Source organism: Centruroides sculpturatus, unplaced genomic scaffold, assembly GCF_000671375.1.
Source record: "Centruroides sculpturatus isolate CEXI.00-Female unplaced genomic scaffold, Cexi_2.0 scaffold518, whole genome shotgun sequence".
NCBI classification, from domain to species: Eukaryota; Metazoa; Arthropoda; class Arachnida; order Scorpiones; family Buthidae; genus Centruroides; species Centruroides sculpturatus.
This window is the reverse complement of record NW_019384901.1, coordinates 22,234-166,412: the sequence shown is the minus strand read 5'-3', so window position 1 is coordinate 166,412 and position 144,179 is coordinate 22,234. Positions and strand designations below refer to the sequence as shown.

The following is a 144,179-nucleotide window of genomic DNA, read 5'->3' as shown; positions in this document are numbered from 1 at the left end:
TTGAACATTTGACCTTCCAATGCCATTTTCATTTTTGCAAACACACAAAAGTTGAATGGCATCAAATCTGGACTATATGGAGGATGCTGAATAATCTTCCATCATAATCTTGCAATATGTCCATTGTTGTAACAGCCATACGAGAGCATGCATGTCCTGAATCTAAACAATGCTTTGGGTAAACATCTCCAGACCTCTTATTCTTTATGGCACATCTCATATCTGTCTTCAGGATGTCAGAATAGCATTCAGAGTCACCCTTTCATCTTTTTCCATGAAGTATATTAGCAGAAGTCTTTAATGATCAAAGAGGAACATCAGCAAACACTTTAAATTGTAATTGACAATACAGTTAGATTTCTGTTTTCATGGTGATTAGAGATGTTTCCATTCCATTGAGCATCACTTTGTCCTGTCTAATAGATGACTGCACATTATCTTATAAACTGCAATAATGTGATTCAAGAAGAAGTTCTTTCCTTCCTGATGGTAATATCAATTGCTCCAAACAGATACCCATTTGACAATGTTTTTGGGTATCTGTTAATGTCTTGGGCACCTTGGAACTACTTGGAACACATCTTCCTGTATCCCAGTTTGTCATGAAATATGGCATGTGTAGATTTGTGGCTGATATCCAGATTGTCTGTCACTTCATCTACAGTGATTGAATGATACCCTTGAATGACAGCATGAACTTGCATAATGCCATTGTTGGTAATGATGCTATAAGGTCTATTAGATGGAATGGATCAGTCTTGGAAACTTATGCAGAATGGAACTTTCTCACCCATTCGAACAGCCTTGCACATGACATGCAAGTTGGTCAGTACACATGTTGTATGTGACAATAAATTTTGGTTGCATTTTTGCTAACGTCATAAGTTGGATTATGCTGCACTACAAGAGTTTGAACTTTTCCACCTGCACATCAACCATTTTGACTGACTACGGTGCAAGTGTGTCATGCCTAACAAGGAGTTGTCACCTTATGCAGAAATAACAAATATCTCAGAAAATCATTTATGAGTGTTCTGTTTCCAAAAATCAACATTCTTGTAGTGTTCAAATGTTCAGTCTCATTATTTTTTGACCGAATGAAATATTAATGAATTTGATTTAATTGATAACGTTAAGAAAATGACATATAGAATTATAGAGTATAGAAATTAGATTAATTTTTATTAATAACAATATATTAATATATAATAAAATAGAAATTTGTTACATTAAAATTATTGTACAATTTCATTTGTTGAATTTTTCAAAAATCAAAATTTTGAATGACTTTTTATTAATAAAGATTTAAATTTTACATAATTATTATATCTAAAATTACTATGTTTTCTTTTTAATTTTTTAAAGCTTATCTGTGAAAGAAAAAAAAAGAAGAGTTTATTTGCTATGCAAATGGACAGAGATAAATCTTCGTCAGTGAAATCAAAAACCCAGAAATTAAAAAATATTTCTAATTTGTATGAAGGTAATATATATCTAATTTAATGCTATTATTAAATGATTTGTTTGTTTATCTGAAATATACCGTATTAGCCCGAATATAACGCGATATTTTTCGACCATTTATTTTCCGTTAAAAAATCGACTCGCGCTAAATTCGGGGTTTAAGTAATAGAATGTAATATAAACAAGGACATTTTCATATACAGAGATTGCCTGTGTTATTAGCTATAGAGTAGAGCGTCGTTTATCCGAAAGCTGGTTATCCGAAACGTCTGTTATCCGAAAGCATTCCAGTCGGCAAATTTAAATTTTCGCTAGTGCTGTGGTGCTGCAATCTTTGGCTATTTCTTGGGTTACTCAAATATTTTACATTTTTGATACTAAATTAACATCTGAAGTATAATTTTTTATTGTTTTTATATTTTTCAATATATTTATTTTGTTTGTACAAAATAAAAAAATAATTTTTAACGATACAATAGTCTTCGTTAGGCTTAACATCGACGAAAATTCAACGCGAAGCGACACGCAACGGAGAGAAATTTCAACATGGGATAAATTAATATATTTTTTCGTACATGATTCGTTATCCGAACCACCCCAGTCCCCAATTGATTCGGATAAACGACGCTCTACTGTAATTACATAAATAAATGCTTATCTGATTGAATTTTACTTTCTTTGAATTCTTTTATGAGTATTATTTTTTTTCTAAATATCTTTATGAAAATTTTGGAGTCGCGTTAAATTCGTGGTCGCGTTATATTCAGGCTAATACGGTAATTGATTTTTTATATCAAATAAATTGTTTTTAACTTTTAGGAACATTATGACTAATATATTAAATGTTTACATATATTTAAAATGATGATTTTTCTATTTTTCTCTAATAAAATGGAGGTTTTTTAAAACTTTTTCTACTCTGTGGGCACTAAGAGGGCCTTTTTATCAAGCACATTATGGGTTTTGCCCAGTATTGTGAGACTAGGCCTAAAATATCCAAGATGGGCAAATCCCATGAAAAATTTCTTCAGGTTTTCAACCTATCCAGATTCAATTTTGAGTCTCCAGAGCAGTATGCTAACACCTTAACAGCTTGACTATCTGGCCATCAGTGAAAAAGAGTTATGATGATACAGTAATTATGATGATTGTTTACTTTAATATCTAGATTAATGTGAATTTCAAGATGTTAAATAAAATAGGTATTTGTATTCAAAACTATAATATTTTATATACTTTATTAAAGTGTGAAAAATTTGTTCTTTATAAAATATAATGTATATATTAATGTATAAACATAATAAATACATATATATTAATAAATTTTTATTATTTTTATAGGAACTGTAATGGATGGTACAGGTTTGAGAAATAAGGATGAAGCATTACAGATTCATCAAGAAAATTTGGAAAAATTATCAAATATGTCTGAAGAAGAAATTTTTGCACAACAACAGTATCTTCTTAAAAAACTTGGTAATGAATGACTATATAGTAGAGCATTGATTATCCGAAAGTCAATTATCCGAAAGAATTCCAGTCGGCAAATTTAAATTTTCGCCAGTGCTGTGGCGCTGCAATCTTTGGCTATGTCTTGGACTACTCAAATATTTTACGTTTTTGATACTAAATTAACTTCTGAAGTATAATTTTTTATTGTTTTTATATTTTTCAATATATTTATTTTGTTTGTACAAAATAAAGAAATAATTTTTAACAATACAATAGTCATGATTATTATTTTAAAAAGTTTACGTTAATCTTAACATCAACGCAAAGTGACACGCAATGGAGAAAAATTTCAACATGGGATAGGTTAATATATTTTTTTGTACATAATCGGTTATCCGAAATATCGATTTTTCTGAACAACCCCAGTCCCCAATTGATTTGGATAATTGACGCTCTACTGTATATATAAATGATTATTTATAAATTTTTAATGTGTGTAAATATTTTGAATTGATTTACTTAATATGAAATTATTTATCTTAAATTTATTATTTATCTTGTATACTTATTTTAATTTTTATCTTATGTAAGTGAAATAATAATTTAAATATTCTAAAAGATATTTTTATTCATTAAGATTTTAAGTATAATTTTAATATTGCAAACTAAAAGTCATTTTAGTTTTTCAACAGAATAAATAGTAAATTTAAATACTAAGGTAGATATTTTAAATTTGGTTAGAAACTTGGGAATTTTCAAGTTGGCTGGTCTCTTTAGAGGCTATTAGTTTCTTTTTCAGTTTGACTCGATGTTATCTAACAATATTAAAGATGATGTTGCATCTGCATGCATTTCATCAAACAAATTCTAAATTTTTCTGTTTTTCTGTTTTCTGGATTTTCTATTTCTTTCCATTAGACATAACAGTAGAATCCCAATCATCTGTTCTAATTAACTGAGGTTCTGCATTATCAGACAAATCTATGAGTTAAAACACTACTTTTTTTATAATTTATAAAAGCTTTGCTGTGAATGCACTGAGTGTTTTACTACTGAAGTGCTTTAATATTGATGATACTGAACAAATTACTTTTTTAAACTTTTTCAAACTTTTTCTACCTTATGGGCATTAAGTGGGCTTTTATTCCATGACCATTGAGGGGTTAATCTGAGATATACTGCCCATAAAAAATGATGCTGAGGTGATTGCAGAACATTTCAACAAAGGAGGAAGGAACCACTACAAAACAAAAAACTAACAGACTTTTTAAAGAAAGTTTAAAACAATAACATATAAAATTATTTGTTTTTGTTTATTTTTATTATTTAACTTCATTGTGAGACAAACCATTCATATTAAAATGTAACTTCATTAGCACACATTTTTATTCTTAAAACTATTATACATATTAGACAACCACCAAATTAGGGCAACATATATCACTAAGTTAAAGCAGCATAGACAATCTTGGACTGAGTAGCAATAGTATAAATATAATTTATACTATTTTTTTGGATTTTTGGTTTATTTTTGGATTATATTTCTGTTTAAGATTTTCTAAGTTATTTTGCATAACTACACTGGTGTTCAAAATTAAGAGAATTTGCACATTTTTTGAATTTCTGAAAAACTAATGGCCACATTTTAATGAAATTTGGTGTGGATACACAGTTATATAAGAGAAAAAGTATAATATACAATAATCATGGTATGCAGTCATGATTGTCAGTAAGGCTCATCAGCACAGGAATGTCCAAAACTTACGTTGCAAAATCAAACATAAAATGACTCTAATAATGGGTATGATCCCTTCTCACAGTCATATAACTTTCATATTGTGACATCTTACTGGATACGAGGCAGCTGATGAGTCCCTGTGGCAGTCAGTCCCACTCCTGCAGCAACACAGTTTTCAGCTCCTGGGTAGTTTTCAGAAGGGAATTGCAAACTGCATTTTTCCTTCTAAGGGTGTCCCAGACATGTTCAATAGGGTTTAGGTCTGGAGATCTGGCAGGTCAATCCATCCAGCAAATATCCTCACTTTCAAGATAAATGTCAACCAGGTGAGCCCTATGTGAATGAAACAAGGGCCAACTGTGTTCCTGAAAAGTTGAACATAGAGCTGTAAGATCTCATCCCTACGCTTCTCAGCAGTCAGGGATTCTCTGTCACAGTGTTCTGCAACCATTTTCTACTTGCGGCACACCCATGACTCGACAAGTCTCAACACAGCACACCAAAATGTTATTCCCCTCAAAAATGTATGATGTGATACTATTAATAGAATTACGTAATGCTACTAACCTAATATTATTATTACTATTAAACAGACATCAACACCTGTGAGCAAATTTATTTTACATTTAATTTCTTAAAATACATAAAAAAGAATGGCTTATAAGAATAAACAAACATCATCTTATTTCGTAAGTGTTGTGGCACTTATGAAATAACACTTGAAATACAAGCACTTGAAACACAGCAACTGTGATAAAAATATATAAATAAAACTTGAAATGAATAGAATACGTAAAAGTTTACATCACACCTTTCACCTAGTGAGGGCACACCAGTTGCGGAACACTGCTCTGTCAAACACACGAAGAGGTGTGCGGCCGTCCAATATGATGCTTGCCCAGATCATGACACCTTCATTGCCATAGCAGTCCCTTTCTTGGATGTTGGAGGAAAGGTATTGGGTCTCAGGTTGTCTCCAGGTGAAGATGCATCAAGAATCCATGTCCAGGCTGAATTGTGACTTGTCTGTGAAGAGAACTGAAGTCTGATCCAAGGCTGATGTTGTTGGCACCATGTGCTGTTTTGTGTGCTGAAGTGAGCAGGATGCTTCATGGCTGGAGGCTTCTGTTTAGGGTTACTGTTTGATTCTCCACCTCATTCCGCCATCAAGACATTCATGGCTACTCATTTTACCTGATTGCTTATGAAATTGAATGAACTATTGCAAGAAAAACAACAAATGTTGTCAAGGAGTATGAGCAAATTAATTGAGGATAAAGCCACATGTGCTTTTCATGCCTTCTACTGTCAAAGCTCTGCCCACATGCACAAGTAAGCTTAAATATTCAACACTAAAAATTTGCGTTCTTATTCAACAGCATAATTTGTACAAACAAAAAGTAATGAACCAAAAGTTCATTACTTTTTGTTAAAATAGACAAAATGTGCAAATTCTCTTAATTTTGAATACAAGTGTATACCAATATATGTGCCTGCTTGACTTTATCAAGCCATTATCTCAAGGTACAAAATCCATAAAGGCTAGAGTCAAGTAATACACTAAAGATGGTATAAAGTAGGCCTGGCAACCCAAATTGTTTTGTGGGCCACTTTGATCATGTGTAACATTACGGTGGGCCACAATTTAGGCAACATGCTTTTAAAAATGTAAAACAAATACAAAATGAATAAGATTTTATTGTTATAACAAGAGTTCATACTCGCACTTGTGAATTATAACAATGATACATGCAAATTTTCATTTATTTAATTGTTTTGGTATACACATAATGGGAAACAAAAGTTTTAATAGATATATAATATTGCTTAGCGGGCCACTGGCCAGGCCTGGTATAAAGTTGGCCATGCCTGACCAACTTTATACTAGGTATTGGCCAACTTTATATCGTTGGCGTTGGCTAGGCCTGATATAAAGTTTCTTAATTTTTGAGTCAGAGTTGTGACTTTATGATGTAAAACACATCATAAGATTATCACATGTCTCATCAGTGAGCTGGAACTAGGGCTCATGTGTACAATATTTCATAGAAGAGTGACAGTAGAAGAGCAGCTGTTTTCATTAGCCTCAAACAAGAGATACTTTTCTTGTTTGAGGCTAATGAAATGCTAGTGACTCATTGGTTATGAACAGATAAATGCAAGTATCTTGGTTTTTGCATTTTATGTTTATTTTTCTATCTATTTCTTTATTTTATTGTAATGTAGTAGTTAAAAAGATAGTAAAAATGCATATACAGGTATACCTCGCCTTACGTCGGTAATTGGTTCCAGGAAAACGACGTAAGTCGAAAAACGACGTAAGTCGAATTTACCTGTCTCCGAATCTACTTATCACTAGGAAAGCATTTTAAATAATATATGGTTAATAAAAATCTATTTTAAGCTTACAAACAAATAAATTTTAGTTTTTAATATAGTACAAAAAAAATAATCTAAATTTACGAATGCGTGTACTGTAAATACAGTACATACTTGTTTATATTTTAATATGATTTTATGTGCTTTAAACGTTTATCTAGTGATATTACGACTTCAATATTTGTGGCGGACAGACGTAAAGTCGAATAAAATGACTTAAACTTGATTTTTATTTTTCCATATACTTTTTTAACAAGCGACGTAGACGTAACTCGAAACAACGTAAGTCGAGGTATGCCTGTAGTTGAAAGACAATATACTGTCATTAGGATTAAGTGGTATGAAATAATGACTGTGCCTTATCATTATGTGAGGGATTTTTAAACCTTTTCAAAGCATATGATGATACAAGTTTTGTGCAATGATATTGCCTATAGAAACAAACTTTTATTTGTCAACTAAATGAAATAGGAAGTGACATAGGAAGAGAGCCTACAATTCCAATATATTTTCAACTTCTCTTTACACTTTGATTTTATGAATGATGTAACTTTTATGAAAAAGTTCTCCTGATATGTGTAACAAACAACAAATACACTTATTTAAAAATACACAAATAATAATTGACATTCACTGTTAATGTCGAAGTTTCTGACTAATGTATTCATTGTGGAAACTCAAAGATAATATATAAAGGATTAAGATGATGATAGAATAATTTTGATAAAGATGATGATGATAATTTATAAAATTATTTATATATCAGCTAATTAATTATGTATTTTAGATCCTAATGTTGTGGAATTTCTGAAAAACAGAAAGAAGCAATTACAGAGTTCTGAAATTAAATTGGAATGTAAAGGTATATGTAATATATTTTTAATATTTTGTATAAAATTATTGTATATACATAAAATAATATCCAAAAAGAATCAATAAAGTCATTTATAACAGTCATTAATAACTTCTAGACAATTTTTAAAACAATTATTATTAGTTAGGTTTCATTTGTAGTATTACTATGATGAAGGTAGTGCTGAATGTTGAATTTTGTACCAGAGTACTTGAATACTTGAATTTTAGATTCACCGTTATCCAAATAATTTGGTACTTGGGTACCTGGATGATCTTATTCTTAGATACTCATTTGAAAGATTATGATTTTTTAATGTTGTGTACAAAAAAATATGCAAAATAATTTTTAAAAATGAATAAAGTAATAATCATTTTCTATAATTTAATCTACTGTATTTGGGAGTTTTTAACTGTAATCTCTCTTGGGACTTGGGAGTGTTTAACTGTTACTCTTTCTAATGAATTATTGTATTCAATTTTTAGAGGATCAGTTTTTCAAACTAAAATTTTTAATTGCTTAAAATTGGTAATTGGAAAAGTATTTTTTTAGAATTGATGAACAATTGAAAATTAAATAAAATGTTTTATTATATAACAATAATTTATCCTGGTATTAATTCATAGCTGTATTGCTTTGAAAATGTAGAAAATATTATTTGTTTATTTATTTATTGTTCATTAATAAATTAACCTGTTACAAAAGTTTAAATTTATCAATCAATTAAACTTTATTAGCAGAAAGGGAGTTTCCCTGTTGCAGGGGGTAATACATATTTTAAGTAAAAATTTACAAAGGTACTGGAACAGCTTACAAGTTATCAAATTTGTACACATAATTACTGTAGGTACCATATAATCCTGTTATAGCATAAACAAAGAATACAGTTTTGTCAGAAATGGCAATACAGAGACAATTGACTTTTATACATTATTGAAATATATTGAGTAAGTTTTTTTAGTTATTTATTATTTCTACAATTTTGATGAAATAGTTGTATAGATTATAAAGGTGTTTTTTATTAATGTTATTTAAATTATTTCTAAAATCGAGAGATGGACTATATTGAAGAATGTGTGTGATATTATATGAGTCTGATGTATTTGCAATCTACTATTTCATACAGAATTGATGAAATAGTTGTATAGATTATAAAGGTGTTTTTTATTAAGGTTATTTAAATTATTTCTAAAATCGAGAGATGATCTACTACATGAACATCTACTACAGAATTGTCAAAGCCTTGCAAGGCCTTGACAATTCTGTAGTAGATGTTGCATCGAGAAGCCATCGGATTTGCACCAGAAGCATTGGTTATTTGAAAAGTTGATATAAATATTGTTAATGAAAAGTAAATATTTGTTGAGATGTAGATGGGCTACTAATCTTTTTACACTAAGATTTATTGGTTTATTCATGTATGGTTGGGAGGATGTTATTTTTAGGGTATGTATATAACAAGGATGGTAATTACTTCAACTTACAAGTTAGACTGACTTGGTCTTTATTTATGGATTGAGAAATTGCAGATTCTGGTAACAATGTGTAGCTGTATTTCCAGTCCTGAAGATTATCATTAAATAGCAGATCTGACACTCCAAATTAATTTAGTATTTTGTTGAATTTATTTTGCCAGAGATGCTCTGATTTTGGTTTTTTACTATACAGTAGACCCCTCTATAATGTGGGTTCCAATAACGTATTTTTTCACCGTGTCATGACACGGTGAAAAAATGACACGGTGAAAAAATTGCGGCAGTATTCGTATAACGGGGCGCGTAAAACGCGGTAAAACGTCATTGCGGACGAGCAGCCAAACTATTTTCCGCCGTCTAGCGCCACGCTACGGAGAGTTTAGGTGGGTAAGTTGAGTTTAACTATTGTCTGTACAGTATTATATATAAATTATATATAAATTAGGTACTGTACATATAATTATATATTAATTATATATAAATTAGGTACTGTATATATAATTATATATTAACTTAATTTATTGTAACTTTATTATAATTATATATATTCTTTCTGCTGCCTGGCGCCACGCTACGGAGAGTTTAGGTGAACTATCGTCTGTACAGTATGTAAATTAGGTACCGTAAGTCTAATACGGCACTGTAATTTTATACATTTCTTGTGAAAGAAACATTTCTTATTCAACGGCGATTAAAATTATTTATATTAATGATGTCTCCAAAGTTCAGCGAAGTTTTCGCAGAAAAATAACATCAGAAATTGTGGCCGCGGTTTGCTGAGCTGTTCCGTGACGAAAACAAGCTTGAGCAATGGCGATGTCGAATGGTGCACACTCGGTAACTAATCCTACAATTTTTTGTTTATAGCGTAGTTTATACAGATTATTTCCAAAAAAAATATATGTATTTTGGAAATGTTAAGTCAAATTAGTGTAGAATCGATTAATTTTATGGAAGAAAACCTTTCAAACAGCTGTAGTCCGTAAACTTCACACGTGTCAAATACGTGAGCCAATCACAGCCCAAGGATTCCAACAATGCAAAATTCGTATAATGAGGAACATATCTTCGCGTTATAGGGGGGTCTACTGTATTTAATTATTTCCAGGTGTAAAAAGGTAATGTTGTCATCATTTTTGAATTTTAGTCGATAATAAAATTTAATTATTTATTTTAAGAAGAAAGGATAAGACCAGGTGTGATTAGGTTCGTGGCATATGGCGTAACTGGGGACAGTTCTCTCCAAGAGAAGAAGTTGTGGAGGAAGTATATATGAAAGCTTTCTAATTTGTATAGATAGTCTATGCCCCAGATTGAACTCTCATAGTAGATGATTGGGTTGATTATCAAATTATAAAGTTTCAAGTGAATAAACAAGTTTGAAATTTTTAAAGTAGAACACAAAAACAGCAAATAAGTTTAATTAAATTGTCGATCGCTGATTTTTCTTTGTTGTTTAAACTGGAGATGTGTGCTTTAAATGTAAGATTCCAGTCAAATGTTACTCCCAGGAAGTTTACTTCATTTACTATTTGCAGAAGATTTTTATCAAGATATATCATAGATTCTTTTTTCCAAAGTTTTACTGTTGTTGCAAAAAATGATAACTTTCCTTTTTCTGTGATTTATTGTTAGATGTATCCATTTGAAGTATAAGTTTAACTGGTTGATTTTTCTTTACAAGGAGATATTTGTAGGAGCTAAAATTACCAGATCGTCTGCAAATAGGACATAATGAAAGACTCTATTGCTGATTTCAATACTGTCAGTAAGTTCTTGGAAAAATTAGTCTGTTTCTAATAAATAGAAATTAATTAATTGTAAAAGCCTTACATTGAACAAGACATTAAAATTGTCCTTAAATTTTAATATTTTATTGTTAATTGTCTACTTGGACTTTACTTATTAATAGGACTTTATACTGGTGTGTAAAGATCGGCACAGTACTGAGAGTTAGTTCAGGAGAGAACAAAATTTCTTTATTATATCACCTGTAGTAATAATTTCTGTACACATATTATATGTGTTTCGGGCTAGCATGCCCCTCATCAGCGGTATTACCACTTAACACTAAAAGTAACAACAACAAACAGATAAGTTACTGTATAATTTAAAAAAATTTTTCCTTTAAACAATAAATTACAATTTTAAAACTTTACACAAAATTAAGGCACCAAATTGGATTATTAAATTGTGTTTGTTAGTAATAGAAAACAATCATTTTAAGTATGGTGATAACTTTTATAGTCAAACAGAAGGTATACCAATGGGAACATGCATAGGCCCAAGACTTGCCAAAATATTTATGATAGACATAGATAAAAAAATTAAAGATATAAAAGGAATAATATTTTATAATAGGTGTGTAGATGATTGTATTATTTTATTTGATAGTAGAAAGACTAGGGAAGATGAAATTTTAAAACAGGAAAATTTAATAGAAACAAACATACAATTTGAAGCTGAAATAGAATGTAATAATAGTCTAAATTATTTAGATATAACCATTAATAGAAATGACAATAATTTGGAATTCAGAAAATTTATAAAACCTATGCAAGTACCAAAAGTATTAAATTACAAAACCAATGTTCCAAAAACTATGAAATTTAACATCTTTAAAATGTACATAGAAAAAATTAAAAACAGAACTTCTTCTTCTTCTTCTTGGTGCCATATCAGATTCCTGACGTCGGCGACACCTGGCGTAGGTTTGTAATCCGCCAAGGTGTATACTAGGGAAAGTTACTACCCAGAGTGGTTTCCCGTTGCCTTCTCTGGGGCGCGATGTTACGCGAGGGGAACTAATGCCTTCCGGGAGGACTTTTATGGGGAACTGGCCTCCNACGTCACTGGTAAGATGATACCTGGGTAAACATTGGCAGCATTTAAACTTCTTCTAACCGACGCTCCACAGTGTACCCGAGGAAGGCCTATTAAGAAGGCCGAAAACGTTTGTACTCTTGTTAATAAGGCTAGAAATTAGTGAGAAAGGTTTGGTGCTGTTAATCTTAGAAATAGTTCTAGCTACATATGCATAGTAGTATCAGGTTTTAGTGGAGTTGTTTGCTTTTGCCTGATAATCTTTTAAATTTCATAGGAATAAGTTTTTGACACCCACTTTTGAAATTTGTGCTCTCTTCAGTCAAAGGATATGCATGCAAAAAATAAGATTATAATTGTTCAGCTAAGTTTATACCTTACCTAATGTTTTTTAATGTAAAATTTGGAACTTTGAAATTTTTATCTATTCTGTCGTTCTTTAAATTAATTTGATTTACCTTTGATGCAATTTCCAGCAAAATAAACTCAGTCTCTTTTTCTATCAGTAATTCTTGCATGTTTTTGATAGTTATATTTTCAACTCTCTAATCATGTTATATAGGTAATGTGCTATGCAAAAACTACTACAATTCTGTAACTTTGTTAGAGCAAACGCATGCTATAGAAGTACTGTGTTATTACTGTTTATGTATTGATATATTAGACTGAAAATTAAATTATATGAGTTATCTACCTTATATTATTACTTTTTAAGTTTCCTTTTGGATTACTTTTACTTGAATTCCATTTTTTATTTAAACTCTATAAAAATGAAAATTAACATGAATATGAAATGATATAACACATCAGAATATATAAAAAAATAAACTTCACATGAAGAAAATATATCTTTTGATAGCAATTATTAAAATGGTGATCTGACAGCAGTGTGTACTAAAATAATATTTCTATTAATAATTCATCAAACTGCGGCTTCAAATTCTATTTCAATTATGGAGATGTCCATTATGTGTACAATTAAGGGAGAAAAGAAGGGTTACAAAAAATGAATCAATGTACAAATACATTTTGGTAGTTTTTTTGCATTTATATTTTTCCATTATTTTTTCCAGTTTAAATTTTTGATGTTCTATATTGGAACATTTAGTAACTGTCATCCAAAAATTATGTAAAACTTAAAGATGGCCTATTGAATAGGTTGAAAGCATTAGTTTGTATAGAAATAAATAATCTCAGCAAGTTAAGGTGCTTTGTGAGGATTGTGTATCATTGTACATAAAAAGGAGGGAAGGAGTTGAGGCAATGCCTTTGTTAACTTTTTAGTGTTATTAGTGGCTTGTGAATTTGTTCTTATACTACTTACTAGTCATTTGAAAAAATTATTAGTTTAAAAATATTTGCAGAACTTTCTAAAGTCATTTCTTCAATATCAAGAGTTCTGTAAACTATTGTACATTTAATTAAAGGGAAAGGAGTTTGACTAAAGTGAATCATTGTATGTAATGAGAAGGGAGTCAAAAGTGGCTCATAAGTTTTACATCTAAGTAATGGATAATGGATTGTCCCTATGAGGTTCTTTTTGCTTTAATTTGAATTATTGTTTACAAGTGCACACTTTAGCTACTGTGGTTACTGATATGGTATTCCATAAAAAAATAAAAAAATTAAGAAAAAACCTTTAAATGATTTTAAAGGAACCATACGAATGAAACAAAAAAATTACATATGGCTAGATATATTTAATACACAACTTGTCTCAGAAATTTAAATGATTTATCACATTTCTGTCAGTTTTAAAACAATCATCAGTTTAAATATTAAAACTGATAATGTGTATTTTCATTATGAAAAAGTCAATATAATTGTTCATTTTATTTTACAATAGAGAAATAAACTGTTTAAGCCTTTGAAGAAAATTGTATATCCAAAGTATTTACATACACAATGCTTCAATTTTATTGTATATTTTCTTGTTTAAAATTTATTTTAATAATATTTACAAAGGAAGCATAGATGAGTGAAAAAATTTTAAAATTATTTTAAAATTTCTTACATTTTAAGAATGTAATAATAAACATACAATTTTTTTCATTATACAGTGTGATCATAAAGTCCCTTTATAGTGGGCTATACCCATGTGGCTTGACCGAGAGATGACATCATAACTTACTTTAACTCTTTCAATGCACAGTCATCCTGTGATGTCATTACTTCATTCCTGGAAGCATCTCCCATTTTCCTGCCCACTGCAGAGGGACTTTACGATTGCACTGTATAATAAATAATATTTTCAGGACTAAATGAAATATTGAATTTCCAACTGTATTTTAAATTGCATAAATACTGCTGACCCTCAGCTTTATAGACTGTGAAAACAATGGAACAAATCCACTTCTTCCAATGCATTTGTTGGAGAAGAAACAGTATTTGAGAATGTCAGACTAACTGTTAGTGCATGGCATGTTTATTAGGCCACAGTTGGAACTATTGTTGATGTTCCTGTTTGGAAATGTAGTGTTTGTTTCCTTCATATTTACCACAATATGAGCTGTTTGTCTCTTAATTTTATTATATCTCATATAAAGTTCATTTTGTAGTTGACCATGGCTATCTATAATGGACAATTGGTATTATTGGATCATTGCTTTGCCATATTGCTATATGTTTGTTATATCAAGAGTCAACAGTAAAATGTATCAGCACAATAATTTTGTTAAATGAATAATCCTTTACTTTAATAATTCTATGTAAGTAACTAGATGGCATTCAGCATTAAATATAGTTTATAATTTTCAAATGTTTAAATGCTCATCATAATACATTTAATTTTTAAGTTATTTTTAATACATTTTTTTTAAAAAAGTTTTTCTTCATGTGAAGTTTACTTATGATTCATATAAATATAGGTAAAATAGCAATTATCATATTCTGTAATATTTAGGATGCTACAAAATAATTTAATCAGGTGTTTTCTCACAACTTTTAACTTAGGAAGTTTCTGAAAGACATTATTTTTAAAATATGATGTTTTGACATTCTTAAAATTTTTTTTTCCTATTAAAATGTTATACTTTGTTTCTGATTTTATGTTAAAACAGATAAGTTTCATTCAAAACTACTCTTCAGACTTGCAATTAGCACATTGGCTTTGCTACTAATTACTGCTTTTATTAATATATAGCCAGTACTAAAGCATGCAAATATCAATTAACATACTTTGTTTGACAATCATTTTGAAAAATGTGAACATTCTATTGAAACATAAAATCAACTACAGAAATTAGTCTATCAACATACATTTTATTTTGAAGTCTATTAAAATCTATTTTGCAGATACTATCAGATGGGCAATGTATTATATTTTGAACCTAAAATTGAATTATGATAAAATTTTAAATTAAAACGTTATTGTTTTTGTATTAAATAAGTAATAAAAAACAATACTTCAAAAGATAAAAGCAATCTGACTATAAAGATCTTGTAACATCCCATACATATATGTATTTAAAATTATTGAAAACAAAATATAAATTATAATTTATCAGCAGATAGTGTAATTAAATTAAAAATTATTGTACAGTGAAACTTGACCAGAAGGGAAAACAGCCTAAATGGGAAAACAATTCTTCAGAACAAAGTGATTTTCTGTTAAATGAGTAACTATTTATTGTGATATTGTCACAATGCTGAGCCGCAATTTTTAATGATATTTTTAATTTATTTAATTAAAAATATATGCTCTCTACTTCAAATTAGTACTGTAGTGCCTTGCCCCCTGTAAATCATACTTTTCCTGTAACAATAAAGCCATGCCAGTCATCTATTAACTGCTTTTAGGAGAAAAGTTTTGAATTAAAATAACATGACTTCCAGTTCGCATTGGAAGTTCTTAGTTAATCGGGGCCTCCTACTCCTAAGGTTTCCATATCTGGTCTCAGATTTCGTCTATCTAACTCTGTTCTTGAGATTAAGGAAAGACAGATGGACAACAGTGGAAATTTACAGGTCTACAATTTTTTCAAATTGCAGCCCAAAACCCTGTTTACAACAGAAACTTGCCAAAGTGCAAAAATATTCTGTACATGTGTGATTCTAATTCACACAGGTATTTAATATACAGTAAAACCTGTGGGACTCAGAATTAAGTACAGTATTGTTAATCTTTTATAAAAATTTTAAGTTATGAATATTTACAGAAACAGAACATAATTTCTAAGAAATAGTGGAATGTAATTATATACAGTACTGGCATTAATTCTGGACACTTTCAGAAAATTTTCTTTACACTCATGAATTTCATACAGCATTTATGTTCTAACTGGATAATGTATTACAATGTTTTCAATTGAATTTGACAACATAATTTTGGAAAACTTTAGTAAAATTATTTAGTAAAACAACAGTATTACAAGAATGCTTTATTTATAAAATGTCATATAAAATACATACCATGAAGTAAAACAATTTATTTTTTATATTTTGTTGAGCACCCTTTTCCTTTTATCGCTGCCTTGATTCTTTCAGGCATTGAATCTACCAGACACACGAGATCTTGTGGTATAATCATCTTGAACCAAGTTTGGATGATGGCTTCTATCAACTCCATTTTGTTAATGGGATTTTGGTGTGACACCAACACTTTCAGCCTGGACTACAGATTTTCTATTGGATTTAGGTCAGAACAGTAATATTTTGGTCCCTGAAAACTTTAGGCAATGTCTGGCTGTATGAGATGATGCTCCATCCTGCTGAAAGATGCATCATTAACGGTAACCTTCAAACAAATCCTCGATAATGAGAGAAAGTTTTGCTCCCAACTCTGTTATCTGGTACTTTTTTTTGCATCAATTTTGTCATCTATGATGGCAAGATATCCAATACCATATCTGGCCATGCAAGCCCATACCATTACATTCACAGGATGCTTCATGGTGGCCATAGTGCATTCGGACAAAGGGTCTTCACTGGTTTGGCAATGAACAAACTTCATTCCATCACTTCCAGAGGTACAAATTTTTGTCTTGCTGTTCCAAATAATCTTGATTTAAAAAATCACGATTTAAAAAAATATTTTACTTTTGATATTCATAATATATTTTATTTGTGTTCAATGTATGTATTTTCTTAATTTTTAATATTATTGGTTATTATTTATTTTAATATTGGTCTATGGTTATTATTTTTTTAAATTTACATATGTGTGTGTCTGTGATATTAAATTGCTCCAGCCTTATATTGTCAGGATTAGTGATGTGACCTTCCTTTTGAAAAGTTTGCAGAACCCTGCATTACTGTAATCTAACAGTCAACAATAGAAATTAGAATTACAGTAGAATGTGTTCAAGATAAAAACATTAAAAATCATTATCTCTTTATCTGTTGTTTCATTGTTTTTGTTAATCCTATGACATTTAAACAAATTTTAGCTTCACAAATATGAGTGTTGAAAATACATAAAATATGAATATGAGTGTTGAAAATACATAATGTATGAATATGGAGCCTCTATTATATGTTCAGAAAATTGCACAAGTTAATTGTTACATAATAAAAATATATTTCTATAAGATTTTTTTTTTGCTTTATCAAAAGACAAAAATGCTCTCCCCAACATTTCAAATTCTGATCACCTCAGATATAAACATTAGTTTTATAGAAAGAGCAGATTAATAAAATGGAAAAAACAAAGAAAAGACTGATAAAATTGTCATAATGTTGAGAAAAAATAATAAAATTTTAATGTAAGAATAATTTTTCCACCAATATTGAAGTTAGTTGGTTTAGAAAAAAAAAAATATTTCATATTTGGTTGTTTAAGATATTGGTAATTATTTATTTGATTACTTTTATCATTGACAATATAAAGTTAGATTCATTGTATTAACAAAATTTAAAGGTAAGTACTGTAACAATTTAAAACAAAACTGCTTTTATATTAATCAAAATCAAACTGTTCTAAACCTTATGGTAAGAAATTATAAATGTAGAAGTCTTAATAACAATTTTGTTTCAATAAATTCAAATAACTTCAAAAGAATTTGATAATTTAGTTACATAATTTAAAATGGGCATAAAATTAGTTACGTAAAATAATTTATATGTATGATCATATAGTTCTTCTGTAGACAGCAATCATCATTATCTGAAGTTTCTTTTCAATTTAAACAAGAAAATTCTAATGAATAATACTTCATTTTACATATCAAATTGCAATTTTATTAATTAATAAAATATTAACTTTTTTTATCTCATTCGTATTTCATGACTGTTTTTAAGTACGGTGTAATTATGCAATGAAATAAAAGTAAACACTAAATTCAGAATGGGTATTTTAAGTAATAAATTTCATACCTGTAACAANGGCTCAATTAAAATTAATATTAACACATAATACAGTACTTTTAATTGTGATTGTTAATTAATTATTGATTAGAAATAAATTGTCGATTTCTTTAATAAACATATTTCTCCTAGAACAAAAAAGAATATTTTTCCTAACATCTGGAATGTAACCCCATGTTTTCCATCAGTTGTTTGTTTCGTACAGCACGGATTCACATAACATGGCACTTTGCAATGTAACTACCATGTTATATGAGAGATACCTGTACTTTAAATTATTTAAGATATATAAAGATATATATATATATATATATATATCTTTATATATCTTAAATAATTTAAAGTACAGGTATCTCTCATATAACATGGTAGTTACATTGCAAAGTGCCATGTTATGTGAATCCGTGCTGTACGAAACAAACAACTGATGGAAAACATGGGGTTACATTCCAGATGTTAGGAAAAATATTCTTTTTTGTTCTAGGAGAAATATGTTTATTAAAGAAATCGACAATTTATTTCTAATCAATAATTAATTAACAATCACAATTAAAAGTACTGTATTATGTGTTAATATTAATTTTAAATGAGGGCATTTTCTTTTTACAAAGTATCGCCATCTTTACTTTTTTGTTGATCTTGATCAGAAGTGCCAGCAACATTTTCATATTTTATTATAAAAAATTTTTATGGATGATGAAAGAAAAATATGTTATTAATAGAAAATTTGTTCTAGAGGGTCACGTTTGTTCAGTTGCGTACCGACTGAATTTTTTCCAGAATTTGTGTTCAAATACCAAATTGTTTGAGCACCAAGATACCACTATTTTGTTCATTATTTTGCAAATGATTGCTTACCTACAGTTAAAAAAAGTTTAATAGCACTCACCTAAAAATGTTTAAATAAACTTTACTAAATACAAAGATTAATCTATAAAAAGAAAATAGTGACAGTCTTAAAGACAAAAGTCTGAAAGCAATAATGACAACACTTTGTTGATAGGACAAGGAAGAAAAAAAATTGCACTAATTTTCCTATCAGTTTTCATTAAAGTAAACCTGATGAAAAGTACAAAATAATTTAAAAATTTCAATATTCTATCCATGGGCAAATTTGAAACAACACACATGCTTACTTGAATAAAAAAAATATCAAATAACAAAGTTTACACTTAAAAATTGTGAAATTTTGTACAAAGGGTTTCCAAAACCGTGTTAGAGTGAAACCATGTTGTATAAGGAATACCTGTATAAATAACTTTTTATTTTAATTTACAAAACTTATTAAAAGTGTGATTTTTTTATAATTTTGATATGGTTAATTTTGTGGATTACAACAGTAATCTAGTTACATCTGAATAGAGTAAAATAAATTATTTTTCAATTTATGTTTATTTTAGGCATTTAATATACTGTATTCTCCATGAGTTTGGAATTAAATTTTAAGATTTTTTTTTATTGAGAAAAAATTTTAAAATTATAACTTTCATAAAGTTAATAAAATTTAATAGCTAAGTTAGCAAAAAATAGGTAATATTTAGCAGCTCTATTTCTACACTCTTCTGCATATACAATAACTTTTAATGCAGCATCATAATGTCAACTCCAAAGCAGGTTATTTATTTTTTAAAAAGTGTTTAAATTAAATGCTCTTTACCAGAAAATTTGAACTGTAATTATTAAGCATTATACCTTAAAAAATTTATTATTGATCACATAATTCATTATATTGTCTATTAACAATAAACTTGCCAACTTCCAAAGGATTGATTCCAGAAGTAAAATAATTAGGGGAGATTTGACATTTTTCACTCACAGCAATATTAAAACATTATTTCCACTTTAGTTGGTTTTAATATATAACCCAAAAGTTGATCATATTGTTGATATATGGGAAGAATATTTAGGAGTCAGATAAATTAAAAATTTTTGCCAAATTCCAGAAATCTTCAGTGAGTCCAGAAATGCTGGTAATCCTAAGTAACAATGACTTATGATTGTTATTTTGAACAGTAAATTATATTGGACAATTCCAAAATCTCAGTGTTCCTATGAAACGGTGAGAGTTCGGGAGATCGGTCGTAGCCCGGGCAGATGAGAAGGATCGCTGGATGATGCAGATGTTCGGTGTTAGGCTGCGGCGTCCTAGGTGATCGGAGGTAGCACAACACAATAGATAAAGCACAACTGTAGGTTTAATCCAGAGGAGACTCCTCTTCGGCCTTGAAGTTCCGATTTTTATAGTTTTCCCCCCACTATTCTTATTTCGGATTGGTCCCTTGTCCCATTCCTCACTTCCCAATTGGTCTCTCCTTTGTCTCCAGGTGCAAGACGAAACCTTTTCGGGTCGCAGGAAAGGTCCGATTTGAGGTGTCCATCTGATACCTATTTGTCGACTCTGCTCGGTGACTGTTTATAAAACAATAACACCTGCACTCATAACTCAGGCCATTGTTTATACCATTTTTTGACATCTAAGAATTTAATGATCATTTTCATCTATCAAAAATTCTCCTTTTTTTTTTTGTTCGAAAAGGTTTATCTTGGCCAACATTTTATAGACTTGCAAGTCAATGATCTACCTATTTATGAGTGCTCGTGTTAGAGTTTGTCTTCTGCTAAGACCTTGACAGATAGTTTGACACACACTCGAATAGTCCTGAGTCTCATTGTTTACATCTTGTGTCGTGCAAGAATGTCATGGTTTACTCAAGTTTGTACCTTGCCTGGGAACCCACAATATATATAGATACACTATTTGTATTTGTGATATTTTCTGTAATATTCGAGTAACATATGATTGTAATTCAGTGTCAGTTTATCTTGATCAAGATAAATTAACATTGAACTACAATTATACTGGAAATGAAAATAATATGCCATATAAATATGAAAGGATTATGCCAAATATATAAATTTACTGTAAATAAAGAAATTTCAATATAATTTCTACATGTTTTTATATAGAAATCTTTATGTAATGAATTGATAAAATCCATGTAGATTTTAATGCAGTAAATCTTTCTTTGTTCAAATGTTTCAATTGTCTTAAACAATCTTCTTCAGGAAAAATTACATTCTACAAGAACAAACACCTATACGAATTACATTCCATAATTCAAATAGGTGTTCATTCTTCTAGAACATAATTTTGCCTGAAGATGATCATTTAAGACAATTGAAAACATTTGAACAAAGAAAGTTTTACTGCATTAAATGGTTTGGGTTGGTATTTGTATTTGTGCAATTCATATAGGAGTATTAAGTTATGAAAATAGTAATAATAATTTTCTTTAAAAATTAAAAATAAATTACCTGATTATTATTAGTGCTGAAAATAAGTGTAATTGACTTCACATTCAATCAGATTTAATTGGTAACTGAATCAGAAATTAATATTCTTTCAAGGAATCATGCGTAATTAACAGTTATCAATCAGCCAAATACTACATGCAATAAACTGTATTTATAAGATGCACTGTTATTGATATTAAAGTATTAAAAGTTTATTAATGTTCTTAACAAACAGGATACAGTCCTAAAAATATCAAAATAAATTTTAAAAATGAAAATTTCTTGATTAAATGTTAAATGCATACATATATATGCAATTTAAAATAATAACTTGCCCCATTTTGTTCTTGCAAACAAATATTTTTTGGAATGCATTTTTCATGATAGCTGCTAATGTTTCTTGGCTTGGATGACTGAACTGATTTCATGAAGAAGCCTGTTTGACTGAAAGTAAGCTATCATAATTTAATATAAAAAACATGTTAAATTATAATACTTATATATGTACAATAATTTTAATTAATTGATTCTATCAATTTATACAAGACAAATCAAAATAATATATTATTAAAGAAAACATAAATATGAGTCTACCTTATGGCAGGAGCAGATCTATTTATAATTAGGTAGTTAAGTATAGATAATGAATCAACAGATAAACTTTTGCTTATATTATATTGTATTACCATACTTTTGTGCTTATAACCAACAGGGTATCTATGTTTAAAAGACAATTTGAAAGGTAAAGGTTATGCAATTGAGAAAGTTATACACCAAATTTAAATCGCAAATTGAACTTTACACCTATAGAGTAATGTCTACTTCCATAGGTATCTGGTTATATGGTGATGTAGGTTATGCAAAGGTTTTACTTTTTGTTCTTGCAATTTTCTGTAAGTTATATACACAAAAATACAATAAATAAAATAAAATACTCATTTAAAATATTAGAAAAACTCATTAATAAAAATTAAATCAAAATTCAAAACAGATTAAAGATAGCAAAAAATAGCTATCAATAATGGATTTAAACCATCCTTCATGGAATTATCCACTGTTCTATCATCTTATTTCAAAATTATAATAAACTATATTTAATGAAATATATTCTGAGTTATATATTCTGAAATATATTCAATGTTCTGAAATATTTAAATATTTCAGAACACATATTTCTGATTGAATATATTATAATAATTTATACAGTATAAAAATAAAAATATATATATTAAGATGGAAAAAAGATTTTGTGTCAAGGAATGACATGGTGCAATCTTTTATTTTATTGAATGAAGAAAAACAAAAACAATTTAATACAATAAATAAGAATGTAATCATACCCCAAATTTACATTATTTATATTGATTGTCTTTACAGTATTTAGTTTAATTATTTCAATGTATCTTGTAATAAATTTATTGAATATTTCAACAAAAACATTTTGTACAATTTAATAAAATTTTCAATAAAAAAAACAGGAAATATTTTCCTAAATTCTCAATTTTTCTTACAGCAAAACAACAAACCCACAATAGATTCTCTTCACCAAACATCAAATATGTAAATAATAAATAATCTTCAGAAACGTCCAACATTTCCAATGATCCTAATTCTAACCAAATATACAGGACTAACTTAAGAGCAGCATACTATCCATTAGCATCTTCATTATGCATGCTCTGTTAATGTTCTGTGTGAATTTTATTAAACATCTATTAAATTAAATCCAAAAATCTGTTAAGAGTTGTTTTAAGTTAAGGCATTAGCAACAACATGTTCTCATGTTTGTTATGTAATGCAGTTAACAGTCTACATGCAATGTTAAGCAATGCTCTATACACACTGTACAGGTATGCAGACAATACAATTAAAATTGAATTGTCTATGTACCTGTGTAGCATATCAAATGCATAGGAATGGGAATTATCCAGTTATGAGCCCTCCCCATGAGAAACAAATGTAAGAGGTGCTGTGTGAAAGGACACAATGCGTGATCCAATTAAACAAATTTAATTTTGTGCTTATAATATATATATACAGTTTCTTTAAGGATTCCTGCTGTTGTACAATTCTGGCTACCTTCTGATGATTTCAACATTACAGGCGATCCAGGTAGTTGGTCTTATCCCAACTACTAACCCGATGATGGTTTGTGTCTAATATTCTCTCGTGTGATTCCTAGGCTAACTTAATCTAATAGAAGGTGGATAGAAGGGAAAGTAAGAAGAATAATAGGCTCGGGGGTACCCAACTTATCAGCGAGTAGTCCAAGTATTTCTTTGTCTCGACTTCCAAGTCTCGAATGTTTTATTCTCTTGCAGATCAGCTTTCTGAGGGTTCTCCTCCGGATCTATCGATCTACTTCCTTCTTGATCTATTCTCTATGGTCTCCTTTTTTACAGCGCTCATCAGATTTCACTTACAAGTCTTTCCGCCGCATGTCTGGTCCAAGAATGTGGACTGGAATTTCGATTTTTCCCTCCAACCTCATCACAGACTATATTGTTTTCACCCTACCTCCTGGTGCAACATGGAGAGTCACAGCAATGAAACAGTAGAATGGCTCATTCGCTGGGGGGGCTGCACAAGTTCTCCTTCAGCCCTGAGAAATCAGAGGCCCTGATGGTGGCCCAATCTGGAGTGTTGGCTCGCTGACCAATATACTGGATCTGGGGCAACCCCATCCAAAGGATGAACAAGTTAAAGTACCTCAGTGTTATCATTGACCAGATACCCCATCTGAGGATCTGAGGAGTGTTCGAGACAGGACAAACCTCATGATAGTGGCACTATCGAGACTAGCCAGACAAGATGACAGCCTTAGTGGAAAAGTGCTTCGAGCCATATACAAGATGAGCGTAGAGCATGTTATCTGCTACGCCTGTGGTATTTGGTGGAAGGACTCTGCCAATGTCAAATAGAGCAAGACATTGCTTACGATACAGAGACCCACAGCCCTGTGGATCACGAAAGCATACAGAACTGTGTCAACAGTGGCAGCCCTGGTCTTGGCCGGACTGCTTCCGTTGCCTCTGGTAGTCAGCCAAGAGGGTGTCTTATACAGAACGACAGTGGAAGGCATCGAGGCGAAGCATTGTAATCAGATGTACCCAGTCAACTCAGACGTCAGACAGATGTACTGAAGGTCCATCCAGCCTATAGGATAGGACTTGATTGGGATGTCAGTGAACCGACAGATATCGGTGTTGAAATATAAACCAGGCTCTGAGGATGGTAGCTCAGTAGGTGCCCTGTACTGCATCTTTTCTGACAGAGTACAAGTGTACTGGCAGTCGGTCAGACTGAACAAGGAAGTGTCTGTGTTCCAGGCGGAACTGGTGTCCCTGGAGGGGGCATCCCAGTGGATCCTATTACACCCAGGTCCAGAGCTGGTCACGGTTTATTCAGATAGCCAGTTGTTGCTTCAGGCCGTCGAGTACCATCACAATCCGCTGGTACATGGACAATCCGCTGGTACATGGGATCAGAGGTAGGGTACTGAGGGCAAGGCACGAACGACACGTTGCCTTGAGATGGATCCAAAGCCACATCGAGATCCCAGGCAATGAGTGTGCCGATCAGCTGGCAAAGGCGGGAGCCAGTGGCCCATTTGTAACGAGGACGGTAGAACCCTCGACTACATACATTAAAGGTACTCTACTGAAATGGTCAGTGACATACTGGCAAGAGCACTGGAATCAAAGTACAGTAGGTAGGTCAACCTACGCCTTCATGCCTGAAGTTGGCCTTACTCCAGTGTGTTGTAACGGGTTGATGACACAGATTCTGACCGGACACGGGAGATTTCCCCACTTCAAGTCCAAGTTTGGACAAGGAGATGGTTGCTGTTCCTGTAGGTGTCCTCGCAGCAATGCGAGGCACTATGTGCTTGACTGTCCTCTTACCAAGGATTTCCGCCGAGGGGCTGGCCAAGTCAACTGGTCTAAGCTGCCTGAACAAGTACTTTGAATGCTAGCAGCAAGTAAAGGAAACCTAAAGAAACTAAAGAAGTTGATGGAAAAGATCATAGATCTCTCTGATCTATAGGCTTAGTGGAGGCTCTAAGATGTGTCCCTTTCTTGTAGGGGAGGGGACCCCACTGCCTGTTATACTCTAAAGTCAAAGTTATTATGAGCTACAAGTTTTGTGGATGTAGTGCAGAACAGGCTGCACAATATATAAAAGTTATGTCAGGTTAGAGAGCTGGGCCAGGAGGATGGATGGGAGCCCGAAAGTAGTACTTGGTGGCCCAGCTTTAGGTGTCCCTGTCTACTGGTCAGGTATCTGACCAGCTGATGATTAAGGCATAGTCTCTTCAATCCTGTAATGCCATTAGGTGAAGCAGGGCAGAGTTTGCTTTATGAGGCTACCTCCTGGTGGGCTAGGGGTGAGTCCAAGTTCACAGAAGTTCAAACAAAGAAACAAAGGAAATTGGAAGAAAGGATAAATTTAGAGAAATAGAATATAAAATTAAATTAAAAACTATACAAAATAGAATGGCGTACAGCCACACAGAAAGCACAGCTTAGAAAATTTACTTTAAAAACTGGTTATAAATATGCCATTCTCGCCAAGTTAAACAGAAAAAATAATGATAATTTTTTAGAGAATGGGGAGAAATAGAAAAAAAATAGTTACTATATTATTCTGTAGAAACAAGAAAAGTGTTTTTACCCTAGAACAGTGGGCTGGTCAAGTGGGCTCTCAAACTAGTGTATATGCACCAAGTGAGACTTTTCAGGGTTGCAAGATTTTGTATTAGATGTTAAAAAACAAGTAATAAGTAACAGAAATGCCAAAAAATAATGTTTTCATTATCTAACAAATGGTACTTTTGAGCCCTTCCCTAAAATGGAAATTGCTATGCTATTGGTGCATATAGATTTATCTACTTAATTCTGATTTTTATAGTTAATTTCTTTTTTAAAGATAACATATAAAATCTTATATAAAAGTAATAATTATGCAAAATTCATGCAATTTTGGTGTTATTTTGAATAAAATTAAGTAATACATAAATTATACATATTTTATTTTTTCATATAAATCTGTAATGTACATGTATATAGACTAATATATAATATTCTCTTGGATAATACATCAAAACTTTAATTATATATAAGTTCAAACTGCTTACTTTAGTAATTTAGTTGTATACTCCTGACATTAAAAAGAACCTGATAATATATTAACATAGGAAAGATTATAAGATATTATCCTATAACAATGCTTTAAGAAACTAATGAATAATATTAAACTCTTAAAATCTCATATTTTGCCTGCCTATATAAGAAGTAAAGCTGCAGCACACATTCTGCAAATAAAGCTATAACATTAGCTAAATGTAATGATTCAGAGACAATCTGAAAAAGTCATCAAATACAAAACAAAAACAGATCATCATATCTAGGATGTGTGCTAAAAAATTTTATATAATTTAAAATATAATCAACTACATAATTTAAGTTTATACAATTAAAATAATACATATTATTTTTTGGCAAAAGAAAATATTATTCAACCAATTTTCAATTATCAATTTTTAATAATGAAGTTTTTCTTCATTATTAAAAATGTCTACATAATATGTCTACAAACATGTAATATAACACAATAATTATATAACATATAAAATCTAAATATATTCCTACTTAAAATTACAATTCTATAAAACAGAAATATGCAATAGAACACAGCATAATACCTTAATGACGATGATGAATAGCCACTGTGCTAATTCAGCTGAATTAATTAATGCATCTTTAACAGTGGGTAAAAGAATGTTAGTGTTTTTTACCAGTTAATGGGCCATCCTCAGGCATGGTTAGTCAAAAGTGGAATCCAGAATATTCATAATCATTCATTCCTCTTTTAATTGTCCACCTCCAAGGATGGTCCCTTAACCGGATAAAAAAAATTAGTGTTCTTTCAGCTTCGCCCACTGTCAAAAGTACATTAATTCAGTGTAATACTTTGTTTAAAGATAGTAAAAAAGCTTTTACAGAAATTTTTAAAATATTGAAAACACTATGAATAGATTATAAAAAATATTCAATTTATTAGTCATTATTTCATCTAATGTTTTCAAGAATTTCTACCATATCTTCAAAATTTATATTCTATACAAACTATATTAAAAAATGTTATAAAAAAAATATTTAAACTCTTAGAATTATCTATTTTCCTCCATTCAATAATTTTTAACGTTTTAGTAAAATGGAATTGACATTTATTAATATTCTTGTCTGAATATACTGTATTTTCAAACATTGTTTAATGTACTTTATTTGTTATCTTATTTAATATTAAAGAAGATAAAAATGTTTAAATAATACTCATTTGTATCTTTGGTTTAGATAGAAGTTACCTTTAAGTAATCTATACTAATATTATAAAGAGGTAATGTTTGTGAAGTTTGGATGTAGGAGGTAATCTCCGAAACTACTCATCCGATTTCAAAAATTCTTTCACCAATATTTAGAATGGACTTTCAGGGTAGACATAGGCTGTATATTATTCCATTAAACATTCATATAAATTAAAAGATATCATCTAGGTAAGCGTTATATTTTTGGTGTCAGTGGGTGGTGAGGGGCAAGATGCGTACCTATACGAGATAGGTAACTGCATGGAGCAGTTGTATGGTTGGCGAGATACACAGTGCACTTGTCCGAACTTGTATAACTATAAACGTTATCTTATGTAAGAGTTTATCACACCAAATGACCAATCTAATTTAAGGCTGTTATACACGGTAAGGAAATCCTTTGAAGATTAACCGTGATTTTTTTTTCTATCTATCCATTTTTAAATAAAAATAATTCTTTATACGTTGGGAGATATTTTAATAAGTTTTGTAAATTACTATGTTCAATCCAGCCAGTTATATCCGAGTTTTTTTCGTCTGTTAAGCATATCCTTTGAGGATTTCCTTACCGTGTATACCAGCCTTTAACACGTTTTAAAAATTCTTTATTCCTGTACCGTACACAATTTAAATAATTTTTAAATGTGTTAGATTGAGCACACGGTGTGATAAAATCTTATGTAAGATAACCTTAATAAATATAAATCAAATACTATAATATAATATAGTAATGTTAGAAGTATAAATTAATCTAATATTTGCTGTTCTTATTTTTTGCCAGAGCAGCGCAAGGCTCATCTTCTAGTTTGTTTATAAATACATACAGTGGTGTTTCCTATGGGCAAAAAGGGCAATTGCATGGGGGGCCCCCCACTAACAGGGAGTACCAAACCAATCTTTTATAGGAAAACATTTCCTGCCAAAAATTTCCCCGAAGAAAAAATAACTAAAATCAACGCTGTACAGTACACAGGACACCCTAATTCAAACTTGCCTGGACGACACGAAGACATAGCAAAGCCTAAATGTAACTTCTACTAAACTTTATTGCCTAAGTTTATTTCGTACATCGTTTAAAAATAAAAAAAAAAAACAATGGTATGAAACAATTTCCAAATATATTTTTTATAACTGCAAATGACTAATTTGTTGTTCAAGTTAATCAAGCTTCAATAAAGATAAAACTATTGTTTTGCCAGATTAGTCGATATCATTTATTCCGCTCGACTGTCACGTAGTATCACACAAATAGAATTAAATAAAAAAAATCACCGTTGAATTCAATAATCGAAATTTATAGCTGACACGCTGTTTTCCATAAACAAAAATATGAGCATCTAAAATTCCTTATGCGCAATAATAATAAACTACGACATTACGCGTTGTCTTAAAAATTGGTACTGTATTTATATCCTTGTTACCTAAGACAAATTGCTTGCTCGCCCTCTGGCGGGATGGTTAGGCGTCAGCTACGATGGCTATTTTGTCCCGTTTTTTTCGGATTTGTTGGCGTTGGTGGTTCGTCCATTGCGGGACTTTGTCGCCCCGGGGAAGGTCAGGGGGTGTGAATATCTAACATGGGCACTTGGTGTAATTCCTGATATAGGTGCGGAAGAAATCTGTTGGGACTTGAATACATGCTAAGAGTGAACATAGCGCTAGGCATTCGCTAATGGTTTTAATGTGATGATGATTGGTGGAGGTGGAAGTCTGTATGATGGAGATTTGTGCTGTATCGAAAATACGGCAGGCATCCAAGCGGTCTTTAACATTTTTCTCGGTCGGGCAGTAATTGCAACGATTAGGGCGCTGAGGTTTCTAATATACAGAAAGGTGTTTTTTTTTTTAACTCTTTCCGTCCTGTGGGCACTAAGAGGGCCTCTTTTTTGCAAGCCCATTATGGGTTCGGCCAGGCCCACAATGGGGCTGCCGGGTGGTGAGGGACGGGGCACTTGGCGCCGATACATCAGAACGGACCACCCGCCGAAAAATTCCTGGGGAATTTTCGACCCGTTCGGATGTGAACCAGGGTCCCCCAGCGGTAGGATGCCACCCTGACCGCTCGGCTATCCGGCTGCGAACAGAAAGGTATTAGTGAGGAGAGAGTTGGTTCGTGCTGTGTTGATTAGAATAGTGTACCAATCACTATTAAAGTGTTAAGAGTTGTTACCGTGCCCAGCCGTGGGTACTTTTTGGCGTGTGTGTAGAAGTCCCAATCGGCCTGCATTTGGGTTTGGAGGTCACGCTTGCCTAATTTTCTAAGGTCCTCGGCCGTGATGATGATTGTGTAGCATGCAAGGGAATCCGCTTTCTCATTTATCTCTATGCTCACGTGCGCGGGTGTCCATATGTAGGTGATGGATATGTTTGGCAATGGTTTCCTGTTTAGTGCCAACCTAATAGAATTTTTGAATTAGGCTGATAGAATTTTTGCTGGAGTTGGTTGCCGCGATGGCCGACAAGACAGAATAGGAACCAGAACAGGTATAAACGTCGTCCGTGGTGATTTTAGCGTAGTGGATTGCGCACAGGATTGCGTATGCTTCCGTTGTGTAAATGCTGGCCCGAGGTTGTAGGACGTACCGAGTGGCATAGTTGCAAGCGTCGTAGATTACGGCGGCGGCTGTGCGATTGCTGGATTTAGAGCCAGCGCCGTAACTAGCCTTTTATACGCCCGGTGCGAGCTTACTGTAACTATGCAAAACTATGACCCAAAACTTGGTCCAGGTCATTTCTGCGCCCTGTGCCTGGGCACCGCTGGCACCGCCCTAGTTACGGCACTGTTTAGAGCCATCTCACAGCGTTAGATTTCGCGAATCTAACGGGACAAAATTATGTTAAGAATGGAACAATTTAATTGTAATCAAAATGTATTTACAATAATTAGAATAAATCTTAAAACATAAAAGAAACATACTTTTGTACATTACATACTATCATAACTATTTTTATCGTCAGAATCGGTAGCCTCACTACGAAGAGAATCACTATCCTTTTCTCGTGTGTTTGTTGCTGTTGTTATTTGGATATTTAGAGCCTGTATTAGCTTCGTTACTTCAGGATTAATAACTACGCTTGTTTTCTTCTTGTAGATGTAAATACTGGGACTGACGTTATCAAAAGATTATGTAATAAATCTTTATTTGCTCGAATTCTCGACACTTTTCTTGCGTGTTCTAGACACAGTTTCCGGAATTCCTTGGAAAACCCAGCGTATAGATGGGTTTTCCAAGGAATTCCTAGGTTACTTACGTTACGTCTACTTCCAAAATTACGCTTTTTGCTATTTTACTGGGCTGCAATTGAAAAATATTGTAGACCTATAAATTCCCACTGTCGTCGTCTGTCCTTCCTTAATCTCGAGAACGGAATTAGATAAATGAATGTCGAGACTAGATATTGAAACATTAGGGACACCAGAAGTCATGTTATTTTAATTCAAAAATTTATCCTTAAAATCAGTGGCGTAGCGTGGGTGTCAGCCGCCCGGGGCAAAAGAAAATTTCGCCTCCCCCTTATTTAGATATCTCAATTTAAAAGACTAAAATTCAGTTCCTGATGCATGCATAATGTCATTTTGCAATCGAAGAATAATGTGCAGTCAGAGCCGGCCCTACCATAGGGTGAACGGAGCAGCCGCTCCAGGCGCTAAGTCCTAGGAGGCGCCTCAGTGGTAAAGAAAATTAAAGGGTATAAATTAGGGGCAACCAGGGAGCGCCATAATAGGATCTCGCTCCATCCTAAATCTTGCCTCTGGCCGGCACTGTGTGCAGTGCATGCCGGTTGTAAATCAGTTACAGTTAGGAACTAGGGAGACTTTGGTAGGAGTAACGTAAGTAACCTAGATGACAGCTGTATTGGATGTTGGAGGTGTATATGAATACGAATCGTAAAAAAAAGGACGCCAGGTGGCTCACGATATTCCCGGACAAAATTAATAGTTCACCCGGACAGTGAGTCGATTCCCATACTGTCCGGGTGAAGACCGGACGGGTGGTAACACTATTCCGTGCTCATTTCACTCGGTCCGAATCATAGGTGCCACCAAAATATGAAATAAAATGGTTCAAATTTTTACAAGATATTATTATTATTTATTGTGAAATTTTTCCGCCCCACTACGCTACGCCACTGCCTAAAATATTTTACATAGATGGCCGGCACGACTCTATCGTTAAATGAAAAGTATGATGTAGAGGGGCAAGCCACTACTAATTTGAAATGAAGAGCATATATTTTAAATGAAATATATGATTAAAAATTGCAGCCCGACATTGTGACATGTCACAATAAATAATTGCACATAATAATTAAAAATACAGTGGGTGATCAACCGGTTAATAACAAATATCGGCATTAATCCTCTTTTTTAGAAGAAAAGATATCTCACCGAGTTTCTTGGTGTTCTTCATTCAAGAGATCTTGGCTTTCTTCTGTCGTCAGATCAGTTTCAGGTTCCATTATGAACTCTTCGATGTTCTTTATTTCTCAGATGTAATTTTTATTACTCCTTTAGCTGCTTGAGTCTTCTTGATTATACAGTATTTTTCTTAAATACGATTAAACTGCGGCCTACTGTAGACCTGTTCACGCCATACTTCCCAGCAACATTTGGCATCTTTTGCCCACTCTCTACCTTTGCTATTATACTGTCACCTTTAGAAAACAAAAACAGACGCAAAACTTAACGAGTGCCTACCCGACAGTTTCGCGAATACATAAAAGAATTGTTTTGTCAGAAAAATAAACGGCTGGAATTACAAGGGAGAGTTTCAAAGTTCGGAGGAATACTATCAGATCGGTATATACCGACTTGATCGTCGATGTCGACATCTCCCACACTCTAAAAAGTTTCGAATTGGTCTTCCCTTGTCCGAAGACAAGGGAAGACCAATAAGTATTCATTATTTTATTTCGCTTTTTCTTGTGTTTGTTCTGTGGGGTGTTCGTTGTCCGAGTATAAAAATCTTTCGCGAAAGTGTTCGTTATCCGATTTGTTCGTTAACCGATCACCCACTGTATAAAAAAACTTTAAATAAAATAGTGCGGAAGTTGTTGATTATCTTCACTCTGCTGTGAAAATTCACCTAGATCAGCTGCATCATTCACAGATTCAAATTGCGCTACGTTTCGCTGGAGGGATCCGCTTCTCCTAACGAGTCCCCTTCCATGTCAGTGGCGTACCGTAGTGGGGGCGGCAGGGGCGGCCCGCCCCGGGAGGCACTTTTTAGGGGGCGGCAAAATTTCACAATAAATAATAATAATATCTTGTAAAAATTTGAAACATCCTAATCTATACTTGCATCGCGCCTACGATAGTGCTATCGTCCGGACAGTCCGGGAATCGGCTCGCCGGGTGAACTAGTAACTTTTTCATCCGATGAATTCCTGCGAACTCCTTTTTTTTGCTTGTACGATTCATTCGCGTTCATATACACCGCTAATATCAAATAGAACTATTTTAAACAGGTCGCTGCACTACCATCAAAATTTTCATTGCTTGTTCTGTGACAAAATTGAATTTTGGTCTTTTAAATTGAAATACCTAAATAAGGGGGGCGAAATTTTCCTCCGCCCCGGGCGGCTGACACCCACGGTACGCTACTGCCATGTTGAATTCAAAGCCCTCTGATCACATATACCGTCTTTTAAGTAAACTCACAATTTAGATGAAACTTTTAAGTGTTTTATGATAATAGAAATAAAAAATTACTAATGCAATTTTGCTTTCAATAAACACAAGAAACAAAATCTCTTATTACAGAAACGCCTGAACGCGCACAAAACACAACAGTAAGATAGGAATACGTGTTTGCAAGCTAGTCATGTCGACAAGTCAACTAAAGAGAAGAGTTGAACTCAGCGTAAAGAGGGGAGAACAGATGGGAAAAATACACGAAAAAATACATATTTTTCAAATGAAAGGTTTCAAATGCAAATGAATTAAAAATAATGTTTAGGCGGCACTTCAAGAAATTTAGGAAACTAGCCTAGTTAACATTCATGGAGAAATTATCAATCGAATTCACTATATTTTGCCCTTGAAAAGTTAAATCTAGTTTAGATTTGATGTGGCTGAAAAAGTACTGTTTACAACACTGTAACTAGGATGCCACCTCTTCGGGTTTTCACACTTCATCTCCGAACTCCGGGTGTTACGGTGTTACGATTATTTTTCTGGGTTGCACTGATTTTTAAGCATTACTGAATAAAATAGTTAAATTTTTGAGCATGTTATTCCTCTTCGTAGTAATCGTCTCTTTTTCCCTGCATGTACAGTACAATACTTATACAATACTCCTGAGGATATAACATAAATACACAAAACAAGTTGAGTGTAATGTATTGGAATTTGTTAAATTGTTGTAACTACCTCTACTAGATGCACCCGGTTTTCCTAATACATTTGTAAATCTCCGTTCCTATAATCGGGCTTAGCTAGCGCGTGGATGGTAGTCACGTGCCTGAAATATCTCCAGGTTTACAGAGCTTCACAGGTGGTCCCCTAACTGTAACACGTGTATAAATTACTTTCAATAAAAACAATTTAAAACTCAACACACATAAGGTGTACACAAATACAATTGCCTTATCTTTTATCCAAGTTATCGCAAAAATGTTTTAACTGACGACCCACTTTACTTAACATTTCATCCTTCCTATTTCATAACAATTGGCTTCACCACTGATAATTAGGATCTCTCTCTCTCTCTCTCTCTGAAGTTTTTCTTCTCTATTTTATAGCACACTTTGATTTTTCCGATTACATTTTTCATTTTTCAATTTATCATTTTCATCTCTATTTACATTTAATAACTTTTTTACCGATATTATTTATAAATATATTTATCTAGACACTTTTATGTTCTTTATTAGCAATCAAAATACCAGTTTAAAATAAACAAACACGGTCAAAGTGGTGCGATGTTCGATATGTCAGATGTAGTCGATAAGCGTCTAAAAGCGCCATCTAGCCTTCCTTACAGAGTTGTTGCTGTTTGTATCCAAGAAAGATGGATGAACTGTTTGTAGTGGTTTAAGAAAGTTATTATTTTTTTCTTTTTTGATATTATTCGAGGCGCAATTATCAAAGTCATGGGCAAATATTTCAGATGAGACGGAAATGAATAGAAACATGGCAATGATAGATATATCGAGAAGAAATCCTCAAGACGAATACGATTTGATTCAAAGGATCGGCAGTGGAACGTATGGAGACGTTTATAAAGTAATTCTTTTTATCTTTTATTATAATTAAATAGCGATTAACTGTATCGGTTAAGAAACGAAATTTATTTTGGATCCGCTCGCTAAATTATAAACAAAAAAACGGTTCTAAAATAGACTTCGTTTATATTGAAATTCGTGTTCCAATCTAATCAAATATACCATTATATTTTATGCTATAATTTTATCTTCTCGATTCTCAGTCGGCTTATGATATTTTTATAATATACGATTAAAATATTAAATGACGTACGCTTAACACATATCGTCTTGAATATATGGAAGTGGATTTAATTATTTAAGTGATAATTAATGAGTAATATACAAAGAAAAGGATGTAGATGACAAAAAAGAACTTTTTAAAAAAGATCTGTTGTGTCGTCATCGTTTATGTAGTAAGGAACTATTGAGCCAATATTACAAAACATTTAAAAATCAGAGTAATAGTTTAGACAATGAGAAAATGTTTTAAGTAATATCAGAAAATAGTTTGGCTTACTTAATAATTATAAAATGATTTTTATTTTTAAGATTTTCCTCCGGCATTTACGGAAGGAAAATTAAATGATAAACATAATCAATTGGTGACAATTCTTATGTCGTAATATATTTTTACAAATTAATACTGTGTATTTTATAAATTAATTTATTAACGCTTATGAAAAGATTACTATGAAATAATTCATGATTGACATATTCTTTCAGTATACATATTTTAAAATGATTGATAGAGAAACCAAATTTTACTTTAGTAATTAAAGCTTTCAACTTCCTTGACTTTAAGAGTCGTATTTAAGGTTAAATAAATCAGTATTTTTTATATTGTCGTGAAATATAATGCTAATATTTCGTATTAATTTAATCTTTATATTAATTTACGGCCTGACTAATAGGTAAAATCTCCAAAAGTGATATCTATCAAAAACAAGCAATGATGTACCGATTAAGATTTTGAAAATAATAGATCAAATTTTACTTCAAATTTTTCATTTAAAACTTAGTTACTAATTTAAACTGATTAATTTCAGAATTAAATCAATTTCTCTGTATAAAATTTCATTATAAAATGCTGAATAGGAGTCTAATTAATCGGTCTAAATATTCTTTAAAATTATTAGAATATCTTATTTTTTTCTAGCTTTAATCAAATCATCTACTGGATTAACCATAATTAAAACATATTAAGAAATATTCTTTTATAAATAAAATTTTATAGATAAATTTTGTTGTGCATTTTCATTCTTATTAAAAATTTAACTTTCCAGATTTGTTATTACACTGAATAATATATACTATACTTTGATAGTCTCACCTACATAATGTTATTGCTCTACTGTAGTACAGTGGTGCACCCAGAAGAGTGGGCCAAGGTGCCCTCGCATCCCAAAAGTAAAAGGGAAAGAAATACTAGTAAATTTTCCAAAAATATTTTTTAATTAAAAATCATTTTTTTAATTTATATTGTGTTGTGTGTTCTATTTCTATATTACCTGTGAATTAGTGGTTACCTATGGTAGGAATTTTATTGAATTCGCATTAAAAAGCTTTTCTGTTTAATTCGGCTCCCTTACGATTAAATCTTGAGTGTATTACTAGTAGAAGAAAACTACTTTATCTAATAATAATTAATTTTCTTTATTTCAATAGTTAAATCATTTTTACAAAAGTTATAACTTATCAAATACAATCGAATCTCAATTATTCAAGTCCTGATTAACCAATGTCCTGCATTATCCAAGGTAAACCTGTAATGAATACACTTTTTTATATGGTAATTCATAAAAGATAGTTAAAATAATAATAAACATTACAAAATGATTTGTTTCTGCTACATTTTACCATTTTTAATGTGTGAGACACCATTCATATTAAAATGTGACTACGGTATACACATTTTTATTCTTATGGTACATGCTGTATAATAAATGATGTAAAAATTGTTCTTATATATGATTAAATTTACTAAGGTATAAAAAGAGGCTTAAAAATGATGTATCATATAAATCTTTTGTATTCATAATTTTTAATCTGAAATGGTTTCTGTTTTATCTGAATTTTTGGTTATCTGAGGTAGTATTAGTCCACATTACTTTGGATAATCAGGGTTCTTCTATAGTTTAGTTTTTTCTGTAAACTAATTCCAATTATATACAAACTCAAATAATCTATATATAATAAATTAGTCTCTTTTTCAATTTTTATATTGTTGATCAAAATATTACAAAGAACTTTAATCTAAAAATTATGTATTGTATTTAATAATTTCAGCAACTACCTGTAAAAAGCAATCAAAGGAACTGGATAAACAAGTAAGAAATTACCACAATAATCAAAAATCCAGCAAAAAAAGAAAGGGTGAACATTTTATATTAAACTGTTCTTTTTTTGCTAAAACTAACATTTTCAACCAATTTTATTGGCCATTGTCTGGTTTAAAATGAAATTAATGACAAACATAAAATAGAATTCACAAAATTTGAACTAAAAGAACATATATTTGATTGGATGTTGCTGCTTAGTCATCACTTGTATATCATGGAATCTGTTAACTTACAGCTGAAAAATTTCTACTGGCCTTGTAAATTTCATTTCTTTCCTAGTGTTTAAGTTGGGCTTTGTCCTGATGTGATGAGTGTCTAGGATGACTCTGTCTAGGTAGACTTGCACCTAATGGTTGGTAGTGTATGCTACTAAAGCTGTTGTGGAAAGACCCTTCCTAATAGATTTTTCATGTTCTTTTAAATGTATGTTCAAGGGACATGCTGTGGCTCCATTTACTCTAATTTGCTATCAACTCTATTATCCAATAAATGGTTGAGGGTAGACTCCTTTAGGTAAATTCTATTTTATGTATGATATTAAATTTTTGTGAACTTGATGGTGGCCAATAAAGTTGGTTGAAAACTTTAGTTTTATTAATGTGTTCGTTCCTTCTTTTTTTTTTCCTTGAATTTTTGGTTATTGTAGTGATTTCTTATTCAGAAATTATCTTTAATAAGGAAGGATTAGGGAAAAAAGATAAATATGAATTTCTATTTAAAAACTGTATTATTACTAGTTAATGTAATTGTCATTTGTAGAAATTTTCGCATTTCAAATTTCCCAACTATTTTTGTCTTTCACCACCAACAAGTAATAATAGTAAATGATTTCTTCACATTCAAAATTAAGACATTTTTGCCTTAAAATGCTGAGTAGTTATTAGCATTCCTTACATATTTTCATGACTACTTTTCAGCTAGAATGCACCAGTAGGTAGTACAGTTAGTTTATCAGTAAGGAGATTCTATATGTTCAAGTGAGAAGTCTGGTGACTGGCACAATAAAAACAAATGAAACAAACTGGGTCATCCTATCAGCCACAACAAATGCAGTGGGCCAATTGGAGCAGACCTGAAAGCAAATGGGTTGAGGACTCCTCCTCTTTGTCAGAGGCTCTCTTTGAATGAATGTACTGTACAGTACAATACTGTTAAGAAATGAGATATGGAGAAACACCAATGGTAATATTTTGGAAGAAAAAGGTAAAAACTTGGTTACTGAAAGGGCAGCATTTAGCAACTGACATTAAATTCAAAACAAGAAATAAGAAAGAAAGAAGGTTTAGATGGAATGTACAAAAGTTTAGAAAATACTGTAAATGTGTACGTTTATAGTATTAAAATTAAATAATTAGTTGTATTAAATACTGTTTTTAGTTATTGTTACATTTTTTTTTCTAAAACAGAACTTTATTTTTAGTCATTATATAGGCATGCCAGCAGTAGTTTTAGAAAAAGTTCACTACATATTTTTAATTCTTTGTGAAAGATTAATATTGATTCATTTCTGAAAAACAAGAATGAATTTTGAAATACTGTAATGTTTTGAGCAGTGATTTTTTTTAACAATTAATTATGAATTAATTTGAATTGGTTATCTTTTCTTTTTTGATTTGCAAATTATCTCTTATTTCCTTTTGGATAATTGATTCATACAGAATAATTAGTCCAATGTTAACACATCCCATTGAGATTAAATGAACTTTAATGTAATAAATTAAACTAATTATATGCTGTTTTATACAATTTACTACACTCAAAACTTTTCTTACTTTTTATCTCATAATTTTATCTCTAAACTGTGCTTATATTTATATAAGAGGAATAAACTTTCTGTAATTTTGTGTACTTCATTAATTTGATCAATCAATATTTACTTAATAATCTCATTGTATATTCTTGATTAGATCAAATGAACTTAGATGATAATGAGCAAGTTATACAATACAAAAATAGCATAAAGAAATTATCTTCACTTTTAAGAAATAAAATCTGTTTTTCAAAACTTATCAATATTTGTATTTTGAAGGGAGAAGTGCTTCAATCTAATGTGAATCTTAAAATTTAACACAAAAATTTTTGATTTATTGAATTAATATTGAATTTAAATTTTAAAATATATATTTCTTCAACATATAAAAAGTAAGATATTAAATGAATTGTATAAAATTACTATAAAAATACTATAAATTAACAGAGTCAAACTTGAAAAGTTTAAAACAAAATCTATGTATGACACTAACTTATTACTGTAAATTTTGTATGAAAATCCATTGTAGTTTATAACACATGCTATATAAACCTTGAAAAAATTATTAAAGACATTATTATGAGAGATGGGAAATTACCATAGATTTACCAGGAAGATACAAATTCAGATAGTAGTGTCTAATAATATCAGTTAAAGCACAGATTGACATAGAATGAATGAGAGAATTAAAGTTGATGCATTTTCTGAAATCCCTGAAGATATTGGTGATTTCAAGAAAAATTACAAAATTTATGGCATATGAATGTCTACAGTATGAAGAGGATTTTTCATATTTTTTGGGCTGCAATTTGAAAATAATGCAGACCTATAAATTTCCACTGTTGTCCGTTCGTCCATCTGTCTTTCCTTAATCTTGAGAACAGAATTAGATAGATGAAAGATGAGACTAGATATGGAAACCTTAGGGGCAGGAGGCCCTGATTAACTATATATGAACTTCTGATGCAAACTGGAGGTCATGTTATTTCAATTTAAAAACTTCCCCTGAAAAGTGTTAGATAGATGACTAGCATAACTCAGTTTGTAAAGGAAAAGTATGATATACAGGGCAAGACACTGCTAATTTGAGGTGGAAACCACATATTTTAAATTAAATAAATCAAAAAATATGATTGTCACAATGCCAGGCTGCAATTTTTAATGTCATAATAAAATAATTGCTTGTTTTGAAAGATGTTCTTGTTAAGTTCAAAGAAAAAACTGTTTTATGAGTTCATATTTGTGAGAAAAATTGGAAGCTAACCCAAATCATTGCATAATCTGTATATGTTTTTGAATTGATTTTTAAACATAGGTCATATGCAAGTTATCAATACAAAATTGTTACTCTTTTTTGTCTTTAAACCACAACTAAAAAGGTTTTAATTAAAATTTCCTACGATTAACCAATTGAAGTCATTCAACAATATGAAAAACAAAAACAAAAATCAATAATTTTAACTCATTAATTTTAATAGATAATATTTCAGTTGTAAATAAAATTGATTTCTAGAATTCTTAACTATTTCCTTGAATATTTACAGTGAATTCAGTTTCTATTAATCTGAATCTGAATCTAAGACAATAAAGAATTGTTTCACAAATTGAAGGTGTGAGAAAGCATTAAAGTTTTACTGAAAAGCATTCAAATTTTATATATCTATGCATGCTCTCTAAGGACAATATTAGGTGTTTTATCACTAAAGCTCTCTATGTCAAAGCAGATTTTTGTTTATAGCAAACATTAAAAAAAATCTGCTTTGACATTAAACACACAAATTTGACATTTGACATGCAAAAAAGTATGAGTCTGATATCTGATAGGTAAATTAGATTTCTTTTTTTTCATTGTTTTTGGTTGAATAGTAAATCAATTTTTCCATTATATTCAATTTTTCCATTATATTCAATTTTTTCTTTCAGTTTGATGTAATATTAGTTTTATACAGTAGAACTTTAATAGTATAAAGTAGAACCCTTAGGAATATTTTTAAGATAAATCTCTCTGAATAGTCAAATATTTTCACTCCTTGGTTCAGAATCTGATCACTATAGTATTAATTTCTATGGAATAAAGAAAACCATTTTAAATTTAAAATATTGCATTTGTACAGATATATAATATGGAATTGGATATACATAGATATCATAGTCTGTCCTTCATATAACAAAGAAATAAAAATTTCATAAATTTTATCTAATGTTTTTGAGCACTCTGACCTGGTAATGTGGTAATGAACACAACAGTGCTTTAAAATATTAAATTTTTTATTCTTGAAAGTGCTATATGCAATTCATATGCATATGTACTGTACATTACTCTTAATATATGTTTGTCTTTATGATGGGTATTTGTATTTGATTTATATATATATATCACTAAAATATATAAATCTATATATATATATATGTATAGATGTATTAAGGTTATTGTAATTCTATCAAGAGATCTACAGTGTTGGTATTGATACAGTAAAATGGGATAACAAAATACATTCTTTATAGTAAAATTTCATTACACTGAAATATAGTCAAAATACTAGAATGTTGAAAAGTTATTAAATAATGAAAAACTTATAAAAGTAAGAATGGTTGAAATTGTAGTTTTTCTTGTATCAGATAGAGAAAATTTCATGCACTTTAAAAAATTTTATAATCAAAATGAATCAAAATTTACAATTGTAACTTTATATAACAATATCCCAAACCTGATGTATTGATACTAATCCTAACTCTCGCCATAATTAATCAGGCTATTATAGCCCGATTAATTACAGCGAGAGTGGATTAGTAATTGTAATTTTTTTATTTTTTTATTTTCTGCCTTGTGGGCACTAAGAGGATTTTTTAATAATGCTTATATTTTTTTCATATCAAATGCATGTGTTTTAATCATAACTTGATATTTTTGAGTCAGTTCATTCTTGAAAAATTCAGATTGACCCAGACTTGAACTCAGATAAAACTAAAAAGTAGCTATAAATTTGATATCATTCATAACAGGAATGCTTATATTGTAAAATTATTTTGTTATTGATCATTTTCAGAAAACATGGTTGATGAAAATGCAGACAAATTTTTTCAAGCCAAGCAGTCCAATAATTTGGTAGTCAAGTGATTTTTTTTTATTGTTTTTGACTGCCATAGAAAGAAAGCCTTTTTTAAAGTTCTGAAGTTTATATATGGTGGATTTTTATTGGAGATATTAGTTATTGTGAAATATCTTAACCATTTATTTGAATGAGAAAAACACATTTTAATTAAAATTTCAGATGCAAATCACAATCATTTTTCTTTAAGATTTGTAATGTAAAATGAGAATTTAATATACATAATTTTCAACCTACACAATAAAGAAGCAATAATAGCAAGCTGAATCATTTGAATAGATTGTAGTTGATGAGATTTGTGAATAAATCATTTTCAACAAGATTGTGATAAAACTATATTTAAAACATAATTTGATGATTGTTATAAAAATGTTTATAATAATAAGAAAATCAATACTTATAATTCTATATATTGCATTTATAGACAACTTTTGAAAGCAATTCTTTGTATTTTTGGGAAATAAACAGTGTTGTTTCATTAAAATTTTTTAAAGATGAACAATAATATATTTTTCAAAAAAAAAAAAAAAACTAACTCATTATCTTCTTTTATTTTTGCTTGTTTGTTTGACAAAATGGTTTGGAAATTGTTTTATTAATCAAACAGTATCTTCACCTTATTAATTTGTTACCCTTAAACTTACAGATATTTGTAGAGATAGTGTATTGTTTTTTGTTCTAAAAAAATTGACATCCCACTTATACATGATATAATGCCAATAAAATTAACTAATTTAAACATTGTATAATGTTTAAATTATTGTAACACATTATCACCTGTTATAATTTTATTTCATTTCTATAAAAAAATAAAAATTATATATTATTATTTCATATTAATAATTTTAATATAATATCATATAATGATTGTAAAGATAATGCAAAACTTGAAAAATAATGATAAATCTGTGTAAAAAAATACAGAAAAATTCAAATTGATTTATATAAAGAATGAATTTTAAGTACTGTATATCAAAAAGAATATTTGTTGTTCCTTTAAGACTCTAACCTTTTGGTAAAGAACTGTTTGTCTTTTAAAAACAGACTTACAGTACTGTACATGACAAAGTATAAATTTGAATGCATAATCACAACATAGTATGTGCAGTTTATTGACTTATGTAAAAATTATTCTAAAGAATACAGAGTCCAACTTGATTTAAAGTGTTCATTTTTTAAGTGACTACTAAGTTTTGAAAGAAATTACAAAGTACCTAACCTTCAAATTTAGTAAACTTAAATTTTAATCACAATAATTTTATAATTGTTTCTCAATAACTGTTAGATCTTCTTGTCATTATACAATCAATGGCTAAAATTGGTATGTAACAGCAAAATTAGTTGTTTTTTTTGTTTAAATGATTTACCCTGTTTTTTGAGTTATTTAATAAGCATTTATTTTTCATTATAAATGCTTAACAACTGCAGTGAAAAATCAGACATTGATTTTATGATCTAAATGAAAGTATGAACTGGTGGTCTTATTTAATTTTGTGTTTTAAAAAATTATTTTTTAAAATTTAAACATTCTCAAAAAATCATTCAAAAATTTTTTTCTGCAAATAGTGTATATTTTTAAATTTTGCAATTAATTGCTTAAATTGAGAAATTAATAACATTTTAAAAGGACACCACCTTTATTTTGAATTAGTGTAATTTCATATAGTCTGTATCTTTCATTCATATTTTATGATTGAGCTACAAAAAAATACTTGAAGCTGAGCATTAGCAAAGCTGCTTCTATGAGGCTTACAGAATTGTGTTCGTTCTCAAAATCCGTTCGATAGACTTTGCCATTTTCAATTAATTGCGATGCGGAATCCAAAAATGTAATATGGGGGTTTATGATTTCGTTTTCGATATACATATAAGGCCGTTTCACGAGCGCGCACGACAAAGTGATATCGCACGAGTCTCACGACTTTGTCGTGCGATGTTTCACGGTCGCTAGAACGTCTTGTATGGGCTTATAGAATCGAGTTCGTTCTCATAATTTAATGGATCGATAAAACTTTGCCATTTTTCATTAATTGAGACGACGAATTCAGAAATGTAATGTGGATCTATTTAAATATAAAAAAATCAGCAACGATTCGCATAACTTTCCCGGCAACATTTAAAATTCTGATGGAGCTTTCTGTTACAATATTTCATTAGAAAACTGTTTACACTTTTAATTATTATAAAATGGCAAAAAGCTTTATTTTGAGAGGTTTTATAAAAAAAAATTGTAAATGATAATAACAAGTAAAATCGTCCTTAATCCGACCCTACTCGAGATATAGCACACGACCACCCTTCATCTCCCCACCCCGTCGACCTTAAACCATCAAAATTTAATGGCACGAATCTTTCTGATAAACAAACCTTCCTGCAAAATTTCAGAAAGCACTAGAGTTATTAAGCTTCAAAAAGTGTAAACAAAATCGTGCCACACACAAACACACACACACACACATTAACAATGTTGATGTGTGTGTTACTTTCCCTCTTGTCTATTAACTGAGCCCGGAAACTAAAAAATAGGAGTCGATGAATTCGTTTTCAATATACAAAGATATTAAAGTGACAATGTCCATGCTTTCTGATGCGACGAGCGCACCTAACGGAATTTAGGCCTAGAAGTCAAAAATAAAAACAGTATAACGTGCGCCTAAATGGAAAATAGATGCGAAAAACGAACAAAACACAACAAAGCAATCGCCATCGATTGATTTTTTCTTGAATTTATAAGTTTACAATTTTTCAAATTGCAGCCCTCCCAAAAAAACAAACACTATCGTCCGTCCGTCTCTCTTTCCTTAATTAATTTAATCTTGAGAATGGAGTTAGATAGATGAAAGACGAGACCAGATATGGAAACCTTGGGGGCAGGAGGCCCTGATTAACTATGAGAACTTCCCATGCAAACTGGAAGACAAGTTACTTCAATTCAAAAATGGTGTTGGATAGATGACCGACATGACTCTATTGCTAACGGAAAAGTATTATGTACTGTACACGGGCAAGACACTACTAATTTCAGGTGGAGAACATATATTTTAAATTAAAAAGTTATTAAAAATATGATTAAAAGTTGCAGTTATTTTTTAAATTCAATGTGAAATTTTGCTGAAATATTTTACCTTCCAAATACAGTGGTACCTCAGGATACGAATTAATCCGTTCCGAAACTGAGATCGTATCATGAAAATCAAGATCGTAAGGTGAATCATTTTTCCCCATACGATTACATGTAAAACCAAATAATTCGCTCCAACACGAAAAACACATTCAAATTAAAGCTAAGTAGTACATAAAAAAAACTATAGTAAGGAAAACACTGAAAAATGCGTTTTGTAGTTGTAAATGTATAAATAACCATAATAGAATAATAATTGATTTAAAAAAAATGTAGCTATATTTGCACTTTACCTTTGAGGATAGACGATGGTGGAGGTGTAAACTGATGGAGGGAGAAGGGAAATGATACTAAAACTTAACTTACATAACATAATGTAACAATAACTTAGAAAAGATTAAAAAATTAGTGTTGTTTTATATATATATTTTTAATTTTTATTCACTGCTTTTTGCTTTCTTTCCTTCACTTCCATCAGCACTTTCACTGGATAGAGGTCGCTTGGTAAAATATCTATCCAAAGAGGTTTGGCTTTGCCTACTTTTTAAAATGTTTCTAAAATGACTTAGGCAAATGTCATTACTCCGAGCAGCAATACGGCCAGTGTGAACCTTTTCGGGATGTTTCTTTTCAATAAAATCAGTCACTTTCTGATAATACCTCAAGATTTCCTTTATCGAGCGAGATCCTTCCACGACGAAGCAAACACGCGGACTGAGACCAATGAACAGAAGTGAATAAAAAATGGCGCTGCGAACTAATGTAACGTCGTATGGTGAGTTTTTGTTCGTATCGTGGAGCAAAAATATGTTCTAATTTCATGTTGTATCCTGAAAATTTCTTATGCTGGGGCGTTCGTATCCTGAGGTACCACTGTACAGGGTGCAGCATAAACAACTGACTGATTTTAGAAAATCTTTCCACCTATGTGTTTTATCACAGATTTTATTGCCACAAAAGGTTGTCAAATTGAACTGTGTTTAAGACAATGCTTCAGTTATGTCTTGAAAATAATGTCCACGAGATGGTCACTCAAATTTCAAAACATTGTTCCATTCTGGATGGAAGAGAACCCATAACCTGGTGGGGAATGTTCTGTGGAATGTCATGGATCCCGCACTGAATTTTCTTCCCGCCACTTCCTAACTAACAACTCTTCAGGGGGCATGTCGTGTGTTAAAATGACGCCGAAACAGTCGCTCTATAACTGTGACAGAGTTGGTTTTTATGAATGCTTCTACCGTAACAACTAGCTCCTGTAAAGACCAGTTCTCCACGATCACACAACTCCAAAGAAGTGTGCAACTAGAATATACTCCAAGGACTGGCGAATTGTTGAATGGCAATTTGTTTCAAATTGCATACAAAATTTTAATTAAAATTATGACGATAAAGTTTTCACGGTTTATCGTTATTTTTCTAATTATGAAATTTGTATCTTCATATATTTTCAGAAATTTTAAATAGCCTACTATCTAAATTTCAGAAGAAAAAATTCTGAGAAGTACAGTATACAATTATGTTCGTTTATATTTTATTTTATCAATATATTCGAGATTTTTCTGAAGACGTCTTTATTACATAAGAACGAAACTATTGCAACGACACTGACTTTTCAGTAGTCTGCTTTTTTTTCTGAGAAAATCGTCAGGAAATTCAAATTTCTATAATTAAATCATGCAGTTATAAGCGCACATGATAGTGTCACTAATAGTTATTTTCCTATTACAGTATTATTTAAATTTTTTTTTTACAAGATTCTTAATTTGGAATCATTATTTATATGATTTTAACAGTAAATGGCACAACTGGTGATTTCTTAGACATGTAAGATATAAATTTTTGAATTATATAGTAGACGAACTTTCTGCATATCGTTGTTAACTACCGATTTATATGTTGCATTTTTTTTTTCATGGAATGTGAATTTGATTTCGCTATTTCGCTTTACTCAAATCTTATATTGATTTTAAAAATGCTTTTTGAAAGCAATTCAAAATGTTTACAATTTTTATTCTGCATTGTCATATATTAATTATAAACATGAAAAATCAGTTTTAGGAAATCAGCGAATTAAAAAACATAACAGAATTTATCTATCTGTTCTGTAAAAGTATTTCTTTTGGTTTTGAAATTTTTTCTTTTACAGAGATAATAAATAAAATTCTAAAATATGATGATATAGTAAAATTTTATACCAGTTTTATTTTGTAAAAATTCGATTTAATTTATCTCTTTTAATATTTTCAATTACTGAATATCCGATGTTGTTTCAAAACAACGTTTTGTAATAGACATTTATGATGTAACAAACTATGCATATTGCATACTTGTATGCTTTAAAATTTTGAACAAATCGTAGAAGCACACTTTTTTCATTTCAAATTAACATATTAATAACTGTTTGATAATTTTATCATACTTCTTCTCCCCCCAAAATTCTGATGAAATCAAACAGTCTTCCTGTTTTTCATTCAAACCTTTCAAATAATTTCAGAATTACTGGAAACGTCTGAATGAAAAGTATGATCTTGCGTTCCTTTTTAATAAAAATGGTTCTTAAAGGCCTTGGATTTTATCAGAGGAAAAGATCCAAGGCCTTAAAAGATTCTAAAACTTTAAAAATTATGCCGAGTAGTCATGCAATGTATAGCGGTGATTTAATGTCTGATTAACTTGAGTAATCTGATGTCAACCGAAACGGAATGTTTAGCTTTGTCATGCAAGGCAGTTTTATTTATGACAGAATTACTTTGCCTAGATAATTCCGCTGTAGATTAGAGTGCAGATTAAAGTCCGTTGTTTTTCTTTTCGGTTAGAAATCTATTAAATTTTATTAGCTTTGTTGATGTTGCCTGACATATCGATGAATAAACAATATTGAAAAACATATTTTTTTAATTTTTATTTTATAAGGCCGTTTACTTCAGTTATAAGCGTAATCTTATTTCGATTTTAAAATTTATATAAAATAATTTCCATAATTAATAAATATAAATAACCGACGTACAGCTCTGATTCATTAGTGAGGTTGTGGCCAAAGTTTTCATCTCTAAAACGTGTACATCGAACGTCGAGCGCCGCTTACAAGATAGTGGCTCTCAACGTTCGACGTTCACGTTTTACAGATGAAAACTTCGGCAGCAACCTCGCTATTATCTCGTTTAACCGCTTACTAAGGTATTTCTCGGGAATACACCCGAGTAACGAGTAATACAACCATTATCCAGATAATCGGGTACTTAGTTTGGCAAGTACACGTTTAAAAACCACAATTCTTCTAATGTAAAAATCTAAAAATAATATACAATAGAATCTGCTTATTCTAATCACGGATATCGTTTGTCGTTTAATGTTATCATAAATAGCTTGTAAATTCAAATATATTTTTATAAAACTTGCTTATTGTAATCAGAGGTTATAGTTGTTATATTAGGTAAATAGGAATTTTTAAGTTGTCTTTTCAGCTTCAACACATGGCTGATAACGTGCTTTCATCATCACCACCATTGTTATCTGTCTTAACCAGTGTTTTAATGATTATTTACTTGCAGTACAAAAGTTTAAATTGCTGACATTTGTTATTTCAATTATACTCTGGTTGAATTATTGTTAATTAATAACAATTATTAATTAATTATTAAAATAATTTTAAAAATTTGTTTAGATGCCAGTTAAAACCAGAGTTCCTACTTATTGTATTTTTATTTATTTAACTAACTGATAACATTAAGCGCGGGATATCATCATCATCGTAAATATAGGAGAGTATCAAAGTGATTACACTGTACGGATTCATTGCATATTAAAACATTAAAAATTTATTATAAGACATTAATAAATCATTATTTTATAATTTACTTAATACAAGTATTTTAATGTAAATAGCATTTTTTAAACAAATCGTTAATTTTTAAAGGATCAGTTTTATTGAAATTTTTTAAATTAAAAAAAAAAAAGTTGGCAAGAGCTCTTGCTCGACTTTCCCAGCACTTGAGCCGGAGGTTAAGGAGACCGGGAAGGAAGTCTTATAATTTTCAGTTATACTTCGATATAAAATTATAATAGCAGAATTACTTCTTTAAAATTCTTTTGGGTTGTCAGAAATTTCTCTGTTTAAAAGAATATTTAAATTTAAATTAAAAACACTAAGATACATTAGCACAAAGTTAAAATTGTGTGCGGAGCAATCTGTTTTGCGATTTTTATATTATTAATTATTTTAAAAGGCAAAGGCTTAATTTTGATTGTAGAGATGAATTTCGAATAAAATTTTTAAATGCCGAGTAAAATGTTCATTAAGTCTGACCCCACTCGAGATACGACACATGATCCCCGCTATCTCCCTGTCCCCTTGACCTTTACCCATCAAAATTTAATAGCATGAATCCCCCGTGTACAGAAACAATCCTGCCAAATTTCAAAATTTTTGATTCATCCAATCTTGAGATATAATGCAAAGTAGACGTCTACATACATACATATAGAATTTGTAAGGATTTATTTGGTCTCCTTGAGTGTAAAAGCATCGAGAAATGCAAAAAAGGGGTTTAAAATTCGACTGATCATATTTTCCCTATGTCATATTCTATAATATCCGGGAAAGTAAAAAGAAAAAAGATAACGTTTTTAAATGTTGTTTTGTATATTGTTAATTGATTAAAGTCAGCACTTCATCTTAAATAATTAAAAAGAACAAAAAAGACTCAGATTTAAATATGATAAATACGAATTTTTGAAGTGAAATAATCGTATTATAACCAGGTATTACCCGGTTAACAAAATGCCGAATTCCTAACATAAAAACATTTAATACTGTTTTGAATATATCCGGTAAAAAGGAATATTGTCGCTATGAATTATTAAGAATAGACATTTTTAAGCAAAGTTATTGTGTCAGAAATTGTAATAATCAAGCATTTTTGCTAGCAAAAATGCTCGGTTATTATAAATGTGTGTTTCCGATTATAAACATTAATATTTTAGTATTACACATAAAAAGATCTAGTAGACTAAATAATATGAATTAATAATTTAAACGCATTTACTCATTCAAACATATTTATTTATTTCTTTTTTATTGTCGCAAATATTGCAGTTTTTTTAAATAACTAGGTTATTGTTTGACTTAATGTTTTGTAAGTTTAACTAATGAGGAAATCCAGTAGCTAATATCGGAAACTAATCTGTAAAGAAGGATGTGGTTAAAGTTTCGAACAGTTCATTAAAGATTATTGATTTGATTGTCGACGTGAGGTACTATCCCATTAAAGCTATATAATCTGTCACAATTTTGTCCATTACGGGCGTTTTGACTAGCAAAAGGGCTGGGCAGCACGAATGAAGGATGGAGAACAATGTCCCGATTCGTACTACTCGTGATAAATTGTAACATTCGCATCTCCCACGTCAGTAGACTAATACCTTAATGTGCGGCCATCTGACCCATTTGTTGGGCTGCAATTTGAAAAAATTGTAGACCTATAAATTCCCACTGTCGTCTATCCATTTGTCTGTCCGTGCTGTCCATCTGTCTTTCCTTAATCTCGAGAATGGAATTAGATAGATGTAAAACGAGACCAGATATGGAAACTTTAGGGGCAGGAGGCCCCGATTAACTATATGACAACTTCCGAAGCAAACAGGAAGTCACGTTATTTTAATTTAAAAAAAATTTCCCCTGAAAGGAGTTAAATAGATGATTCTATTATTTAAAAATAGTATGATGTACTGTACAGGGGCAAGCCACTACTAATTTGAGATGGACAGAATATATTTTAAATTAAAAAGTTAGTAAAAGTATGATTAAAATTGCAGCCCGACATTGTAGAGATGTCACAATAATTGCTCATTAAAGAAAAAATTGTTAGAAAGAAAGAAATTTTTTTAAAAGGAATATTTAATGTCTACGATACAAAATAGTTTATACAAAAATTACCGTATTTGAAAGAAAGTATTTCACGTTCTATTCATTTTCTGAGATACAGTATATCATTTTTAAAGAAACGTGTTAGAGAAATCCTGCAGTGTTTCATAGATTTGCACCGTACTTAATTTTTTTATCAATCGAAACGATTAAAACTAAAACGTGTGATTTGTGGAATAGACAGCTGTCATCGTTCTTACATAAAATATTTCGTTTATATTCTTGTCTATTTTGATTTTATTAGCCTATTTTTAATTTTAAGAAAGGATATTATTACTAGTGCAAAAATAGACTTGTTAGATTTTTTATTTATTTATATCTCTGCTTCTGTTGTGACAGATTATTACCATGAGTGAAAAAGAGAAAAATTTCTTAATGATTTATTTGTTAAGAGTTTGCATTAAAAATATTTAAGCTTATATTTATTCACATTTTTATATATGATTTAGTTTAAGATAAACGAAAACATTTTCTTTTAGTAACTTTCTTTAGTAAAATATTTATACTGTTAGCATTTTGACGATCGTTTTTACTATATTTTACACGTTAACAACAGATTTTTATTTCTGTAGATTTGTATTTTTTCGTTTATTATACTGTTTGTTGATATTTTTCATTGTTTTGATTTTTTTTCGTACTACTATCTAACGACATAATGGCTTTATATAAAGTGCGTGTAAAGTTACAAAGTATATAACGCTTAAAATGATACCTTATATAGATTATTCGAAGTTCAGAAAATTTAAATATATTTCTTTTTTTGTATTGCAGACATTTTTCTCTAAATATAATCGATTATGAATTAATAAAATCGGCTTTCACTCATTTTAAGTGCTGTGCGATCATGATTTACATCATCTTTTGAACAAACGATTTTTGAAATGACCTTATAACATAAATGATTCTTATTTTTACGCAGAAATTAGAAATTAAAATAGCTTTATATATGTCCATTCAGGATTAAAAATTTTCAAAATTAATCATTAACTTTTATTCTTTTGACTTCTTCAAATTAAAAGAATTAAACTAAACCGTAGAAATGTTTACAAATTATGTTTTTAAACTATACACTTTACAGATGATTTTCAGCTAAATTCTTTAGAAAAACTTTTCACGTAGTAAAATATTTTGAAAGTTTCTTAAAATATATCTTGAAAGTAATTTTATAAAAATTCTTAAAATAACATATCCATATAAAATAAGCTGGCAAATTATGTTAATAATTTATGCGTTCTCGAAACGCATTCCTCCTATTTAAATATATTTTTATGGAATAATTGATCTTAATTTGCACGAATTTTGGTTTCCCAAAGCTCTTTCTATAATTACGAGTTTTCTATTTGGTAAAGCGAAATTTTCTTTACATTTATATTACGAAAATATCTTAGAATAAAATTATTTTTTCGTAATGTATCTGTATGATATATTTAAAAATTATTGCAAATACAGAATAATACGGATAATAATTTTTATAATATGTACTGTACAGTTATTAATTTTAAAGAATATATAAATAAAACTTGACAATCTATAAAATATTTATAACATGTAGTATGGTAAGCAAAAATAATTCATTTTTATTACCATAAATTGAGATTATGAAGTCATTTATTTTCTTTTATTTCAACTTTTTATTATTGAAGTTGGTAGTAGGTCAGTATAATAATTTTCAATATTTTTGTTTAATGTAATTGCTGTAAATACAGTAGAGCGTCGATTATCCGAAAGTCAATCATCCGAAAGAATTCCAGTCGGCAAATTTAAATTTTTGCCAGTGCTGTGGCGCTGCAATCTTTGGCTACTCAAATATTTTACTTTTTTGATACTAAATTAACTTTTGAAGTATTTTTTATTGTTTTTATATTTTTCAATAAATTTATTTTGTTTGTACAAAATAAAAAAATAATTTTTAACGATACAATAGTCTTTGTTAGGCTTAACATCGACGAAAATTCAACGCGAAGCGACACGCAACGGAGAAAAATTTCAAAATGGGATAAATTAATATATATTTTTCGTACACACTCGGTTATCCGAACCATCGATCTTCCGAACAACCCCAGTCCTTAATTGATTCGGATAATCGACGATCTACTGTATATTATTTTCAGGCATATTAGTGAAGTTTGATAAGACGTATAAGGAAATTGCGAGAGATGGAATTTCATTGTATTCAATGTGGTTATACAATAATATACGCTAGTTTAACAACATTATTAATTTAAAACCGAATTTCTAAAAATTTGTTTAAATGCTAATTAGAAATGAGTTTTTTCCATTATTTTCTACAAGACAGTAATGCCAATTATACTTTATTTCAATCGGAAAATTTGTTAGGGTAAAGGTCAACTAAAATTAATTTTTTGTAACTTATTATTCAAAACAAAATAATTTTTATGGAAAACAAGTGAAAGAAAACATACAATTATGGGAATAATTATCAAAGAAACTAGTGTTTAAAGAGAAAACAATCAATTGACATTGGATATTAACAGTTTTGACGTTATAAATTGTGGTTGTGTATCACTTGTATTTTATCTTTGAGGAATCGAAATGTACTTATGTTAAACTAATAATTCTGTTAAAGTAAAATATTTCGATTCAGGGAATTTTTTTGTATACTTTTTTATCATGCGTATTTTTACTTTTTTTTAAAACAATGCTTGAATGTAACGTATTAACTGCATTTCAAAAGCGCATTTAATATGTGAATATGAAGAGCTAATAAATTATTGATGATAATACAGAATTTATATGCTTTATTAGACACACTCTTAGAAATTGTATTATATTTTAGATTATTAATAAATAAAAAATATAAAATTTAATTAATGTTCATTATTAACTGTTTTTTTCATATACTGTATTCTTCTCTAACTGTTTCGTACATGTATATATATATATAGGCCTATCCGTATTTCGATTGTAGAAAATTTTTAATCATCAATGAATTCACTTAAATTATACTAAAATTATTATACAAACATTGTTTTTTCCCCTCGTAAAATATATTTTATTTATAAAATAGCAAGATTTTTGAATGCGATGGACCTAGACGATATAATAGTAAATTCTATTATTCTGTGCAATATCGGAAAAATTAGAAAAAGTTAAAGAATCATTGATTCTTTACCTGCGATCTTAAAACCTACTATCGTAGTCATTTTCTGTTGGAGTCACGTTAACGTGATTTTAATGCAATTAATTGAGGGCGGAGCGTTAGCGAAGTGTCTTCTATGTGGCTTATAGAATTGAATTCGTTCTCAAAATTTGTTCGATCGATTTTAATTAAACTTTGTCATTTTACATGATATGAGACGAGAAAATTAAAAATTTAATAAAAATTGGGGTCCACTATTTTGTTTTCGAAATAGAGTGGGGTCAAAGTGATATTGTCCGAAGTCACGCGCAAATTTGTTTAATTTTTTATGCCAGCGGCGACGTCACTGATGCTGTAACGGTAAGTGATTCTCGTAGATGGCTCCCCGAAACAATATTTTTGACTTGCCAGTGCTTCGACTCAATTCTTAGTTCGTGTTCGGACCGGAAACGAACTGCTCCTTGTCTTTGTCAACTAAAGGAATTTTCATTGTTTGTTAACTCAAGTTACAATAAAACTGCATTCAATCATATTATAGAAGTATCCAAAAGTGTTTCGTTTTTAAATCCATATCCGTTAAAGTAGTTTACATTATATTAAAAGGAAAGGAAAAAAATAAAATAAAATGCTAACTTCCGAACAATGTGGCAGGTGTTTCAAATTCACTACTGATACTATATATATGAGTCACTTCTATTCTAGCCGTTTGATTCAGTGTTGCAAATGAAATCTTTCCGTTATTTTAAACAATAAACTTGTTAACATTTCTCTTCCTTTAATATTTATCTCATTATTTAGTAGAAGTTTAATTTTTTATAATTCATATCAGACATTCCCATAAGTTTTATTTTATAATTAATAATGAATATTAGTGTTATATAGGCTATATAATTATACATAATTATATCCTTATGATTATAAAATACAGTTCTTATTGCTTTTTAAAATTATAAAATTTTAAACAAAATAATTAACTGAGAGAATTAAAAATGTATTATTATTATTATTATTATTTGATTATTCCTATTTTATAATTAATATTCTTAATAGCTACTTTTGAATATTCTGTTATTTAAAAGGACTTATCAGACCACAGTTTTCAGTTGGAAATTCATTAAGAGATTTATTAAACCAATATTGTTATATTAAATAATTAGTTTCAATATACGGCATTCATTTTTTTTATTATTATACCAGTTTAATTTGGAAATGCCTGAAAATTATGCTGAGTTTATTAGTTTTTTGAATGTTCATTAATGGCATTCGCTTTTAAAATTGTTTTATATATATTTTAATAGAATTAAGTTTTTTAAAACTATATATCAATTTTGTCTAATTTATATATGTATATATTAAAGTATACCTGTATCATAATCAAAATTATGTATCAGCATAATAAATGAATGCTCTAAACTAATTTAGAATTTATATCAGAGTGTCGATTAGTGCTGCGCTATGCATCGATGTTTTTTGCTCTAGATGCATCGGCTCTTCGATTCAATTGAATCATCGGTGCATTTAAAATCGATATTTGCTACGACATTGTTGCCAGTTGGGCGGATTTCACGTCGAATTGGGCTAGTTTGGAGAAAGACTGCGGAAAGTTTTTAAAGATGTAAAGATGCGCGGGATACCGTTTCCCTCGAAATTCCCGTGGGAGTGGACGGGACGGAACCGAAATTAGTACATGCAATACGGGAATGTGAATGAAACGGGAATAGAATTCACAGAAACGCAAATTTTTTGATTGCAGTACAGTACATTTCTTCCAACATAACTTGGCACTCCTCTAAACAGACGAAACCACTTTTCAACCATTTGTAGGGGATTAGGAATGGATATAAAAAATGAGTGACTTATCTTCCGTACACGTCTTAAGGAAAAACCAATTACGGAACACCTCTTTCAACATTCATTGAACTAATTAATATTGCGTTGTTATAAGACTACGAAGCCATAGTATATTTTAGAAATGAATTAAATGCGATTTTTTTTCCATTTCATTTGTATTATTGTTGTTCCAAAATTTAGAGAAGTTTTTAATTTCAAAAAACAAAAAGATAAAAAACTTAAAATTATAATCTTAAAGATTATGACATTAAAGATTTATTTTAATCTTTAAAAGTGTTAAAGTTGTTTTTATATATTTATAAATTCTGTTCGTTTAATTATAATTAATTTATAAGTTCATTTTTCTTACATTACAACTGCTTTCCTCGTTTCAATTTGTGTTGTTGTTTAAGGAATAAGTTAGGATTTTATTAAAATATTTTCTTTGTTAAGTGCTGGTTAAAAGTTTGTTTTGCTGTGTCCACGGCTTTCTTTTTAATTATGGAGAATGGGAACGGAAATGGTACGAGAATGCAAGGGAACAGAAACTGAACGGGGAAAAAAGCCATATAAGCGTTACCCGTGGTAAATAGGAACTGTACAAGCGTAAAAAACTTCCATGCCCAACCTTCCTTGAGTTTAGGACTACACTATGACATGGCATGCACGTGACGTTTTAGGAACTCAGCCACAAAATGATTTCTTTTTCAAATCGGCTATTTCTACACAATTTGGCGAGTGATGTTTATTCTTTAGCGATTTTATTTTATTTTATTTTATTTTTTATTTTTTGAAAACTTTCCGTTTTAAAAGTAATTTTTCCACCTTATTCAGTTTATCAAAAAATAATATGTAACAATATTATACTTTGTAAATATAATACAGTATAATGAGCGATTTACAGCAGCTACATAGATCTTTTAAAAATGAGAATCGCCCCGGAATAAGTGGTAAAAAAAATGAGTGGAAGTTAATGAAAATTGATTATATCAAACGAAAATCTGTATGAGCTGATATTTGCTTTTTATGTAACATCTTACACAATGTGCTTTCGTCGATGTTCGACATAGATTCCTAATATGTTGATTTATATCTTGCTCTATAAAACTATTTTAATCTGAAAATTATTTGAAAAGAGAATGTTTCTGTGCGTAAAAGAACAGAAATTCCTACTCCAAATTAATAATATAAATAAATTTTCTGTGTATAAATTGAGTCGAGTACGAGGATACACATTAAAACACAGTAACATGTATTTAACAAAATATTTGTAGGATTGTTTCTAAAATTATCGATTGGTAACGTTTAAAAACGATTTTAAACATTTGATTTATAAACCGAGAAAAATGGCTATTTTAAAGTAAAGAAATCAAATATTTATTTTAGTTATTGGATAGCGATAAATTTATTTTCAAACATTACAGTACGATATTGATAATATACGTAGGTTATATATATATATACAGTATATATTATCGTTATCATATTATCGTAATGTTTGAAACAAACTACAAAAGGTGTTACATAATATATTTAATTTTTAAATTAAATAGCGATAAATTATATAATTATTTTATGTTAGTAATTTCCAATTATAGGTATTAGTCAATATAAGAATGCGTAAATGTGTTGAAATTTAATAGTCGTAGACAAAAATTGCATCGGATTAACAAATATCTGTTATCATTTTCAATATAATAAATAATTTGAATAAAGGATTATTCTGTTTGAATGTTNTTTTATGTTAGTAATTTCCAATTATAGGTATTAGTCAATATAAGAATGCGTAAATGTGTTGAAATTTAATAGTCGTAGACAAAAATTGCATCGGATTAACAAATATCTGTTATCATTTTCAATATAATAAATAATTTGAATAAAGGATTATTCTGTTTAAATGTTCATTTAGTTACAGAAAGCTTCATTTTTAAAATTTATTTATTGAAGAACTATTTATATTTCTCGAAAGTAAGTTTGTCGTTCATCCAAGAAATCAGTTTAGTGTCATCTACATAGATTTTGACTCGTCTCTTGGTCCTCGGCCAAAAGCTAATGTTTATTGTATAAGATTTGAAATTATCTTAAAATATTTTTGATTCGTTTTAATGAACGTAGCAGTTTTGCTAACTTTTTTAATTAAAACTTGCAATATATTTTGTGTGCGCGCGCGCGCGTAATAAATAAATATATAATTAATGAATTATTTTTAATTTAATTTCGTTTCGTTAAGTCAAACTAGATGAAGCAGGAAGGAAAGTTTTTTTTTTCCGTTTTATCACGTAAAGGCAGCTGCTAAATGGCCGTTATCGTATTTGACGTCATTGATTGCTGAAAGGTGAAGTTAATTCACTTTTCACTTTGTTATGACTGTTGTTATAGTAACCAGATGGCGAAAGAACAGTTTCTCACGTGCTTGTCACGCTTTCGGGAGCGGGCACATTTTTTAAATCTTTACATCTAAACTATTTTATAATAATATAATAATGTCTAGCTTTTTATCGATATAAATTAATTTTGTAGAAAATGTTTTGAGTTTCATATAAATTTATCAATATAATATAGAAATGTGTTTTTTTAGTAATTTTATTACAATTAAAAAAAAAATTTCTCCAATCTATTAAAGTTTGTTTTTTAATTGTAATGTAAATAATGTTTGGTATAAGTAAATAAATGATTGTTCAGATTTAGATTTGGTTAATTTCTCAATTTTTATAAATATTTTGTTTCTGATTTGTAGATGAATTGGATTATATGTATGCCTGTGGTTCTTTTCATCTGAAAATTATCACAAAAGTTGCTATTTAAAATTATTTGTGTACAAATTGAGTGTTTGGAATTAAAATGTGGTATTTATAATTATTTTTATAAGATTTACTAATCAGTATATCTACAATTAAAATACGTTTCCTCTTACAAAATATAAAAACAAATTGAATAGATTTACAGACAAAAAGTTTAACACACATACATAAATATATTTATTATAAACTTATTGTATTTAATTTGTTAATATATAAATTTTATGAATCCATTTTTCTTTTTCTATCAACTTTTCATTTCTTCTTCATAATTTTGAAATGTGAATCTTAATGAAAGGTTACGGTATTTTTAAATATTTATATTTTTTATATATTTAATTTTAAAATTTTTATATAATTAACAAATTTCTATAAGAAATATCATTATTATCATCCTATAATTAATTTATAAAATTAATTTTAATAGGCTCGTAGACATAACAACAATGATCATGCTGCTATTAAAATTATCAAGCTGGAACCAGGTAATTGAAAATTATATGTATAAATTATGTTTATTATTGCTCTCATTTTTCTGAATGATATATGAGTTTTATTTTAAATAGGTGATGATATCAGTATTATACAGCAAGAGATATTAATGATGAAGGATTGTGTTCATCCAAATATAGTTGCTTATTATGGAAGTTATTTGAGGTAAATATTTTTTATATATGTAATAATTTTAAAATATTTGTTACTTTTATAACCACTTAAAAAGGTTTTTTTTTCTGGGGGGAAATAAACTGAAATGTTATGTCCTTCAAATTCGACACTCACCTGAGTTCAAGAATTACTCAGAATACGATTAATTCTCAGATATTTTATTTAAATACATTTTGGATTGGAATTCTCGCTGATATTTCTGACTCTTTGAAATCAATCAAATAGGTGATTGATTTTGAAGAGTCAGAAATATCAGTGTAAGATCTGTCGCAGATTGTACTTTTACTGAAGAGGGATCAGTGAGAATTCTGATCCAAAATGCATTTAAATAAAATATCTGAGAATTAATAGTCTTCTGAGTAATTCTTGAACTTGGGTGAGTGTTGGATTTGAAGGACATAACATTTCAGTTTATTCGTCCAACCTCCCCCTTTTAAGTGATTATACTGTAAAAGTAACTGATTATATCCAGAAAATATTTGCTAATTTTAGCTTTATGTTAAAATATTTGATTAATTAAAAAAACTTTTGTACGAATTCAAAAAATTCAATGAATCGGAAATAATTGATATGATATATGTTTTTATGATGATATAAAAATTCTCAAACAAATTGATCAATATATGTCTTTTTACAAAATATATTGTGTAAAAATAAACTATTCATTCATATAGTAATGCTTTTAAATATATTAATCAAAATATTATAGGTGACAAATATATTTATCATTTGATTAATGATTTATTGTAATGTTAATGTTAATTTGAAAAGTATGTTTAGTTTCATTTCAAATTTTTTAAATAGATTTGATAAGAATTCAAAATCTATAACTTAACTTTATGGCATTAGACAAAATTTAATCATTTCATTTTTATGATTTTTTTCATTTCATAAGAAATAAATATATTCAGATATATTTTGTAAAAATTAAATTAAATTTATAAAAATAAAAATAATAATAATATGCAAGCAAGAAATAATCTTCTATCATTATAATAATTATTTTATAAGAAATAACTCAGAAAATCTTAAAATATTCTATCTAGATAAAATATTACTTATAACAATTTCATAATTAAAATAACAATTTATAGCAATATGTACACAAAATAATGAAATGATTATTTATTTCAGCATCAGAAATTTCTCTAAAAATTATATGCACATTCCATGTAAATGAGGATAACATATAACTAATATCAACATTGAAATGCTTTATAGCTGGGATGGCAAACACGTAGACCACGGTCGACCAGTCGACCACAAAGGTTTTGAAAGTAGCCAGTGAATCTAAAGTTGAACAATTTGCTTTCACTTAAATTAATGTTTAAAAATCTTAATTCAATAGTTTATTCTTACAATAATAGACTGTCTGTGCAACGTACCCATACTGTTTGTATTTATCCCGATGAACAATGCAAATGAATGTTAATGCATGCGCATATAAAAATCCTAAAATTGTTTGCCCATATTCATAGTCGCCCACAGACTATATTTTACCAAAAAAAGTAGCCCCTAAGGGATAAAAGTTTGGCCACACATGATATATAGCATAGGTATACTTAATTTAGCTTCTGGAAGTGATGTAAACACAATATATCGGAAATATTTGGTTAAATATTAGTCTCTGCTAGCTTTAAATTAGTTTTGATACGTCTGTTAGCCGGTTTCTTGTTTTAATTTTTACTAAATTCATTGTGAAAAAACTATTCACATACATAAGTTGTAAAAAATAACATTTGAATTTTTGCCGCATACTTCCTTAAGCTGGGAAATTGATATATTTATTCATATTTTATGTGACATGAGCTGCAAAAAATATTACTGCAGGCCGCGGGTTGCCCATTCCTGCTATAGACAATTACTAGACAATCTGGTTGACATTTTAGGAATTTTCCATGGTTTTGTACATACTTCATGATAACTTGAAAATGTATTCTATCTGTTATATTGTTTTGAGGTAATTGACAGCTAAGCAATGTGAAGAATGTCACTCCATTGGGACAGAACTAATAAATACAGTTGATGGGATAAAAGTTTGGGATAAAAGTTTGGCCACACCTGCTTTATAGCATTAATATTCAATGACAACTCTCAAAAAATATTCACCATTTTAGTTAATTAATTTAGTCCAAAATTATTGCTATTGGTGGTGTTCTTCTTCAGGCCTTTTTATTATAGATGGGCACTCTGTCTGGCCAATTTTAATGACTGTGGGGCCTATTAATCTGCAAATGAAAATAGAACTTTACATCTTATAATAATAATTCTTATAAACTGTAAAGCTCTGTTTTCATTTGCAGAAAAGTAATACAGAAGCAAAAATCAGAAATATTATCTGCTTCTGCAGCTTACTTACCATTTCATAAATTGAAATGGTAAGTTAATAGCCAACAGAAAACAAGAACAGATGCATTTCATATAGATCAACATACCAGACATAAAGGAAATGGTGATTGCTTACAAGGAAATGTTAAATTCCCACTACATTAGATAACTTTTTGATATTTATCAATGTTTATTTTTCAAAAAGATGCACAAGAGGTTAGGAATTGGGTATGGGAGGACTAGCAGAAACACTCAATCCTTGATTTACAAACACCATGCTTGGATGGTAGCTGTAATTAGTGTGATAAAAAACATTATTCGAGTCAAAATAATATGTTGCACTTGCTAATGATATGGTATAATTATTAAGTGCTAAATTTAATATTGTAATGAATAATAAATACATAGTACATAACAATAACTGGTAAATTTATTTATACTTCACTGTTACTCAGATTCACAGCTCCCAAGACAGTTAAGGCATTGGGATTCATTTGGATACAATTCCTCAGGCCAGGAATTGAATCCGGATGAGTAACTTTCCAGGGATTTTTCCTGGAAAGCCTAGCCTGCCCCTTGCTACTCATCTGCCCCATTTTGAGTCCGCTGAGCCTATGATTAAAAAGACACTCTTAGTGCCTTCAGGACAGAAAAAATAAAAAATTAAAAGAAAAAAGTAATCCAAATTCACAGTACTTCAAAAGACATCAATTGTTTGACAAAACTAATTTTCTAAAGAGCTACTCAATCTGTATAATCATTCTAATTTTGATTTTATAAGGTTAAAGTGAACTAATAATAAATTAAATAAATCCAAGACAAAAATTACAATGCTCCCTCAATGGATAGGTTTAGCTATAGCTATTGCAAAATAACTGACTCACTGCCACTTTTGGATTGCAGACCTCACATTTCTTAGCTGATAAAAAATTTGAAATGAAACTAAACATACTTTTCAAATTAACATTAACATTACAATAAATCATTAATCAAATGATAAATATATTTGTCACCTATAATATTTTGATTAATATATTTAAAAGTATTACAGTATTGTTTAAAATTGAAATATAATTTTAAAAAATATTTTGAATTTAAATTCAAATTTTTTTTATAGGAGAGAAAAGCTTTGGATATGTATGGAATATTGTGGTGGTGGTTCTTTACAAGATATATACCATAGTAAGTTTAAATATAAATTAACTACAGTAAGACCCTGCTTAATGCAGGGGCTATGTTCCTAGATGACAAGGTGCTAAACGAAACAGCGTTAAACAAACGTGGTCATTTTAACACAGAGTAAATAGGAAAAGGGGAACATGTGACCAAAATAAACATATTTTACTTTAATTTCAAGTTATTTTTATATTAATTTGCATAATAATATCTGTTAAATAACACAAACATAAGCATGCACAAATGCAAAGTTCATTTTTTGTGAGGAAAGTCCTGGTTTTTCTGAAATTCTTGTTTTTGCGATTTGTCACTTTTTTCCCCTTTCCTTAAGCAAATGTTGGTAGTAGCAGATCATATCCAAAATGCCTTGTTTTGCTTTTGCATTCTTTTCAAAATCTGGATTATTTGCTATAATTTGATCAACGATTTTGGTTATCATTACCAAACTTTTACTAAGGAAATGTGTAGAGAAATTCTTTGGGTTCTTTGTTTTCAGAGTCACTATTTTCCAATTCTATATGAATTCCTTGTTTTGCCAGTCCTTGAAGGTTGGTAAGGCTCTCACCAGAAATCTGCACTAACTCCTCAATATCCTGCTCATCTACATCTAGTCCTGCCTATCACTGTATTGATTAGGTTGACAAATTTATCAACCTAATCAACAGAGTGATAGGCTCTTCTCATTGAGAGTTCTTGGATACCTTCAGCTATAACTTCTTCCACACTTCGTTCATACATTTATCAGTTAATTCTTGCCAAGCTAAGTTGATATTTTGCATGGCATCCATGATGATATATTTTTTCCAAAATTGCACAAAACAAACAGATTTAAGGGAAGCACAGCACTATGACGAATTGCACCTTTTGCTGATTAGCTGATTGGTTTGTGTTCGTAAATAATCATATTATATATGAATCAATGAAATGCTGCAATAATTTGAATCAACATAAATTTTGAGCTTTTTTATTTTATTTTTTTATTTTTTTTTGGCTTCAAGCAGATTGCGTTATATCAAATCAGTGTTAAGTGGAGTCTTACTGTATAATAATTTTTCTTGCTATCTGATAGTTATAAATGAGTCTGTCTGTTCCCATCTCCTATATGTTACCAGTTTTGTTTTCCTCAAGAGTGGTCACAAATGGGAAGTTTTATTTCAGTTCTCTGAGAGTTAATATATAGAGGAGGGTAATTTATCCAAAACTTATCAGCCTTCAACTAAAAGTGTCTAACAATATCAATTAAAGCGTGAATTGATATGTAGAAAATGAAAATCGGGAACTAAAAGTGAAGAATAGTTATATGTATGTGTGTTTGGTGGTTTGAACAAAATTTGCAATAGCAGATTAATATGTTTATAGCATGTAAAAGCTTTTTAATGTTTTATAAAGATAGTCTTGGTAAGTTTAGACAAAAGTAACACTGTTTTTTAAATTTGAAATTGTAAGTTAAAATAGATTATCCACTTTATTGCATAACCTCACATCTGCTTTCAAATAGACTTTTAAGCACATGAGTTATTGGCCATGAGTTATTTATGTGAAATTATAATAATTGTAAAACTTACATTGTTTAGTAATCTTAAACAGATTAATTGTTTATATTTTTGTAATTTATACATAATATAGAAAAAAACTGAATTTATAATCTGTATTTACAAATTATTATTTAATATAATTGTACTTTTATTTATACAGTGAGTGGACCTTTACAAGAATTGCAAATTGCATTTGTTTGTAGAGAAACACTTAAAGGATTATCATATCTTCATTCAATGGGTAAAATGCACAGAGATATCAAAGGAGCAAATATATTATTGACTGAAGATGGTGATGTTAAATTAGGTATTTTTTAAACAATATATATTTCATTTATAATATGCATTAGTTTTGTTTTCTTATGATATATTTAGATAGACTAAATTTATTCTATTTTATTTTATGTCTTTAAAAACAGATTATTAAATTTCTTTATAAATTAAAATTTCAACATGCATGAGAGAAGAAGGTATAATGCTATAATCAAGTAAGGAGTTCCAAGATTTACTCATATTTAAATGTTTTTCAGGACTGCATATTTCATCATCAGAATGTACATAAATTGGAATGAAAACATCAAAGACAAGTTCTAAAGTCTTTGAGCATTTGAAAGTTTTGAACTTTCATTTAAAAATTTGATTTCATAACAAACTATTAGGGTTGTTTGGAAAGTAATTTCATTTTTTTTTTACCACTAGACAGATTAGTTGTATTTTTCCTGCCATTTTTATTCTAAACCATGTTATCATTATATATTTTGACAGCTAGCGTTTTAAGGCTTATTTGTAAAAAATTTTGTTTGATTTTCTGCAATTGTTTATTTTTTGTGTCCTATTAAATATGTAAGATTGAAAGCAGCATTTTCGGCATATTTTGCTCTTTTATTACTGAAAAGGTAAGAATACTGTTCAAGCGAGAAAAAAATTGTGTGACATGTATGGGGAAGATGTATTGACAGTATGACAATGCCAAAACTGGTTTACAAAATTTCATTCTGGCAATTTCAATATTGAAGATGCACCACGTTCTGGATGGCCAGTTGAAGCCAATGAAAACAAAATAAAGGTACTGATTGAAGCAAACTGCTGAATAACAACACGTGAAATCACTAAGAGATTAAATTTGTCAAAATGAACTGTTTACAATTACTTGAAACAAATTGGTTTCGTTTCAAAGCTTGATATATGAGTTCCACATGTTCTTAAGGAGAGATGCTATCTTTGGTAGGATTTTGAGGATATTTTTTTGGAGCTTTTACCAGACAATTTAACAATTGATTCGAAAGTGTACTGCCATTGAGTAAACAAATTGAGTAATATCATCGAACAGAAAAGGCAGTCAGAATTGATCAACAAAATAGGTGTAGTGTTTCACCACGATAATGTCAAATTTCACACAAGTTTGGTAACTCGTCAGAAACTGTTAGCACATTCCATCTAAGTTATATCACACCAACCATATTCACCAGATCGAGCACACTCAGATTATTACTTGTTCTGGTCTATACAAATTTTTTTAAACTGTAAGACATTTACTTGAAATGACAATGTCAAAAATGACTTGGATCAGTTTTTTGTAAGCAACGATCAAAACTTTTATGAATGTGAAATCATGCTACTACCAGAAACATTGACAACAAATATTTGACCAAAATGGTCAATAAATAATTCAACAAAATATTTATTTATTATAAAAATATTGTTTTTTTCTTCCACAGAAAAAAAAAAACAAAATTACTTTCCGAACAACCCAATATAAACAAACTTTGGCCATTCTGATGTTTAGGTGATATGTACTGTATTCTCCAGAACTCACAGAGTAAAATGCAGAAAAACATCTTATCTTTGTAGAAACTCCAGTGGTATGTGCAACAGATATATAACAGCTATTTTCTGGTACATTGACAATCTTTTTATAATTGGAATGCCTAAGACATTTACCAAGAGTTTGTTCACAACATTAACCAGAGCAATGTAGGACTTTCCTTAGAAATAGATCAATTGCATCAAGAATCATCCACATATACACTTGTAGAAATGTCTAGGAAGATTTTCATTCTGGATATAACAGTTTTGATGGAACACTCCCCAGAGTGTTCCATCAATACTGTTGTATACAGGAAGCTACATCCATACCATCTTACATTCAATTCCTGCAACTCTTTTGAATACAAGGTGTAAGCTCTCAATTCAGTTAAGCTCTCTGTTCTCTCTTTGCTAAGCATATCAGTACTCTTCAATGTCCACTGACTTGTTAAAGGAACTGTTTGACAAGACATGGAGTTTACAGTACTCATCAGAATGGCAAAAGCTTATAATTACAACAATTGCTAAGCCCATCCTAAATAAAAGGAAAGAGAAATTGGGTCAGGATCCATTGATAATAAACTCTATAAAGCATTACTAGAATAGTTGTCTAACTGGTAGATGATATTTTGTGTCAGCTCTTATGTCACCTCACATAAGAGCTGATAGAAAGCAGCAGTCAGTTATGATGTACTTTCCTGTGCTGCCCAATCTTTATTTTTTTATTTTTATATTTCCTATTTTACTGCAGTCATATTGGGCTGTAATTTGAAAAAATTGTAGACTTGTAAATTCCCACTATTGTCAGTTCAACCATCCATCCATCTTTCCTTAATCTCAAGAATGGAGTTAGATAGATGAAAGATGAGACCAGATACGGAAACCTTACAGACAGGAGGCCCTGATTAACTATATAAGAACTTTCAGTGCAAACTGAAAGTCATGTTATTTCAATTCAAAAATTTTCTCCCGTAAGGTGTTGGATAGATGACTGGCATGACTCTATTGTTAAAGCAAATGTATGATGTACAGGAGCAAACCACTACTAATTTGAGGTTGAGAGCACATATTTCTAATTAAATACATTAAAAATATGATTAAGAATTTCATCCTGCATTGTGACAATGTCACAATAAATAATTACTCGTTCAATATTTACTTTATTATTATTAATTTTTGTTTAGTATATTTTACATATATTTTACCTATTTGTTTTATTATTTTTTCAAGTTTGTTTATACTCCATTACATGATCAAACTTTTAAATGCTCAAATGTATCTTTGACATTTTTGTTCCAATGTATATAGATTTGAATGATATGTGTAATCTCAAAAACACTTATATCTGAGTAAATCTTGGACTCCTTAATCAATTATAGCATTTTACTTTCTTATCACATCTTACGGACATAATGTCATATAATTTGCTTAAATGTTTAATACACATTTATTGAATTCTTAACTTTCAGCATTTACTTATGCTTTATTCAGATGACATGGATTTGGTTTTTTAGATAATTTAATTTTTTCTTATTTTTTAAATTATTTTATATGCTTTAAAAAGATAAATAAACTAATAAAAGTTTTTATAATAAATTAGAAATACATTTTAAGAAGTCTTTTTCCTAATTTTTCTATTATTCAAAAATTAGCACTTAAATTGTAAAAGTAAGTAATTGAAAAACAAAATGTAACTGNTAGTATTTAATTTATATAACTACAAAGGTTATCTTAAGTAAGGGTTTATCAGATCAAGCAACCAATCTAACACATTTTAAAAATTCTTTAATCCGCTACTGTACGCAATTTAAAGAATTTTAAAAATGTGTTAGATTGGTGTGATAAACCCTTGCTTAAGATAAATCTTTGTAGTTATATAAACCAAATACTATAATATAATATAAAAGAAAGGTTAAAAGTAAGAAATAATCTAATCATCTTAATCTTTGTACTCATTTTTTGCCTGGGCTTACCTGTAAAATTAATTGATTAAATTAAATTTAGAAGCTTCACTGAATTGCTCATTTCATTTCATTTAATCTTGTAAAAAGCCCTTATTGTATTTAATATTTACTGTATTAATTGATTAAATTAAATTTTGAAGCTTCACTGAATTGCTCATTTCATTTCATTTAATCTTGTAAAAAGCCCTTATTGCCTTTGTAATCAAGTGTGTTCATTGAATTCCTTCTAATATCTACAGATATGTTAAAGCATTCCATCTGAAAAGACATTGAAGGAGATGTATCCAAGAGTAAAAGCAGTCTTGGGTACATCTCTCTCAAGAATTTTTAGAAACAGAAGGAAGAGAACTGACAGGATTGCAAAAAGGCAAATATAAACTGTAGAACTTTATCCTTCTCTTCCTTTTCTGCTTATTAATTTCAATAAAAGATATAGGATTAAGTCTGATTCAGGAAATGAAGTAATGAGATACTATTTTATCATCGTTACAAAATATATCTGGAAAGGATGTCATGAAGATCTCAGTAAGAAATATAAAGCAAATTACTTCGCATTCTATTAATTTTCAAAATATATATTTTTTTCTATCAGTAAGTATAATTGTTGAATACTAATTTTTTTTCTTAAATTCAATATAAATATCTTGTTCAAAATATATCAGTATACACTGATCCATTGGTCTTTGTTAATAATAGTGTTTGAGGAACCTGATTGTAATAAACAATAAGAATTTACCATGAAATATTTTGATAGGAACACTTTTTCATTCATAAAAGTTCAAAAGTTAAATTTTGAAGAAAGCAATTACAAAACTGTAAGACTTCTAGAATAAAAGTTGTTTTAATATAATAAATTAACTGGAGTATAATCAAACAAAGAAGAAAGAAAGGAAGGGGAAAAAATGAAAATTCATATATATATAATAGAGATAATATCAAAATTATTACATTATCATAATGCAGATCTATAATTAATAAATATTGAAATTTTGATTTTTAATGCTATAAACTTTATTTTGAGAGTTTATTCCATGATCATAAAATATAATGTTAACAAATAAATTACATTTATTATCATCTGTTTCTGATAATGCATTATATTTACAGCTGACTTTGGAGTTTCAGCCCAAATAACTGCTACTATCAATAAAAGAAAATCATTTATTGGTACTCCTTATTGGTTAGTAAAATTTTACTATTTCATTATAGAGATTAAAGAAGTATTTATAATTATATACAAAATAGTTTGATTTATGTAAATATTTAGTTATATATATATTTATTTATTTATAAAAATTATACAATATAACTTTTGATACAAATTTTATAATAAATTTGAAAATTGAGAAAAAAATTAAATTTTATATTTNAAGATATATATATATATATTATTTTAAGAGGAAAAATATATTTTATAAAATATAAGCGAATATAAATATAATATTACTATAAGCATTGAGGTTATATAACGTTTTTTTAAAGTTTATAAATTTTTAAGTGAATTTTAACAAGAGTTAACAAAAGGTTAAAATGGAATTACCCCAAAGGAATTAAATCTATTAATGTTTAAAAAAAATTGTGATATCAGTTAGTGTTCTAAGTACGGATTAAACATTTAATTCGTCAGTTATGCAGTATTATAAAAATTTCTCTGTTTTTCGTTTAGTTTTCCTATTTTCCTCAATGATTCGTAACAGCAGTTGCTCGTAACTTAATGGCCTTGTTTTTAGATTATTACAAATGTTTTGCTTCTAGTTACCATTCACTGTCAGATGTAGAACATCACCAATTCCGCACTGATACGCATTTTTTAAACGTCTGTTAATAGTTAGCCCAATTTAGTGAAATTTAAAAATTTTTTTTATGACTAAAAAATATAAAAGATATTCCGCCAGGTGTCTCTCAAAGTATGTTCACTGGTTGGTATTTCACTATTCGGTAAAATTGTAAAAAGCTCGTGACGGTTGCGTGAAGCTAGCGAGCCTGTCTTCCGCAACTCATAAAATCTCCACCTCAGGGGAGGAAACGAAACTAGGCAGCTTTACAACCCCCTACCATTGGGGAAAACAGGATCAGACGGAAACGCACCTTTGTAGACCCTGCAGGTGAGAGACAGGATACCCTAATGCTTGACAGCCCCTTTTCCCAGACCAATTGGCTGTAGTAGCGCGTCCGGATATGGTCCGGTCGACGAATACTAATTAGATACGCGGTCGGCAGAACACAGTATTGTTTAGACTTGCGGTTTTTATTCTTCTTTCTTTGTTACCATTCTTATTTCAAGAGTGTTTCTTAACAAAAAGAAAAAAAACCGTCTTTAGATAAAAGATATTCACCGCACAAGTTTAGAGAAAGAAATCTCTGTTAGTAATTTTATATGCGGGACAACATACATTTGTCAATCTGATGAACTGTTTACTGCATAAAATAGTGTTTTAAAAAATGCCCTAGGCCCGCAGCCGTGTAGAGAAAATGCAAGTTATTCCAGACTATTTGTATCTCATATATAACGTTAATACATAAAAAAAATTAAATTTTATATTGGATGGCACCAGAAGTTGCTGCAGTTGAAAGGAAGGGTGGTTATAATCAACAATGTGATATCTGGGCTGTTGGAATTACAGCAATAGAGTTAGCAGAACTTCAACCACCAATGTTTGATTTACATCCAATGAGAGTGCTTTTTCTTATGTCAAAATCAAACTTTAAGCCTCCACAACTGAGAGATAAATTTAAATGGTAATAGATATATTATAATTCTTTTTAAATTTATATATATAAAAATATATATATTTCATCATCATATATATATATATATATAGAAGATGAAATATATCTTACATCCAAACTATTAAATATAAAATGTAGTAAACTTCTCATCAACTGAGTAATGCCAGATGTCAATCATTCAAACTTCTAATTTGATAAATAAGACACTTTTCACAATACTACTGACTGTATATCTTCAATTCTAAGATGTCCTTGATTGTAAGATGCTCTATTGATTTAAAATTGAATACATTTTATAAATTTATTTCTTATGTAACAGATCTACAAAATATAAACCAGATCATGAATATAATATATTCTTATTAGGTCTGGTTTATATTTTGAATCTGGATTATTCAAAATTCTGAAATAAGTTAATCTATTACTATTATTTGATTTTTTTTAAATTTTACCATTTGGTATTGATGGAAGAGACAAAGTTTTTATATTTTTGTTACTTTGATAAAGAGAGTAGACTATTAAATAGAACATATTGAGATATCATCTATTTAAGCAGGTATTTACTGGATCATCTGGTTTAAAGAAGTGTGCATCTGGATTTACCAATAACCTGAATGCTTAAGTTATTATTTTGTATTTGCTTTAAAATTTTAAATTATTATATGGAAATGATAAAACAAAATTTTCCTAAATACAATGAATTTGATAATCTTTATAGATTGATCTCAAAAATTACTATAACTTTATTTGTAAACTTAGTTTAAACTAATACAAATTATCACTTTAAAATTTTTTTAAAATATTTGATGAGATTATTGAAAAATTTATTTAAATTAATTCTTGAACAGTTTTTAAATAAATTAATTTAGATAACTTTACTCATTATGAAATTTAAATTGTTTGATAGTTTTATTATAATTTTTATATAATAACTTAAAATGAAAAAAAATGAGAGTTTTTGTATGAAAGTATCTAATTTAGCTAAACCTTCCATAGCTTTTGTAGCTCTCAAAGAATCATACATATTTAATTGTTGACTTTTATTATTATTATTATTTTATCTTTAAAAATATAGAGTTGAATCAGAAATTTAGTTTCAATCTTTTTAGCTTAAAAATCATTTTTGATTATTCCAATCCAACAAAAACTGTTCATAAAGTTATATCTACTGTAAATAGAAAAATACAAATGAATAATTTTTCAGTGTTTTGTAAAAATAAAATCTGTTTCTTTAATGTAAATTAATTTTAAACATTGCTAAATATTTTAAAAACTAAATTTTTCATATTCAAGAAAAGATATGTTATTTTTAGGTCACCAACATTTCATCATTTTGTCAAAGTAGCCCTTACTAAAAATTCTAAAAAAAGGCCTTCTGCTGACAGATTATTACAAGTAATATTTAATTGTTATTATTTCTNATTGCAAAATAATTTACAGAAATTATTTACTTTTCATTTGTTAAGTAAATTTCAGTTATCTTCTTTAAAAACAAACAAATTCAAATAGATTCATTCTCCTATGTCTATTCTACAAATAATTGCGAAATTGAAATAAAAATAAAAATAATAAACTTATTTTATTTTAAATTTATACATGATGCCGTTTATTTAAAAAAAATTATTATAGATACTTGAATTAATTATAACATTCATACATCTGTAATGGCCATAGCATTTAAATAACCATGGAAGTTTGAATCTCGTTATCTAATTAAGCTAAATAATAAGATAAAAGGTCTATGGACATATAAACATAATTTCATTATTGTAAAGAGCTTTTCTACTAAATGAGATTAGTTAAATGATGTTCTGAATAAAAGCAAAACATAAATATAATATAAATTTTAATGAAGTATTATTGACGGTGTGCCATTCATTTTTTTTAGTTAAAGGCTCTATTTTTTAATAATTTAAAAATATTAATGGCTAAAAAAATATCTTTTTTATTTATGTAGGAAGAAAAATCAAGTCTTAAATGTTAACATAATTTGCTTTTTTTCTTTTTGTTATTATTTCTCCTATAAAAACAGTGAGATTTTGAATGTTATATTAAATAAATTGATAGATTTAAAACACCATTTCGATTACTGTAAAAACTATTTAGTTTATACAATGGCTATCCAGATTTAGCTTTCGAAGATAGTTCTTCAGCAACTCAGAAAATAAAGTAATAAATTTATTCTCTATACTCTACAGTAATACTATTAGATTTATTCTGTGAATTTGACATTTCGAAAAATTCTTAGTTTGTTTTTTAATGTTTTATTTCCAATATATTAACTACATAATCGAATAACAGAATGGTATAACTGGACAATTTCAAAGTTATATTTAATAACAATGCATTTTTATCGTTTCTAGAATTTGAGAAATTTTTGAACTAATTATAACAAACCTTTTAACACAAATTCTTGTAGAAAGTAATTTTGATATATGCTGATAGCTTAGACAAATTGAATTTATCTCAATTATTCATGCATACTATTTACAGTGACGACATTGCTCATTTTATTTTAATAATTACGAAGAAAATAATTTTTAACTCATTAACATATTTCATTTCTTGAAAATATTATAATTATTAAAACTAAAATTAGTAATCACACTTCAACTATTTGTATTTTGAATTAGGATTATATAAACTAAGTATATTAACAGAAAACTGCATATTACAATATTAATAAGATATCATCTTCAAAACTTAATCAATTATACGTTTTGCTGGTATTTTTCGTAGAGAAAATGATTATGAAAATTTAGCATTCGAGAATTTAAATTGCTCGAAATTGCTTTAAAATTGATTTTATAAACAATATTTGTTCGCTATTTTATTGTGATTGTTTGAATTATAATGCCTTAAATTTCTCATTTTCTATACAAAATAAAGATATGAGAAATTAGGTAAAGAATAGTAATGAATTGGAAAGATATTTTATATGGATATATGGCTTTTTTAGTAAATAAAATTATCAAAATAATGTAATATAATTACGTATTATCAATATTTTCTATCTCTGATGAACTATTCTATCTAAATCTAATAGGAGTTCTTGTGAAGTATTTGTCAGTCTAAATACTAATAAAAATTCTTATTTCACTTGAATTATAATGTTTCTTTTTTAATTATGATTTTTGGCTAAACTTTCCATCGTCAATTAACACATAATTTGCATTATTTTAATCATTATCTTCATATATCTATAGTATTTTTGTGATTGATTCGTTGATTGATAATGGAAAGTTTATCTAAATATTACCCTTATTTCATTTTAAACACTTTTAAAAATTTAAATTTTATGCAGTAAAATGTATTCATTCAAACAATTTAAATTATATTTATTTCTATGCTTGTAACTTAAAGATGTTTACTTTATCGAAAGAAAAATGTTTTCATAATAGTTTTAAATTGAAAGGTAACATGGCAGCTCAACTTAAAGATAGCTATTATGGTAGTTGAAAAAAAAACAGTTTTTCTCTCTCTCACTCACTCATTTTTTTCAGAAAAAACTCATGAGAGAGAAATTTTAAATGGAAAATAATGCAGGTCACTCAAATGCAAATAATAATAGTTCTAAAAGACAAACATGATGATTAAGCAATCTTGTCATCTAATGTTTATAATTCAGTAATTACATTTAACCTAATTATAAATAAACAATTAAAAATTGTAAATTTTTCATTTTTCAAATTTATGTAATAAATTGTAGATAGAGGTCTGCAGTAACTTAAAAATAAATCTGTTAGAATTAAGGCTGTTTTGTCATTTTAGGAACTTTTTATTTATTATTAAATGAATTTAATAAATTGTAGAACTAAAATGATACAATTTTCAATAACAATATGTAATGTTACATACTGTACACAAGTATGTAATGTTACACATTACTGTACATACTGTACACATAATTATACTAAATACACTGAAATTTTGAGAAAGTATGAATGATGAAAAATTGTATGGCTCTCTCAATATGATACTTGTTTATTTCTGCAAAGTTAGTATATTTATTGTTTACTTCTTTAAAGTTAAAAATTTTTGCTTTATTATAATATATTTATAAACTGCAATATATATAATTATAAAAATATCAAATATATTAATGCTAGGTTCTAAGAATGAATGAGAGAAAATATTTCTATTTATTGTTCTGACAAACAGTATAACTGATATTTTGCATCTTTACAAATTTTTCAATAATAAAAAACATACTTTTGTATTATAATTTTTATAAACTTTGAGTACTTAAATTCACATGTATTAAATTATAGATACCAGAAACAGAAAATGGTTATGATCTAGCATCGGCATGGATGGAACAAGATTCAGAGTCATCGGAAGTTATTCACAAGTAGGTGTTTTTAGGTAAAGTAATAATTAGAGTGATATAAGTTGGAGGATAATATAATCAAAATTTTTATTTACAATTGTGTGAGAAAGATTTTTATATTAAATATTTTACATCTGTACAAGAATTCAAATTTATAGTGAACTTGATCAAAACGAAGATGGGGTAAAATTTTATTTTATTTTTTGTTTTTCAAAAAATATTTCATACTTTTAATTATCATATAATAAAAATTAATTAACTTGTTAAAGAATTAGCTTTTGAAATTTAAGAAGTTATTTGTATAAGATAAGTAAATTTGTTTTAAAATAACAATACTGTAGAGTGAATCATTGCTTCAAATAAAGCTTTACAATATCTAGATTTCCAAATCTCTTTTTAGATAAGTAAACATTCAGTTTTAAAAATTATTTTACATTTGAAATACAAATGCTATTTAATAAATTATATTGTGTTAAAGATATTTAATACAAACTAATACAAAGTATGCACATTATCTCATAAACTGCACATGAGTAATATAAAACATATGTATCCATATAAACACAAATCAATTATCATCAAAAAATTACATTCATGCATTCTAATGATATATAAATTGGGTTCAGCCTAGACAAATGCAAAACCTTTTATGTAGGAAAAAAATTTGTAGGAGGAGGACTTTGTACTTGGAACTGGAACTGTAATAGAATCCATAGATAAGAATAAAGTCTATAATATTTAGATAGGTTAAACTTAATATAATAATATATATGAAAGCAGAACATATAAAGATATTTATTTCTTTAAAGCAGTAAATATCTTTATCATTCCAATATTTATTTATTCATTTGGAGTTATATAATATTAAACTAGAAAAATTCCATAGGAAAATACAAACAACAAAGGCACCCAAAATCTGCTACAGAAAAATTTATTTTTCCTCATAAATAGGAAACAAAGACCACATTTACATGATAAATCTCTACTGTAAATAACTGTAGGCATTAAAGTTTTTCTACAAATAAAATAAACATTATTTAAATGAAGCAATAACTTTAGCAGATATAATTTACATTAAAATTAGTACCATTAGTATAATATTAACTAACCGTGTTGATGTTTTTTTTTATCAGATATAAGGAGTTGTAAGAATTCTTATGAATTTAAAGAAAATTTCATATGTAGTTTATAATAAAAATAGTAATATTTGTTATTATTGCTTGACATTTTGAAATTTTTTATATTTAAATTATTGGAATTTAATAAAAAAAAGTTATTTTTAATTTTACAAATAAATTATATAGATTTAATTTGTTATTTATTAATTACAATTAAATTAGTGTGTTGTAAGAATAATAATTAAAGATTTATTGTAATGATAGTGCTTTTGTATCTCTATTGATAAAAACTTAATTAATCATCTCTAACTCTAAATAATAATATTGTGCTGTGTTTAATTAATAGAAACGTTTAAAAATTATAATTTTTAAATAACTTATAGCAATTCACATATATTTATTTATTTTTTGAACTTAGATATTATCAAATGTACCAAGGAGAATTTCATCCAAACGATCTGCAAGGTGTCCTTTGAAAACTCAGTCAGAACTTCATAGTAAGAACTATTACTTATTTTAAAGACAAGAATATTTAATTCTAATTTTTAAAAATAATTAATTAATTTTTCCAGTGGAAAGTATACAGTTTAATTCTCCTCTTGTTACCAACTTATCATCAAGTTCAGAAAAAGTAAGTACATGTATTTGATAATTGAAAACTTTTCTATTTAATGATGATAACACCACTATTAATTATTTTATTTATGGAAGATCTACAAAACTTTAACAGTTAGTGGATGGATGGCCAAGACAGTAAAAAACAACTTGGCACTCAAATTTGGGTAGGGAACTCAGTTTTTTGTAGATGCTCTGTCTGTGGTAGCTAGGTGGTAAGTCGGGACAGAGCCCATCCCATTCCTTTCCATCTGGCTCTCCCTGTTGTGAGTCTGATCAAACTCATGAGTGGTATAATTAGAAAAATGTTGTTTAATGTCCTTAGAATGTAGCATCAAAAATGAAAAGAAAAAATAATACCATTTATTTTTTAATAATTTTTATTTTTGTTTTTTCATTGATGATCAGAATTGTTTGTATTAGAGAATTAAATTGTAATCTTTTCTTAACATTTAGAATTTGAGCAATACTATTTTTTACTTTATAATGTATTTTAACTTGAGTTTCTTATTCTTAAAATTATTCTATATTCTATTAATTATATATTTAATTTTTTTAACGTCAAAATTTTGCAAAACAATATTTTAATGAATGAATAAAATATATTGTTTATATATAATTTAACAATAAAAAAGTAAAAAATAATTTTAAATACAAATTAAAGAAATTTTTGAGTTGAATTTTTTTTGTTTTTGCATTTTTAAATATATTAATTACTTTTTTCTATGTTTATAACTTAAAGATAGCTATTATGGTAGTTGAAAAAAAAACAGTTTTTCTCTCTCTCACTCACTCATTTTTTTCAGAAAAAACTCATGAGAGAGAAATTTTAAATGGAAAATAATGCAGGTCACTCAAATGCAAATAATAATAGTTCTAAAAGACAAACATGATGATTAAGCAATCTTGTCATCTAATGTTTATAATTCAGTAATTACATTTAACCTAATTATAAATAAACAATTAAAAATTGTAAATTTTTCATTTTTCAAATTTATGTAATAAATTGTAGATAGAGGTCTGCAGTAACTTAAAAATAAATCTGTTAGAATTAAGGCTGTTTTGTCATTTTAGGAACTTTTTATTTATTATTAAATGAATTTAATAAATTGTAGAACTAAAATGATACAATTTTCAATAACAATATGTAATGTTACATACTGTACACAAGTATGTAATGTTACACATTACTGTACATACTGTACACATAATTATACTAAATACACTGAAATTTTGAGAAAGTATGAATGATGAAAAATTGTATGGCTCTCTCAATATGATACTTGTTTATTTCTGCAAAGTTAGTATATTTATTGTTTACTTCTTTAAAGTTAAAAATTTTTGCTTTATTATAATATATTTATAAACTGCAATATATATAATTATAAAAATATCAAATATATTAATGCTAGGTTCTAAGAGTGAATGAGAGAAAATATTTCTATTTATTGTTCTGACAAACAGTATAACTGATATTTTGCATCTTTACAAATTTTTCAATAATAAAAAACATACTTTTGTATTATAATTTTTATAAACTTTGAGTACTTAAATTCACATGTATTAAATTATAGATACCAGAAACAGAAAATGGTTATGATCTAGCATCGGCATGGATGGAACAAGATTCAGAGTCATCGGAAGTTATTCACAAGTAGGTGTTTTTAGGTAAAGTAATAATTAGAGTGATATAAGTTGGAGGATAATATAATCAAAATTTTTATTTACAATTGTGTGAGAAAGATTTTTATATTAAATATTTTACATCTGTACAAGAATTCAAATTTACAAAGATCTTTATAGTTCTGACATAATACAATCTACAGATTTAATAATTGCATTCAATAAATTTTAAAAAATTTGCAAAAGTACTTAGAATTCATTTATTTGTAATAATAGATTTTTTAAAATTAGTGATCTAAAATAAAAATTGTAATAAACAGTACATCTGAAAAATTTCAGCAGTTAAAATTTGACAGAATCTGATCATTAAATGTCTGCATGAATTATTTATGATTTGCAAAATGGGAAATAGAGAGGGATAATTTTTCAATTTATAATTAATTTCAATCTAATTATTACTAATTCCAATCTCTCTTAATAGTAGATATTGTAAAATAATATGTGTAAATTGCAAAATACAATTAGGAAAAATTTTATTTTAATTATCTGTAAGACAGAAAAATGATAGGAATATAGGAAAATTAATAATTTAAGTGAAAAATGTTATTTTAAATCATCTATATACAACTACTAATCATAAAATTTTGAGAAAATTATTGTCTAAGAACTCTGCTATTCTAAATTATAATGTTAAAGTTTTCAATATCTTGTAGAATTTTGGTTTTTAAAAAGTACTATTTTTTACTTTTTCATTATTGCAATCATATTTATATCATCTGGATTTCATTTGCAATATTGTTAAGAGTTATTGTTTNTTTTTTTTTATCAGATATAAGGAGTTGTAAGAATTCTTATGAATTTAAAGAAAATTTCATATGTAGTTTATAATAAAAATAGTAATATTTGTTATTATTGCTTGACATTTTGAAATTTTTTATATTTAAATTATTGGAATTTAATAAAAAAAAGTTATTTTTAATTTTACAAATAAATTATATAGATTTAATTTGTTATTTATTAATTACAATTAAATTAGTGTGTTGTAAGAATAATAATTAAAGATTTATTGTAATGATAGTGCTTTTGTATCTCTATTGATAAAAACTTAATTAATCATCTCTAACTCTAAATAATAATATTGTGCTGTGTTTAATTAATAGAAACGTTTAAAAATTATAATTTTTAAATAACTTATAGCAATTCACATATATTTATTTATTTTTTGAACTTAGATATTATCAAATGTACCAAGGAGAATTTCATCCAAACGATCTGCAAGGTGTCCTTTGAAAACTCAGTCAGAACTTCATAGTAAGAACTATTACTTATTTTAAAGACAAGAATATTTAATTCTAATTTTTAAAAATAATTAATTAATTTTTCCAGTGGAAAGTATACAGTTTAATTCTCCTCTTGTTACCAACTTATCATCAAGTTCAGAAAAAGTAAGTACATGTATTTGATAATTGAAAACTTTTCTATTTAATGATGATAACACCACTATTAATTATTTTATTTATGGAAGATCTACAAAACTTTAACAGTTAGTGGATGGATGGCCAAGACAGTAAAAAACAACTTGGCACTCAAATTTGGGTAGGGAACTCAGTTTTTTGTAGATGCTCTGTCTGTGGTAGCTAGGTGGTAAGTCGGGACAGAGCCCATCCCATTCCTTTCCATCTGGCTCTCCCTGTTGTGAGTCTGATCAAACTCATGAGTGGTATAATTAGAAAAATGTTGTTTAATGTCCTTAGAATGTAGCATCAAAAATGAAAAGAAAAAATAATACCATTTATTTTTTAATAATTTTTATTTTTGTTTTTTCATTGATGATCAGAATTGTTTGTATTAGAGAATTAAATTGTAATCTTTTCTTAACATTTAGAATTTGAGCAATACTATTTTTTACTTTATAATGTATTTTAACTTGAGTTTCTTATTCTTAAAATTATTCTATATTCTATTAATTATATATNGAAAATTAAACTTGCCCGAAATGCATATGTGAAAAACAATAAAGGAGATTTTTAACCTGTAGAGCTGTGAGAAAGTCTACCGAAATTTTGTTCGGATTGAAGAGACATTTACCTATATAATACGTAATACAGCTACCATTTAAAATTCAACTAGAGAACAATTTAATATTGCCAAAAAATGAATCAATGAATTTCATATATAAACTTTTTCATCAAAATTAATCAAAAATTATTGAAAAATACATATTTCCCTTAACTGCACTTTTTCTTACTAACTTCATTTATTTACTTTTTGAAAGGATATTGATAATTTTCCAATACTTGATATATCAATATCTAATTAAAGTATTCATGATACAGAGTAACTAATAAATTATATTGCTTGAATCATTTTTCCTCCGTCTCTTTGGTTTTCACAATTTAGTTACTACTAAGTAAGAGTGTATAGTAAATATTTTTATTCAAAATTTTTTTGAAAATTCAAGAACACTTGTTAGCAAAATAAGTTTGAGTCCATATCATTTTCTTTGTAATGTCTCCAATTATTCCTTGTTATTTTCAGTTTTTGATCAGAACTTAGTCATTAAAGATATAGTTANCTAGTGTATATATATCAATATATATTTTGAATTTTAAATAAAAAAATATATATATTTTTGTTAGATTAAGATGGAAATAATACATATATCTTTTTCAAATATTTTAGAAATTGATAATTTTGGTATAACTGCATATTTTACAAATTTAGAACAATTAAAAGCAAAGCTATTAGTAATCTATAGAGATGTTCATAACATTTTTTGTAAATGAGCACTTTTTTAATACTTATAATTTCAGAGTAAGCACAAAAAATAAAAAAAATTACAACAAAATTCAAAATACAAAATGTCTTTGAAGTTAAAATATATATTAAACTAAAACTAACTACTATAATATTTTTGAAATGTAAAAGTTTTATTATACTCAACTTAAATTATTAAATTATCTTGACATATGATCTTAATATTGAATGTTATTGAAATACAGTCTAACTTCAATTTAAGTCCACCATTTGTGTTCACTTTTGAAATTGACACTAAATTGAAGAATGGTAAATAATAAAGAGTCGTGTGTAGTAATAGGTCTGTAAATGAGTTTGAGTCACATGATATGATGAAAAAAGAAGCTACTATGGCAAATAATATGAAAACAGTTTATTATAGACATTCCGTATTATTTGATTGATTTTTTTAACACTAGAGAACAATTATATAGGTAAATGTCTCTTCAATCCGAACAAAATTTCGGTAGACTTTCTCACAGCTCTACAGGTTAAAAATCTCCTTTATTGTTTTTCACATATGCATTTCGGGCAAGTTTAATTTTCCTGCCCCTCTTCAGTGCTACAAAAGAAATTCATATTGAATTTACACAAAACAACTTTATAGTAGAAAATGCTTACAAGACATAAAAAGACACTTTATAATACCTTAAGATTTTCCCACATGTTCTTTCATCTTTTTTACAGTACTTGTACTATCAATTTACAATGTTTTCAAATTTATAATTTCCTCTTAAGGGTGTTTTACATCGAAATCCGTACTATTATGCTACACAACTAATTACAAATTATAATTATTAGTAACATTTTAAATCACTTATTTATAACAAATTTTTTCCTTTAAAAAAATATTTACTAAAAAAAATACATACATGTTTTTCTTTAAAAGTGTCACAACAATAACAGAGTAGTATACGTTGTATAAACTTTAAAAAGGTTCAACATACAATAAAATTTTCACGACAATGTATAATCTTAGAAATATAAACTATTGACTTGTTGCGCCCCCTATCATGTTATACCATTGCTGGTCGATTTGCATGCCATTGGAAATGTTTATTAAATTATTACCACTGTATTTCATTATTTCTATATGTTCTTTGAATTTACGTTTATATATATTTTTCTCACAGTGNGGAAAAAATTTGTTATAAATAAGTGATTTAAAATGTTACTAATAATTATAATTTGTAATTAGTTGTGTAGCATAATGGTACGGATTTCGATGTAAAACACCCTTAAGAGGAAATTATAAATTTGAAAACATTGTAAATTGATAGTACAAGTACTGTAAAAAAGATGAAAGAACATGTGGGAAAATCTTAAGGTATTATAAAGTGTCTTTTTATGTCTTGTAAGCATTTTCTACTATAAAGTTGTTTTGTGTAAATTCAATATGAATTTGTTTTGTAGCACTGAAGAGGGGCAGGAAAATTAAACTTGCCCGAAATGCATATGTGAAAAACAATAAAGGAGATTTTTAACCTGTAGAGCTGTGAGAAAGTCTACCGAAATTTTGTTCGGATTGAAGAGACATTTACCTATATAATACGTAATACAGCTACCATTTAAAATTCAACTAGAGAACAATTTAATATTGCCAAAAAATGAATCAATGAATTTCATATATAAACTTTTTCATCAAAATTAATCAAAAATTATTGAAAAATACATATTTCCCTTAACTGCACTTTTTCTTACTAACTTCATTTATTTACTTTTTGAAAGGATATTGATAATTTTCCAATACTTGATATATCAATATCTAATTAAAGTATTCATGATACAGAGTAACTAATAAATTATATTGCTTGAATCATTTTTCCTCCGTCTCTTTGGTTTTCACAATTTAGTTACTACTAAGTAAGAGTGTATAGTAAATATTTTTATTCAAAATTTTTTTGAAAATTCAAGAACACTTGTTAGCAAAATAAGTTTGAGTCCATATCATTTTCTTTGTAATGTCTCCAATTATTCCTTGTTATTTTCAGTTTTTGATCAGAACTTAGTCATTAAAGATATAGTTAATATAAATATATTTTGAAAAATTTGCTACATTAAGAAATTTTATATTAAAAAAAAAATTCCCTGCAATAATGTTAGAATTAAAATTTTTCTACTATTGATTCTATTACTTGTAATCTAATATGAAAAAAATTTTTAAAGAATTGCTATTGAATTTTCATCTTAATTTCTTATATTTGGAAACTTAAAACATTTAAGTATTTTTTTAAAATTAATATTGATAATCATTGCTATCAATGTGTAATATATAACAAGTATAAAACACCAATATTTATCAATATATTACTGTATGTATCAATATTTATTATTGAGGTCTAGATAGTGGAGAAGTTTTACAAGTGTTTTAGTCATGAAAAATTTAGATATGAATCAAAAATTAAAATTTGACAATGAAGGTATATTAAGAAAGTAAAACTCAAAATAGTTTGTTTTATATAACAGAATATTTACAGATTAACATGTTCTTATATTTGTGTTAGAATTTGAAAATATAGATCTCTAAAACAAAAAACTTATATAACTTTCACTTTGAAGACTTAATTCAAGTTTCAGTAATATTACATGACATTTAGCACAAATCTACAGTAAGAAATTTTATAAAAAAAATCATAACACATCCTCCATGCTTTAGAATGCTTTATTTTTGCTTATGAAGCTTTTGTACTATTAATGGTAAAGAAATATAAACAACAATAATTCATTGCAGGTATACAATGCAAATAATAAAAAACTTTTTTGAAAAGATATTTTTGCATTATCTATCAATAGTTTTGAACTTTTTCTTGGTTGTTGTCGTTATTTTTTATAAATGTTAAGAGCATAACATCTTTGTCATTTTAATTCTCCTGAAGATACCATAAATTTTGTGAACACACATTTTAGTTTCTTTAGCTTTCATTTCACAAACTTATCTTTTATCATTATCAACTTTACTCTCAAATGAAACATCATTTCTTTTTTGTTAATTCTTCAGTTAAGTTGTTATTTCTTCAAATGGAAATTTTTCTTGATCAACTACAAAAAAGTTCTTTGGTAGTATAAACCTAGATTCACTTGTGGAAAATCATTCAAAGCTCTTCATAACTCAATAGCATTATCTTCTGTTTTATATAAGTGAATTTTTTAAAGTCTAGCAAAGTGATTATGCAAACAATAAATTTAAATGAGTATTAATATAAAAACAAATCTATCATTTTACTTATTTAAAAATTGTTTCTTATTTTGTAACTGTAAGAATAAATAAAAAAGTTAGATAATTATTTTTATGTATTTATTCAAAGTAACTTAAATTCATCATCATTTTAAGAAATAGGAAAAATGATCCAGCTAATGAAAATAATTTCCTTTCAAGTAAAGTAACTTGAATGCATAAGACCTTACATAACAATATTATTTATTTGTTTACAGAGTATGAATAAAAATCTCACATCCACTGTTTTAAAATTAATAAATTCTTCATAAAATCCTATGACAATGAAATTTGAATTTTTGATATGTCCAAATTACTTTCCATTAATTTTGTTTTTTTTATATTATACATGAATAAATATATCAAATTGCTCTTTTAGGAAAACAGCTTATCTAATGTTCTTGCACCCATTCTGACTGCATGCTATTTTCAGAAAAATCAAGTAATTAAACATAGTAATTGTTAGTAAATTCCAAGCATTATGCAGATAAAGACAAACATCTGCTATATGATGATTATGAAAATTGTCTAAGGGGAAAAAAAGCTTTGTTGAAAATATTCATCACATCCATCACACACTTTTTATATTGGATTATTTAACTTTCATTTATTTTTTTCTATGAAACATTTTTTATGGATATTGTTTACATAGGATGCATTTGATAAATTTTTTTTGAATAAAGATCAAACCTTTTACAAAAGAAAGATAAACAGAATTGAGTTTAAAAAATAGGAAAAAAATTTATTGGAGATGAAGAAAATTATTTAACTGATAAGAAATATCAGATATATAAATAAGCATTAAACAAAGTAATGAAATACAATAACATTTTCCAGGTAATCTGATGATGATTTTTATTTTCTTTTTATAAAAGTAATAGAAATATCCATTTTTATGAAATAATAATAATTATAAAAATAATGCATTTTAAATAAAATAACAATTTAGTCAACATTTTATGACAAAACTAAAGATATAGATACTAAATGTTACTAATATTAAGCTAATCTACTAAAATTTCAGGAGAGTACATAATAAGTTCTTGGCTGAATTAGAAGAAGATCTTAAATTTTCAGAGCAGTAAGATTTTTTTTTTTTCATTTTATTTCTGATATTTTTAAGCTTGAATTTTCTATTTCCTATTTCAACCTTCATTATTTTTTATTTATTTATTTTAGTTTTTTACACAAACTTTAGTATTGCTAATATTGAATAATTTTTACTTTTTCTTGTTATAAACACAAAATATTTTTACTGATATATTTTTTTTTTTAGACATTTAGTAAAGCGGTGCTAACTAATACATATACTTTTTTAAAATATATACATTTACAATTAAAATTTCCTGACAGTGCACTGAACAGCTCTTAGCCTTCACTGGTGAGGTTGGTTTCCACTAGATGCTGTAAGATATTCTTGAATACAGAGTGATGTTAAAGATGCCCAGTGTCTACCTATGTATCCAGTTATGAAGTAAAGAATGAATAGAAAATTTCTTTTCAATTGCATAAACAATTTAACAGCATGACTTTGCATTTGAAAGCTTTTTCATATAATAATAAAAATTATTTTCTGAATTTATTCTAAAATAAATTATTTACACTGTAACATTAATTTTTGATTATCAATTTTTCTAATAGTTTGTTTTTCAGTGTTTCCTTGTTCTTTAATCTTTAACTTTTTAAAATCATCTTAGCAAGAAAATATGCAAATTTTAATTTAAATATCAATAATTTGGATGTAACTGATACAAGGGGAATAAGAGATGTTGATGTAAGAGGAAATAAACTTTAAAATCTCAGGATAATTTCTGAATTTCTGCTTTTTAGAAGAATAAAAAGCATTTTAAAGTTTCTCAACATCATTTCTGGGATAAAATTGACAGATGGATAATGTATAATAGTTTTTAAATGTGAAGATAAATGTTATTGTTATGAATGATATTAAAATGAATGCTTGAACAACTTTTACAAACAGATTTAATATTCATTATAAATGTATTTTGATGATGGTTTCAAAACATCAGAGATGTAAATGCAGCTGTCTTATTGGACTTACTTTATTATCTATCTATATAAATATATTTTATGAAATAATGATAAAATAATTTATAATAATAACTTCAATATTTAGAAATTTGTTTAAGTTAGCTTATCAAATTATCAGTAAGATACAAGTCAATATTTTTATTACACAGTTCTAGTAATCAAATATTGAATGAATAACTCTTCTAAAATGCTGCTACATTTAAAATATAATACACTTTTATAAATTTTAAGACATATCTGATATAATATTTTTCATAAAATGTTACAGATGCACACTGCCAATGAAGGATAATAGAGAAAAAGTAAGATTTGCAAACTAGTTTTTCTAATGGGCTTAAGTATTATTTGAATTACTTTATTATTTCTTTATATGACCATTTTGAATTTCATTATGTATATATTTGTAATAGTTCTAATAATTTAAATTAAATTTTGATAAAATATTTTTATATATTTAATTTTGAATAGAATACCTCAACAGAAACTGAAGGTACTGAAGAATTATCTAAGATATCATTTATTGATAGAATAGCAAGCAGTGAAGAACAACTTTCTGAGGGTATGTTAAGATATAAATAATAAATTGAAATATTATATAGATATTCAAGTATTTCTAAAATTTTTAAATAAAGAATTATAAATTCTTCATAAATTTAATATTTTTGTAGAAGAATATAAAAAAGTTGATGATTCTGATCAAAGTAATCAATTGAGTGAAGAAGATGAAAAAGAAAATGCTGATGATGAAAATAGTGAAGATGGAAATTACAAGAAAAAACAAGCATCGCCTGTAAGTAAAATAAACTGAATTCAAAAACTTTTCTAAAGATATTTCTCATTGCTGTATAATTGTTTTTGTTTTATTCCATTAATTAATTCTTAACTCAAATTTGAAATGAAAAGTATACTCATTATTATATAACCAAATAAAAAATATTGATATATGATATATGCTTATGGAAACCTTTCTTTGACTCACGGGAAACATTAATTATGCTATTGCTATCGACATATATGTACAGTACATCACATTTAGTTGATTTCTCATACAAATATAACTATATCGTGACAAAACGTGATTCAATTTTTTTTTTTTGTTCAGCTGTTAAGACATGTGAGACAAAATGAATGCATCTTCTTCATCAAATTATCACTCACAATGTACAGAACAATAGTTTTGTGATGTAGAATGTAGATACATTGTGCATTAGAAGTAGGAATGCTATAGAGCACTTCAAGCCTGCACCAATATTGGTGAAGCACAAGTTGACCACAAGATAGAAAATCATCCAAGTGGTTTGTTGACATCTAATTTATATAAACAAAGTTTTTCATTTGCAATAAAACTAATGCTTTTAATTTCAATGCTTCAAACATTGTTGTACTACTACTAATGCACTTTGTACATAAATTTTATATTTAATTATAGTTATAAAATTTTTTTTATTTAAAAGTATTTGAGATGTATAATATATTTTAATTTGAAGTAGGGAAATGATGTCATATGATTGAAAAACTGTAGATTAAGAATAGTAAAAACATTTAATTTTACGATTGAATTTATGCTTATATATTATATACTATTACAAGCAATTATTTGTGACATCATCACAATGCTGGGCTGCAATACTCTTCACTTTAAATTAGTACTGTAGTCTTGCTCCTGTATATTATGCTTTTCCATTAACACTCAAGTCGTGCTAGTTATCTGTTAACTGCTTTCAGAGGAAAGGTTTTGAATTGAAATAATGTGACTTCTGGTTTGCATTGGAAGTTTGTATATAATTACTAAGGGCCTCCTGCCCCTAAGATTTTCATATCTGGTTTTGTCTTTCATCTATCTAACTCCATTCTTGAAATTAAGGAAAGACAAACAGACAGACAACAGTGGGAATTTATAGGTCTACAATTTTTTCAAATTGCAGCCCAACAAATTAATTTTATACTTACAAATTATATTTAAACATTAAATTATAGACAGATTAAAAAATAGGTTCATTATACAGAATATTATAGATGGATGTCCCATGCAGAGAAAATGGCAAATGACCAGATGAGAGAATATTGTTTAAATTGCAGTTTGGCTGACCAAATGTATGAAGCAGTTAAGGCATCAGCCTAATGCTCTTGGGGATCCAAGATTGAATCTGGGCATAAATTTTTCATTGTGGTCTGTCCCAGATATGTTGTGTACCATCCCTCACCACCTGACTGCTCCATTATAGGCCTGGCCAAACCCTTAATGTTCCTGGAGAAAAGACTCTCTTAGTGTCCAAAATGAAAATAATAAAAAGTTATAATTTAATCTTCCAACTTTAGATGTAGAATAATGTGATTGATTGTGGTTCATTTTTGTCATTGTAAACTTTGTTTTTTTTTCTATATTCAATAAATAAAATTATGACAATAACAATAAAAAACATACTTTCACAAGCATATATGCTAATTATTGTATAATTAAGTGTATTGTTAATTACATTATACTGATTATTAGATGTTATTTTTAATTAAACTAATTTTTTCCATAGAAACCTGTTAGTAATGGTTTACCACCAACTCCTAAAGTTCACGTTAGTACTAATTTTTGTCTATTATTATTATTATTTTATAGAATAATTTCTGAAGATTATTCTTCTATGTTTAAAAGGTTTTAAACTTCATTTTTAGATGGGTGCATGTTTTTCAAAAGTCTTTGATGGTTGTCCACTCCATATTTATTGTACTGCCAGTTGGATACATCCTGAAACACGAGGTATTTGAGAAATAAAATTTTTGAATTTGTTTTAAAATTTCTATCAATAAATCCATAAAAACTTAAATTCTTATTGTGTATGATGTAGTCAGACTGGAAAATTTTAACAAGAGTCATATCCTCTATTTATCCTATAGAGTTGAGACATAATAACAAATAATAGATATTAGTTATTAAAAATATGCATTAAAAATGTTGAGTTATAAAATATTTATTCTTGATTACTTTATAATTGTAAACAAATAACCATTTGAATTAGCATGTAAATATATTTTTTTGAACTGAGTATTGTTACCTATATTTTGATTAGAAATACCAATTATAAACAAAGATTAATTATTAGTTAAGGTCTTGGTAATCAATGTATGATGTGCAATTAATTAAGAGTTCAATTGTAAAATGTTTTGTAATTATAGTAATTCTTCAATATCTGACATTACAAATTAGGTCAGTTTTTAAATTAATATATTGCTTTATTTTTAGATCAGCATATATTAATTGGATGTGAGGAAGGTATTTACACACTCAATTTGAATCAATTACATGATTCATGTATGGATCAGGTAAGAATAAAACCATATTTTCTGTATTTTATCAATTTTATTCTTAATTCTTACCAATTACAATCAAGTGTTATTATTTATTTGATATTTGAAAAATATTAGGAACATTAAGAAAAGACAAATTTGCATTGATTAAACCCAATGGTTAATAATCCTAATTTTATTAATTTGATTCAAATAATCAGTCTTCAGTTAATTGTTTAAATTTATATTGTTTATGTAAATATATCATATGATGACATCATCATTCTATAGAATATCTCAGATAAATTTGAATTCAGTTGTTAATAATATAAAAATTTGAATACATGTCATATTCAATAATATTTCTAAGAAATATTATTGAAAACAAGTTAGATAATAATTATTTACCCAATTTTGGGAATCAGTGAGTGACTGTGATTGTAGTGGTGGTGGATGGTATGATGAGAAAGGTTAAATCATCACTTGTGGTGATAAAGATGAGTAATAAAGAATAAATGTTTGTAAAGAAAAAATTGTAAGAAACACCTCCTCCCACTATGCAGTTGAAATATAATTAGCAATTCCAGTGAACTATAGAGGGCATTGTTTAAATTTAAAATGGCAAATGCAAACAGAACAAGTTTGTCTGATGTACATTGACATTAAGTGATGTCTTGCATGTTGTTTGTGGGGATAGAGATTCAAATTATTTGAGAAAAACTGAAAGTATAATGAATGCAAATTATATTAAATCAGGTTTCAAGAAAAGAACTTAGTTAATATTATTGTTGGATTGTATTGCAACCTCTAGCATTTACCTCCCACCTCATAGAATCAATTTTACTATTAATTAATAAAGAAAATTCAACAAAAATAATTATACATACAGACATAATTGTCTGTAATGGAACCTCCAAAGGTCTGAACAACTCTTCCATAGTAGTCAGGTTTCTGCTATATACAGGTTACCTACTATAGGTATCCCTTGATTAATGCAATTAATTTCTCAATATATACTGCGTATATCAAAATCGTGTTAATCAAATACAGTGGCATCTCGGTACTTGACAGAACAATCACCACCTGCTAGAACAAATTTTCAGTTAATAACAAATATTTTTATTTTAACTTTACTTTTTTTATTCTCCATAAAAAAGTTCTCTAAGATAAAAAATGAGTAACCAGTTCAGAAATAAAATAAAACCTTACAGCTGCCTACCTTCATCAGACAATTTATACTCCATACAATTTTTATAAGTAAAAAAAAAAAAAAAACACTGCATGCGAAACACAATCATCAGCATGTTTTACAACTATTTCAAGTAGATGAAGTGTTTCAACAATATGTGTCTTTGACACTAAAATTTGTTGCAAGTTCACGAGTTATTTGTCAATCTTTAACAATTTCTTTCCGCAATTTCTTTTCAACAGCTTTTGGGGTCCCATGTGTTTTGTATCCTTTAGTTCAAAATAGCCTGAATGAAACTTTCAAAACCACATTTAGAGTTTAGAAGCATCATCCCCATACACACTACGAGTACTTTTTACTATTTGTATAGCCTGATATCCTTTATGAAACTTAAAAAGCATGCATAATATGCCCAATGTGCATTTTATTCATATCAGGAATAATGTGTTAAATTTCACAACTTATAACTACATCACGTATTTATGTTAAGTAAAAACAGCTGTTAATAAAAATATGCAAAAACTTCCCATTCAAATCCCAATAAAATTACTGTAATACAGTAGTGGTATTTTGCTATTCTGTATTGTGTATGTGTGTTTTTTACTTTTTTATGATTTATAGATGGTTGGCTTGTAAACTAATTGTTGAATTTGTGTTAAATATGATAAAGATATTGATGGCTCGATGGTCCCGATTTACATGGCCCGATTTTCTTTTCCGTTTCCACATTAGACAGATTCTGCTATATATAGGTTAATTTACATTAATTTTTGCAAAAAAATTCAAGGAACTGAAGAAATTTTCTGTTAAAGACAGGTTTTCACTATATACAGGTTCTGTTATAGATAGGCTTCACTGTAATTACATGTATCTTTTCTCAACAAAGTTATAATGAAAAGATGTTAAATGAAGACTTGCTGTATTTGAAATAAGAAAGCAGTTAATGCCATTTTTGTAATTCTAATCATAAATTTTTGCACTTTTAAATCCATGCTTAATTGGAATTTGTATTACAATATAACCAAAAAGAGCATATGAGATTATAAATGAAAAATAAAACATTAATGAATTTTTACATGAAAATTTTAAGTTGATTAATTTTAAATTTTCAAATTATTTTAATAAAATATTAAATATCATTTGTAGTTGTGTCCAAGGAGGACAGTTTGGATGTTTTCAATACAAAATGTGCTCATGACACTCTCAGGTAAATATTTAAATTAAATTACCTTAAAAATGAAGTAAATATCTGTTTTAATAAATACATTTTGTTTTAAGGTAAAACTCCTCAGTTGTATCGCCATGATTTGTTACTCTTGCATGCCAAAAATTCCAATAGATTTTCATTAACAATGAACAAAATTCCAGAAAGATTTGTACCAAGGTAATTTATCAAATTTCTGTTCTTTTTCATTGATGCTTAATAAAAAGTAAGTTAGAAATTAATTTGTTATATATAGACGATTTGCTGCAACAATTAAAGTACCAGATACTAAAGGTTGTTTAAAATGTTGTGTTGGAAGAAATCCTTATAATGGTTACAAATATCTTTGTGGTGCAATGCCCAATGGACTCTTTCTCATGCAGTGGTATAACCCACTAAATAAATTTATGCTTTTGAAGGTAATTTTTAAATTTATCTTTAAACATTTTTGTCAGTATTTTAATTGTTTATTTTAATTATATATTAAAGCAATTTGAATGTTGGATTCCTTCAAATTTATCAGTTTTTGAAATGATCATCACTCCAGATATGGAATATCCATTAATTTGTGTTGGAGTTAGAAAAGGGTAAAAATTAATTTTACCTCAAAATTTATTAATTTGTTTTACTAAAAATCAATAATGAATGGTTAATCTAGGAAAGAGTGGGGTAATATGAAATTGGACATGATTAATTTAAATTCATCTGCTAATTGGTTTGGTGAGGAAAAAGATGGAACAGAAACAGTTGTACCTCGTAATGAACATATGAAGATTATTAATGTGACTCAACTGGAAAAAGATACTATATTAGTTTGTTATGAAAGTAAGTTTTAATATTTCTTTTGCTAACAAAGCAAAAAAATTTTTTAACTTCATAAATTTTTCATTTTCAAATTTTGATAATTAATAAGTATTTTTATTTATTTATGTTTTTACTTTACCAAAATATAAATCTTATTGTAACATTTACTTTTAAATGTAAATGTTTCAATAAAAATTTAAACTAGTTAAGTAATGCTGTATCAGTGTGTAGTCAGAGCGAGGCTGCTCGCACTTTCATTTTCTAGATTATGAGGGTAAAAAGAGAGAGAGAATCATTCACTCTCAACAATATATTTGATTTCTATTGTATCATTTAAAGGTATAAATATAAGGTCAGAATAAGCCATTAATTAATTGCTATGCCAACGTATCATGAAATTCTATCTATCACTATGGGCCTTGGACTTACAGATTGACTCGTAGCGATCTTTATTGTAACTGTTTAAAAATACTATGTCAGTTATTTTTTCACTCGACTGAATGCAACATAGCTTACATAGGTAAGATTGATAGCTATCTCTTTTTTACCTATATCTATTTTGAGTTTTGGAAGAGTTAATCTCTGTGATATAGTCATCGAGTATGCTAAGGTAAGGGGAAACTGTCTACAAGATTGCAATATACTGCCATCGTTTGAAGAGTGTGTTATGGGGATTATTGGAAACAGATTACCATAGATGAAAGGTCCCTGATAGCTATCAATTCCACAGAGGAAGAGGAAGTTAATAAACAGAGGAAGAACTGGAGGGCGAGCATTAGGAGCATATGTAATGTAACGTATAGTTCCTAGTGAACCATTGACGAGACCTCCTGCACCCATAAGTTGACTCTCAGCATGATTCTGACATTTACTGAGAGATTAAAATACTTGGAGAGACCAACAGCTGAGTCATTGCTGGACAAAGGCAGGACAATATCTGGAGTATTTTCAGATACAAATGTAAGCAACAGGGCACCCAGTTGACTGCAAGTAGTTTTCGTTGCTTTCTTTAACTTGCTCATTTGTTGGATATAGCTCTACTGCCGTTTGGAACTGACCAAGTTCATCTCTGGATAAATAGATGCTGCCACGTAGGATGTAGCCTTCGTCAACTCATTTTGACCGCTAATACAGTAATACCCCGAACTTACGCGATAGGTGGGACTGAGCAGTAACCACGTAAGTCAGGGTATAATTTCGCATATAAATACATACAAATCATTTTTAATTGGGGCCGGAGACTAAAGAAAACAATAATTTAGAAAAAAACGTTTAATAAAATCTTAGATAATACATATGTATAACAAATTAGGCCTATATTATTTTACAATTTTTCACATTTACTTGATTATCACGCCATAATTTTAACATTGTTTCCATCTCAGCGATAATACTGTGACGTTTACGAATGATGCTTGAATTTAAAGATTGAGCATTTTTCACGGCTTCGAGAATTTTTTCTTTGCCTTTTATAATTGTTCTGACCAACAATTCCGGTAGATCAAACTTCTTTGCCAATTCACAAATTTTCATTTTTGTATTGAAGTCTTTAATAATGGATACATTCGTAAAGTCAAATGAGTTAAATGCATTAGTAACGAATTGTTCGAAAAATCTAACGAAATAGGAATAACGATGACATTATTTCGTTTAAATCATTCAATTTTACGAACATACCCAATGTTAATTTTACATTCCAAAGATAAAGTTTTTCTTTTCTTGTTTGATGCAGAAGAATTAGTTCTACTTTGTTTGCATAGCATAGTAGAGTCTCTCAAGTCTCCATAGATATAACAAACACAGAAATAAATAACACAAAATAAATTGTAGCTATGTGTCGATTCCGCGCAACACGTCCGAACATGTAAGCTGAACAATAGTGTGGGGGAGTGAGTAATCAAGGGTTGCGTGGCACTCAAAAGACGAATCGACGAGATTTGAAAATCGCGTAAGTCGAGGTATTACTGTACTGAAGAAAAACATGACCTTTGTTTTGAACCTTATCTCCAGTTCTACAAAAATGGAAAATTTTTGAGAGTTGAAATTTTAATCAGTTTATTCTTGAGTGATGATAAGTCATCCTAGAAAATTTCATCAAGATCAGACAACTCGTTGTAGAGTTATGATGTTGACAAGGGATGCACGAAGTCAAGTGTTAGTCGTTGCTCATCTTCGCCTCGCTCCAACAAATATGATTACTTTTTATCAATGTAGAAATTATTTTTTACAGTTCAAACATCAGTTGAAGTGTCTCTTGACATTTAGTTTAACTTCTCAAATAAGATGATTTTGATATTAAATACAATAGGTTCTTATCTGCATAGCTTTTTTTTTATTTATCTCGCAAATGATTTTACACTTAAAAACTAACAGAGATAAATGTACATTTACATCATTTTACTTAAAATTTTTTTTATAACCTTAAAATACAGGATGTCCCAAAATTTTCCTTACATACAAAGATGAAATATAACTTTTATTTGCAAAATATTAAAATCGCATTGAGATTTGTGTCAGTGGATTGACTGAGTAAGGCAATGGAACACATGGGTGATCTGCCAATGGTGTAACTTCTAAGAGAACTTCCTATGTTTAGGTGTTAGACACATGAAGAAAACTCAGAACACTGCATGGTGACCAGCCCATTGGTCAGGCACGAACCAATGACCAAACTACCAGTATTCTATGTTTTATTTATTCAGCCACTGGTGGGCTTGGTTTGTGTCACTGTATGGAGACTTTTGGGACACTGTATACATAAGTTTCTGTATTTTCTACTATATCATGATAATTAATGCATGTTGATGCTCAGTTTAGATAAACTTGATATGTAATTTACAAAATACAGTGGAACCTCGGTATACGACCTGACCTTAATCTGTTCCTGGTGTTTGGACTTATACTGAATAGGACATATATCAAACCAACCTTTCCCATAAGAAGTAATGTAAAAATGATTAATCCGTTCTCATGTAAAAAAATGGCTGGCTTTAAACACCTTGCTTTCCTGGCTAGTTCCTGCTTGATTTTTCATGAGATCAGCGTGTATCTTTTTAGCTTTCTCGCAAATAATTGCTTCTGATACGCTGTCGCCAGCACACTGTTTTTCAGTTATCCAAAGCAAAAGCAATTTCTCAACATGATCTAATGTCTTCGATCTATGTTTAAAAATTGATTTAACCCCTTTCGCAATGTTAGCAAATTTAATAATGTCTTTATTTTTCACGATTGTCGATATCGTCGTTCTCGGAATACGGAATGCAACAGTTAAATCTCGTTAAATATCGAACACACGTGCCACCTTCATATTTCTCAACAATCTCTTTTTTCAGTTCCGTTGTGATTCTAGTCATTTTTTTATTTTTCTGTTGCCCTTTTGCAATTCATGATTAATAAAAATAATAAAATGTTACTTACAGATTAAAATCAGAAGAAATTTAACAAAGTTATAAACCATAGCACCGCAAACGTCTAGTCTAGTGTAGTACACCAATAGTGCTACTTGTTCATAGCTGGTGCATATAATCGAATTAAGTCATATACCGAACAAAAGTCGTATACTGAGCAAAATTTGTTTCGTCCAAAAAGGACGTATTCCGAATTGGACATATTCTAAAGCAGACGTATACCGAGGTTCCACTGTAATGTGATCTATACTGTTATTAAATAGACATGTATATTATTATACTTTCCTAAATACTAAAAACTTATCATATTTCACAATGAGTAAATTTCAAAGAAATATGTTTTTTCTTTCAGTCTTTCTTACAAGATTACTACTAAACTCTAATAATATTGCAATTGAATATTTTGTTAATGCCAGATTCCATTCCATTATTTCTAGATCCTATAAGGTTACTCTCATTATTAGTCACAAGATTGTTTTATTTTCTCCTTCCATGGCTTTTACTAGATTTTTGTTACTATTATCATTCCCAATTTGGTACTTAATATATATTACAGTCGACCCCCCCCTATAAGACAGTAGATACGTTCCATTCTTTAGGAATCCGATTTCTTACGAGTCCTTCCAATCACAGCTCGATACGTGTCAAGTTTACAGACTATGGCTGTTTGAAAGGTTTTCTTCCATAAAATTAATCGATTCTAGACTAATCCGACTCAACATTTTCAAAATACATATATTTTTTTGGAAATAATCCGTATAAACTACGCTATAAACAAAAAATTGTAGGATTACTTACCGAGTGTGCACCATTTGACATCGCCATTGCTCAAGCTTGTTTTCGTCGCGGAACAACTCAGCAAACCGCGGCCTCGATTTCTGATGTTATTTTTCTGCGAAAACTTCGTTGAACTTTGGAGACATCATTAATATAAATCATTTTTATCGCCGTTGAATAAGAAATGTTTCTTTCACAAGAAATGTTTCTTTCACAAGAAATGTATAAAATTACAGTACTGTATTAGACTTACGGTACCTAAGTACCATAAGTCTAATACAGTACAGATGATAGTAATCTCTCTGTAGCATGTACAGATGATAGTAATCTCTTACATACTGTACAGACGATAGTAATCTCTCCGTAGCATGGCGCTTGATGGCGCGGAAAGTAGTTCAGCTGCCCGATGACGTTTTACGTAATTATAGGAGTTTTTTTACCGTTTTTTACGGATACCATTGCAATTTTTTTGCTGTCTTATAGGAATCGTAATTATAGGAACCCGTTTTATAGGGGGGTCTACTGTATACATATATTTAGCACTTATGCAGTTTTGTTTCTTTTTGCTTATCATTTTATGATATAATCTTTGGAGAGTGAGCAAAAGTATAAACAAACAATTTTTCTGAATTTATAAGTAGTCAGTCACATCATCATCATCATCTAGCTATTGTGTCTAGTCTGTCATAAGAGTGTTCTTCATTTTAGTCATGTGCAGAGTTGACTAATGTTGGCCAAACCATAGGCCAAAAATATTTCCAATGAAATTCAATTTTGGTTACATTAAATAAATATCTTTTTCCTTGGATTTTCTTCTTTAAAATACATTGCAAACCTAATAAGTCTTTATTAATCAAATAATGCATGCTTTCTTTCAAATTTATTTTACTTAAAGAATAATATAGATTTTAATTTCTGATTCTGTAAGATTTTTTCACATAATATATAAGAAACTGTTAATTTTTAAATGCAGCCATTTTAAATATCATATATTGTAAAAATTTGATCATTTTTAATTTAAAATTATTTTCTTTACAGTTTATTATTATTTTTATGTTTGTGTTTACATCATTATTTATTAGTGAGAAGGCATATTTTCATTTTAATTACTAATTAATGAGTGTTTTACTTCTTTCTATTTAGATTTTCATTTTAAAATGATAACTTTATGAATTATTGAATTTTAACTAACATAGTTCAAATCTATTTAATGTTGATTTAACAACTTTTATGATAATTTTGGTATAACAATAAATTTCAAACATAGATTTACCAGAATTAATAGATTTTTTTTTTTGTTCAGTTTGTGTATAAAATTAATTTTCAATACTTGAAATATGACAAAAAGTAAATAAATAGATAGGAAATCTTTAATATTTTTATGCATTTTTAATTTTGAAAGGAATAAATTTGAAAGAACTGATATCATCAGTGCATGGAAAAGCCAATTGTTATGAATGGATAAGCTGAAATGTTAAACAATTTGAATTGTCAATTAAAGCACTCTTGTGATATAACTTAAATATAATTTTTATACTTTTTATCTATGTACAGATGTACAGCATATGACTGTTAAGTTTTGATTGAAAATATTTAAACACATTTTATAGTGTTGGTGTTGTATACAGTACTTTTCCTACTACATTAAATCATATTTCAACATATTTATAATATAATAATTATCTTGCAATATATTAAAAAATCAAAGATTATTATTTTTTTCTTTAGATTTAGTTAAGTTAGTAAATCTTTATGGGAAACTCAAATCAAGGCATCAACAGCCTGCTGAACTGCATTTTGATTTTCCTGTAGAATCCATTGGTATGTTAAGGATTTATCAGCCTATAATAACATATATTTTAATTTTTATTTTAAAAATCATTTTTATTTTATCTAGTTTGTCTGACGGATAGTGTGTTAGCTTTTCATAAGCATGGCATGCAAGGAAGAAGTTTTAAAAACAATGAAGTGGTTCAAGAAATTAATGATCAGAGTCGAATTTTTCGCATGTTAGGCTCAGATAGGTAATATTTTTAGTTAGTTATTTCTGATATTTTAATTATATGTAATATAATTATTATTAAATTTATTTTAAAATAAGATTTTAGGTGATAATTCTTATAAAATTTTAATAAAGTATTTACTTCAGTAGTCTTCAAATTTTTAAAGTTTGTTTAATTGTATATCGTGTAAATGCATATATAATTTCTTTATCAATATTTTATATTTTTATTAATAATGCACAAAGTATCTATTCACCTTTTTATAATCACATTTTTAAATTTTAATCTTACAAAATTTGAAAATATGACAAAAGATACAGTATAGATTATTGTTCATTTGCTGTTGGTAATTTAACATGTTATATATTAATGCTTGACTGGTATGCTTATATGTTTGACAGATATGTAACAAACTTCTTGACCATTAAAAAATTGAACAACCAATGGCAAAATGATCTAATGAGCAATGAAAATTGAATACTACTTGCTTTTGGAAATTTACTGTAGTATCATATGTTGCTATAATGGCAATTTTCAGTAATCTCTTTGGGGAAATTTTTTCTAAATAGGAAGTTACAAATTCAGAAATAATAATCTAGGTTTTGCTTCCATAATTATAATAGTACTGTTGTTAATGAAACATTCTGTATTCTCCATGGTTTATTTATAAAATATATATTTATAATTTGAGCTTACTGTTTGTGAAACAAACAGAATTTATTTAATGCTAAACTAACACAAGTTTGAGAAATTGGATGAACTTTTTGTCATCAAACATTCTCTGCATCCAGTGAGTACTGATTTTTGCCATTTTAAAGTTGTCTTTGATTATTCTCATCACTGTTTAAAATACAGGTAGAATCTATTTATTCTCATAAATGGAGGTGAATGGTTATCTATAATTAAAAATATCAATAGTACTTGAAATTCTGTGTACATTGTCACCTTTATGTAAAAATTACTGTCTGTATTTTGCATCATAGGCATTTTTCAGTGTGAGCAATTTTCTGCATGTGCATATATATAATAGTGGGATTTTTACATGCACATTTTACATAGAACTATTAAAATCATTATCTTTAACTTTCTACATTTATCATGTAATATGAAATGTGATGGTTATGCAACTCTTATTTTTTCTTATTATTTTGACCAATGACAGTGTTTCCTTTACTTCTAATAGTATTTGTTTAAAGAAAATTAAATAAATAAACATAAACTGTGAAAAATTAGAAGAAATAAATTGCTATTTTCCAATTTTTTTTAAATACTTACCTCATTTATTGCAAAGATAAGTTTAATAACTAGTTATTTATCAATACAACTATAATGACATATCAGTCAGTAACTACAATGGAATTACCAAAACTTCCAATGCCATTATTTAAAAATTGAAAATAATACATTTTAATAATTTAAGCATCGAAATGTGAGTGGAAGGTCATGACTTTTTTACAGCTATAATATTGCCGTTTGTGTTTACATCATTATTTATTAGTGAGAAGNTTTTTGTTAGCAATATTTTGTAAAAATTTAAAATAACTTCAATTACAAGTTACTTTGTGCCATGTTTAGATTTTTTTCCCTTTTTTTTTTTATTATGTACTTTGAGACATTTATGTCAAGTGATACCATGCATATCCACTTCAATATCATATTACTATTATTTTTTTTGATAAGAGCGATATATTTGTTAAAATAAATTTTAAATAATTTGTCATATTAGACATATCTGCCGGATATTAAAAAATAGCTATAAAAATTATAAGTTATAATAACTTAACAGATTTTTAGTATTTTTACAAATTATATTGCATCCTGTATATAGTCACAAATAATCATACATTTGTAAATGAAATTTTTAGAAATCTCATCCTTTCATATCTTTGTATAAATTGTACTGTTTTTAAAAAAGGAAAAATTATCCATGGAATGTTAACAATTATCTCTTAATTCCATGGATGTTGTTTTATACAAAATTCCACTTTTTGTAAGTTTTTCTATTATTGAAAGTTCCAGGATTGTTAAAAAGAACAAAATTGATCTCCCCCAGTATTAAATTTAAATAGAAACCTGTACATTTTCATAAGGCAGGGATATTTGAAGTTGTAATTATTGTAATAAAAATTCAATAACAATAGAATCTCAGAACATAAAAATATATGTAAATTAATTTATTAATTATTAACAGTTTATAAGTTATTATTAGCAAACAATAAATAAAATTTTGTAATGTTTGAATTTGATCATTGTTTTGAATATATATATAAAATGGTATATATATTTTTAAATCCATAGAAATTGGCTGAATAATTTTCATGGATTTAAAAATTAATTTTTATGTAATTATTTTCATATTGTATTTAATATATTCTAATTTCGATTTCACTATGTTTAAAAGAAAAAACAAAACTGTAAAACATATAACAGATTCTAACTAATAAATATATAATTATTATGACCTGTCATTATTGTTTAATTCATTTTCATGAAAAAATTCTCATAAGTATTTTAATTAAATATATTTTTACTGTCTTAAACGTAATTTTACATTTTAGTAGCAATTTGTACATTCATTCCCAATGTAATAGTTTGTAATTTTTTCCTTTTAATCCTTCATTTAGATGATATTCTATGAAATAACACCATTATTTTCATGAATTTTTATGAGAAAAATTAATATACTCCTCGATTCCAAACCAAATAAAAAATAACACTTAGATTAATAAATTGATATATAACAATTAACAATACTAGTAATTTTTTTTGTCAAAAATGGTGATATGCAGAAATGACAGTTAAACAATGTAGTGTATGAACAAAATCCATATTTTCATTATTTCTTAGAGAGAAAATTGATACTACATTAAAAACATCCATGTCATCAAAATTTGAAAATAATTAGACATAACAAAAATAGCTCTCTAAACTTACAATGAGACTTTGGAATAAATTTTTAATGCACATTCATCACTACCATCATAGCTTCTATTATTCTTCAGTCAGCTTTGTATAGCCTGTCCATCTTCTTTGGTCTTTCTTTCATCTCCTGTCTACCCTTGTCTTGCTTCTTCTCCTTGGCCTTTCTCTTAATCTTTCTTCATGCATCTCTCTTTGATCATACACAATATTCTTTCCTTCTCCATCCTTTTAACATGGTCCAAAGTATTTCATCTATTTCTCTTTAATAATATTTTCTATTTTGCTCAATCTCATTTTCTTCTGTATCTCTTATTTCCGTTTTCTCTCTATATATCATCCATATTATGCATGTCTTAAAAGTTTCATCTCTGTGCAGAGAGAATTGCAAAAGTTAATGTGTTGTCATAAATATTACATACACAACATGATACTGTATGAAAAATAATTCCAGGTTTCAGAGGCTATTGCTTCCTTTCTCTAGTATATATCTAACACACCAAGAAAAATAAATTTGCCTCTTTCTGATGTATTTTAGTCACTTTTTCCATATTTCCTCCTCTTTTCTTTAATGCTGCTTACATATTTGAACTTGTCCATTTCCCTTAATTCTCTACCATTAATTTTTATTTTAACACTGCTACTATTCTTTTTACGAATTTAGTACTGCATTATATTGAAATTCTATATTGTAAAACTTAAGCAGATAACAGAATGATATACAGGGTGTCTCAGTTAAACGTTTCAGAACTTCTAAGAAGGGTTAGGTGCATCCCGACGACTTGGAATCATGTAGCAATGCAGGGTCAGAAATGCTTTCCTGAAGCAGTGATGTACACAGAAACAGCTAACCTCTGGTGCAGGTTTGTGAAGAAATTATGGCTGGAATACACCATACACCTCATCGGATATCGTTCCACGTACAAGCGCTGTGCAGTTAGTCCACTACAATCTGCAGGCCCATACACTAAATGCATATCAGCTCACTCTGCATCCTTGTGCGAAATGATGATACCCTGCAAGAATACTTGAAATTTTTGCGCAACACCATCTACCACATCAGGAAAGCATTTCCATTTTCCAACCCTACATTGTTGTATGATTACGGGATGCACCCTACCCCTCTTAGAGGTTCTGAACGTTTAACTGAGACACCCTGTATATGTATGGTTTCGATTTTTAAGAACAGTACTGTGAAGACATCTAAATTTTAAACATAATTTTCATTATTTTTGACTCCTTCCCTCTCCACATAAGCATTGTGATGATTTTTTCCCTTTGAATTTATGCTTACATTACAGTAAAGGAATAAATTAAAAAGCTATTTTAATATCAATTTGGCACAATAATGATATCAATATTTATGATTTTAATGATAAAACAAGGGAATAAAAGTAAATCATTGTTAATTTATATTCAATAATAGAATAAATAAACTTTTTAAAATGCATGTTTAAAAACATTTATAAATATTCAGACTATGCATTGAAACAAAATTTTTTAAATCTTGCATAACCATTATCTGGCATTGCACATTTAAAACATATTTTGTGTGGGCTGGTAACTCTGTATTATGTAATTTTTGTATTTGAATGCCACCATCTGTCTGTCCGATAGAAAGAAGGGACTGTTGCAAAAGGGGTTGAAGTAATTCCACTGAAAGTAGTCGTCGACTTCCTCCCAGAAGAGAGGATGGTCAACAACAACTAATTAATACTGGTCATACAAAACTTGTTTAAATAAAAAAATCTTGTAAAAATGCTAGAATAATTGCTTTTATGTGATGATAGTGTTTAAATTTTGGTAACAGATTGTATGAACTATGGGTGAAGTATGTTCTTGTAAATATTGAATTTATAGAAAAATTATTGGGCTGCAATTTGAAAAAAATTATAGACCTATAAATTCCCTATTGTCATCCTGTCTGTCCATCTGTCCTTCCTTAATCTTGAGAAAGAAGTTAGATGAAAATTTGAGATCAGATGTGGAAAGCTTAGGGCAGGAGGCCATGATTAACTATGTACAAACTTCCAGTTCGGAATGAAAGTCATGTTACTTTGATTCAAAAATTTCCCCTGAATGAAGTTAGATAGATGACCAACATGACTCTGTTGCTAACAGGAAAAGTACAATGTACAGGGCAAGACTACCACTAAAACAACTGAGAACATTGTGACGAAAAATTGCAGCCCGGCATTGTGATCATGTCACGATAAATAATCACTCAATAGAATTAGTTTGGTTTAGTTGGTTATGGCAACTCAACACATGAGCAATCTACTGAGGGGGCTGCATCCCAGGAAGACTTATGGGAAGCTGGACCCTATTTAGGTGTTACTAACATGAAGAAAACCCGAAAAACTCCTTTTGGCAAGCCCAAACCAACATCTAACTACCAGCATTCAATGGTTTTAATATAGCGAGTGTATTTTGCTCTATATAATTGTCGCAGTAATTAAGTGAATATAATATATATTTCTTAAAATTATATCCTTTTTCATAAGAATTATATTTAGGTTATTATTTTGTTAAATTTTTGCCGATAGATGGCGCTATGTGTAAATCAGCAAATGAACTTTGGTTGAATAGCTTAGGAATGTATAGCGAGCGAACAAACAAACATCCTAATTTATGTACAGGGTGTCTCAGTTAAACGTTTCAGAACTTCTAAGAGGGGTAGGGTGCATCCTGATGACTCGGAATCGTATAGCAATGTGGGGTCGGAAATGCTTTCCTGACGTGGTAGATGGCATTGCACAAAAGTTTCGAGCATCCTTGCAGGGAATCGTCATTTTGCACAAGGACACAGAGTTAGCCGATATGCATTTGGTATATGGGCCTGCAGATTGTAGTGGGCCAGCTGCACAGCGCTTGTACGCGGAACGATATCCGATGAGGCGTATTTCCAGCCATAATTTTTTTGCAAGCCTGCACCAGAGGTTAGCTGTTTCTGTGTACATCACCGCTTCAGGAAAGCATTTCCAACCCTACATTTCTATATGATTCAGAGTCGTCAGGATGCACCCTACCCCTCTTAGAAGTTCTGAAACATTTAACTGAGACACCCTGTATATACAGGGTATTTATAAATGAATGGTGTAGTTTTAAAAATTAATAATAAATCTATTTATTACCTTATGTGGGCAAACCTTACAGCACAAGCAGCAGCAACTGTCCAAGTTTTTTATGCATTAATCACAATCCTTCATTATGTGCACCCATGATCACATGACACACATCTACACGTAATCAAATTCTTTCCATATGCGGTGTAGCATGTCCTCCATGATGGTCTGCATGCATTCTTTATCTGATCACACAGTTCCTCAAGGGACACGGGCATTGACGGTACATAAACTCAGTCAATGCCCAAGATTAAGGTAATAAACAGATTTATTATTAATTTTTAAAACCGCACCATTCATTTATAAACGCCCTGTAAACATAGATGGTTGCTGCTGTTATCAAAAGAAACATTTTCCAATTCCAATAAAGCATTTTGTTTGTATGCTTTATTGGCAAAAGGCTTAACAAAAGGTTTCTTGATGGAAATAATATTGGAGTGTTGCTAATATTATTTATAAAATAAAATTATTATTTTTCACAATGTACGATGATAATATATAGTATTATTTTCAAAAAGTTTCCTATGAATTGTATTAAAAATATTTATCAAATTTTTTAAGATAAAATATTAATTCTACTTTTTTTTTATGAGAAATAGTTTCATCAATATTAGCAACTGATTATTTTGATACCTAGTATCATCAGAGATACATCTAGAAGTTAAATTTTACTTCAGTAGAATTGTTTTAACTATTGAAAATCAATAAACGATTTTAATTTGGAAGACAGAATTTTAATATTTGCCTATATATAGAAAGTTGTTAAAATTTTCATCATATTAAAATTCATGAATGCATATTTTATTTTTAATTGTTTTACTGGAACATAGTTTACAAAATTATAATCTTAAAATATTTTTGAATCCACAGATCAATCTTCAGGGGAACATGTGAAAAAATAAATAAGAACAAAACTTCCAGTTAGTTTTATTTTATAATGAAGTTTGATGCTGCAGCCTGACTGTTCAGTTTTTCAACTGCATATCATTAAGAGAACCAAAGTGATGAAAATAAACCACATGCTGATTTGAAGTTATAAAACTAACAAGAACAGTCAGTAATTTATAAATAAACTGGCAAAAAACTATAATACATCAACCACATAATGCAGGATAATTGAAATATGTATTAAAGTTACCAAACATGCATATTTCCTGTAGAGCAAGTATTAGAACAGATAGCATTGATGAACAAATCACAACATATCTNTATGGTAATAAATAGATTTATTATTAATTTTTAAAACCGCACCATTCATTTATAAACACCCTGTATACATAGATGGTTGCTGCTGTTATCAAAAGAAACATTTTCCAATTCCAATAAAGCATTTTGTTTGTATGCTTTATTGGCAAAAGGCTTAACAAAAGGTTTCTTGATGGAAATAATATTGGAGTGTTGCTAATATTATTTATAAAATAAAATTATGATTTATCACAATGTACGATGATAATATATAGTATTATTTTCAAAAAGTTTCCTATGAATTGTATTAAAAATATTTATCAAATTTTTTAAGATAAAATATTAATTCTACTTTTTTTTTATGAGAAATAGTTTCATCAATATTAGCAACTGATTATTTTGATACCTAGTATCATCAGAGATACATCTAGAAGTTAAATTTTACTTCAGTAGAATTGTTTTAACTATTGAAAATCAATAAACGATTTTAATTTGGAAGACAGAATTTTAATATTTGCCTATATATAGAAAGTTGTTAAAATTTTCATCATATTAAAATTCATGAATGCATATTTTATTTTTAATTGTTTTACTGGAACATGGTTTACAAAATTATAATCTTAAAATATTTTTGAATCCACAGATCAATCTTCAGGGAAACATGTGAAAAAATAAATAAGAACAAAACTTCCAGTTAGTTTTATTTTATAATGAAGTTTGATGCTGCAGCCTGACTGTTCAGTTTTTCAACTGCATATCATTAAGAGAACCAAAGTGATGAAAATAAACCACATGTTGATTTGAAGTTATAAAACCAATAAGAACCATCAGTAATTTATAAATAAACTGGCAAAAAACTATAATACATCAACCACATAATGCAGGATAATTGAAATATGTATTAAAGTTACCAAACATGCATATTTCCTATAGAGCAAGTATTAGAATAACAGATAGCATTGATGAACAAATCACAACATATCTTCAACAATCAATCTGACAAAAATTTTATATTTTATTTTCTGAGGAACTATCTTTTATTTATTTCTATTTACAAATTCAACAAGACAACATTTTTTTGGTGTTTTTGTATAATTGAACTTTCAATTGTTCACTGATAGATTTTATCATGATATCTAAATATCAATTTGTTAAAGAGTACTTTATCAATGCTGTATTAAAAAGCATTTATAAAGTAAAACTTTATCAATGCTTTTTTTTTAATATAGCATTTAATGAAATAACAAATATTTTCAAAAAATTATTTACATGATTTTTCCAATCATAATAAATATGTTCTAATAACTTCTTTAAATTGTTTCTTCATAATAAAAATTCCTTTAATGGCTTCATTTTTCTCATTTATACAATTTCTTCATATATAATAAACATAAGCAATTTCAAGTGTCTGTAAATACATAGACTTTATATTCTTATCATTAGTTTATTATAAATACAGTATAAAATTTTTAAAATTGCAATTTAAGTATAAAGCAAGATCATTAAATTATCTTATTCAGATTTACATTGATTACCGTTTAGATTTGTAATTGTTCATATGCTGAATATTAATATACTGTAGACAAGACCAACTATAATCCATAAAATTACTAATTATTTCTTTCTTAAACAATGAAATTTCATCCATCTTTAACTTCAGATTCTATTTATTTGGATTACGTTAATAAATATTTGCTAAAACTTTTACAAAAAACAGGATATGGTAGAATCTCATTTTAATGAATCCCTTGGGCTGCCAAAATTTATCCACTGTTTGAAGAATCCATTATATTGCAAACAACAGACTTCCTGCACACCCAGGAAAATATAGTTATTTGAAAAAATTTTCATGTTTTAATCCCCTACAAATAAGAAATCCCAGTACTTGAAATTATTCAGTCTCTTGAGATCTTTGTTCTTTATTCTATAGAAATATGTATGTTGTAATATCATATATTATTCCCTACATGTGTATGACAAAGCCGACAGAAACTATATACTGTAAGTGGCATATTACACATGCTCGTTAGCATTTCACTCAACTTCATATGTTAAAAAACTCGTCCAACTTGGTTTGTTTTGATGCTGCTCTTCTGCCTATTAAATACAATAACTGCTTGATATTAGCAATGTCATGTACAGCTTGTTTGTTTATTCTGATACTCATCAGGAAGGTCTTCATGACTTGCAAAGAATCTATGGCCTCACTAAATTTCGGCACTATGCTTGGACTAGAGTCAGAATGTTCACTAGGTGGCTCCTCCTCAATCATATCAACCTGTTGACTTTCTTTGTACAATTCTTCAATTGTACTGTACATATCCCAGATGTAACAAGTGCATCATTGAATTCTAAAAATTCCCAGAAACACCCAATATTAACTAAATCTTAAAAAAAACACAAAGTTTACAATAGATAGGACTAGAAAAAATCCATTATTCAAGTTATGGATCTGCTAAAAGGAAGCAAAATTACATTTAATGGGACCTTGGAAAAAAATCTGTTATCCCAAGAAATCTGTTGTTCTGCAATCCATTAAAATGAGATTCTACTGTATTTTCAAAATGACATGAAAAACAATAAGTTAATGTAGACTTCTTTTATGGATCTTAAAATATAAATTATATTTTTGTATAACTTATATATGAATAAAAAGTTAATTTTATCATCTAAAAACCTATAATCCAGCAATTTTTTTAATACATGCAAACATTTTGCCTGTGTCAAATAGATATCATCAGCCACAAAACATGTATTAAAAAATTGCTGGATTATAGGTTTTTAGAATTTTTAATTCAAGTATATCCAGTTTTGAGTGGTAGTATAATACATTACTTTTTGTGTATTAGCTAAAACTGTTTGAAAGTTTTAATATAGTATTATTCTTAATCTCTAGTAAGAAATTTGGATTTACTTTTAAATAATATAAAACCTATATCAATTTTTAATGGATCTATATAGATCCATAGAAAATTGATATAGGTTTTGATATATATAGAAAATTGATTATATATATGTAGTGTGTACTATATGCTTTCATATCAATATCAAAAATCTTCATTTAAAAAACTTTTTGGCAGAAAGTTATTCTTTATATTTGTTCACATTCTAATACTTTTATATTTGTTGACTGGGCATAAGTTTAAGTTACTCAATAATAAACTTTTTATTTTAATACACTTGTAGGCATATTAAAACAATTAATTATTTATAAATTTATATATGAGCACAACTTTTTCATGATTACTGTTACTACAATGAAGATGAAAACATGAACTTGTTTTTGATACACTCATAATATTCACAATCTCAATGTTGACTCCAAATTATTTCTATATGAAGTAATAAGTAAGGTACACAGGAATAAATAAAAATATTATCAATTTAAATGTGTGAAAATTATCATATATTGCTAGTTTATTAAAATTTATTTGTATATATTATAGATAAATTGTAATGTCTTTGGATATGATGAATTTACTTCTCTCACTAAAATCACTATAAATAAATTCTAGAATAAAAATACTTGTTGATTCTGATATATATTAAACTTCTTGCTTGGCTAAAACATTTCAAAAAAGAAAAGTTTGTCATAGATTGAATTAATTTCAATTTTTAATATATTATGTGCACCTGAAAAATCAGAATAAAGATTGTGCATTTATCTTAAAACTTTTAAAATATGAATTTTGTTACAAGATTCAATATAACATCAAGTTTTGAAATTATATAAGAATCTAATAGCAAAATATTTTACTTTCACCAAATTTATAATATTAAAAATGTCAGCAATATTTACAAAATATATTATGTGAGTCTGAAAAATTCTAAAGTTTAAATTAATTTATTACTTAATAGTAAATTTGTAGTAAATATTACAAACAGATCTCTTTATTATACTGTATATGACACATTGCTAATCAATAATTACATGTTTTTAATGAGTTTTTAATTGATCAGTAGTACAGTAATTTTATGTTTGAGTCCATATTTCAAAAATGTTCAGTTCTGAAAAATGTGTAAAACATCATTTGAAAAATATATTCCAGAATCAAGCAAAGTATTAATATAAAACAAATCAAATGCACAGTTTGACATGTAAATAAAAATATTCTCACTTACCACACTTAATGAATGTTGAGAATCACTATGCATTTGCTCATCAAATCACATAATTTTCTTTTATTATTACATATAACTGCTAATTAAAATAAAAATACAAAATTTCCTCATTTTAGTGTTAAAAACTGCATTAAAGTTATCCAAAAATTACTCAAATATTATTTATTTTTCAATTTATTCTCCAATAAATTTTGGAGGTCTTTTTTCAATAAAAGCTTGTATTCCCTCTAATCTATCTTTAGTTGGAATTACTTGGGCATAATAAGCTTGTTCATAAGCTAAACCGCTCGTTATATCAACTTCCAGACCGTTATTAATTGCTAATTTTGCCATTCTTAACGCGACCGGGCCCTGCGTTCGGATTTCTTCGGCCAATTTCATGGCTTTGTGAAAAGCAGCATCGCCTTCCTTATTTTGTTCGGTAACTTGATTCACTATACCAAATCTGTGTGCTTCTGTACCATCTATTACTCGGCCGGTGAATATCAACTCTTTAGCCAAACCAGGACCAATCAGACGGGCGAGCCTTTGTGTTCCACCTCCTCCAGGTATAATGCCAAGTTTAGTTTCTACTAAACCCATTTTTGCGGACGAAGCAGCAACTCTTAAATCACAAGCCAAAGCCAATTCTAAACCACCTCCTAAAGCCGCTCCATCTAAAACGGCAATTGTCGGCATTGGTAAATCTTGTATTTCGACCACCATTTTTCTCAATTTAGCAACAAAAGGACCCACTTCTTCTTGCGGCATTACTGCACGTTCTTTTAAATCAGCTCCCGCACAGAATATACCAGGCACGTAGCTTCTTATTATGAGGCAACGAATATTTTTCTCAAATTTCAACAAGTCAATGGTACCAGCAATAGCACCGACTAGGTTCTTACTAAAAGCATTCCTCGCTTTAGGTCTATTGAATCCAATTATGGCGATTCCATCTCGATCTCCAGTCAACTTTTCAAATATAAACTCATCACTGGAAGGAGCTGTCGACATGCAATAACTACTTACACAGCACCTAAATCTTGTAAATTTAAATACATTTTTTGCTAAATTCTGCATCTTGATTGAAAGTTTCCTTAGACTGTTGCTAAAATGAACTTAATCTTATCACAAAATAGATGCTTCTAACATTATCTGAAACAATCTCCAAACACGTGACATTTTCCCATCTTATTTACAAATAAAAAAAAAGCACCAGCTGAGTTTTGTCGTTTGATTAGAATTAGCCCAAACATCGCCAAATTTGGTATGGAATATATAAAGCAAGGTAACATTATAATTAACTTTTACAGACAAATCAAAAAATTTCTATATTACTATCGATACACAAAAGTCAATAAAAATATTTAATATTTTGTCTTATTTCATTTTAAACACATATGTAAACGCTTATATATAATATATACAATCTTTGATTCTCGTATTCACAACCATAATAACCAAAGATCAAGAGTTAGAATTAGAAGTTAAATAATAAGAGCTCACTACTAAGCGATGGTGAACTTCTAATTCTTGATTCTTGAGTGTGAATTCGGCCATAAATGAGCTAATTCACTTAAACTATATACAATATTTTTATTACAATACTTCTTTCTGTGAGCACCGATGGCCTTTTTTTTTATGCACCTGGTGGATTGTGGATCCGGTGGCCAGATCCACAATTGGAGTAGATAAGGGCATATCCGAGACGGGCCGCTCATGAAAAATTCTTGAGATTTGTCATCCGAAATTGATCCAAGATCTCACAGAGCAGTAGACTGACATTTTAACTTTTTCGAGCCTCTCCATTGTTACTTGGAGCATGTTAAATGACTTGAGACTCAATTGTAAATCGATAAGAATAAAGTAAAAAAGTATACTATTTAGTGTGCGCACACAGTTATTATTATTATTGAAGAATCTTGTCACAGGGGGCATCAGGATTTCAGAGATGCTTAGATGGGGCATGATTAAAAAGACGTTGGGAACCACTGATCTAGAGGGAAGAACTGGGAATTTTTCCCGGGCAAGGAGAAAATTTAAAGGTCCGTAGTAATTCCTACCCCTATAAATTAATGTTACTTTTAGTAACAAAAATAAAATTGTTTAAGATTGCCTTTCATTCATTAATAAAAAAAACATTGTACGTATTTCATTTCTTCATTAAAAAAACGCAAAAATGCCCGCTAAGACGCTAAAGATTGTTTTAGAGCCGCCGCTATACCCAAGATCCCACATAAGCTCTTGAATATATATATATATAGAAATTCCATTAATATTAACTATTTTTTACTATACGATAAGTGCTCATTGTTAATGAAAAAGTATTAAAAATTTATGATGATATATCAATTTTGTGGGACCTTGACACTTGGAGACTTTTTTTTTTATTTTTATACTCTTTCCGCCCTGTGGGCACTAAGATGGCCTCTTATAGCAGGCCCATTATGGGTTCGGCCGGGCCCACAATGGAGCGGCCAAGTGGTGAGGGGCGGGGCCCGAGATATCCGAACGGGCCACCCCGAGGGGTTCCTGGGGATTCCTCGACCCGTCTGGATTCGATCCCGGGTCCCCCAGGGCTGCCACCTTGACCACTCGGCCATCCGGCTGTCTACACTTGGAGACGTAAGCCCTATTAGTCCCTATCCCTATCTAGATCCACCCCTGCAGCATGCGTTTCATCGTTACTGAGTGTAGCATCATAATCGTAACAGTCTGTGCGGCCGAGGCTTGAAAGTAATTGACTCACAAATTTTTATCTCAACAAATGCTCCTCCGTTATGGATCACCATCAAAGGATATCCAAGATCGCGCTGTTTTCGGCACGTATCCTTCTTACACTTCTCTGTAGGCAGCCACGAAGGAGACAGGCAGGTACTCCGAATATATTTATAGACTTTATTTTAATATTAAATCTCAAAGTAAAAAAATTTTTTTACCGAAATGATAATTTTTTTATATATTTTTTCCTACATTTTTTTCTATTTTCAGAATTAAGATCCTCACCTGAGAAGGTGCATCTCTCCGAAAGCCACTAATTTACATTTAAGTTTATTGGCCATTGTTACTTTCTGAATGACGGGCAGTGTTTAAAGAGATTGTATTGTCTTGTCCGAAAGATAATAGCATGACGGCCGGATGGCCGAGCGGTCAAGGTGGCAGCCTACCGCTCTGGGGCACCCGGGACCGAATCCGGACGAGTCAAGGAATACCCAGGAATTTTTCGGGGAGTGGACCGTTCGGATATGTCGGGCCCAGTCCCTCACCATCCGGTCGCCCATTGTGGGCCTGGCCGAACCCATGATGGGCCTGCTATAAGAGGTCCTTTTAGTGCCCACAGGGTGGAAAGAGTACAAAAGAAAGAGATAAAAACATTGCAAATCAATCTGCTCTATAATAAAAAGTATTACGAAGGCCGGATGACCGAGCGGCTAAGGTGGCATTCTACCGCTCTGCAGTAGCTGGAATCGAATCCAGACCCTGTTCCTAACCATCGGGTTGTCTCGTTGTGGATTCTGCCAACCCATAAACAGGCCGTCTTAGTGCCCACAGAACGAAAAGAACTTTTAAAAAGCTGACGTCATTTATCAATTTATTTAAAAAAAAATTGAATGAAAATCTTTTGTTAAAGACAATTTTAAAAAATTACATTTAAATTAGCTTTATCTCGCAGTATTGTTATGTACCGTATTTATAACTGTGCATGTTGACTTATAAAATATTCTTTTAATTATTATATTAATGTGTTAATATAATGATTTATCACCATATCAACAATTACGAGATACAGAATAATGTTGAGCTTATCAAACTAATTTATATTTATTAAAATCAGTAGTGAAATCATTGTTGAATATAAAGATATATTTCTTTGTCGTCAACTTTTCCAGTTAAATATTGTCTTTCGATCAAACTTTCTATTCGTGTCTTAATTTAAAAACAGATCTTTATCCCGAAGATAACGAATCAGAATGAAACTTTTATCAATAATACCTTCTTCAATCTCTCCAATAAAGTCTCTGGACTTCTTTTTAAATTTATCATTTATAAATAGAGAGAGATATTCTGAGTATTTCAGATCTAAATTTAAGAGATGTTCGAAGTTTAACTATCATTTTCTGAATGTATTTGAAAGATTTACACAAAAAGACATTGAATTTTTCTTTTAAATCTATCCAGCTATGTATAAATTCTGAGATGTGTATAATCCTTTTTCCTTTTTCTATCATATTTTTTCCCAAGTTTGCTAAGATATTTGCTTACGTATTCAGCCATTATGTGTAAGCAATCTTCTGTTCTAGAAAAGAGTTGGTACATAGAAGCTAATTCTTCCATTTTTTCATTTTTTTAGCATATGAAATATTCCAGGATTTTCCATTTCCATAATAATTTTGACATGCTTTCTGAGCAGTTGTTCCTCTAAAATTTCCATTACTTTTTTTCCGTCGTTTCTCCAAAACAGAATTTGGCTTCTGGTGGCTCCATTCGTGCTTTAGGTTTTCTCACGTAAGACACGGCATCCTTCTCGGATAAGGAACGATAACTTTCTTTTGTATAATATTCATTTGTCTGTTCTAAAAATAGAGTTTCGAACTCTTCTATATAAAAAGAATCGGAACCTATGCGTAGCGAAACTAGCATATCGCATGCATTTTTAATGCCGGTTCTATTTTCATTTTCGCCCTTCCTTTCTCTCGCCAACATTCGGAGAAGGGTGAAACGCAGAGGAAATAATCTCATATTTTATAATTTCATCGCAGAACAGGATCAATCCGATATCGTACACATTATTTACATTGTTTATTCTGACGTGAATATTATCGAGATTCTTTATTGTTGTATATTATTGCTATTGTTTCTAGTTTTATTTGTATTATTATCTAAAATACTTCATTCTTTGACGAGTGATTGTAATTTACACAAATAAAAATTTGAAAAGAAAATATCAATTATAAACTTTAGCCTAATTATTAAATATTCGAATTATTCGCGAGTGATTATCCTACAGTACATTAATTAAACAGGACTTTCGAAGAGAGTTCGATCCTGACCGAAAGTGTCAAATTATTCGATTAAAATCCAGAGATTAAGAAATATTTCTTCCTCGATGGCTTTAAAATGATAACGGATGATAAACACTCAATTCTGTTTTTACAGAACGGTTCCAACGTATACGACTATGGTTACATCATTGACACCAAACTTCTTACTCCTATTTTTCTCCCTCACTCCATTACACCTGTTTATTTATTTGGAGAAGCTACTCTTTTCCAAACTTACTTCCCGCATATCCGCAAATATAAACGAGGATGTTTGTTTGCTCGCTATGCACGCCTAGGCCGTTTGATCAATTGACTGAAACATAAAACGTGTTTCAATTAATCCTTCAGAGACATCAATTAACTCTCTACGGCTAGCTTGGTTATGGAAAACATGGAAATGATAGAAGTTATTGTAAGGGACCTGTGAGATAACGCCAGTTTCTTCATTCTTTTTTCGGCTTTTTAATATAACTTTTATGTGTTTTATCTTATATGTTTTAATTGAAACACCGACTGAAAAGGGACTATTTTAAAGACCGAAATGCATTTCGAGTCTATTTTATATAATTTATACATATTATCGGATGGGTTAAAATTCTTGTTAAACTATAGAATATTTACGGGGAGAGTGTTTAGAAATTTAACGAATTAGACNGCCATTCTATAATAAATTAAAGTCATAGAAAGTTCTTATAACAAAATAACTTAACAGATGGTGCCACACATAATTCTATTTATTATATTGTAATTAAAAACATAAAAGCTATTTTATAAATAAAATCTCACAACAGCTGGGAAAGTTACGCAACTTGTTGACGGATTTTTTGATTAAAAAAGAAATTAAATCGTTCGTTTCAGCACTTTTCTCGATTTCACTATAGGAACAATTAAGACTAATCTAGGTTTTTCGAAGCCTAGAGCTTATTGAAGTTCAATGGGGCCCCTTTTTTGTAGATTAAGAATTATTACAATAAACAAATAATACTATAAATTATCATTATTATTATATTAATACTAAACTATTTTTTACTTTACTGTTAATGAAAAAGTATTCAAAATTTATGATAATAGAGAGCTTGCGGCCGACGTTTTCATCGCGAAAATGTGTACTGTACGTCGGACGTTCAGCGCCGCCTTCCTGTTTGCCTAGAAGTTTGACAATGGCATTTGGTATGTCGAGCATGATTCCACTGACATTCCAAACGCCATTGTCAAACTTCTAGGCATACAGGAAGGCGGCGCTGAACGTCCGACGTACACGTTTTCGCGATGAAAACGTCGGCCGCAACCTCTCTAATAATTCAATTTTTTTGTGGGCTCTTGACACTTGGGGCCTAGGGCTTAAGCCCTATTAGTTCCTATGTAGATTCGCCTCTGCCTACCTCACAAATTGGTCCTTTAAGAACAATCGCCATACTTTCTTTCTGTTATATATAACAGCCGAGAAAGTAAAAGAGTAAAAATGTTATTGCTTCAAAAATTCTAATATTTAAAATTGAATTAAAATTTTCTATAAATTTCGTTTCGTAGGGACATTTTTGTTTTTACAGATTAATTAATATCCTTGAATAAGTGCTCCGTAAACAAACAGTAAGTTTTTTCAACAAATCATTCATCTCAAAATTAATATTGTTATGATTCAAATTTAAATCAAAATACAATTTAGATATTAAACAATATGTTATATAGAATTTGTTCATTGTCGTATTAATGTTTAATATCTATTAAATTTGTTTAAAAAGAAAATTTTTCTTCTTCACCTAACATTTTGCCTTTACAAATAGATATTTTGTTCGTAAGACGGCGTGAAACAGAAAAAATAATAATTATGCAGATTTAATGTTAAGAATAAATAAAGATATTCTTAATAAAGGAATTATGTTGATTGAATCTGTACAAAATATTTCCAATATTGTTATAAAACAACTCAGTATTCAAAGAAATGGTTGAATCGATTGATCCTTAGGTCAATGGCCTAACCTGAAAATATTCTTTTTTCTTTAGAAGCATGGACATAAACAAATCAAATATTACGAAAAGATATTTATATTTTTCTTTAAACTTTTTTTAAAAAATTACCTACAATTTTATAAATTTCAAAAGTTTTTCATGTATTTTACAAATATTATGAAAGATAACATACAGCTTTAAAATGTTTTAATTACAAACAAATCATTAAAATGCACAAGCCTATATACTGCATAACCTAATTAATTCAAAATATTTGAATGATTTAACTGTTTATTACTGGAATTTATAAATATATAATATTATATATATATTAATAAATATTTAATTATCATATATTTTATTTATTAAAGATTTTATTTCTTCTTTAAAATTCAAAATTTCTGTTATTAAAGCAGTAATGAAACTTATTTATCTGATATTATGGATCAATAAAAGAATTCTAATATAAGGAGACTTTAATCGATACTTGGATTGTAATCTAGTAACGATACTAAGCAACGTGCAACGTGTTCTAAAATTCACTTCAGTTAAATATAGTATTATTTGGTAGAGTTTACACGGCATGAAAAGTGCAGGGTGTGCATAATGAAAATTGCCAACATCGACTATTTTTTGGACAACTTCTTATAATAAAAAAACAAGTAAGTAAATTATATAACGTTATTTATTTTGGTTAATAAACTTACTTTTTTAAATATTAATAAAAATTATTTATATCGTAAATACAATTTATTAACATGAAGAATTTAACATATATTGACGGTAATTATATTTTTGGATGAAGGTGTTATATTTTAGTCACGAATTTACAATTTTCGAGGCAGTTGCAATTAGAAACTATTCCTCTATCAATGAAAACAGTAATTATCCTTTTTATTTTATATGATTTTATAACCTTAAGTGTATTATTTTATAACTTTTATATTATTATTCATCAGGCAAAGACACCCGAAAGGAGACAAAAAGAGCAGATTGCCCCGAAGAGTTAGGGGCCCTGTACGGTTTTTCTTGTTTACTTCCTTTAATGTAATAATCTAATTTGCTATAGGGCTTCAATTAGGGCAAATATATATTTTTCACTAGGTTCCTGTTACCTTCTGGGCGGTCCTTCGGAATAGTCTTTTTAACAATATATTTCCTAGTCTAATGTAATTAAAATTGCCCAAACATTTTAAATAGTTATTTCAAAAATTAAATTATTAAATTAAATGAAATTAAGTAATTAAAAAATTACTAGTGTATAATTTATTTTGAATTTCTAAATGTTTAATAATATAATGACAGCTTTGTAAGATGATGATAGTTGCGTGATTTTAACTTTTGGACTATAATTTTAAAGCAAAATAAAAAATTTTTTACCTAGATTTAATGGCTGCATATTGCGGAATTGCGGCGCATTAATTCTTTCTTGATATGATACTATTAATATATTTTCTTAAATTTTTTTAAAGATAAATTTTACAAGAAATTTTTAAAAATATTGAGATATAAATTAAATTAAAATGTTTTTTAGTCTAAACGAATTTGTTTCTTATCCTTGTTTTATCTGTTTTTTATTTGTTTAAAGTAGATCAGTATGATATGCATTTCAATTAGGGCTGTTGAACGATTAAAAGGTTTAATATCGATTAATTTATAAACTTACTTTAATCTTAAATTTTAAATCACAATTAATCCTAATTTATAAAGATTAGTAAATAATTTTAAAAATTATTTGATGACCAAATTAGTTAGATATTAAATAAAAATTAAACGTTAATAAAAATTATTAACAAATTATCATACATTGAATGAATATAATGAATTAGTTCTTGAATAAACAAAATAATAAAGAATTTTAGTCCTGAGATATTTAAAGATATTTTTCGTTTTACTACTTTTATTTAATCCTTTTATTGTGACAAATTTATTCAAGTTAATAGCAATAAGCGACCAACGCAAAAAATATCTCTGATGCGCCGCGATAGTTGAGAGTAACACCAAATATTTCATTGCAAGTTGAACAAGAAATGGACTCCAGTAAACTTTCTGTTCATTGGGCTCAGATTAATTACTGTAATTGTAATATGCACTGTACGTCAAATTTTACTTTTTCAGACCCGTCGTAATTTGCATCAGATTTTAAAAAATCAGAAAAACTCAACTTCGTTGAAGTTTAAAGCTACTAAAATGCTAACAAGTAAGCATTTTAGTAGCTTTACGATATTTTATCTATTTTGATAGATATTAAAAATGAAGGTCTATTACTGACAAACCTCCTTTTGTGATAAAAATTTATCCTTTTAAAAACTTAAAAAAGGAAAAGAAATGTAATTAGCCACCAGTGAGAATAGAATTCACAACCGTTGCTTTACAAGAACACTGCTCTAACCACTGAGCTATGGTGGCTCTGAAATTTTTTTTCAATAACAATTATTTTTCTTCTATAAATGTCATGGACAGAAGGGGCTGCTTAAAACTTCTTAATTGTTGTTCTTGACAGTTCAAAATAAAAAAAATTAAATAAAAATACGATAAGAATGATAAATTGTTATATGTTTCGAGTTGAACAGCAGATTTTCTGTCAGTAAAAATGAGCGGAATATTACTTTTTTTTCCTTTTTTAAAATTTTTCTCATCCTGCCGGCGGTAAAAAAAATTTTTTTTGCAAGTTTAACATGAGTCCAGTAGACCCCATAAGCAACGCTTCGACAGTAGTCTTATCTTGATAATTATTAAAATTGTTCTTTTTGAAGTTTATCTTTAGGCTGCTCTTTAAAAATATCGAAATAATTTTCATACGATAATGGATAACTCAGAGAAGTGGGTTCTGAACATGTCAAAATAATTAAAAAATATATTTGAAGCGCACATTTGTTGGAAAACAAAAATAGATAATATTACAATAAACACACATGTATTATTTATCCAAAAGTTGCTTTTATTAATTAATCAATTTGAATAATTAGTCTATTGAAAATGAGTAATAAACCTAAAATAAAAAAATACAGCAACGAGTTTTTAACTTTCCTGGCTGTTATGAGATTTTATTTAAAAAATAACTTTTACATTATTAAGCATAATAAATAAATAAAATTGTTTGTTGCGCCATCTGTTATGAGATTAAAACTATAGAGCTGAATGCTAAAAACAAGTAAAACATTCATTAAGTCCGACTCTATTCGAAATACAACACGTTACCGCCCTTTATCTCAATGTTTTTTTTTTTTTTTTATCTCACGGCACACTTGAACCTATAATTAAATTTCCGCGGAAAAAATCAAGTGATTTAAATTTGTTTGTAAGCATTTATATTTTTCGTGAATTAAATAAATACACATTATTTAATTAATAACCTTCAGAAATTTTGCCCACAGCGGCAGTGTAGGAGTTTGTTGGCGTCTATTTTGTTTAATTTAATATTTCAGGATTAGGTAATGATTAAGAAACGAAATTTGGCACGTTGGTTTGTACATTAGAGGCATTGATGTTATTAAATTTTGGTGGTTAAAGGCAATGGCGGTGCGAACGGTGCGACTGCACCTGGCGCCGTCATAGTGGGGGCGCCGAAAATGCAATGATAGAACGTCTACGAAAAAAATAAAACCCAATCACCTTATTACTACTTAACCCTACCCACCAAAATAAATACCAAGATTAAAGAAACCAATATTTGTACATTTATTTCCTTATTTCCTTTTATTCTCCGTCTTTCTAGAACTTTCTTTTCATTTCCTTTCTTCCCTTTGGGTGGGACCACCAATCCCAAGAACAGAAGACAATGGACCACCAGTTCCAAGAACATAAGACAATGGGAGAGTTAAGGCCCGAGGGCCGATAAGACAAAAAAAAAAAAACGGGTTAGTCTTGACTGGACCTACGTGGGAGTAAGACGTGAAGAGAAGAGCGCTCCAGATCGCGAGTAGACGACTAGGGACTACTTGAGACTGAATAATTCCGAAGGAAAAACATTTTGGTTACGTTAGAAAAATAGAAAACTCCAGAGTCAACGTTGGACGGAAGTCCCGATTATAAAGAAAGGGAAGAAAAATTATGTCTGGTGTATGCAGAATCCGAGGTGGTGCTAATCCAGTGTTCACGAAATAAAGAGAATCCCGGGTATTTTGATCTTACCCTTTTTCTCTCTACTTTCTCATATAATCTTCTACCCTCTTTGGTTATAAGTTAGTGAGTAAGAATTAGTTCTAAGTTTCTGTACACGTACTACTGTCGCGAAATTATTGTACTGTATATTAAATGTCCGAAAAAGTGATATTCAAGCACATAGAAGGACTATCGCTGAAAAAAGTTTGTGAAACTCATTGGGAGAGTAAAGTTTCTAGCCTCGCTGCAGTTCGTTATCACTACTCTTCAGTTCGTGACGCCCTTCTGGATCTTCAGGAAGAAACGAATTGGGGACAAGGCCTCTGATGCTGCAACTCACCCAATTGCAGCATCAGAGGCTTTGTCCCCAATTCAGATCATGGAGCAATTTGATTTTATAGTAACAATAGTGGCTTGGTATGATATATTGTTTCAAGTAAACATTGTAAGCAAGGCTATGCAGTCCAAAACTATGGATTTCCAAACGTTACACAATTGCTGAAGAACTGCTACGAATTTGTAAAAGAGTACCGGCGTTATTCGTCTGCTGTAATAACAGTTAGGGAAATTGCTTTTCAGGCTGGGATAGATCTTATTTTTAAGTCAGTCCGATTACGAAGAAAGAAGAGATTATTTAAATACGAGGCCAGGGTGAGACACCAACAGATCATGAAGAATTGTTTAAAATAAACGTCTTTTACCCTATGATCGATACAATTGAGAATGCGTTGGTCACTCGATTTACACAACTATCCAAATTTAATGATACATGGTCCTTTTTATACAACATCAAAACAATTCATGAAAAGTCAAAATTGGAAAAAGCCTGTGCAAATTTAGAAATAAGTTTAACAGATGGAGAAAAATGTGACATATCTGGTTGTGAATTGGTTGAGGAACTTTTACACCCTAATCCATTGTTGAAAGAGCTTAAATCATCAGAACCAATAAAAGTTCTTCAACTTATTAAACAAAATGATTGGCAGGATATATTCCTGAATGTGTGGACAGCATTTCGAATTTTGCTGACCATACCTGTAACTGTCGCTAAAAGAGAACGAAGTTTCAGTAAATTAAAACTTATTTATGTATCAACTATGTGTCAGGATAGACTGTTGATATTTATGTATCAACTATGTGACTGGATAGACTATCAATTTTATCTATCGAAAATAGTATTACCCAGGAATTAAATTATTCTTAATGAATAATATTTGCAAGCGCAAAAGCGAGGAAGGTGGCAATGTAGGCTTTTTATTTTATTTTATGTCTTAATTTGTTTCAATTTTAAATTAATTTACGATGTAAATTTGTCTTTTGCGTGATGTGAGCATTGTCTGTGCCATAGCAGTTTAAGTAAATATTGCTATGAATATTGCCTTATGAAAGAAATTAAATAAATATTTCCTTGTGAAAGAAATATTGTTTTTTTTTCACTGTTATTGTTCCTCGTCCATACTAGTACTATGCTATAGATTTTACATAAGAGTGAACTGGGTTGTGAGAATATAAAACATGATCCTGAAATGTGTGCTATATCTCCATAACCTAAAATTAAGAGATTCCATCGACGGAGGGGAGGGGAAAAAACGTCAACAGCTTGCGATACGTCTGAATTGGGGTTTCTCATTTCCCGGTCTTTTGCTTGTCTCGAGATCCCGGGATAAAAGTGAACTGTTTTCCGGGATAGAATTAATTATTTTTAAGGTATACAAAATATCTTGAAATCAAATGATATAATTATTTTCCATTTTTTAAAGTAATTTTAAAGTTCTGTAACCTCCAAAATCATATTAATAATGCTGTGTAAGGTCTATAGGCCTATAATAAAAATTACCTTTAAATAACGTAGAAATTTTCACAAATAGAAAAAAATTAATTAAAGTTTGCTGGAAACTGCATACAACAACTACAAAAAAAAATGTTTTGAATTGAGTTAAAAATTAAAAAAAATGAACTTCTAATTTAGAAGATAATTTTCGTTTTTTAAATAAAATATAATACAAAATATTACAAACTTTTATAAGATTTTAAAAAGCAAAGATGGTCAATACTCCGATAACTCACTCTAATTATTATTTTAGTAATGAAAAGTCTTGCCACCGAGAATGTCCTTTCCGATTCAATTGATGTGATTGGAATAGTGTTTAATGCATTTAAGAGACGACAGATATTATGTGTTTTTTCACCTGTAGCCTGGAAGATTTCGAGTTCGTTTTAGAGATTGTAATACTTCTTTCGCTCTCTAGTATTCTTGATTTGTCTACCTTGGCTGCTTTAATAGCGGCATCAAGCTTAGAGCTCGATAATTCGGCAATTCATTTGGCTTTAATAATCAGGTTTATGAAGAAAAACTTCATACTTGCAGACTTTGTACTCGTTTGTATCCTTGCCCAATTTGCACAATCTGGCGTCAGGCATTTATTGAAGCTACTGGGCATGGTTAAAACTCAAGACAGCGTAAGCACAATTATTCCAGATATTACAGGTTCCGACAAGTAAAGAATTTTTATAGTCCTGCCACAAATAAGCTATATATTGATTATTGACCATTTGTGACATGCTATAACGAGCAAAAATTTAAAAAAAACTAATAGGTAGGTTTAAAATTAATAAATACAAATGTATTCTGACAGTGAATGAGTTAATTATGCTTTCTATTTGCAAAATTCCTCAACCTTAACACAAAATAAGAAAAAAAGTGAATTTTTAAGAAATTTGCGGGATTTCCCGGGATAAGAAAAATTTCCCGGGATATTTCCCGGGTTAAAAAAACAACCAGGATCCCGGAATCCCGTTTGAGAAACCCTAGTCTGAATTAACAAGGATCAAGTTAACTCTCCATTTACCGTCGTTATCGTTTCTCATCCATAGTATTACTATACTAATCTTTCGGAGGTCTGAGTTATTAATAATGCGAAAAATGTACGTTATCAGTTTAGTCTCTACAGGGGGCGCCACAATGAGATCTCGGAATTATTGAAAACTGGCTAGGGCCGCCACTGGTTAAAGGTCGAAAGAGTAGGGAGATAGAAGGTGATCATGTGTCATATCTCCAGAGAGATCGGACTGAATAACTATTTTGCTTGTTATAAGTATTTAGGATCCTATCCTAATTTTGAGGATAGGAATGAGTTTTTTATAAAACTCATTCCTATCCTCAAAATTAGGCCTTTTGTCATTTTATAATTAATAATATAAAAACTTTTTATAACAAAATCTTATAACAGATGGCGCCACATACAATTTTATTTATTGTCATAAACGTTATGTTTTTAAATAAAATCTCATAACAGCCGGGAAGGTTACGCAACTCGTTGATGGATTTTTTTATTNTTGTTAGAATTTAGTTTTTTTTTTGTATTTTTTAATATAAAACTCATCTCTACCCTCAAAATCAAGCGTTTTGCCATTTTATAATACAATAATTAAAAATATAAAAACTTTTTATAACAAAATCTTATAACAGATGGCGCCACATACAATTTTATTTATTGTCATAAACGTTATGTTTTTAAATAAAATCTCATAACAGCCGGGAAGGTTACGCAACTCGTTGATGGATTTTTTTATTGTGACATCGTCACAACGCCAAGCTGCAATTTTTCCAGTGGCGTGTCGTCATTGGAAGTGGTGGAAGCGCCGCTTCCCTTGTATTTTCTAAAAATAAATACATATTGAGCGATTATTTTTATGTTTTAACGTATTTTGGATTAATTAAAATTAATATTTTATTATAACCGCATTATGTATCTTATTACAAATTTCTGTGCTACATGTGAAAAAACGATAAGATTGCTATTGTATATTCGAATATCAGTGGCAGAATGAAAGCGAAACCGGGTCAGCTTCCAAACAGCCAGATTTGCGCATGAACTTTACACACTAACCTCACCCGGTTTAGCTAATGGAAGCTACACACATATAACGCTTCCAATGATTCTATCCCGGACCGGTTCTGGGCTGTTAGCCGCCTGCTTGCTAGATATTTGGCCGCCTTGGCCCGATTATATGAATCACAAGTAGATTTATAACTTAACCCAACCGATAGGAATTTACTGGTATGTTTTTATGATAGTTCTGTATGGTTGACAGGAGTTTTAAAAAATCCATTAAAATATTTGATATTTTTATTCTGCTCTCCCATCTTATATTACAGATTTCAATGTTAAACCAGTGATATTACGATTTCGTATGTCCCATCTATAAGAGGATGTAGAAAAAAACGTGTACAATGTTAAAAAATTAACTGTTACTTTCGTAGCATCATTTACAACTAAATTTAATGAATGAGAGAGATGCACAAGGTGCAGAAAAAGCTCTAGAATTTATTTTCCTTAAATTTACGATTTATGTATTCGTTGTCATAAAAATTTGTCTTTCCACTTTTTCCCAAGACTACAAATATTCAAGTACAAAGTAACCGGTTTCGACTTATTTCTACTTAAGAAGTAGTTAAATAAGTAAGCGATTGGGTAATTAGAGACACAAATAAAACCCTGCTGAAAGAGCCGGAATTTTACTTAAACAAAAGCTTAACCGAGTACAGTGTGGACTGATTTCTTCGTAATATTAGATGTAATAAAGACAGAAATTTTTCCAGTTCAATGAGAGTGACCAAAAAGTTGTAAATTTTGGAAATTTCCGTGGACACCTGGTTCTAACATGAATTAGTTAGAAAACAAATGACGGACAATCTATTAAGTATAACATGTTTAGATTTTTATAGCTATAGCGAAAAAGATTTAAAATTTGCAACAACCCTGTCGCGTCTTTTGAAGTATACTAGTGATGCGACAAAAAAGGCATTTGGCATTGATCAGTATCAGCACCCTCGAGATTTGGCAGTCCGCATGCCATGCAACCTATTCTGATTCCATCCATCAGCCACTTGTAGGGAGCTATTTGACTAAGTGCATTGCTGTAACATTTAAAAAGAAAATAATATTTTATGTTATTTTTATGTACGTTTCTTTACAAAGCTATATTTAATTATAATTTTCTTTAAAAGTATATTCATACAATTGAAGAATATTTTGTACCAGGTATGTACTGTACATCCACCGCACATTTTACCAAGTAAGTTTTTATTATTTTATTTTTAATTGTAGCCCTTATATCATGGCTAGTGATTCAGAATGTAATTGTGATATTAAAAATACATATAGAGAAGTCTACGTTTTACGAAATACGGTTTTTTACTAGCTTATCGAACAAACGAATACGAATGGAGCCTAGACTATCACGCGCAATTAACTGATTGCTCTGGAAGTCTGCTTCTTACAGAAAAACAGCTTCCCTATCATCAAATGTCACAGCACGCCACTGAATTTTTCGTCACACTGCTCTCGATTTTAGTACTCTTGTCCCTGTACATCATACTTTTCCTGTTAACAAAAGAATCATGCCAATCCTCTGTCAAAGTTTTGAAGTTTTTGAAGTTTTGAAGAAAATTTTTGAATTGAAATAATGTGACTTCCGGTCCAAACCAGAAGTTCATTTATAGTAAATCAAGGCCTCTTGCCCTAAGCTTTCCATATCTGTTTTTATATACAGTATTAGGCTATAATATTATGTGTTCTTTCGAGCCTGTGTCTACAGCTAATCGCGTCTTCGCATCTTTGATTTGACAGTGTAGTGTCGGCTCCTCATCTAGCTTTCTATCCTTCTGATAAGTTCTTGTTTCATGGAATCTCGAGGTTTTGATCTCGTATGGCTTTTGTCTCTCCCATCTATAATTTCCTTTATTTTCTCGCCAGTTCCTGTTGTTCCTTCTCTCAAACCTCTGTATCTGATGTTGAGGTTGATTTGTTCGAGGTCGCCAATCTGCCCTTGAACCGTCCACTCTGTTTCTTGTTGTTTTTGAAACTTAGTGCTTGAGTTCGCACGCCGCCTACTATGTTTCTTGAGTCATTTTCTTGTTCACCAAATCTGTTTCTATCATTTTGGTAGCTATTTTGCCCCGCAAATGAAAGATTTCTATTTCTATGTTCGTTTCTTTGACTTCAGTGTCGCCTTAATTCGTCTAATTGATCCTGTATCTGCCTGATCATCTGATCTATTTTTCTATTAGTATGGTCCGCTCGTTTCTCTTCGGGATTATTCATTGCTATTAAATGGATCAATCCGCCTAAATCTCTTGCCGCGAGTGCACTTCCCGCTGTCTCTCCGCGCAAGCGCCCTGGTGGATATGGTTCTCCTATTGTCTCCATCCTTGCTCCCTTTGTTTTTCTCTAATTTGCTCTCTGACTTGCCTTTACTATCGCTCTGCCACCGGTGTTACTTTTGAACAGAGTTCGCTTTTTTCTCGGAGTCTAATTTTTTTCAAGGTGTTGTTTTTGCGTCAGCCTAGTGTTTCCGCGGGCCTGGGGCCTTAAAGATTCCACTTCTGACACCAGTGTGACAATGCCGAAGGGCCCCTCTATGCTTCGGCACCACAGGACCGTAGGGTCGACATTGCGTCGGCGAAGACTACAATGCTTAATTTATCAGGACTGACATCACTGTGTCTTCTGGGTAGACACAGAGATCGTTACGTTCGTCTTTACGCGCAAGCAGTCGCGTCTGTGGGCGGTTGGACTCGGGATGGAGACCGCTTGAGGAAGTGCACACAACACAATTCTAACAATAACAACATTCGTTTATTAAACTAGTTCTACAAAAGGGTATTTCCTCTAAAGCTTCTTCGCGAGAACCGAGTTGGAGAGAGCTTACATATCATCGCGGGTCGTTATAAATACCTGAAGCAATATGTACGGATTTCCAGATGTCTGTGGAGTCGTTGAGGAGCCTTGGGAATGTCTCTGTTGCCTTGGATGGCGGTTAAAGCCTATCGAAAGTTGAGATTCGTTAGTTATTCGTAGGCGTTCCCGGAGAAACACTGGATATTCGGGAGGAGCGAGCGGCGACGAGCGATGATGATAAATCCTTTCGGCTGGCACACAAGGAATATTCTCGCGGACTCTCGATCTCTCTCACTGTTCCTTCAGGTCTCCTCTTTATTTCCAAGTTACGTTGTCATTTTTCACCAATAGTGAATTTTTTGTTGTTGTTCCTAGTGACACATTCTGAGTTCCCTGGGAAAGGAAACGACTCCGGGAAGAGAATTGTACTCATCCTCCAGTAATAAAATGGAAAAGGTTTTTTTTTTCTTTGAGATTTAAATAAATTTCCTTTTCAAAACGAAAAATGAATTTTCTTTCGAAAAATTCCCGAATAAAATTGTGGGGTTTTTTCCTTTCCAAGTCCGATCTCTCACATTAGTATACTAGCTATTATGGTAATTGGGCTACAATTTGAAAAAATTGTAGCCCAATTACCATAATAGCTAGTATACTAATACAGGTCTACAATTTATAGGTCTACAATTTGAAAAAATTGTAGACCTACAAATTCCCACTGTCGTCCGACTGTCTTTGCTTAATCTCCATAATGGAATTAGATAGATGAACTCCGAGATCAGATATGAAAACCTCAGGGACAGGAGGCCTCCATTAACTATACATGAAATTCCGATGCATATTGGAAATTACGTTATTTACAAATGAAATAAATTAAAACTTGCAGCCCGGCATTGTGTCGATGTCACAATAAATAATTGCTCGTTATAAGAACAAATTTCCAAAGTTTTGGTTAATAATGGACGAAGTTAAATTCCACAGTTCTGAAGTAATTTCCCTGCAAACAGAACATTAGGTGTTTTATTATTTTTGATTTTTTCATCCCTGCAGGCACCAACGGAGCTTTTTTCCTATACCCATCATGGGTTCCAAAGGTTCACAAAGAGGTCGGCCGGATGTAAGGATGCTACCAGGAACTTTTTGGGGGCACAAGACAACTCCCAAAAAATTCCTGAGGTTTTTCGACCACTCAGGTTCGATCTCAGGTCATCCATAGCGATGGTTGACGCCTTATCTGTCTGGGCCATCCGGATGCCATTGTATTATACTATAGATGTAAATGTTTCAAAAGAATTATAATGGATGTAAAGATTTTACAATTATGTTTCATGAATGTATAATTTTATTACAAATTGTAATTTCGGATTTACAGATGGAAAATCGTCATTCACCTGAAGAAAATCTATCTGATTTGTCCGCATTAGGACAGAAATCAGGTGTCATTTACTCTCCGATTTTCTCTCCTTTAAGGTAAGTTATTATATAAAATGGTATGTAATTCCAAAAATTAAAGTAATTATCTATTTTAATTTTAACACCTTTTTTGTTTTCATTTTTGGCTCTTTTCGTCTTGTAGGTGCTTAGAGATCCTTTATCTATATCCATAGCATGTTTAATCAAGACCAAAAATGGTTTTGGTCTTGATTAAAGACCAAAACTAGGGACGGGCCCGACATTCCTGGGGCAGGTCACCCATGAAAAATTCTTGGGGATGTTTACCTGGATTCAATTCCGGGTTTCCCAGTGCTGTAGAATGATGCCTTATTAATTAATATTACAGACATTTCGTTTTAATGATGAAATAGTAAAGTAGAAGAGAGATTGATTGTAGAAGTTGATTTATTAATTCAGAAAATTTAATACAGAATCTGAAGCTAAAATATAGAGACTTGTGAGAACCGTAGATATACTATATGCTAAACAAATTTGTAGACATATTGTATTTCGTACAGCCAATTAATTTAGTACTGATAATTTAGTTAAATTTTATGTCATTTCTTCCTGATCATGGTGTTTTGCGAGGGACGCTTTGTTTATTTGTTAGCAAACGATCCGTGAATTCCTATAGATGCTAAACAACTAGACGAGTTTGCTTTTTCTTTTCTTTTTTTTTTTTTTTACTGTTTTTACTCTTTCCGCACTGTGAGCCTCTTTTAGAAAGCCCACTATGGGTTCGGCTAGGCCCACAATGGGGCGGCCAGGAGGTGAAGGACGGGGCCGACATATCCGGTCGGACCACACCCGAAAATTTCCTCGTCCGGATTTGAGAGCGGTACCCAGAGCAGTATGTTGACACCTTAATCGCTCGGCCATCCGGCCGTCAAACAAGTTTGCTCGTTTCGCTCACGCTTAACATCAATTTGACATTATCTCTTCAGTTTTACAATGATTCCGGATGGCCTAGCAGTCAAAGTGACAGCCTACCGCTCTGGGTGACCCGGGATCGAATTCAGACTGGATTGTAGAAGTTGATTTACTAATGCTAGTCCGTCCTAATGGTGGTCCGTCTAGATATGTCAGGCCCCATCACTCACAACCCGGTTGCCATATTGTGGGTCTAGCCGAACCCATAATGGGCTTGCTAAAAGTGGCACACAGGGCGGAAAGAGTAAAAACAAAAAACTTTTACAATGAACAAGTTAAACGTCATTGAAATATAATGTCAAATTGAAGTAAAAAACGAAAAAGCATAATAAAATGAGAGGTGAAAACGCAAAAAAGAAATTGTCTCGATTAAACGAAAACTATCGTGACACAAAAATAACCTTAAGCTTTAACGATAATAAATATAGAATTGCACGTTCCAGGATCGATTCACACAAGCAGCAAATTTAAGATGAAGTCGACATCGTCGTCTTAATTTTGTCGCTTGCGCACATCGATCATAACAAACGAGAAAACGTTTCAATCTATTTGAAATTTTAAAATTAATACCGCGTTATATATATATATATATCGGAATAATAATGATATTTTTATAGTTTTCGTTAATTTTATTTGAAAAATGAATTTGAATGGCGTTCTGGTGGAAAATTAGAAAACGTTGAAAAGTACTAACGGGGCCTACGTTCTACCAGAGTCTATAGATTTATTAGTCCTTGAGCTGCCAATAGCTTGGGCTATTGGCAGCTCAAGCTCAATGCTACGATACCGGGGTAATAAATATTTTTGCCACTTGGAGCGCTGCAATCGCTTCGCAGCGTAAATTTGGCTTGAACATAGGGAGAATCAGCTGTAAACATTCAAAATTCTTTTAACACTCTTCCATCTCATTATAACATAAGGGTAGATAGGACCGAATCTCAAAATGTAATTTTTATAATAAATAAAATGTCAAATGGTATGAACATCGTCACTATTATTCCTATCTAGATCTGTCCCTCACAGTATACTAATATTAGGAACATCAATGTTGAAAAACTAGTACAATATCAATACTATACTACAATGTTATAGAGGTTCGTGTCATTCAGCGTCTATATTCATGATTTAATTTGCATTAATTTCCATTTAAGAAATATTTTAGATAGAAGATAAAATGATAGCAGAAAACAAATTACTACAAAAATAGATTCTTTGTAATAATTTGTAAATATATAAGAAAATACCCAAATCGAATAATAAGTACAGTACAAATAATTAAATTTTAATATCATGAAATTTCAAGTACATAAATTACGCAAGTTAACAATTCAAATATACTGTACATTTATTATTATTCATTAGCTTCTCAGGGGAAAGTTTTTTTATTGTCACAGGGGAAGTGTGACAATATTTCTTCGTTTTTATAATATTTACCCAAACACAAACTACATTTAAATAATTTAATATCTTTATCATTCCTGTTATACTCCTTTATATGCTTCGCTTTAATCTGTCTTTTCAAATTACACTCGCCGCATTCCATTTTATACGATGGACAATCCACTGTATATTAGCAAAATATTTGATACAAATTCAGTTCCCGCCATTGCCACTGTTCGCCCTAGCGGTATAATATAGAACTAATGCTTACCGGTAAGTTAAACTCTTGTCCTCCAGTATAACGTAGGCTGCGGTAGTAATTGATCGTGTCTCACGTTCTTGTCATGCTTTTTAAAGAAGAAACGCGTAATGCGGGAATAATATACAATTACCTTAATTTTGTTGAAATAATAAATTAAACGTGTTATAACTTATATATTAAAATAATTGATAAGTAAGCTTAAAATTTATTAATTTAAATATTGGATAATGATTTTAAAATATGGAATTTTTATGTTTTTAAATGACTATTTTAGGAGGTATAAACATTATTATTCCACGATTATGGAGAAATATGAAAAGATTGCAAAAATTGGAGAAGGTTCCTACGGGATTGTGTTTAAATGCCGTAATCGAGAAAATGGCCAATTAGTTGCTATTAAGAAATTTGTAGAGACTGAAGACGAGCCTTTAATCAAGAAAATAGCTCTCAGGGAAATAAGGATGTTAAAGGTATTTTGCATTTTGATTGGATATATTACGTGGAGGATAAAATACTGAGTAAAAACATTTGAGCTGTAAATTGTTTATCTGATTTTTAATTAGATTGAATTTGAATAATTAATTCGATTATATTAAAATGTGATAATTATATACATTAGTAGTAAATGTTTATTTAAATGAATAGATTTGTTTTAAAGGCATTTCCATTAATAGGTGTCTCATAATCTCCTGTTCTGTTGTCATTCCTTTCTAATTCTCCAACTCTGTTTGCTGCTGTCAACCTTCCTCTGATGCTAAATTGAGGAGGTCCAACTGTAATTTTTTGCTGGTGGCACTATGGTCTTCAGCCATTTCTCTTCAATCATCCAATAGATATGTCCACATCACAAGAAAGCCTTTCAATTTAAATTCATCTCCTATAAATTCTATAAATGACATTTCTCTGTAATAATCCTATTCTGAAGTTTTGAAGATGAGATCTCTATAGATTCCATCAAAGACCATTTATTTCTACAGCCCTTAGATAACTCTTCTGTCTTTTATTTAGAATCCATTCCTTTTTGGGAATAAAAACTACTTGTACTGTACATTGCTAAATAAATTTCTAAAAATTGAAATATAGTTATCTAGCCTGTATAATTTTTCATGTTTAATTTATATGCAATATATACAAAAATTGTGTAAATTTGTTAATAAAACTTTATTATATTTTAATAAAATATTCACTAGGAAAATAAAACTGAGCTTTGTGGCATAGAAAACCAAAACTAAGCAGAAAAAAACAGTTTAAAACTGATCTAAATCTAAAATTAAAAATTGTTTTAGAGATCAATGTAAATAGACATCAATTGGAAACTTGATTGACATGTAGCTTGCAACTAGCTTACAATCGACAACTGGCCCATAGACTTTAAATGGCAAACTTTGATCACAAAGATCTCAGCCCACAGATTGAATTTCAAAATTTTGGCTTTGCAAAAAATTATGTTCAATGGTTGGTTTAAACTTTGATAACAGACAAAACACTTTCTGACTTATGCAGAGTTTGGCTCATTAATTAATTTATAATAAAGATATTCTGATATTCTGATTCAGTCCAGTTTTCAGACACACATGCATATATATATATATATATATATATATCTTTAATTCAGAATATCTTTAATTAAAAACACAAAAACTTTATCAAATTATTAAGTTGCAATCAATATGCTATTAATCAAGTGTGTAATCTATTTAATAAATTTGTAAATTTAATTTTGCATTTTTTGAAATTAAATGCTATTGTAAAATTATGTAAATGAAATATACTGCACATATTAATTCTTATTTTTAAATTATATTATAAATTCGAAACCTTCATTTATTATTCTAGCAATTGAAACATCCAAACTTAATTAATTTAATTGAAGTCTTCCGTCGAAAAAGAAAACTTCATCTCGTGTTTGAATATTGTGAACATACTGTGTTAGATATTTTAAATAAACATCCAAATGGGTAAGATGTTATTTTACTTTATTTTTTACAAATAAATTATTTAAATGACATAATGTTTAATTTAGATTTTTTAAATTTAATTTTTTATAGTATTGCTTTTTCATTTAAATATAATTTGAGTTTACTTGAAAAAGTGAATAATTTCATTCATGTTTATATGCTTCATATATATACAGTGAAGCATCAAAAATCCAGGTTAATTGGAACCAGACCCCATCCAGATTTTCAAATATATATGTAAATTATCATTTTAATTACTGTAAACTTCAAATATGCTGTAATCAAGTTTAGGATTTCTTAGTTCAGACCAATATTTCACAAGGAATATATAGATATCTACAAAGATTCAAAATATAATTTACAGAATCACTATATTTAAACAAAAAATACACTAATCATAATTTTGTAATTAAAAAATTACAAATTCTGAATGAATGTTAGAACATTAACAATGCAAGACCAAAACACAGACAAAAAGAATATCAACACAAAATTATCATTAAAAGGATTAATATCCATTTTCAATGGCCAAATCTGGATTTTTGACATTCAGATTATTAATGCTTCACAGTATATTTATTGTGTAGAATTATAAAAAGTTTAGTAATATCTCTATATTAAAAATTGAAAAGAAAATATTTCAATCTATGAGAATAATAATTGTGTATTTATGAATAATTCTGTTCATTAAAGAAATATTTCTTGGTATGCATATTTAGAAATCCTCTTTCTTTTCCTGACAGAATTAACAATTCAATATTGAGTTTAGGATTACGATGTCCATGTTTCTTAAATGTTTTTTATTTTTCATTGTAGATTGTCTAAGCCTGTTTATATATAATATAACTTTAAAGTCTAAATACATAGCGTCAAAAATAAACTGAACTTTTGGCACTAGTTTTATTACTCAACACATAGAAACTCTTACATTACATCACTTTCAAAATAAGCTCCAACTGTAGCTATACACTTCTCCCTGCAACCATACCATTTGTCAAAGCAGTCCTGGAAGCTATTTTTTAAATTCTTTATGCAAAGCTGAAGTTTCCATCTATGCCACTGAGTGAAACCCACTATCTTCAACTTCTGTTTCATTTTAGAGAACAGATAAAAATCCTTAGGGATTATATCAGAGGATATAAGCTGCAGAAGCATTGTTATGCCATTTTTGACCAGATATTCATTAACTGGGAATGACCGAAGGAAGCTGAATGTGAAAGCTGCACTACTTAAAGATCTCATAAAAAATGACTTCTCAGACTACTTTGACAAGTATGGATGTTAGCAGAAGGTATAACTCCAAAAGAAGTTACTTTAAAAATTGTTTTCTATAAATATTTGTACTATTAATGTAATAAAAGCTACATTAAAAATTTGGTTTATTTTTGACTCTTTCATACATTTACAATAGATGATTCTGCTTATTGTAATTGCAAATACTGTTATCAGAATTAGCATGTCCTAAAACATAAGTTTATATTTTCTATTTACTCTAAAATTAATGATAATTTTCATTCAGGCAAGAAAGAACCTCTTTCAAACAAAGAACTCCTACTATAAAAAATAAAACAACTTTCATGTAAAGAATTTTTAAGTTCCCACATAGATGGAAGTACCCAAATAAAAAATGATTATTATTGAATATCTAAATAATGTATATTTACTTAATATGGAGCAGAGGAGGTATTTTGAGTTAATCTGTTTGGGACATAAAGGTCAACTCCACAAGTTCATAAAATATCTTTATAACAATCCATGAAAAACCTTTTTTTATGAGTGTTATGTCCGTAGTAAATTCCACAAGTACTTTCGACCTCCACCGAGGTATGCTTCAGGTGGTGACTGGCCGTGTTTCGTCCTGACCATCGTAACGATGTTGCCAATGATGTAAATAAATAAATGTGCGATAAAAATATCTTTAGAATTTTATTTCATAAATTTTTTATTGAATTATATTAAATAATAAAATTTGAAAAACCAAATCTTCACAGATTACTAAACAGAATAAAGATTGGAAAATTATTTATTAAATAAGCTTTTTTTTAATTCAACATTTATTTTATTGAATGAATTAGAATTAGCAACTGATCTTATTAGAAGATTGTAATCAATCAGGGACTGAAAAATTTGCAAAAAGAAGAGTAAAGAGAATAAAGAGTAGGTTTATAAGATATAGAGCTATAAAATCTTCATATAATCTTAAGCTATATTGAAAGATATCTTTCTATTATTCTATTAATATGGTCTCTGAATGTCAACTTGTTATCAAAAATTACTCCAAGATTATTAATAGAATGAACATATGACATACTATAATATGCTTCTTGTCTAGTTTAAAATGTATTGGTGAGTGCTATAATGGCTTCTTGAATTTGAAAGTGTTGTGTATTATTTTATTTTAAGTGTCTTTAATATGTTGTAGTTGGCCAGCTTTTCTATTACTTAATTATTTTAATTGTGTCTCGCATTGTTCAATTGAATACTTATGGATAAATTTGTAAACAATTATTGCCAAATGTCAAAATTTCTTTGTATGATTTGGAGTCATAAATATGTCAATTTTGCAGAAAGTTTGTAAAAAAGCTGAGGAGGGACTGTAAATCTGAAATGCATACTATTAAAAATAAATTGATGTATTGAAGCCAGTCTTGTGTCTGATGACAGTGTGATAAGTCTAGAAATATGATGTATTTTTATCTTCAATATAGCAAATGCAGATAAATTGATTACATAAGAGAAAGAACACATTGCAACAGTTTTCTTTATATTAATAATTAGATTAAAATATTTAAAAGTTTGTGATATGTCATTTAAAGCAGATTGCAAAATAAGTAGGTCATTATTAATTATTTTTAAATCAATAGCAAAAACTATATTGATTTAGTTTTATAGTATACTAGCTGTTACCCGCGACTTCGTCAGCGGAGGTTTTGCAAGCAAACCCCATTTACATCCAATATTTCAATAACCATAGTAATTGTTATATAACACCTACCGCTGAAGAGAATTGCCGAAAATCAAACGAACTATTTTCAATTTGATCAATTTTCTGAAACGTTTACAATCGTTCTATAATCGAACCAATACGCAATAACAAATTCGAATTTAAAACGGTTCGAACATTTTTAAAATCGAAATGGATAAAAATATTTATAACAATGTCTGAAATGTTATTAATTTAATACACCTAAGTACTCGATGAAAACTATATTCTCTCCCTCACCCCCCGCGGGGAAATTTCTAAAAATCCCTTCTTAGTGTACATTCTCATGGCATACCCTACTACAACGCAGATAAAAACAAAAAATCGCATCTAAAATAGCGCAGTAGAAGCCGTTCTTCCGGTTAAGCCTTAATGCTCTCCCTCACCCCCCGCGGGGAAATTTCAAAAAATCCCTTCTTAGTATGCATTCTCATGGCATACCCTACTACAACACAGATAAAAACAAAAAAATCGCATCTAAAATAGTACAGTGGAAGCCGTTTTTCCGGTTAAGACTTAATGCTCTTCCTCACCCCCCGCGGGGGACTTTCTAAAAATCTCTTCTTAGTGTGCATTGCCATGGCATTCACTACTAAAACGCAGATAAAAACAAAAAATCGCATCTAAAATAGCGCAGTAGAAGCCGTTTTTCCGGTTAAGACTTAATGCTCCCCCTCACCCCCCCGCGTTGGAATTTCGAAAAATCCTTTCTTAGTGTGCGTTTCCATGACGTACCCTAACTGTGTACCAAATTTCACCTCTTTAGGTTAAGCGGTTTGCTCTGGGCGATGATGAATCAGTGAATGAATGAGTGAGTCAGTCAGGACAAGCAATTTTATATATTTAGATTATATATGCTTCAAAAAATTATGGTGCTTAATATAAGTTCTTGTTAAACACTACAATATTAAAAGGAGAGAAGTTTGAATAAAAATAATCATGTACTTTTGCTTTAAAAGTTCTATATAGATGGTAATTATGTATCAAAGCTGCGTAAACAAGATAACATTACTTTTGACATATCATTACACTTTAGCCATTCTTTGGAAAAGTTAACACACAAATTGTTATTTTTTTAATTGGGTTAGTTTTGAGCAAGAGGCAACAAATGAGTATTGCTTCTACAATATGGTTACACACTATTTTTTGATATATTCACATAATAGCCATTCACTAAAATATGGAACTTATTAATATTAAGTCTTGCCTGCATCAGTAGACTTTTATCATTGAAACTATCATAAATTAAATAGTTTTGAGGTATCCATCCGAAGTTCTAATCACATAATAAATTATATGTTGATTATTTTCTAACACAGATAGAGGATGGAATTTATAATAGGGAGTCAGTGAGATATGAAAAATTTAACTGTTTAATAATATCCAAATAAATTTCAGCTACAGTCTTTCAAGATATTCCACTTCACTTAAACATTGCTGGGCAACCAACACGATGATGTTATTCATGTTGATGAGCATCTACAAAGGCCATTATAAGTAGTTTTAATTATAAAGTTTGTAATTTCTTGTTTTAATAACCTTATCCTAAATACTGAACATGAAGTCTTCTGTTTCAAGAAATGTATTTCCAAATTTTAATGAGGCAACAGATGATTTTTTTACCACCATCATCTGGTCAGAGTAATAGGATAATTTTTATGGAGTGGTTTTCCACAGTAAGCATTTAAGTTATTTTTTTCTTGAGGTATTGACTGATACCATAGACATATCTTTAGAAGATAGATTAAATAATATATTTATTATTATTGTTACTTTTTTATTATTATTTTGAAAATTTTTGATCCCAATAAATTACAGTACTTTTGTAATTTTATAAGTAAAATTTAGATAACATTTTGATATTTAGTGTACCCGATTATCTTACCAAGAAAATCATTTGGCAAACTTTACAAGGAATAAATTTTTGCCATCAACATAATGTAAGTTAAAAGTTAATATTTATTAAATTTACATTAGAACATTAACATTAGAACATTATAAATAAATGTTAAATTTTTAATGTGTTACTATTATTGATTTACACTAGATGATCTGAAAATTGCAAATTCTCAAAAAATTCTAAAATTTGAAAAACTAATTTCTTTGTCAGAATTTGTGTTACTTATTAGGAATTAAATCTAATTAGAACTGTAATAAAAAAGTAAATAGATTTTCTAATGAGAATATGTTCTGAAATTTATTGAATTTGTTTTTTTATACAGTAATACCTCGATTTACGCTACCCCGACTTACGCGAACCCGGAGTTACGCGATTTTCAAATCTCATGGATTCGTCTTTTGTTTCAGCGGCACACAGCTCTTGATTACTCACTCCCCCACACTATTGTTCAGCTTACATGTTCGGATGTGTCGTGCGGAATCAATGCATAGTTACAATTTATTTTGTGTTATTTATTTCTGTGTTTGTTATATCTATGGAGACTTGAGAGACTCTATATGGTGATTTCTTGTAACCGTGAATGAATCAAAAGACATGATAAGATTAACGAGAACATTTATTAGCTTACATACATCCGAATTTGGATTTTACACAAATTGAGAAATTATACCCCGACTTACGCAGTTATCGCTCGGTCCCACCTATCGCATAAGTTCGGGGTATCACTGTACTGTTTGATAAGACACTAATATAAAAATGTGTTTAGTCTGTTAGATGAATGATATTTGATCTCTTACACTAAGTACATACATATATTAGTAATGCATGAGTAGTAACTATTGATTAGTACAGTTTATTCTAAGAGTTCGTTTGAAGTTCAAATAAATTTTTCCTATTAGAAATAATGGAAAGTGAATTAATTCATTTCAAGACCCTGAACAACACCTATTTCAATACACTGAAAACAGCAAATACACATATTTCAAGGTAAAAATAACACAATTAAATGCCTTAATAATAAATTAGAACATTAAAACATAAATAAAATAAGTAAATACTGTATAATAAAATGAAAACTGCATTTATTGGGTTGCTTACAGTTGACTTCTTAACATAGATGTGTGATTAATTATAACAGTTGTTAAATTTAACATATAGATAATGTGAGATTATATCCTTTCTTTAGAATCTTACTTTAAACTCTTTACTTCACATTTTGATTCAATAAAATCAAGTTGTAATGTCTTTGGATAAAAAGCATGTCAGGCACATTATGCTTTATGATTTTTGAAAAGGATATAACACCATACAAATAGTAAAAATAGTAAAAACAATTGTAATGTATATGGGAAAGATGTTCCTAAACTTCAAACATGGCAAATGTAGTTTGAAAAGTTTTGTTTGGGAAATTTTTTGAGCTAAAGAATACAAAACATACAGGGCACCCAAAAACTGTTGACAAAGAAAAATTGCTGGAAGAAATTGATAAAAATTGATGAATAACACACAATACAGTATATATAACCAAACACCAAAAATAAAACAAAAAAGCACTGAAAACATATAAGTATAATGTAAGAACAAGAGACAACTTGAACACATATTTATGCTTTGAGTGCATTTTTTCACCATGTGCACAGTTCAAACTTTGAAGCATTATTCAAACTCCGAGGTAAATTTTGCATTCAAACTCTGAAGCATTCAAAGTTAGTCGTTCAAAGTATGAGGTACCACTATACTAGAAAACTACTAATTGTTACTCAGAAGTAATGAGTTTGCACGTTACTAATGTAAAACCCTGTTAGTTTGCTGACAATGTCCCTATGTAATATATACTCTTTGACAAAAAATTGATGCACTCCCAAAAAGTAATCCAATTGCAATGGAATGTTATATTCAAATACCTTTTGACTGAATATGCAAATGATAAAAATCAATCAATCAATCAAAAAAAAAATCAATTAATGAATGAATGGTCTGAGCTACAGCACATTGGAAGTGGCATCATAAATGTACAAAGACCTCTGCTCCACCAGACCACCACAGAGGTTACATTACATGATGATTACATAATATGTATATTTAAAAAGGAGAAACATACACCGAAGTTAGTTATTAAAGTACAATAAGTTTCTATGTAGTACAAATTAATCCAGGTTACACAATATGATACCTTACTGTACAATATTGTATGATACACGAATCAATAGAGAACACACAAATCCAATCAATGCACGAATCCAATCAATATAGAACAATACAAAGTTACAAAATAATGTCTTACGGATAGCACAAAGCAGTATAATATAGTGTTATTACAATTACAACTAGAAACTATTAGTACAATTATATGACTATATAAATACTTTACAAAATACAGAATGAAAATAACAAGAGGATATTGTGGCGTGACGCCATTTATTCGTGTATAGTTTTTAAGTTAAATTATTTTCACTTTCTATCACTTCCCTTTCCTAGCCTATCAATTTTCCTTTTGTTCTTGATTTTCCTTTGTTTCCTGAATTTGAGAACTTTCCACCCTTGCCCTACTTCCATGGATGTGAGCTAGGGTTTCTCATTTCCTGGTCTTTATCTTGTCCCAGGATTCCGGGATAAAAGTGAACTGTTTTCCGGGATAGAATTAATTATTTTTAAGATATACAAAATATCATGAAATCAAATAATATAATTATTTTTCATTTTTTAAAGTAATTTAATACGTTCTGCAATCTCAAAAATCATATTAATAATGCTGTGTAAGATATATATTAAAAATTACCTTTGAATTATGTAGAAATTTTCACAAATAGAAAAATTTATTAAAGTTTGCTGGAAACTGTATACAACAACAACAACAGCAACAAAAAAACTAAATGCTTTGAATTAAGTTGAAAATTTAAAAAAATTGAACTTAAATCAAACTTCTAACTTAAAAGGTAATTTTTGTTTTCGTTATTTAAATAAAACATAATACAAAATATTATTGTAAATTTTTATAATAAGATTATAAAAAGCAAAGATGGTCAATACTCCGATCACTCAATCTGATTCTTATTTTAGTAATGAAAAGTCCTGCTTCTGAGAATGCCCTTTCCTGATCAATAGATGTGAGTGGAATCATGTTTAATGCATTTAAGAGAAAACAAATGTTATGTGTTTTTTCACCCGTAACCTGGAAGATTTTTTAGTTTGTTTTCTTTCTCTCTTTAGTATTCTTGATTTGTCTATTTTGGCTACTTTAATAGAAACATCAAGCTTATTGCCCAATAATTTGGCAGTTTTAATAATCAGGTTTATGAAGAAAAACTTCATATTCGTTTGTATTGTTGCCCAATTTGCTCAACCTGGTGTTATGCAGTTATTGAAGCTACTGGGCATGGGTTAAAAATTAGGACAGCATAAGCACAATTATTCTACATATTACAGGTTTTGACAAGTAAAGAATTTTCAGAGTTCTCTCACAAATAGGCTACATATTGATTATTGACAATCTATGACATGCCGTAATTAGGAAAAATTAAAAAAACTAATAAATAGGTTTAAAATTAATAAAATGTATTCTGAAGTTTATGAGTTAATTATACTTTCTATTTGCAAAATTTCCTCAACCTTAACACAAAATAAGAAAAAAGTGGATGTTTAAGAAATTTGCAGGATTTCCTGTGATGAGAAGAATTTCCCAGGTTAAAAAAACAACTGGGATCCCATTTGAGAAACCCTAGTGTGAGTGTTAGACAATAGAGCGGAGAAGGCCCTGAGGGCAAACATGAATGTAGTCAGCACTTTTTTTGGTCAAGTTTCCAAAGAAGACAGACATGCAGAAGACGAGCTCCGGGCTTTGAGTAGCATGAGAAGCGACAAGGTATGACCAATAAGATACAGAAAGTGCCAGTAAGTCCTGAGAGTCAAAATGGGAAATCTCTTTTGGAAGAACAAAAGAAAAGAGCACTAGTGACAACTAAGAAAGAAAATACATATACCAGTGAAATCCAGAAGAACTGCAAAGGTATATTTGGATGGTTTAATTGTGATATGTGAAGCTACAGGTACCCCTTTTCTAAGACTTCTTTCTTTGAAAATCTATCTTTCCCTATCTAACATCTCTTCCCTCTTTTAGCATTAATTAGAGTAAAAGCATATGTTGTAAGATAGTTTTAAGCACGGGTGATCTTTGTGTATACTTTTGTGATTTGAACTCCATGTGTGTGAATCCCAAAAAGTGGTTGAGAAGATTCTTTTGTGTAACAATCTTGATTGTACTATACTGTTGTATAAAAGTATT

The 144,179-nt window shown here is 29.1% G+C and overlaps 4 protein-coding genes, 1 non-coding gene and 1 pseudogene across 6 annotated transcripts in view; 3 read left to right on the top strand and 3 right to left on the bottom strand.

Annotated features, from left to right (window-relative positions):
* The window catches only part of LOC111631496 (RNA polymerase II-associated protein 1-like), a 41,825-nt gene extending 33,724 nt beyond the window's left edge, over positions 1-8,101 (top strand). Inside the window, exons 5-7 of the mRNA XM_023375745.1 lie at positions 1,366-1,483; positions 2,806-2,940; positions 7,821-8,101. Of these exons, the coding sequence (XP_023231513.1) occupies positions 1,366-1,483; positions 2,806-2,940; positions 7,821-7,972 (405 nt within the window). The 3' untranslated portion in view covers positions 7,973-8,101. The remainder of the gene's footprint in view (positions 1-1,365; positions 1,484-2,805; positions 2,941-7,820) is intronic.
* A 26,953-nt stretch (positions 8,102-35,054) lies between these two features.
* Positions 35,055-99,994, top strand: LOC111631487 (mitogen-activated protein kinase kinase kinase kinase 5-like). Its single transcript, XM_023375731.1, has 29 exons — positions 35,055-35,172; positions 35,261-35,376; positions 59,759-59,816; positions 59,898-59,988; positions 63,443-63,507; positions 65,197-65,343; positions 69,914-69,986; positions 71,351-71,545; positions 72,850-72,960; positions 73,494-73,506; positions 75,808-75,887; positions 76,010-76,049; positions 77,403-77,481; positions 77,557-77,615; positions 79,174-79,253; positions 86,257-86,313; positions 87,550-87,583; positions 87,750-87,840; positions 87,950-88,071; positions 89,810-89,851; positions 89,949-90,033; positions 90,517-90,596; positions 92,896-92,956; positions 93,028-93,133; positions 93,210-93,372; positions 93,443-93,540; positions 93,612-93,778; positions 99,670-99,762; positions 99,839-99,994. Exons 1-29 carry the CDS (start codon positions 35,073-35,075, stop codon positions 99,967-99,969), a joined length of 2,637 nt encoding a protein of 878 aa, XP_023231499.1. The 5' UTR covers positions 35,055-35,072; the 3' UTR covers positions 99,970-99,994.
* An 11,175-nt stretch (positions 99,995-111,169) lies between these two features.
* On the bottom strand, positions 111,170-112,536 carry LOC111631500 (methylglutaconyl-CoA hydratase, mitochondrial-like). The gene has a single exon (XM_023375756.1). It carries the CDS (start codon positions 112,352-112,354, stop codon positions 111,470-111,472), a length of 885 nt encoding a protein of 294 aa, XP_023231524.1. The 5' UTR covers positions 112,355-112,536; the 3' UTR covers positions 111,170-111,469.
* Positions 112,537-115,067: 2,531 nt separating this feature from the next.
* On the bottom strand, positions 115,068-116,563 carry LOC111631486 (annotated as a pseudogene).
* Positions 116,564-120,602: 4,039 nt separating this feature from the next.
* On the bottom strand, positions 120,603-120,675 carry Trnat-ugu. The gene has a single exon. It is a non-coding gene; the product is annotated as a tRNA-Thr (tRNA).
* A 12,250-nt stretch (positions 120,676-132,925) lies between these two features.
* Positions 132,926-144,179, top strand: part of LOC111631498 (cyclin-dependent kinase-like 1) — a 30,505-nt gene continuing 19,251 nt past the window's right edge. Inside the window, exons 1-4 of one of the 2 annotated variants that reach the window (XM_023375748.1) lie at positions 132,926-133,067; positions 133,331-133,526; positions 134,893-135,014; positions 139,865-139,937. In XM_023375748.1, the coding sequence (XP_023231516.1) occupies positions 133,359-133,526; positions 134,893-135,014; positions 139,865-139,937 (363 nt within the window). In that variant the 5' untranslated portion in view covers positions 132,926-133,067; positions 133,331-133,358. Of the gene's footprint in view, positions 133,068-133,097; positions 133,249-133,330; positions 133,527-134,892; positions 135,015-139,864; positions 139,938-144,179 lie in introns of those variants that run through there. The other variant, XM_023375747.1, reaches the window with a different exon arrangement.

Coding starts and splice junctions, on each gene's coding strand:
- LOC111631500 (XM_023375756.1), bottom strand. CDS start 112,354: ATGCAGAATTTAGCAAAAAATGTATTTAAATTTACAAGATTTAGGTGC.